Source organism: Coregonus lavaretus (genome assembly GCF_964263955.1).
Source record: "Coregonus lavaretus genome assembly, chromosome: 16".
NCBI lineage: Eukaryota > Metazoa > Chordata > Actinopteri > Salmoniformes > Salmonidae > Coregonus > Coregonus lavaretus.
Window position 1 is genome coordinate 10,706,160 of NC_140003.1, and position 111,284 is coordinate 10,817,443.

The 111,284-nt window shown below is 44.3% G+C and overlaps 3 protein-coding genes across 4 annotated transcripts; 2 read left to right on the forward strand and 1 right to left on the reverse strand.

Moving 5' to 3' along the window:
• The first annotated feature begins 2,220 nt into the window (after window positions 1-2,220).
• hibch (3-hydroxyisobutyryl-CoA hydrolase) lies at window positions 2,221-54,816 on the forward strand. 2 transcript variants are annotated; one of them, XM_084179282.1, is made up of 14 exons: window positions 2,221-2,349; window positions 9,308-9,350; window positions 9,754-9,885; window positions 10,799-10,883; window positions 11,025-11,105; window positions 11,327-11,379; window positions 24,476-24,554; window positions 38,613-38,758; window positions 39,208-39,294; window positions 43,869-43,927; window positions 49,924-50,005; window positions 51,204-51,326; window positions 53,130-53,163; window positions 53,360-54,816. In XM_084179282.1, exons 1-14 carry the CDS (start codon window positions 2,318-2,320, stop codon window positions 53,473-53,475), a joined length of 1,152 nt encoding a protein of 383 aa, XP_084035408.1. In that variant the 5' UTR covers window positions 2,221-2,317; the 3' UTR covers window positions 53,476-54,816. The 2 variants fall into 2 exon arrangements, with proteins under 2 accessions (XP_084035408.1, XP_084035409.1); XM_084179283.1 differs by having other exon boundaries at window positions 2,244-2,349; window positions 9,314-9,350.
• Window positions 54,817-57,585: 2,769 nt separating this feature from the next.
• LOC311143468 (small membrane A-kinase anchor protein-like) lies at window positions 57,586-58,036 on the reverse strand. Its single transcript, XM_084179284.1, has one exon. The coding sequence runs from the start codon at window positions 57,941-57,943 to the stop codon at window positions 57,671-57,673; it is 273 nt and encodes a 90-aa protein (XP_084035410.1). The 5' UTR covers window positions 57,944-58,036; the 3' UTR covers window positions 57,586-57,670.
• A 3,594-nt stretch (window positions 58,037-61,630) lies between these two features.
• LOC311143238 (growth/differentiation factor 8-like) lies at window positions 61,631-64,118 on the forward strand (the record flags this gene model as incomplete). The annotated part of the gene is made up of 3 exons (XM_084179052.1): window positions 61,631-62,003; window positions 62,582-62,949; window positions 63,738-64,118. The coding sequence occupies 3 exons, from the start codon at window positions 61,631-61,633 to the stop codon at window positions 64,116-64,118; spliced, it is 1,122 nt and encodes a 373-aa protein (XP_084035178.1).
• Window positions 64,119-111,284: the final 47,166 nt, after the last annotated feature.

Below are 111,284 nucleotides of genomic sequence, written 5' to 3' on the forward strand. Positions count from 1 at the left end.
AAAAAAAAAAGGCTGTGGAACCAGTTACTTAATAAGTAGTTGAACAGCTAGATATTTTTTTACAGTGATGGAAATATGTAAGATCATAGGGAAGAAAGACTCAGTTATACAGCACACTTCTTTCAGGGTATATATTTAAGAGAGCAATTAGTTTCCTGTTTTGTTTGTACTTATTTTATTGTTCCGGATTACAATGACTACGACAATCTGGGGCCAGATTTACCAAGTGTCTGCACCTGTTATATTCCAGATGAAATAAAAGATCAATGTTGTTTTCCGTTCCGTCTGGAAAATATAAAGTTCAATTTCTGCAATAATCCAAATTCTTAGTAAGTAATGCGGAAAGTGTTTTTCTTCGGCCCTTGCCAGTGCCTAAATTATCTGAAAACAATGGGATGAATAAATACTCAGTAACTGTGTGAAATATCCCTCAGTGTTCTGCTCTCAATGCCATATCCAGTAGAGATCTATAAGAATGCCAGTAGAACTCACATTGTGGTCCTCTGTAGCTCAGCTGGTAGAGCACGGCGCTTGTAACGCCAAGGTAGTGGGTTCGATCCCCGGGACCACCCATACACAAAAAAAATGTATGCACGCATGACTGTAAGTCGCTTTGGATAAAAACGTCTGCTAAATGGCTTATTATTTAAATACCATGAATGTCAACGCTTGTAATTATGTTTTTTACCTGAACAGTTTAGAAAGACATCAGTGCAGACAGTATTTACCTGGTTACTACATGATGAACAGGCAATTCAAATGTCCTCTGCCACACCCACTGTTGCTTTCCCTGGTATGGAACATTTGTCTTACTGTGCAAACTGAAGCCCCCATCTGTCCAGTGCAATACAATTACTATTGTTCCACATATTTGCAAATAGTATTTCCCACAACCAGTCAGACTAGTTAGATGTGACTTATTGAAGCCTTTCCCTGTGACACAAAACAGGTGGCGATGCAAATAGTCTAGGTAGCCATGATTAGCTGTCCAGGAGTCTTATGGCTTGGGGGTAGAAGCTGTTAAGAAGCCTTTTGGACCTAGACTTGGCGCTCCGGTACCGCTTGCCGTGCGGTAGCAGAGAGAACAGTCTATGACTTGGGTGGCTGGAGTCTTTGACAATTTTTAGGTCCTTCCTCTGACACCGCCTGGTATTGAGGTCCTGGATGGCAGGAAGCTTGGCCCCAGTGATATACTGGGCCGTACGCACTACCCCCTGTAGTGCGTTGCGGTCGGAGGCTGAGCAGTTGCCATACCAAGCAGTGATGCAACCAGTCAGGATGCTCTCGATGCTGCAGCTGTAGAACTTTTTGAGGATCTGAGGACCCATGCCAAATCTTATCAGTCTCGTGACGGAGAATAGGCTTTGTCGTGCCCTCTTCACGACTGTCTTGTTGTGTTTGGACCATGATAGTTTGTTGGTGATGTGGACACCAAGGAACTTGAAGCTCTCAACCTGTTCCACTACAGCCCCGTCGATGATAATGGGGGTGTGCTCAGTCCTATTTTGTTCCCCCCTGTAGTCCACAATCATCTCCTTTGTCTTGATCACGTTGAGGGAGAGGTTGTTATCTTGGCACCACACGGCCAGGTCTCTTTTTAGTAAAAACTGTGTTAAATTGAAAATAGTTACATTATGTTGAATTAAGGGTGTTCCTGTTCTGTTTTTCCATCCAGAATTCAAGCAGCTCCTGCAGCTGTGACTCCGACTAGAGCCTTGCAGTCAGAGGGACATGGCTCTGTGCAGTCAACTTTCCTCTTATCAGCCCCACGAGACATTCACTAGTAATGTCAGTGAATAGTGAATATTGTCTGATTAAAAGATTGCATGTGGTTTATTTTATGTAGAATAATTAAATTATTCCCAGAGGAGAACATCTCATTTCTTGTTGTATGCCAAAATTATTAAAATAACTTTCCAATTATGTTTTTTATATTTCAGTTATTGTGGGCCTGGGGGAATGCTCATTTGTTTATGGGTATTTGTTTATCCAAGCCGGTCTATAGTTTGAACCCTGCCTAGTTTCGTCATAAAGTCAAGCATGCCTAAACAGTGATTTGTAGTAACCTCAAATCTAATTTGGTGCATGTATATCTTTTCCCAGTAGATGGCAGTGTAGTCAAACTCAACTTTTAAACGCATCAAGAGTTTATTTGATGGTGCATACGCCCCCCCAATGACGCTTACGAAAGTAACCAATCAGGAATAGACTGCTGCCTGCGATACAGGAAATACAGGAAGAACTGTACGTAAACTTGAACCTGTGCTTGAAGCAAGCTGTGTGCCTTTCAAGCTACTCAGAGAAGAAAAACTACACAATGTCAATAACTATTTTGAATTCTACGCACAGGTAGGCCTACGGCTGCAAAAGTTGATTTAAATTAATGTTTAGTTGTGCATGTAGTTAGAGTTTAACGTTAGCTGGCTAGCTTTAGGTGTGGGGTTGCCAGAAGATACCGACACTACCGTTACGCTTGTTAACACTGAACTGCACTGGGGTCAGGACGCAAACATGGTTATATAAAGACAAGATGTAGCAATAATGTGTATAAACCTGGATGACTGACAGGGGGCTCTGTATTGAAGCCACTACGCAGCCATCTTAATACTCCTCCTCAATTGTAAAACATATTTTGGAAGCTATAGAAATGCATTTATTAATGTCTACATTCGTTTTTGACATGTTTATTCTATTAGATGCCTTAATGCATACTTTGAAATTATTATGTGAGCCTAAAAGTATATATTTTTTAAGGACTAATGTTACTGCATAGGAATATAAGCAATTTACTCAGAATGTCAACCATGCACTGCCCTGATGTGTGCTGCAACAAAAATACTTAAATGCATGTAATTTTGTCCCTGAAACATTAATTGAAATACTGTAGAATTCAATTCATTCTAATGGAGGACTGCTTCTATTAGAGAGTGCCAATATGGTCGACCGTGGCTTCAAAGCCTCTCAAAGGCCAATATATAGAATCAGCAATCCAGGGTTTATATACGTCTATGATTTTTAACATTCAAAGCAACTGGGAAATGTCCATGGCAGGCATTGTTGTCACCTTGGCTTGCTACATAACGTGTGAGTGATAGGAAGCATGAGCACCACCACCAACTAGCCTACACCACTGCACGCACACCCGTCGTTACTATGACAACTAACGTAGACATGCCAGCAAATGACTGTTGTCTGAACACACACACATCCTATTTGTTCACTTGTAACTTGCTGTTTGGACCAATAATGTCTATCTGCTGACTGCGGTTACTACATGCCACGCCTACTATGCTGCGCCCACTACGCCTCACTTACTACATGCTGCGCCCACTGCCATTGAGGCTGCTATCGCTGTCTCTGGCCCATACTCCAGCACAGTCGGTGGCGGAAATGCACCATCGTTGGAAGCCAACCAGGACTCGACATTAAGGCTGGTCCGGAGCAAGTAAAAAAAATTGTTGGACAACCAGAATCTACATTTCAGTTGTCCGAATGGACAAGTAAAATAATCACAATATCAAACAATTACTCTGATCAGGCAGCTGTGCTGCCGCAGCACACAGCAGGGCAGTGCATGGTTGACATTCTGAGTAAATTGCCTGTATTCCTATTTTCTATAACCTATTTCAATAAATATGTTACCTCCTGTAGCTCAGTTGGTAGAGCATGGCGCTTGCAACACCAGGGTTGTGGGTTCGATTCCCACGGGGGGCCAGTATGAATTTTTTAAAATAATGTATGCACTCACTAACTGTAAGTCGCTCTGGATAAGAGCGTCTGCTAAATGACAAAGCAAGAGAACAATGTAGACAGAGCTAAGAGTCTCACCAAAGCAGCGCAAAATATCCGGTCAGAAAATGTTTTTGTTTTTCTCTCTCTCTCGAATTTCGGAGGATCTGGGCCAATAGCCAAAGTCTATTTTTATAGCGGACACTCTGGTGTCTTATTGTTGTTCTAATTTCTCTCCATTTGATATGAATATGACTTGGTCTATTAAGCCACTCTTTCAGTTTAATGCATGCTAGATTTCTCCTGCCGCGCTATTAATTAATCTAACGAAGTTTTTTAATAACCCCAAAACATGGGAGGCCTAAGGTAATAATGAGAGAGATAGAAGAAACAATAGCAAGATATAAAAATCTAATGAGAAATCTGAGCAAACCTTATTGATCAAAGCATTAGAAGACAGAAATGATGCATGCATGCGAGGCCAGAAAATAAATCCTTCCTTGCCATTGCAAACCAAATGACCAAAAGCCTAATCCTACTAACTGAAATATCATAAAAGCATTAAGACAAATTAAAGTTATGAAGAGTACATTCCAAACTATTCTAATAAAGTGTTTAATGTCCTAAAGTTGAATCTTTTAAATGGGAATAATTAGTCGAAGTCTATGCTATTCTCATTCACAGATTTATTTTGAATTACAAATATTTTAGGCCACAAGAAGTGAAATTGAACAAACAATGCCAAGATGGAAAAATCTAATGAGGAGTCAAAAAAACTTTGGCTACAGCTGAGGAATGCTAATGAAAGAAATGTGTAGTTGGGCTAGGCCTATTTCCATATTATTTTAGCAATGTGCAATCTACCGACAATGCAGATACAGTTGAAGTCGGAAGTTTACATACACCTTAGCCAAATACATTTAAACTCAGTTTTTCACAATTCCTGACATTTAATCCTAGTAAAAGTTCCCTGTCTTAGGACAGTTAGGATCACCACTTTATTTTAAGAATGTGAAATGTCAGAATAATAGTAGAGCGAGTGATTTATTTAAGCTTTTATTTCTTTCATCACATTCCCAGTGGGTCAGAAGTTTACATACACTCAATTAGTATTTGGTAGCATTGCCTTTAAATTGTTTAACTTGGGTCAAACATTTCGGGTAGCCTTCCACAAGCTTCCCACAATAAGTTGGGTGTATTTTGGCCCATTCCTCCTGACAGAGCTGGTGTAACTGAGTCAGGTTTGTAAGCCTCCTTGCTCGCACACGCTTTTTCAGTTCTGCCCACACATTTTCTATAGGATTGAGGTCAGGGCTTTGTGATGGCCACTCCAATACCTTGACTTTGTTGTCCTTAAGCCATTTTGCCACAACTTTGGAATTATGCTTGGGGTCATTGTCTATTTGGAAGACCCATTTGCGACCAAGCTTTAACTTCCTGACTGATGTCTTGAGATGTTGCTTCAATATAACCACATAATTTTCCATCCTCATGATGCCATCTATTTTGTGAAGTGTACCAGTCCTTCCTGCAGCAAAGCACCCCCACAGCATGATGCTGCCACCCCCGTGCTTCACGGTTGGGATGGTGTTCTTCGGCTTGCAAGCCTCCCCGTTTTTCCTCCAAACATAATGATGGTCATTATGGCCAAACAGTTCTATTTTGTTTCATCAGACCAGAGGACATTTCTCAAAAAACTCAGATCTTTGTCCCCATTTGCAGTTGCAAACCGTAGTCTGGCTTTTTAATGGCGGTTTTGGAGCAGTGGCTTCTTCCTTGCTGAGCGGCCTTTCAGGATATGTCGATATAGGACTTGTTTTACTGTGGATATAGATAATTTTGTACCTGTTTCCTCCAGCATCTTCAAAAGGTCCTTTGCTGTTGTTCTGGGATTGATTTGCACTTTTCGCACCAAAGTACATTCATCTCTAGGAGACAGAATGCGTCTCCTTCCAGAGCGGTATGAGGGCTGCGTGTTCCCATGGTGTTTATACTTGCGTACTAGTGTTTGTATAGATGAACGTGGTACCTTCAGGCGTTTGGAAATTGCTCCCAAGGATGAACCAGACTTGTGGAGGTCTACACATTTTTTTTCTGAGGTCTTGGCTGATTTCTTTTGATTTTCACAGGATGTCATGCAAAGAGGCACTGAGTTTGAAGGTAGGCCTTGAAATACATCCACAGGTACACCTCTAATTGACTCAAATATGTCAATTAGCCTATCAGAAGCTTCTAAAGCCATGACATCATTTTCTAGAATTTTCCAAGCTGTTTAAAGGCATGGTCAACTTACTGTATGTAATCTTCTGACCCACTGGAATTGTGATACAGTGAATATTAAGTGAAATAATCTGTCTGTAAACAATTGTTGCAAAAATTACTTGTGTCATGCACAAAGTAGACGTCCTAACCGACTTGCCAAAACGATAGTTTGTTAACAAGACATTTGTGGAGTGGTTGAAAAACAAGTTTTAATGACTCCAACCTAAGTGTATGTAAACTTCCGACTTCAACTGTAGTAGCTAATAATAAGAAAGGAGGATGAGGAAAAAATTTGAATGAGTTTATAATTATCCTGTTCTGAGGACAGCAGAGTTGCTCTTTAGCCCATGATGATGCACAGCCAGCGAGGCTCTTTTGATTATGTCACTGGCTCCGTCTGCATGCTTTGGCACACACAGGTAGTCATATAGGCATAGCCGCGGGAAGTAGGGGTGCTGAGGGTGCTGCAGCACCCCATGAAAAATCAGAATAAAAATTATAATATTAATTTAAAAAACTGTTATATATATATACACATACTACCTGTCAAAAGTTTGGACACACCTACTCATTCAACGGTTTTTCTTTATTTGTACTATTTTTTACATTATAGAATAATAGTGAAGACATCAAAACTATGAAATAACACACATGGAATCATGTAGTAACCAAAAAAGTGTTACTTTGCCCTGATGACAGCTTTGCAGTGCATCTCCTCCTCATAGACTGCACCAGATTTGCCAGTTCTTGCTGTGAGATGTTACCCCACTCTTCCACCAAAGCACCTGCAAGTTCCAAGACATTTCTGGGGGGAATGGCCCTAGCCCTCACCCTCTGATCCAACAGGTCCCAGACGTGCTCAATGGGATTGAGATCCGGGCTCTTCGCTGGCCAAGGCAGAACACTGACATTCCTGTCTTGCAGGAAATCACGCACAGAACGAGCAGTATGGCTGGTGGCATTGTCATGCTGGATGGTCATGTCAGGATGAGCCTGCAGGAAGGGTACCACATGAGGGAGGAGGATGTCTTCCCTGTAACACACAGCGTTGAGATTGCCTGCAATGACAACAAGCTCAGTCCGATGATGCTGTGACACACCGCCCCAGACCAGACCATGACCATGACGGACCCTCCACCTCCAAATCAATCCCGCTCCAGAGTACAGGCCTCAGTGTAACGCTCATTCCTTCGGCGATAAACGCGAATCCAACCATCACCCCTGGTGAGACAAAACCGCGACTCGTCAGTGAAGAGCACTTTTGCCAGTCCTGTCTGGTCCTGCAACGGTGGGTTTGTGCCCATAGGCGACGTTGTTGCCTGTGATGTCTGGTGAGGACCTGCCTTACAACAGGCCTACAAGCCCTCAGTCCAGCCTCGCTCAGCTTATTGCGGACAGTCTGACCACTGATGGAGGGATTGTGCGTTCCTGGTGTAACTCGGGCAGTTGTTGTTGCCATCCTGTACCTGTCCCGCAGGTGTGATGTTCGGATGTACTGATCCTGTGCAGGTGTTGTTACACGTGGTCTGCCACTGCGAGGACGATCAGCTGTCCATCCTGTCTCCCTGTAGCGCTGTCTTCGGCGTCTCACAGTACGGACATAGCAATTTATTGCCCTGGCCACATCTGCAGTCCTCATGCCTCCTTGCAGCATGCCTAAGGCACATTCACGCAGATGAGCAGGGACCCTGGGCATCTTTCTTTTAGTGTTTCTCAGAGTCAGTAGAAAGGCCTCTTTTAGTGTCCTAAGTTTTCATAACTGTGACCTTAATTGCCTAACGTCTGTAAGCTGTTAGTGTCTTAGCGACCGTTCCATAGGTGCATGTTCATTAATTGTTTATGGTTCATTGAACAAGCATGAAAAAACAGTGTTCAAACCCTTTATAATGAAGATCTGTCAAGGTATTTGGATTTCTACTAATTATCTTTGAAAGACAGGGTCCTAAAAAATCACAAGTACTGCATTAGGGCTTTACTAGTCCTGTATTAGCAACCGATATTGCTCCTCCCAATTGACAATTTTTATTCATTATTTTGGATGGCAACTAGGGGGCGATAACATCGTCTGTGGCTGGGGTGTCAAACTCATTCCATAGAGGGCCTAGTGTCTGCTGGTTTTAGTTTTTTGCTTTCAATTAAGACGTAGGCAACCAGGTGAGGGGAGTTCCTTACTAATTAGTGACCTTCATTCATCAATCATGTACAAGGGAGGAGCGAAAACCCGCAAATACTCGGCCCTCCGTGGAACTAGTTTGACACATGGTCTATGGGTAAGCGCAGAATTTTTTTACGGATCCCTCCTATGTACTTCACTCATTTTCAGTCACCCTTTTGGCTTATGGTTTTACATTTTTTTTAAATTTGGGGGGAGAAGTAACATTTGGACAAGTAAGGACAAGTGGCTAAAAAAGTTAATGTCAAGCCCTGCCAACTGCCAAAAAAAACCCTGAAGGAGGAGGCTGGTAGCTAGCTAGGCTAGGGGACACCGGTACACAGTGTCCTTCGACCCCGCCTGCCGAGCTCTGCTTTTCTGCAATTCTGTTAACGTTACGGCGAGGGAAGTAGTTACCTAGTGTAGCCAACCCAACTCACGTGTGGCACTACTGGGTAGTGATTACCCTCGCGGTAACGTTCAAATAACTGCGGGAAAGCGCCGGTGTCCTAGCTAGCAAACGAAACTGATTTGAGCGTTAAGGCCTGCAGTGTGAACAAGGCTTTAGTATTCCAATTGCAAATTATGTGTTTCTCCAAAGAGACTGTACGTTCTAGCTAGTCCTTCCTATAATGCAGGTTAGAATAAACAGTTTTTTAAATAAATCAAGCCTTGTCATCTACCTCACCTCTTACATTGTGAGCCAATGTAACAGTAGGGAAGTCGAATGAATTGGCTGCTACACAGTCACTATGGGCGCTCTTTCTAGAGTGCCTGGTTTAAATTGTGCATAAGAGCATTTTTAAAATCTCTAAATGCTTAAACTAGTGATGGGGGTCGCAGGACTTAGAACTCAGCTGTAATTTTCTTTCTCAAATGGCACGAATATTTCGGGGCGTTCTCTCTATAAAAGTCACTGGCCACATACCAATACACGGATTTGACAGTCAAACTGTCACTTAAATAGCAGCCAACTGTTGTCACTGCTGAATGAGTCCAAAAAACGTGCTGCGATTTATTTATTTAGATGATATACCAGAAATCACCAAATCAGGTTTGCCCTGCCTAATAACAGATGTCAATATGTCCAAGTTTAGTGTTCATAGGGTTTACTCACATTTAATCTCTGTCACCATTTTCACATCTTTCTCATATTTTCTTTAGACTTAGGTCCCTCTGCAGATTGCAAAGAATTCGAGGACAAATGGTAAGGACTTAAAATTATTCTGTAAGACAGTTAGCTCCCTCTGTGGAGGGAGTATTACCACACACACACATACATGTGTATATATATATATATATGTATGTATGTATGTATGTATGTATGTATACATGTGTGTATATATATATGTGTGTGTGTGTGTGTGTGTATATGTATGTGTGTGTGGTAATACTCCCTCCACAGACATGAAGGGGAGAGAAATGGATAAACACGTTAAGCTATAGCTACATAGCTAGGTAACAGCACCACTTTATTGTATAGAATAGAAATCCTCTTCCTTTGGTTCAGGAGTTTTCAAGTCAAACCTGTCATGCTCGTCCTACTGCTATACCTAAATGTATTTGCTTGTGTTACATTGCCTTTTTTCTGTGTGTGTGTTTGGGGGCAGATGACGAGCCAGGCGGGAGCCGAGATACTGGTGGAGAAAGTGGGGAATGCTGGGGTGATCACCCTGAACCGCCCCAAAGCCCTGAACGCCCTCAACATGAACATGATACGACTCATATACCCCCAGCTCAAGGTGAGCAATAGTTAGTTAACACTGACTAGGCTACCTGTCACTGGGACAGGGGGCAAGGACAGGCAACCATATCAATCCTGCTGCAAACAACAGCAGTGATCTGTAGGAGTAGTTCATTAAATGTGGCAAATGTTTTGCTAAACCGCTTACGGTTAAGGCCTCTAGCCACAGAAGGTAAATGGGCGAGTTAGGGTTACATTACAAATCTCAAATGTTTCAAAACCTGTTTTAACCCTTAACACTTGTGGGAATTGGCCTATATGGATAGGGATCAATTGAAGAGTTTCTTAGAGAATAAATATGAAAAGCATATGCATAACCATGGTAGCAATTGAAAGGGAACAGTTTGGAGATAATGTGAAAATTATTAGACCAAAGGTGAGTACACAACAGTTAACCTGACACAAGAATGAATCCGAACATTACACTGTTGATTTTATGTGCATTTTACATTTACTGTACTTTTCGCCGCATTTGTTGATAACTAAATTAGAAAATACTCTGGATACATTCAGTAACATGATAAGAATATTCCTGTAAAATGTGGGATAGGTGCAACGGTATTTATTATAATCCTCAATGTTTCATCTTTCAAAATAAATTTTCCTCACTTAGGCAACAAAACATGTGCAAAGGTTGCCCAATTTCTGGGAGGGATGGGGGCTCAAGTTCAGATCGGCTGTCAGTCAAAACCCAGAGCTCTGACGTCATGTATAGGATGTTACTGTACAGCGACTCCGTTCCAATTTAGGCGCTTATTAGTGCCCAAATCTGCTATTTTTAACCCGTATACGGGTACGAGTGTAAAGGGCTAATGTCAATGGAAAGTGGAACGTGGAAATGCTTGTCAGAATTGACTTGATCCACATAATGTGCTCAAACTGTTTTGAATCTACTGCATGTTTCATTGTAGAAATGGGAGACGGACAAGGAGACTGATATTGTTATTATCAAAGGAGCCGGTGGGAAAGCCTTCTGTGCTGGTGGAGACATCAGAGGTAAATAACAGACTGTCGAGAGTACACACACATACTCAGACACTATCTTGATTTGTACTGAATAGATCCTCATCTTCGTTTTCAAAAGTGTCTTATCTCTGTGCTTTACTGAGTGCATTTTGTGATGTAATTTCCTCCTAGCTGTGACTGAAGCGGGGAAGGTAGGAGATCCCCTTGCTAAGAACTTCTTCCGTGAAGAATACATCCTGAACAATACTATTGGTACGTGTCCCAATCTCGCCTCTTCCATGATTCTGCTAGAGGGGAAACATTTTAGAACAAACAATATGCCTGTGTATTACAAAATGTTTGGTTTTCATTATGAATCTACAAGGACAGACCATTCTGTACATCCATGTTCTCTGATGAGACCAGCTATGTTTAGTATCTTGGGAGCGCTTGTTTCCCTCTATTTTGACTTACATTTTATTTGATCTTTTAAGGAACATATCAGAAACCATATGTGGCCCTTATTGATGGGATAACAATGGGAGGGGTGAGTATCTTTAAAAAAATAATCTGTTTTGGTTAAGTAATTTTTTGCCCAGACCACCAAGCATTCAGATAGATGACATTGCAAGTTATTGCTGTGGTGCACGTTTTCACCACAAGATGGCGACATGAGAGGGCATGATTAGCATTATTTCCTGGGATCAGAGGGGCAGAGATGTATTGTGGTCCTGGCGGTCATTCTGTCACTGCAGCTTGTCTCGGTAATCTCTCTTGGAGGGAAAAAAGGATGGAGCAAAATAAAAACATAGGGGTAGGAGGAGAGGGCCTCTCAACCCAAATATGGTTTGGCAAAACCCAACTTAATGGCAAATAGGTAGCCGGTTGGGTCCCAAACTATAACGGGTATTTGAATATGCTGTCATTTCATGAATATCATGTCCCTTTTTGTGTGCCAAAAAAAAAAAAAAGAGAGAATGCTAAGCCTTTGAGTCATCGCCAGTGACCCAGTTTCAGGTCTATTTGAAATGACAATGCACCACAAACAAGGACTGATTTTGCCTTTGTCGGAAAACACTTGTACTGTGCGTGCATTAGACTACCATCCACAGCAGTATTAAATTGCTTTAAATTGATAAATTATGGGCGTGAGGTGGAAGAAATACTGATGGATTTTTGTTGTTTTGATGTAGCGGCCCTCAATCTATCAAGGGAGTACTCGTGTATTTCACAAGTGCTTGTATTTCATTCACTTCAAATAAAACTTTACTCTCAGGTTTGATCATAGCTAAACTGTATACAACTAATTTACATGAAGCGCTCTAGAGCAGGGATCATCAACTAGATTCAGCCGTGGGACGATTGTATTTTTAGCGCATGATCAGGGGGCCAGAACATAATTACAAATCAGACTGCAAATTGACCGCAAGAAGCCCAAACAATATAATATTTGACTAAAACATAATCATTTCAAACCTTGCTTACATTTGTATACTATCACATACGTCTCTTTATTATGCGTGGGAATAATTTGGAACCCATTTCCAAAATTAAAATCACTTTGAGCTGATTTGCTGGTGTTTTTACAGTATTTTATGTCCCCCAAAAATAATAGATATTATTACTATACATTTTTTTGCTCAGAAAACTTGGGAGGCCAAATAAAATCACCCATGGGCCGCCAGTTGCTCTGGAGTATAATTTGTCCCTATAAGTTCACATCACCCTTGTGTGTTACTGCATGAGGGAGATGTGAGCCATATTGGTTGCAGAACATGGGGGAGTTCTCATAGACCGCCAACCAAAAAAGCTTCCATTTACATGTTGCTTATGAGTGCATTTCACACTATTTTGGGATTATAATTTGATTTTAAGGCTCGTATGAATGTCCTGCTAAATATAAGCTTTGTGTCATCATCGCAAATCAACTGCATTATACTTCAACTTCAACCAGCAAAATGGCTCTGGCTAGCTTTGTTACAGCCTATGTCAATGAGCGTCAACATTCTAGCTAACAACTGCTGCATCCATAATAGGTATTTTGCAATGATCACAACCAAATATAGTCTTAGCGACTGTTCAAGCAATAATATTAAGGGTAAGAGAACCCAAAAAAGTGTTTTTGTTTAGAAGTAATACCTATGTAAATCTAGGCTATGTTGAATGGGCGCAGATGGCGTTGGGGGGCTTTCGGCATCCAAAAATTGCAAGCATCGGTCAGTGTGTCTGTACTGAAAAGGGGCATATGGCCGGAGATTAATCTTTTCATTTGCAAGTGGTAATACACAGACCACCCTGCAGGTGGCAGTCATATGCTTTACATCCTGTAGTCCTGACCAGCTCCCTTTATTGGGAATTAAAACCTAGCTGGCCTCTCATTGGTCGGGATGAGAAGTGGCATAGACCAGAGCATGTTGCTGCCACTGTTGTTTAGTTTTTTTCATCATCCTGTTAGACTTGCTTGGAATGGGAATTGATACCGTGTTGTCCTGCAGTTTTCTAGAGGAGGAGAGACACTAGCTAGAATTACACACACAGTAGTCATCCTGAGCTGATGCCTAAGGCAGTCAATACAATCATGAAAGCATGATGGGAATGTGATGAAAAAAAGGTATTTCTGACATTAGAGTACAAGCCAACCCATCTTTTTTTATATGAGTAGATCGTTTTTGGATACAAATAAATGGAATGGAGCTAAGCACAGGCAAGCGGAAAACCTGGTTCAGTCTGCTTTCCACCAGACACTGGGAGATTAATTCACCTTTCAGCCGGACAATAACTTGAAACATACGGCCAAATATACACTGAAGTTGCTTACTAAGACGACATTGAATTTTCTTGAGTGGCCTAGTTACAGTTTTGACATAAATCTATAGCAAGACTTGAAAATGTATGTCTAGCAATGATCAACAACCAACTTGACAGAGCTTGAATAATTTAAAATAGAATAATGTGCAAATATTGTACAATCCAGGTGTGCAAAGCTCTTACAGACTTACCCAGAAAGACTCAGCTGCCAAAGGTGATTCTAACATGTATTGACTGGTGGGTTTGAATACTTATGTAAATGAGATATTTCTGTATTTCAGTTTCAAGAAATTTGCAAAAACTTCTATGGGGTATTGTGTATACATGGGTGAGAGAAAAAAATCTATTGAATCCATTTTGAATTCAGGCTGTAACATAACAAAATGTGGAATAAGTCAAGGGGTATGAATACTTTCTGAAAGCACTGTATGCCAACTTTGATCAATTATTTCTCAATTATGCTTTTACATACAAATGTCAAATACATGTCAACAATCCTTCCTCTAGGGACCATTCTATGGATTACATTTCATGAAATCCCCCAAAATCAAGGTTGTCTTTTGTCATGATTTTGTGAGGAATCACTCTGTATGTGTTATTATTGTTAGATTTCATGCCCTTAACCCTTGCTTTTACCACTTGTTTGATGTGCTTGCCTGCAATGTTCACCCAGCAATATCTACATAGGCTTTTTCTCAATTGGATTTGCTCAACTCCTGCATCCTCTCTTGCCTACTTTTCAAAGGTAATCGAGAAGGGGCGGCGAGGAGAGGGACGTGGGTGAAAAAATGCATTTGGAATTAGCATGGAATTAGGTTCTCCTTCTCCACTCGCCCGTCATCAGGCAAATGACGTTTACAGGGGCGTATCCCAAAATAAATGTGTAAAGTGATAAAAACAAATTAAGTTTGTTGTTCAAGACATTTTATAGATAAAATGATGCCTTTTTTTTTTTTTTTTTACGTGTGCATGCTTTTCTCCTCCGACAAAACAAAAGCTGATTCAAAGGGGGTGTGGCAGATTTCAAAACTCTTCCGCAAAGGACTCCGACAGGATACACATTACTATCCCTGATGAAAGGTGGCTATCAAGGAAAGGAGGACACTCTTACATTCGCATTTACTTCTCCTCGACCACTTAACTGTTTCCGGGTCACGGAGGAGAGAGGATGGAGGAGAGGGGCTGGAGGACAGACTTTTGTCCAAATGAGAATAGGCCATAGAGTCAAAAGAGTAGAGGAAGCAAAACATTTAAATGGGATTGAGCCTTTGATGTTGCAGCAACATGCATCGTCTTCTGTTGATGATGATAATGCACTGATGTAGTCTCAGGTTGATGATCCGCTACTGCATGTGACAATTGATCTTAGCTGACGCTCTGAATTGGATAGATAAAGCGTGATATTTTTGGCCTTGAACTGCTTGATTTACTACGTCTGCATGATTTTTCAGCAGTTCTCTGGACATTTGTTCATTCTAATTTTTATTAGGATGTGGAGGGACTGCTGGTGGCTGCCAGACATTGTAGTCTATCAAATCAGGCATCATAGACGGCATTCTTCCCAGACCACCAGACGCTTTTTCTGGGACGGATCGCATCCGGATGTTTGATGAATTACATTTACATTTACATTTTAGTCATTTAGCAGACGCTCTTATCCAGAGCGACTTACAGTTAGTAATCTGTTAGTGAGGTCAAAAACAGTTCCCACTACTGGGTCATAGTCATTAGGGCACGCAACTGAAAATGTAAATGAGCATTTCTTACTGGACAAGTCCATGTAGTCCCTCTGTGTTTCATAATGAACGCAACCCACTTGTAGTGATATGGCTGTGTCTGATTAGGGTGAGGCTGCAGAATGAGGACTTGATAAAAATCCATGCAAACAACTACCCCCCTCTATCGCTGCCTCAGATAGTGTCCTTTATCAGGACCTTCCTATCAGCGTTAGTAAAGTAGCATGTAGAGGGACTTACGTAAGTGTGACGTTTTCGTTGCTTTCTGTGTCAAAGGGGATCCTTTACTGTATTCAGTTACTTAGCACTGATGCCGTGTTAGCCCCAGGCTAGTTTTCCTTGTGATACGAACAGTGATGTATAGGCTTACTGGCATGTGTGCGAAGGTGGTGTGGTGACGAATACCAGATGATATAATACCATGGCATAATGAATGCCCAGCTCAGTCCAGAGGGTAATATCTTAGTGACGTTCTAGCTAGATCATCCTAATTCCTTATCCTGTATCTCCTGTCTATTATGGAAACAAAGGATGTACAGCTACGGGAAAGACTACATCAGGCTGACATTTTAGTCATTTATCAGACGCTCGTATCCAGAGCTACTTACAGTTAGTGCATTCATCTTAAGATGGCTAGGTGGGACAACCACATATCACAGTCATAGTAAGTACATTTTCCCTCAATAATGTAGCTATCAGCAAAGTCAGAGCTAGTAAGAAAAAAAAGATGACGATGTCATGATGACGCATCATGTAACGGTACTCAAATGTCTCCCTTGAATAGAATATTGTAGGTATAGATAGATATACCGTATAGAATACTGCATGTGAGTGGAATGCAATACAATGCATACACAAAGCTTCACTAGGGATTGAGTTGCTCTGCACAATCAAGCACAGATCTTTTGATAATCTTATTAACAACCCTCTGCCAAGCATGACTTTGTAGTCTGAAGGGTGAGAGGGGGGATTGAGTCATCCTGATAGGTCAGACGAGAACACGTTCACACCACACACACAAACTCTGAATCCAAAGCCAGTCACACTATGAAAGCCACTATGAAATCTATGCCTTACATTGAAACAGCAAGGCTGTGGTTGTGTGAGAAGTACTTACACCACAATAATGACTGGTAGAGTGCACTCAGCTCCCACTCGAGAGTGCGGTACATTTCCATATTTATTGGAAGGCTCTAATATTGTGGGAAGACCACAAGACTACTTGGAGTAATGGCTGCTCATTGATTGAGATTTGGCCCTGGTTAGTTGTGTGTGTAATCTTTATCAACCTCCCGGAGAAAAGCCTTCCTGTTCACTAATGTCTCTGTAATGCTATCTGTGTGTTTCATATAGGGAGAGTCGACTCTAACAGAGACCCTTACTTTCTCCTCAGGGTATTTCCTTTCATTTTCATTTAGACTCCTGTTGAAAAGAAAAGGAAATGCTTAACCTTGTTTGAGTCATAGTTAGATTAGCCTACCCCTCTCTCCTGCATTCATCAGATAATGGGATGTTATTGCACACAAAGAACAGAGGATTGTAATGAACTATTGTCAAATCCTGCAGCTTTTTGTTGACTTCAAAAGGAATGGTTAGCAATTGTCCTTGCCTCTGATGCCATTTTAGGCTACCTTAACTTAACTAGCTCAGTGAAAATGACTGTAAGAAAGTGGAATAAAGAGTCAGTGATTTTTGGGAAGTGTCCGCTTCTATCACTCACACGGATATTTCATAGTTTTTTCCTATAAAGATGTGGAAAAACACGCTTCCGCAGAGTATTAATAGCTATATAGAAGAGAATATCCCAGAGACTCCTGATGAAGCCATAGAATGTGAAGAATGAAATGTGCTAGGCCTGGGCTATACTGTATATTTTACTAGTTGTTTGGCAAGTCCTTTGTTCCCAGGAATCCGAGTACCCTGGACGTGTAAGACGGTGGTTGGTGGTACCGATAGATCATATTGTTCCTTTACTTTTATGGGTATGATTTAATCTTACGGAATGTTAAATGAAGCGCTTCCCTTTCATGCTTCTTCATTCCGACCAGCAGTTCCCATCGTTATAAAAAGGCGAGAGATATACAGCCTCAGATTCCATCCTGTTAAGGATTCTCCATTAACCTTGGTGTGGGGAATCTGCTTTTCCACTCCTGTCTCCAGAGTCTGCACAGCCATGTCAATGGGTGGTATTTTCCACTTTGGAGGAAAGGCTGGTTAGAGCTGGCTAGACAGACAACTCATATTCCATCCATTTGAGATGTTTAATGGCTTCTTTATATCTCTGGTGTCCTGATTCGATAGGAATGACTCAGAGAACCAAACAAGAGGAGAATGTCCTTCAACTGCCATTTACACACACAACACTTCACAAACAAGCCTTACCTTTCAGATTCTATCAAAATTTAATCAGAACTTCATGAAATATAGATTCATACACAATTTCATGCAAGTTAGAGAGGTCAAATATGTTGTAGAAGTCCCTAACTACAAGCTAATTTGGTCCTTGTATATAAATCATCCTTCAGTGCGACAGGAATCACTTGACAGCTTACGCATTCAGCAAAATGTGATTGATTTGAATTGCTGCTTGGATGCTTGGTGGAATGTATTGGGAGGAGGCAGAGGTATTGACACACTAACCATGATACTTATCACCACTGACCGCTCTACACACCTACGGCAAAAGACACTCACCATTTCCATCCTCCGGGGACCTTTGACCCTTCTTAGATATGACCTGTCCTGTCAGAGCAGTTCAATCAACTAGTTAAAGCTCTGTTTTCCTTACCAAGGTCTCCTCCGCTCATCTCTTAATTTCCTCAAAATGTCATTCTTCTATGCTTTTATTTCCTTAGAAAGGTCTCCTATACTGCATGTCCTAATTTCCTTTCAAAACGAGTGGGCAGCTGCCCCCTCGTGTCCCTGAAGCACCCCCAGGCAGAGTTGACTCGGCTCAAGGGTCATTGTCTGTTGTAGGTCCTGCGTGACAATTGGAGGCTCTCACTACGTCACATCAGTGCTACATATCTCCCGGTCAACACCAGAGAGTTGTCTGTTCAGTCTCTGTTGATAAGATGTTGTTTAATCTGCATGGCCATTTGTCACACAACCCCTAGATTGACCCAGGGTGGTTGGGGTCATCTATGTGTTTGTTTTGGCTCACTGTTTATTGTTGTTACTGTTAGCCAGCTGCCTGTCTGTCTGTAGCCACGGAGGCACTGCAGGCTAGACGCTACGTGCTCCTTCACAGACATCATCAATGCAGAGCAGGTGCTGCTGTGCTCTGCGCACATCTACCAAGGTTTAAATCACCTTTTATCGCCAAAGAGCAACTAAAGATTAGATAAGGCTATCCACGTCATGTTAAGATTAAGGGAGCTGTGCAGCTGTTCTTAACCAACGGCCATGTGTTGTGAACAATGTGCTGCTCTTTTACACTGATCTCTTACTGAGAGGAACCTTTTATAAAATGAGCTTGGGCTGACGGCAGTCTCTCTTACCATATATCCTTGATGGGATGTGGCAGCTGGAGATCAGGACAGGGTGTGATCGTGTTAGTGAGTGGAACGCCTTGTCTACAATGTCTAGCCTGATCATATCAGATTCTCTCCTGTACCAAGCCACCCTGACATTGGGTCTCCACTTTGGGTGTACTTGAGTTGGAATGTTGTCATACATTGTGTGTGTGTGTGTGTGTGTGTGTGTGTGTGTGTGTGTGTGTAAGAGAGAGACAGAGACTGTTTCCATGGCAACAATGCAGTCATCGCCTTGTCCTGGACACAGCGTTTGGTGTGCTACGATGGGATGCTCAGCCATTCCTCCTCGTTAACCTTCACCCTTCTCCCTAGTCAAAAGGGGGGGTCAATGTAAATAGCCCGGGTGGCCATTTTATTAATTGTTCAGCAGTCTTATGGCTTGGGGGTAGAAGCTGTTAAGGAGCCTTTTGGACATAGACTTGGCACTCCGGTACCGCTTGCCATGCGGTAGCAGAGAGAACAGTCTATGACCTTTCAGTCTCCTGAGGGGGAAAAGGTGTTGTCGTGCCCTCTTCACGACTGTCTTGGTGTGTTTGGACCATGATAGGTTGTTGGTGATGTGGACACCAAGGAACTTGAAACTCTCGACCCGCTCCAATACAGCCTCCTCGGTCAATGGGGGTGTGTTCGGCCCTCCTTTTCCTGTAGTCCATGATCAGCTCCTTTGTCTTGCTCACGTTGAGGGAGAGGTTATTGTCCTGGCACCACACTGCCAGGTCTCTGACCTCCTCCCTATAGGCTGTCTCATCGTTGTCGGTGATCAGGCCTACCACTGTTGTGTCGTCAGCAAACTTAATGATGGTGTTGGAGTCGTGCTTGGCCACGCAGTCGTGGGTGAACAGGGAGTGCAGGAGGGAACTAAGCACACCCCCCTGAGGGGCCCCTGTGTTGAGGATCAGCGTGGCAGATGTTGTTGCCTACCCTTACCACCTGGGGGCGGCCCGTCAGGAAGTCCAGGATCCAGTTGCAGAGGGAGGTGTTTAGTCCCAGGGTCCTTAGCTTAGTGATGAGCTTTGTGGGCACTATGGTGTTGAACGCTGAGCTGTAGTCAATGAACAGCATTCTCACATAGGTGTTCCCCTTTTGTCCAGGTGGGAAAGTGCAGTGTGGAGTGAGATTGAGATTGCGTCATCTGTGGATCTGTTGGGGCAGTATGCGAATTGGAGTGGGTCTAGGGTTTTGTTGGTGAAACCATACAGGAGAGGAAGTACAGAACCAACGACGCTAGACGGAGAGGAATATGTTTAAGCAAAAGGCAGTTTATTAAACAACAGAGATAGCTGGTACTGCTCAAGCTACATGCATGGACCCATTCAGTTGCCTCTTATCGAGACAGTTGAAAGGGATCAAAAACAGAGTTTTCAGCATTACTTTATACAATGCAACACAAAGGAAGGGGTCCTTCTTCTAGTCCCTTGATTGGTTCCCGAAGCGTAGGAGGCGGGTCTGCTCTGTCCAGAGTAGAAGCCCCATTTTGTGCACGGCAGAGTCCTCTGCCCTAGGCACCGACCAGTAGAAAGATGTGCAGTTTGTGTGTGTGCGTAACTCGTGAGGCATGAGGATGAGTGTGCGTATGCATGGAGATGTGTGTGTGAATGTGTGTATGTTCTCAAAGGAAAGTCTCGTGGGGAGCAACCAGATTGTGGCCTGTGGCGTGGGTGTTGTCCTTGAGAAGATATTGGCTCTGTCCATTGTTCTTGCATAGGAACAGCATTGATTGAAAACAAGCTCCTAACATTAAAATGGGTCATGCACAAGATTTTAGTCAGACCAAGCTATAACATTTTAATATTTACTACGACAGTTTCCAGGATGATGGTGTTGATGTGAGTGCTACGGGTCGGTAGTCATTTAGGCAGGTTACCTTCGCTTTCTTGGGCACAGGGACTATGGTGGTCTGCTTGAAACATGTAGGTATTACAGACTCGGTCAGGGAGAGGTTAAAAATGTCAGTAAAGACACTTGCCAGTTGGTCTGCGCATGCTCTGAGTACACGTCCTGGTAATCCGTCTGGCCCCGCGGCCTTGTGAATGTTGACCTGTTTAAAGTTCTTGCTCACATCGGCTACGGAGAGCGTGATCTCACAGTCGTCCGAAACAGCTGGTGCTCTCATGCATGCTTCAGTGTTGCTTGCCTCAGTGTTGCTTGCCTCGAAGCGAGCATGAAAGGCATTTAGCTCGTCTGGTAGGCTTGCGTCACTGGGCAGCTTGCGGCTGGGTTTCCCTTTGTACAGAGCCTTGCAAAAGTATTCATCCCCCTTGGCGTTTTTCCTATTTTGTTGCATTACAACCTGTCATTTAAATTGATTTTTATTTGGATTCCATGTAATGGACATACACAAAATAGTCGAAATTGGTGAAGTGAAATGCAAAAAATAACTTGTTTCATAAAATTCTAAAAAATAAATAACGGAAAAGTGGTGCGTGCATATGTATTCACTCCCTTTGCTATGAAGCCCCTAAATAAGATCTGTTGCAACCAGTTACCTTCAGAAGTCACATAATTAGTTAAATAAAATCCACCTTTGTGTAATCTAAGTGTCACATGATTTGTCACATGATCTCAGTATATATACACCTGTTCTGAAAGGCCCCAGAGTCTGCAACACCACTAAGCAAGGGGCACCATGAAGACCAAGGAGCTCTCCAAACAGGTCAGGGACAAAGTTGTGGAGAAGTACAGATCAGGGTTGGGTTATAAAAAAAAATCTGAAACTTTGAACATCCCACAGAGCACCATTTTAAATCCATTATAATTTTTTTAAAAGAATATGGCACCACAACAAACCTGCCAAGAGAGGGCCGCCCATCAAAACTCATGGACCAGGCAAGGAGGGCATTAATCAGAGAGGTGCAATGCTCCACAGCGGAGATTGGAGTATCTGTCCATAGGACCACTTTAAGCTGTACACTCCACAGAGCTGGGCTTTACGGAAGAGTGGCCAGAAAAAAGCCATTGCTATAAGGAAAAAATAAGCAAATAACCCGTTTGGTGTTCGCCAAAATGCATGTGGGAGACTCCCCAAACATATGGAAGAAGGTACTCTGGTCAGATTAGACTAAAATTGAGCTTTTTGGCCTTCAAGGAAAACGCTATGTCTGGCGCAAACCCAACACCTCTCATCACCCCGAGAACACCATCCCCACAGTGAAGCATGGTGGTGGAGGCATCATGCTGTGGGGATGTCTTTCATCGGCAGGGACTGGGTAACTGGTCAAAATTGAAGGAATGATGGATGCCGCTAAGTACAGGGAAATTCTTGAGGGAAACCTGTTTCAGTCTTCCAGAGAATTGAGACTGGGATGGAGGTTCACCTTCCTGCAGGACAATGACCCTAAGCATACTGCTAAAGCAACACTCAAGTGGTTTAAGGGGAAACATTTAAATGTTTTGGAATGGCCTAGTCAAAGCCCAGACCTCAATCCAATTGAGAATCTGTGGTATGACTTAAAGATTGCTGTACACCAGCGGAACCCATCCAACTTGAAGGAGCTGGAGCAGTTTTGCCTTGAAGAATGGGCAAAAATCCCAGTGGCTAGATGTGCCAAGCTTATAGAGACATACCCCAAGAGACTTGCAGCTGTAATTGCTGCAAAAGGTGGCTCTACAAAGTATTGACTTTGGGGGGGGTGAATAGTTATGCACACTCAAGTTTTCTGTGTTTTTTTTACTTATTTCTTGTTTGTTTCACAAAAAAATATATTTTGATCTTCAAAGTGGTAGGCATGTTGTGTAAATCAAATGATACAAACCCCCAAAAAATCAATTTTAATTCCAGGTTGTAAGGCAACAAAATAGGAAAAATGCCAAGTGGGGTGAATACTTTCGCAAGCCACTGTAGTTCGTAATAGTTTGCAAGCCCTGCCACATCCGACGAACGTCAGAGCCGGTGTAGTAGGATTCAATCTTAGTCCTGTATTGACGCTTTGCCCGTTTGGTGGTTCGTCTGAGGGCATAGCGGGATTTCTTATAAGTGTCCGGTTAGTGTCCCGCTCCTTGAAAGCGGCAGCTCTAGCCTTTAGCTCGGTGCGGATGTTGCCTGTAATCCATGGCTTCTGGTTGGGATATGTACATACGGTCGCTATGGGGATGACGTCGTCAATGCACGTATTGATGAAGCCGGTGACTGAGGTGGTATACTCCTCAATGCCATTGGATGAATCCCTGAACATATTCCAGTCTGTGCTAACATACCGGTCCTCTAGCGTAGCATCCGCGTCATCTGACCACTTCCGTATTGAGCGAGTCACTGGTACTTCCTGCTTTAGTTTTTGCTTGTAAGCAGGAATCAGGAGGATATAATTATGGTCAGATTTGCCAAATGGAGGGCGAGGGAGAGCTTTGTATGTGTCTCTGTGTCTAGAGTTTTTTTTCCTCTGGTGACATGCTGGTAGAAATGAGGTCAAACGGATTTAAGTTTGCCTGCATTAAAGTCCCCGGCAACTAGGAGCTCCGCTTCTGAATGAGCATTTTCTTGTTTGCTTATGGCCTTATACAGCTCGTTGAGTGTGATCTTAGTGCCAGCATCGGTTTGTGGTGGTAAATAGACGGCTACGAAAAATATAGATAAACTCTCTTGGTAGATAGTGTGGTCTACAGCTTATCATAAGGTACTCTACCTCAGGCGAGCGATACCTCGAGACTTCCTTAATATTAGACATTGCTCACCAGCTGTTATTGACAAATAGACACACACCCCCACCCCTCGCCTTACCAGACGTAGCTGTTCTGTCCTGCCGATGCACAGAAAACCCAGCCAACTGTATATTATCTGTGTCGTCGTTCAGCCACAACTCAGTGAAACATAAGATATTACAGTTTTTAATGTCCCGTTGCTAGAATAGTTGATTGAGTTATTGCACGTTGGCCAATAGAACGGATGGTGGAGGCGGGTTACCCACGCGCTGACGAATTCTCACCAGGTATCTCGATCTCCACCCCCTGTATTTCCGTCTTTTCTTCACGCTAATGACGGGGATTTGGGCCTGGTCTCGGAGAAGAAGTATATCCTTCGCGTCGAACTCATTAAATAAAAAATCTTTGTCTAGTTCGAGGTGAGTAATCGCTGTTCTGATGTCCAGAAGCTGTTTTCGGTCATAAGAGACGGTAGCAGCAACATTATGTACAAAATAAGTTACAAACAATGCGAAAAAACACACAAAATAGCACAGTTGGTTAGGAGCCCGTAAAACGGCAGCCATCCCCTCCGGCGCCATTATATTCATTAATGCCCTATGAGGCTCGTTAAACACACACACACACACACACACAGAAGGTCAAAGGGCATAGCCTGGCCTTTACCTCAGTCTACATTTCCAATCTGTTACGTACCTCTCCATCAATCACATCACTCATATCCAGTGATGGATCGTTGCATGACCCTCACTTAACCTTTCTTTCTCTTGCTCTTATCTCTTTCTCATCTTCTCTCTTTCTGTCTCATCTATTCACTTTCCCTCTTTATTGCCTCACTTTCTGTCTCTAGTCCTTATTAATGAATTTGCCCTCTCTCATTATCTTCCCCCTCTCTTTCTCACACTCTAACACTCTCTCCCCTTTTCAGGGTGTGGGTCTCTCGGTCCACGGGCGGTTTCGGGTGGCCACTGAGAAGACTCTGTTCGCCATGCCGGAGACTGCAATCGGTAAGTCGATGCACTGGCATCCGCAACTTCCTTCCCCTGAGGTCCATGTTTGGCTCATGTTATTGCGAGTGTGTTGCCTTGCTTGGCACGGTCACTCCAGTGCATTAATAATAAATGGGCCACGCAGACATAAGCATTGCAAGAAGAGCATCATCATCAGCCAGATATGAACAGGCCAACAGGCTGTTCTGTAGCTGTTTCTCTGCAGTTGTCTACTGCTTTACAAAGGCTTCGCATGGCATGATGTGGCAATTAAACCTTTCATATTTTATGGTAAAAAAAATAATTAAATGCTGATCTCATACTACCAAGCAGCATATTTCCTCAGTTATATGGTAAAACTTCTTTCAGTTGACAAAGTAATTAGTACAAATAAATCTTAACACCTAGCTAATTACGCAATAGCTTGTTACCTGTTTAACCCCAAGGTCAAAATCTCTTATTTGTTCAAACTACAGTAAGTATCTAAAATCTGAATATGAACCTAAGTGCACAAATTGATGCGGCTATATCAGTCTTGTTATTTTGAATGTTTATGGTTATGGGGACCTTGGGAACCATAGGAAAATACAGTTTTATGTGGAAACTGACAATATAAAGTTATGCCGCGTGAACAGAGGGTATGCAGATGATCACCTATCACCTGGTGGGCACTACTTGCGATGGAAGGATGGAATGCTTGCCACGCGGCCAACTGCAAATCAAACGGTCGTTAAAATGCTTGAGGCCAGTCTCACACAGAGCCTCAGTGTCGATCATTGGTCTCGGACAGTCACTCATACCCGCTTGCACTTTGTGCCATGTTGCCAGGTGTGGGGTCGCCCAGAAACCGTTCCACTAGGCATAATGGACACCTTACCGTCTACCTTATCTCGATTATCGAAGATGGGCCACTTTTCCTGAGACGATCGATTGAAATGAACAATAGAAAGCTTTCATGGCACCCCATGTGGTAATGTGTCCCAGATCATGTCGGGAGTTTCTTTTCTTCTCTGTTATGTTTTGATGATTGTCTTTACTAATTGCACCATACTGGCTGATGCCGTAGTGGCTCCCCTCTTATACTGTACAAAGATGAACAGCACAGTCATCAACGGAGGACATGCGTCTGAATCGATCCAGATGCTTTGCTGTGTTTTTGGCAGGTTTTGTACTAGCCTGTAATTATCAGTGTGGTTTGCAGTGAAAGGGGTCATCTTGTATATCGACCCAGAAGTAATAGGCCATAGAGATGCATAATGTCTGAAATGGGACTCTTCTTCTATTATTAATGAGCCTCCCCTCTTACGTTTGCTAGTCTTATCTCAGGGTTTCTCACAGCAATTAAGTTAGTTCTGGTGGTTGTCCACTCCAGGCAAGCAAGTTAGAGTTGGAATTGTTTCTTCTTTTTGGAACCCTCACAGTCTGTACACATGCTATAGGGCATTTGTCCCAAAATATAAATCATCTTCACAAACCTTTTGAGGGCCATATATGAAGCGAGCCATTGAACCTTTTTTGGTTCTATTTAGCACCATATATTCTAGCAGCGTATGTTCCCGACTCAAATTGAAATGTCTTCATGTTTTGGACTGTGACAGTTTGTACATTGTCAGTAATTATTCTGAAGGATGGTGTGTGCTAGGTCTTTATCAATCACCTCTAGGCACTAAGGTTGGGCGATATTACAATGGCATCGTCTGTCGACGATGGTGACAACATCGTGATGTGACAGACGATGGTTTAGCCTATTTGAACTTGACTGACGCCGCGCAGTAAAAAACGGACGTTCAGAGTAATTTGTGACATTCTGAGTAATTTGCCAATTCCTATTTACTATAGCCTATTTCAATAAATATGTCATATAGCCTACAGAACGCAAGAGGGGCATGTAGTCTAGACAGAGTGGAGAATTCCACCAAAGCAGCGCAAAATGTCCAGTCAGAAAATATTGTTTTTCTCTCTCTGTCAGTGCATGGGCATTAGGCTATAGCCTAAACCTTTTTTTTATATATAATAGACACCAATGCAGCCTATTTTTTTTTATCTCAATATCAAATCATTTCTGGGTAACAGTTAAGTACCTTAATGTGATTGTTTTCAATTAAAATGGTCTAAAAGAAACAAATAGCTTCTTAGCAAAAAGCAATTTCTCAAGCAAGAATTTTGCTAGGACTGTCTAGGAGTGGTCTGAGTGGGGAGTAGAAAATTAGCTGTTATAGATCCCTTTCCATGTTTACAAACATTGCCACACGAGGGTGATGCGTGCAAGTTGGTGGCAGAACAAGGGGGAGTTCTTATAGAACGCCAGCAAAAAAAGCCTCTATTTACATGTTGCTTATGAGTGCATTTCACAATTATTTTGGATTATAATTGGATTTTAAGGCTCTTATGAATATCCTGCTTAATATAATGTTTGTGTCATCTCAAATCAACTGCGTTTATACTTAAACACTTCAACTTCAACCAGTAAAATGAGCGTTAGCGTTCTAGCTAACAACTGCTGCATCCAAAATAGTTATTTTGCAAAGATCACAACCAAATATAATCTTAGCGACTGTTGAATGAAAACATCATTGTAAGTGTATGAGAACCCCAAAAAGTTATTTTGTTTAAAGTAATAAAAACTTCAATCTAGGCTATGATGAATGGGCGCAGATGGCAATGGCCTTCTTAATGCTGCCAAGAGTCGCACGCATCTGTGCGTGACGTCAGTGTGTCGTGTACTGGAAAAGGGTTTATTGCCAGAGAGGTTTACTTTCTTATTGATCCATTAACTCTTTTCAAACAGCTGTTACACTAAAAGTTTCATAATATTATTCCAACTAATCACGTTTTTGACTGCACTTAGCCTGTATTTCCTTCTCTCCATTCGATAGGCTATGAATATGACTGAAGGCTACGCTTTATTCATGGCTTTCTCCAGATCAAACAACTAATGTTTTTGAGTTCCATCTCAAAAAGTTATTTGAATAGCCTAGAAATGTAAGGTAGCCAGAGGACTAATAATGAGAAAGAACAGACAATATCAATAGCATATAGAAAAATCGAATGACAAGTTTAATCAACATGCGCGCTGAGAAAATCCCTCCATGCGAGGTTGAAACCAAATGGCCAATAACCTATCCTCCTACTAGGCCTATCATAAAAGTTTTAAGACAGGTTAAAGTTATGAACAGTAGCTTATTTCCCAAATATTCTAGGCTACGAAGGTGTTGTTGTGGCTTAAAAAAATTAAAAGAATGAAAGTCTATAGCCTAGGCATAGGCTATTCTCAATTGCAGCTTAATGAGAGATAGAACAAACAATATTATTACATTTACATTTTACATTTTAGTCATTTAGCAGACGCTCTTATCCAGAGCGACTTACAGGAGCAATTAGGGTTAAGTGCCTTGCTCAAGGGCACATCGACAGATTTTTCACCTAGTCGGCTCTGGGATTAGAACCAGCGACCTTTCGGTTACTGGCACAACGCTCTTACCCACTAAGCACAACGCTCTTACCCACTAAGCTACCTTTTCTATTATTTTATGAGGAAAATACAGCAATTATTATCCAGTTCTGAAGACGGTTAATCTCGGTTACCCAGAAGTAAAATTCTCACGAGAGTTTGTAATTTCCTGTTTTACTTCTGGGGGGAATGCCGATAACAATTACATTTTAGTCATTTAGCAGACGCTCTTATCCAGAGCAACTTACAGGTAGTGGATGCATACATGTATTCTATTTTTTTCATACTGGCCCCCCGTGTGAAACGAACCCACATCCCTGCCGGCCAAACCCTCCCCTACCTTGGACGACGCTGGACCAATTGTGCGCCGCCCATGGGTCTCCCGGTCGCGGCCGGCTGCGACAGAGCCTGGACTCGAACCAGGATCTATAGTGGCACAGCTAGCACTGCGATGCAGTGCCTTAGACCACTGCGCCACTCGGGAGTGATTACCTTTGTGCAAAGGAAGGAAGCAAGGTCTCCTCCCTCGCAAACGGAATCTCTCGGCCCAACCCCTCCCTTCCGCAAATTTCACCCATGTTTATCATGGCCAAAAAGCAACAACAACAAAAAGATCTAACATTTTGACTTTGTGGCTGTGGAATCTAGTGGAAACTGCTTATCATCCACACACGGGCTTCAAAATCACTGCACCATTTTAAGCACCGCCTTCACGCAATCCTGATTCCTCCAAATAATCAACGACGAAGACCCAAAACTAGGAACTACTGCTGCTCGTAACCTATTATAGCTCAGTGATTCGTAATCACATAATTCTACTTGAGCCTTGACAGATTCTCAACGTTTCATCTGTCCATGAGAATCAGTCCACGAGAGATTAGAAGGCCTATAATCTAGCTCACTATGGTAAGACAGTCCGTTACTCATCAGTCACTGCTCCACCAGAAAGGAATATTAGAAAAGATTTGCCATTGCCTGCACTTAGCCTCTGCCCAGGCTTTCAACAACGTTATATTTTGTCAATTCGTCCAGTTGCATTCGATTTCGTTCTATAGCCCAACTGTCGTTTTAGCGGAGGACAAAGGTTGACATCGCCCAACCCTACTACACACACACACACACACCCTCTTTATTTGCCTACAAATACACATCCTGGGACGCACATATACAGTTGAAGTCGGAAGTTTACATACACCTTAGCCAAATACAGTTAACTCAGTTTTTCACAATTCCTGACATTTAATCCTAGTACAAATTCCCTGTCTTAGGTCAGTTAGGATCACCACTTTATTTTAAGAATGTGAAAGGTCAGAATAATAGTAGAGAGAATTTTTCTCACCTTTATTTAACCAGGTAAGCCAGTTGAGAACAAGTTCTCATTTACGACTGCGACCTGGCTAAGATAAAGCAAAGCAGTGCGATAAAAACAACAACAACAACACAGAGTTACATATGGAATAAACAAAACGTACAGTCAATAACACAATAGAAAATCTATATACAGTGTGTGCAAATGTAGTAAGTTATGGAGGTAAGGCAATAAATAGGCCATAGTGCAAAATAATTACAATTTAGTATTAACACTGGAGTGATAGATGTGCAGAAGATGATGTGCAAATAGAGATACTGGGGTGCAAATGAGCAAAATAAATAACAATATGGGGATGAGATAGTTGGGTGGGCTAATTACAGATGGGCTGTGTATAGGTGCAGTGATCGGTAAGCTGCTCTGACAACTGATGCTTAAAGTTAGTGAGGGAGATAAGTGTCTCCAGCTTCAGAGATTTTTGCAGTTCGTTCCAGTCATTTGCAGCAGAGAACTGGAAGCAATGGCGGCCAAAGGAGTTGTTGGCTTTGGGGGTGACCAGTGAGATACAGTGAGGGAAAAAAGTATTGGATCCCCTGCTGATTTTGTACGTTTGCCCACTGACAAAGACATGATCAGTCTATAATTTTAATGGTAGGTTTATTTGAACAGTGAGAGACAGAATAACAACAAAAACCAGAAAAACGCATGTCAAAAATTTTATAAATTGATTTGCATTTTAATGAGGGAAATAAGTATTTGACCCCTCTGCAAAACATGACTTAGTACTTGGTGGCAAAACCCTTGTTGGCAATCACAGAGGTCGGACGTTTCTTGTAGTTGGCCACCAGGTTTGCACACATCTCAGGATGGATTTTGTTCCACTCCTCTTTGCATATCTTCTCCAAGTCATTAAGGTTTCGAGGCTGACGTTTGGCAACTCGAACCTTCAGCTCCCTCCACAGATTTTCTATGGGATTAAGGTCTGGAGACTGGCTAGGCCACTCCAGGACCTTAATGTGCTTCTTCTTGAGCCACTCCTTTGTTGCCTTGGCCGTGTGTTTTGGGTCATTGTCATGCTGGAATACCCATCCACGACCCATTTTCAATGCCCTGGCTGAGGGAAGGAGGTTCTCACCCAAGATTTGACAGTACATGGCCCCGTCCATCATCCCTTTGATGCGGTGAAGTTGTCCTGTCCCCTTAGCAGAAAAACACCCCCAAAGCATAATGTTTCCACCTCCATGTTTGGCGGTGGGGATGGTGTTCTTGGGGTCATAAGCAGCATTCCTCCTCCTCCAAACACGGCGAGTTGAGTTGATGCCAAAGAGCTCGATTTTGGTCTCATCTGACCACAACACTTTCACCCAGTTCTCCTCTGAATCATTCAGATGTTCATTGGCAAACTTCAGATGGGCCTGTATATGTGCTTTCTTGAGCAGGGGGACCTTGCGGGTGCTGCAGGATTTCAGTCCTTCACGGCATAGTGTGTTACCAATTGTTTTCTTGGTGACTATGGTCCCAGCTGCCTTGAGATCATTGACAAGATCCTCCCGTGTAGTTCTGGGCTGATTCCTCACCGTTCTCATGATCATTGCAACTCCACGAGGTGAGAACTTGCATGGAGCCCCAGGCCGAGGGAGATTGACAGTTATTTTGTGTTTCTTCCATTTGCGAATAATCGCACCAACTGTTGTCACCTTCTCACCAAGCTGCTTGGCGATGGTCTTGTAGCCCATTCCAGCCTTGTGTAGGTCTACAATCTTGTCCCTGACATCCTTGGAGAGCTCTTTGGTCTTGGCCATGGTGGAGAGTTTGGAATCTGATTGATTGCTTCTGTGGACAGGATTCTTTTATACAGGTAACAAGCTGAGATTAGGAGCACTCCCTTTAAGAGTGTGCTCCTAATCTCAGCTCGTTACCTATATAAAAGACACATGGGAGCCAGAAATCTTTCTGATTGAGAGGGGGTCAAATACTTATTTCCCTCATTAAAATGCAAATCAATTTATAAAGTTTTTGACATGCGTTTTCCTGGATTTTGTTGTTGTTATTCTGTCTCTCACTGTTCAAATAAACCTACCATTAAAACGATCGACTGATCATTTCTTTGTCAGTGGGCAAACGTACAAAATCAGCAGGGGATCAAATACTTTTTTCCCTCACTGTATACCTGCTGGAACGCATACTACGGGTGGGTGTTGCTATGGTGACCAATGATCTAAGATAAGGCGGGGATTTGCCTAGAAGTGATTTATAGATGACCTGGAGCCAGTGGGTTTGGCGACGAATATGTAGTGAGGGCCAGCCAACGAGAGCGTAAAGGTCACAATGGTGGGTATTATATGGGGCTATGGTGACAAAACAGATGGCACTGTGATAGACTACATCCAATTTGCTGAGTAGAGTGTTGGAAGCTATTTTGTAAATGACATCGCCGAAGTCATGGATCGGTAGGATAGTCAGTTTTACGAGGGCATGTTTAGCAGCATGAGTGAAGGAGGCTTTGTTGCGAAATAGGAAGCCGATTCTAGATGTAACTTTGGATTGGAGATGCTTAATGTGAGTCTGGAAGGAGAGTTTACAGTCTAACCAGACACCTAGGTATTTGTAGTATTCTTATTCTAAGTCAGACTCGCCGAGAGTAGTGATTCTAGTCGGGCGGGCGGGTGCAAGCAGCGTTCGATTGAAGAGCATGCATTTAGTTTTACTAGCGTTTAAGAGCAGTTGGAGGCCACGGAAGGAGTGTTGTATGGCATTGAAGCTCGTTTGGAGGTTTGTTAACACAGTGTCCAGTGAAGGGCCAGATGTATACAAAATGGTGTCGTCTGCGTAGAGGTGGATCTGAGAGTCACCAGCAGCAAAAGCGACATCATTGATATACACAGAGAATAGAGTCGGCTGAAGAATTGAACCCTGTGGCACCCCCACAGAGACTGCCAGAGGTCCAGACAACAGGCCCTCCGATTTGACACATTGAACTCTATCTGAGAAGTAGTTGGTGAACCAGGTGAGGCAGTCATTTGAGAAACCAAGGCTATTTAGTCTGCCAATAAGAATGCGGTGATTGACAGAGTCAAAAGCCTTTGCCAGGTCGATGAAGACGGCTGCACAGTACTGTCTTTTATCGATCGCGGTTATTATATCGCTTAGGACCTTGAGCGTGGCTGAGGTGCACCCATGACCAGCTCGGAAACCAGATTGCATAGCGGAGAAGGTACGGTGGGATTCGAAATGGTCTGTGATCTGTTTGTTAACTTGGTTTTCAAATACTTTCGAAAGGCAGGGCAGGATGGATCTAGGTCTGTACCAGTTTTGATCTAGAGTGTCACCCGCTTTGGAGAGGGGGATGACCGCGGCAGCTTTTCAATCTCTGGGGATCTCAGATGATACGAAAGAGAGGTTGAACAGGCTATTAATAGGGGTTGCGACAATATCGGCGGCTAATTTTAGAAAGAAAGGGTCCAAGATTGTCTAGCCCAGCTGATTTGTAGGGGTCCAGATTTTTCAGCTCTTTCAGAACATCAGCTGTCTGAATTTGTGTGAAGGAGAAGCGGGGGGGTCATGGGCAAGTTGCAGCGGAGGGTGCAGAGCTGGTGGCCGGGGTAGGGGTAGCCCTGTGGAAAGCATGGCCAGCTTTTATTTAATCACATTCCCAGTGGGTCAGAAGTTTACATACACTCAATTAGTATTTGGTAGCATTGCCTTTAAATTGTTTAACTTGGGTCAAACGTTTCGGGTAGCCTTCCACAAGCTTCCCACAATAAGTTTGGTGAATTTTGGCCCATTCCTCCTGACAGAGCTGGTGTAACTGAGTCAGGTTTGTAGGCCTCCTTGCTCGCACACACCTTTTCAGTTCTGCCCACACATTTTCTATAGGATTGAGGTCAGGGCTTTGTGTTGGCCACTCCAATACCTTGACTTTGTTGTCCTTAAGCCATTTTGCCACAACTTTGGAAGAATGCTTGGGGTCATTGTCTATTTGGAAGACGCATTTGCGACCAAGCTTTAACTTCCTGACTGATGTCTTGAGATGTTGCTTCAATATATCCACATAATTTTCCTTCCTCATGATGCCATCTATTTTGTGAAGTGCACCAGTCCCTCTTGCAGCAAAGCACCCCCACAGCATGATGCTGCTACCCCTGTTGCTTACGGTTCGGATGGTGTTCTTCTGCTTGCAAGTAACCCCCTTTTTCCTCCAAACATAACAATGGTCATTATGGCCAAACAGTTCTATTTTTGTTTCATCAGACCAGAGGACATTTCTCCAAAAAGTACAATAGTCTGGCTTTTTAATGGTGGTTTTGGAGCAGTGGCTTCTTCCTTGCTTAACAGCCTTTCAGGTTATATTGATATAGGACTTGTTTTACTGTGGATATAGATACTTTTGTACCTGTTTCCTCCAGCATCTTCACAAGGTCCTTTGCTGTTGTTCTGGGATTGATTTCCACTTTTCGCACCAAAGTACGTTCATCTCTAGGAGACAGAACGCGTCTCCTTCCTGAGCGGAATGACGGCTGCGTGGTCCCATGGTGTTTATACTTGCGTACTATTGTTTGTAAAGGTGGTACCTTCAGGCGTTTGGAAATTGCTCCCAAGGATGAACCAGACTTGTGGAGGTCTACATTTTTTTTCTGAGTTCTTGGCTTATTTCTTTTGATTTTCCCATGATGTCAAGCAAAGAGGCACTGAGTTTGAAGGTAGGCCTTGAAATACACCCACAGGTACACCTCCAATTGACTCAAATGATGTCAATTAGCCTATCAGAAGCTTCTAAAGCCATGACATCATTTTCTGGAATTTTCCAAGCTGTTTGAAGGCACAGTCAACATAGTGTATGTAAACTTCTGACCCACTGGAATTGTGATACAGTGAATTATAAGTGAAATAATCTGTCTGTAAACAATTGTTGGAAAAATTACTTGTGTCATGCACAAAGTGGATGTCCTAACCGACTTGCCAAAACTATAGTTTGTTAACAAGATATTTGTGGAGTGGTTGAAAAACGAGTTTTAATGACTCCAACCTAAGTGTATATAAACTTCCGACTTCAATTTTAGTCTCTCTCTTTCTCCCTCTCTGTCCCTGTCTCTCACACAAACACTAAGTTAACAGTCTCTCTCTCTCGCGCACACACACATACACACACAAAAGGACATGTCCGTGTGCTGGTTGAGCTGTCTCAATAATTACTTTCCTGACTGTGCTCCACCTGAGCTGTGTGGTGTCCTTCACTGCAGAGAGGCTGTCTCCAACTGGAGACGTGACCTTCTCTGGAAGTTCTTTGCTCTCTCTCTCTCTCTCTGTGTGTGTGCGCGTGCGTGCTTGTCAAGGTCGATCAATTCATCTATCTTTTTCTTAGAGATAGAGCAGTCATTGTCAGTTACGACTCTGAATTCTAAAGTAATGTAGTGTTTCCAAGGGTCTCATTGTTTTCCGGATAGGCTACCACTGAAGTAATGCCTCATGTTTTTCATAGAAGAAAAACACTACAGATATTGTTGTTTTTGAACACATGGCATGTGCCCCGAGACTGGCAAGACAGTAGAGGAAAAATAACATAATCAGGATAATCATTAAATTGCACGAACTGAGACCTGTGTGTGTGTGTCTGTGTGTGTGTGCGTGCTTGTGTGCGTGCGTGCCTGGACAGTACAGACCAGCTATTAGCAGAGACAGCTTCTCGGGCGGCGTTAGACTTTATCTAGAACTGAGGGACTAATCCTCTTTTGGGCTGCCTGGCTTTCTACCCTGCTGCTTGGTCACACTTCTCTGGCCCAGAGCCACAAGCTGCAATGCACTTCTCTTCACTTCAGCCTCTACCTCTACAGTGGCCAAATCTTAAAGCTACAGCTTAAATTCTCAGAACTCAATTCAGTTTTTTTTCGACACTTTCTCTTGCATTTGAATGCTAACGCCAATGGTACGCCAACACTGCTTCCATCCTCTTAGAAGTTTATTTGATGTCATAGTGAAAGGAACTTTAAGAACGTGGCCCAGTTGCATAAAACATCTTAAGTGTTTTCCTTAGGGATTTCCCTTAAGGAATAATTTCCCTTTTACCTAAGGGAATTGTTTAAGGGCATTGCATAGAACCCCTCAAACGTTTTCCTTAGGTAAAGGCACATAGTTTCTAAACCCAGAGACACAACATCGCGAGACTTCCAGGACGCTTGCGAAGCAGACCAAGCAGACCAGGCCTGGGTTTGTGGTTTAAGAAATCAATAAGATAAGCAAAAATGTTTTCCTTTAGCTGTTCATTTTCTCGAAATCTAAAGGCACAACCTAGATTAGAGACAATGTCTTAAGTAGATGAACGTGTTATTTCTCCAACCTCGTGAAAGTGACAAACTGACACCTTTTCATTTTTGACAAACAACTTTGATTTGAGTGCCTTTGATTTGACGGCCTGCACATGCGCAGTTCAGTGTGAGATGACTGTTAGACCCGATGACGTGTTTCTGCGCATGAGCTTAGCGAACCAATGTCGCCATGACATCACCTAGAAGGGTGATTGGGTTTTCTATTGGAGAAGCAGTTTCTGCCTATCTTCATACTGTAGTGTCTTTGCTTAAGGGGTTTTACAAAAGGTTGAAGGCATGTATGGCAGAAAGAGTCTCTGGTTACCATGGAGATGACCTGATTCACTGACTGAACATCTTGTCAAAGACTGGGAATACAGATATGCATCTGTTGGTCACAGATACTTTTAAAAAATGGGCCTCACAATGGGCCTCAGGATCTCGTCACTGTATTTTTGTGCATTCAAATTGCCATCGATAAAATGCAATTGTGTTCATTGTCCGTAGCTTACGCCTGCGCGTACCATAACCCCACCACCACCATGGGGCACTCTGTTCACAACGTTGCCATCAGCAAATCGCTCGCCCACACGACACCATACACATAGTCTGCGGTTGTGAGGCCGGATGGACGTACTGCCAAGTTCTCTAAAATAATGTTTGAGGCGGCTTGTGGTAGAGAAATTAACATTCAATTCTCCTGCAACCGCTCTGGTGGACATTCCTGCAGTCCGCATGCCAATTGCAAGCTCCCAGCACAAGGTGCACCTGTGTAATGATCATGCTGTTTAATCAGCTTCTTGATATGCTACACCTGTCAGGTGGATGGATTATCTTGGCAAAGGAGAAATGCTTACTAACAGGGATGTAAACAAATTTGTGCACAACATTTGAGAGAAATAAGCTTTTTGTACTTATGGAAAATTTCTGGGATCTTTTATTTCAGCTCATGAAACATGGCACCAACATTTTACATGTTGCATTTATAACTTTGCTCAGTTTACATCCAAGTAGTTTCTATTACTTTCTAGTAGTGTTGTCTTCAAGTCATTAAACTTGGATTCCGAGTCAAGTCCCAAGTCCAGTGCTTAATGTGTAAATCTGGAGGTGCCGGAACAAAAAGTGAGCGTGAGATGGGGGTGACCTGGGGAGCTCTGAGGTACCGGAACACATCACCTTTATAATAAAAGCATTGCATGCATATCATTGCATTTGCGTAGTGGCATAGAGCAGCAGAGTAGAGGCAATTACACAGGGGGAACATTTTAGTAGCCTAGGGTCTTGGCGAGTCCAAGTCACCAATGGTCGAGTCCAAGTCATGAAAATCGGAACCCACAAAGAAAGAATCTTTCAAACATGGTTTAAGTGTGATCGGGATTTGACAAAATGACGAAGCTGGTCTTGCAAGTGGACATATTCAGATCGTGAAGCATTTCGTCCTTAATTTCTTCCACAATCTGTGAGAGTTTCAATAGAAAAGTTCAGATCCAATGTCCACTAATGCTTCTTTGAATGCTTCATGCTGAGTGGGTGTAGTGCAAGTAGTCTCACTAGTCTTTCTGCACGTTGACCAGAAATTAAGAGAAGCACAAATGAATCACAGTGATTTTGCTTAAAATTACAATGGAACAGTCTTTCTCCATTTTGACCATTTTTAACATGGGTCTACACTCGCCCAGCTCAATTGAGCTCTCTTAACACTGTATGTGCTGTCCATCTGGGATTTCACTTGGACATCCCTCCCCCATCATCCACCGCCAGTACCTTAACCCCCTCCACTATAGGATTTAGAGATTGTGTTTGTCTTTAACCCTCCAACAGGATTTATAATCTGGCATTTATGATATTACATTTTCAGCCCAGAATCAGGTCAGAGATTCTAATCCCTGACCCTGCTCTCTCTCCCTCTCCCACTAGTGTCGTCATGCCATGGAGAAACCGAGCTCTCTTTACATCTGCTCCACTGTCCAATACGATTGCCACGTTGCATAATTTAAGGCAGGAATACTCAAGTCCTTAACAATTTGAGACATCCTTGAAATGTTTCCTAAATGAAGGATAAAAGTGATTTTTACCCTTCACCACAATTGAGCCTCGATTGGAGATTTCTGGAAAGCTGTCTAATAAAAGGGCCTGTTTGAGTCTCTTAGTAATCTTCTTACATTTTACATTTTACATTTTTGCAGACGCTCTTATCCAGAGTGACTTACAGTTAGTGAGTGCATACATTTTTTTTTTTATATATATATATTTTTTTTTTCATACTGGCATCGAACCCACAACCCTGGCGTTGCAAACGCCATGCTCTACCAACTGAGCTACATCCCTGCCGGCCATTCCCTCCCCTACCCTGGACAAATTGTGCGCCGCCCCATGGGTCTCCCGGTCGCGGCCGGCTACGACAGAGCCTGGATTCGAACCAGGATCTCTAGTGGCACAGCTAGCACTGCGATGCAGTGCCTTAGACCACTGCGCCACTCTGCGCCCATCTTCTGGTGGCCAACTAGCAGCAGCTTGATTTCAGGTGCCTGTCTATGTATTGTAGTTGCTCATCTGAGAGACACTCTAGTAGACACCATCTGTATCAAGGGAGGTTTGTCTGCTTGTGTTTTCATTACTGGGCGGTTGTCTTTCTGGGCCTCACAGCAACAACCCAGGACCTCGCTGAGAAGGAAATCAATGGCCCTTTGTCACTTGTTGGTGTAGGATCTGTGACTAGATTGGCAGGTTCCACACTGCCCTTTCAACTTTTTATATTTACCAGAAATTGGGATAGCTCTTCCAACGTTGTGTACTAATGACATTACATTTTTTATCGCAACAAATATTATGTTTTTGTTTTGTTTTTGTTTTTACATATTTGCACCTGCTATTTGTCCTGGGTTAATTAGCTAATCAATAATTGACTGAAATATGTGTTGCTCAACCACTCTCCCAACTAGATATGTTTCACTCCTTTTGTTGTTTTTTATCTGATTTACAGCACCATGACTTGATTTGTCTTGATTTGCCAGGACTGTTCCCTGATGTGGGCGGTGGTTATTTCCTGCCAAGGCTACAGGGCCAGCTGGGTCTCTTCCTGGCCCTGACGGGATTCCGCCTCAAAGGACGCGATGTCCAGAGAGCAGGAGTTGCCAGTCACTTTGTGGAGTCTCAAAAGGTACTGCTGGGCTAAGGGCTGGGGCTGGAAGGAGGGCGGGCGGGAGGTCAGGGCTCCAGTGGGGAGCCGGGTGCTGAGTCAGTGGGTCCATGGCCAACGTCTGCAGGTGCCAACAAACTCCTGGCACAAAATGGCTGCTCCTTTTTATAGCTGCCATGACAGTGTTGGTGTGAGGCTATTAACAGTAGGGACTAGAGTTCATGCAGGACTACAACCTTGAAAGGATGCAGTTATTTGGCAGGAGAGCAGCAGGGGTCAGATTTCCTGACTACAGAAACAACATTTTACCTGTGTGTAATACAAATAGCTGTAGCCCCCACTGGGAAAATGATCTTGTCCTGAGAGGGTTCCATTTTGGAGAGGTGAAAGTCTTGAATCATGAGTCAAAGTAAAGTATTGTGGTGTGGTCAAGATCAAGATAGGTAATTCTCCTCCCTCTTTCTCCCAAGATTGCAGCTCTTGAGAAGGAGCTGGTAGACCTGAAAACTCCCTCCATTGAAGAAGTCTCCAGAGTGTTGGACTCCTATCAGAAACGGGTAGGTTGCCTGGCTCCTAAGCAACTTTGTAGTATATTGTTTATCCTGCATTTATTGTAGCTGGGACTATAGTAAAGCAAATCTGAGGAAAACACTACCAAAGTTTCACCAACACATTGCCTGCGATACTCGCACATCAAAAACCCTCGACCATTTCTACTCTCCCTTCCGGGACGGCTACAATCAGATCACACCTCCATTCTGCTCCTCCCTTCCTAAAGGCAGAAACTCAAACAGGAAGTACCCGTGGTAAGGTCTGTTCAACGCTGGTCTGACCAAACGGAATCCATGCTTCAAGATTGTTTTGATCACCTGGACTGGGATATGTTCCGGGTTGCCTCTGAGAATAACATTGATGTATACACTGACACAGTGATTGAGTTTATCAGGAAGTGTATAGGAGATGTTGTTTTGCATTCGCGCAAAACAGAAAGTGCGAACGACCGCATTTAACCACGGCAAGGTGACTGGGAATACGGTTGAGTACAAACAGTCCAGTTATGCCGTGCATAAGGCAATCAAACAGGCAAAACGTCAGTACAGAGACAAAGTGAGGTCGCAATTCAACGGCTCAGACACGAGACGTATGTGGCAGGGACTCCAGATAATCATGGATTACAAAGGGAAAACCAGCCACGTCGCGGACACCAATGTCTTGCTACCGTACAAGCTAAACACCTTCTTCGCCCGCTTCGAGGAAAAAACACAGTGCCACCGACGCGGGCCATCACTGCTTCCAAGGACTGTGAGCTCTTGTTCTCCCTGGCAGACGTGAGTAAGACATTTTAAGCGTGTTAACCCTCACAAGGCTCCCAGCCCAGACGACATCCCTAGCCACGTCTACGGAGCATGCGCAGACCAGCTGGCTGGAGTGTTTATGGACATATTCAATCTCTCCCTATCCCAGTCTGCTGTCCCCACTTGCTTCAAGATGTACACCATTGTTCCTGAACCCAAGAAAGCGAAGGTAACTGAGCTAAATGACTATCGCCCCGTAGCACTCACTTCTGTCATCATGAAGTGCTTTGAGAGGCTAGTTAAGGATCATATCACCTCCACCTTACCCGACACCCTAGACCCACTGCAATTTGCATACCGCCCCAATAGATCCACGGATGACGCAATCACCATCACACTGCACACTGCCCTATCCCATCTGGACAAGAGGAATACCTATGTAAGAATGCTGTTCATAGACTACAGCTCAGCCTTCAACACCATAGTACCCTCCAAGCTCATCATTAAGCTTGGGGCCCTGGGTCTGAACCCCGCCCTGTGCAACTGGGTCCTGTACTTCCTGACGGGCCGTCGCCAGGAGGTGAAGGTAGGCAACAACACCTCCACTTCGCTGATTCTCAACACTGGGGCCCCACAAAGGTGCGTGCTCAGCCCCCTCCTGTACTCCCTGTTCACCCATGATGGGGGGCCACACATGTCGCCAACTCAATCATCAAGTTTGCAGACGACACAACAGTGGTAGGCCTGATTACTAACAACAACGAGACAGTCTACAGGGAGGAGGTGAGGGCCCTGGCGGAGTGGTGCCAGGAAAATTACCTCTCCCTCAACATCAACAAAACGAAGGAGCTGATCGTGGTCTTCAGGAGACAGCAGAGGGAGCACGCCCCCATCCACATCAACGGGGCCGCAGTGGACAAGATGAAAACTTCAAGTTCCTCTGCGTACACATCACTGACAATCTGAAATGGTCCACCCACACAGACAGTGTGGTGAGGAAGGGGCAACAGCGCCTCTTCAACCTCAGGAGGCTGAAAAAATGTGGCTTGGCTCCTAAGAACCTCACAAAGATTTACAGATGCACAATTGAGAGCATCCTGTTGGGTTGTATAACCGCCTGGTACGGCAACTGCACCGTCTGCAACCGTAGGGCTCTCCAGAGGGTGGTGCGGTCTGCCCAACACATCGCTGGGGGCACACTGCCTGCCCTCCAGGACATCTACAGCACCCGGTGTCACAGGAAGGCCTAAAAGATCATCAAGGACCTCAGCCACCCGAGCCACGGCCTGTTCACCCCGCTACCATCCAGTCGAGGTCTGTACAGGTGCATCAAAGCTGGGACAGAGAGACTGAAAAACAGCTTCAATCTCAAGGCTATCAGACTGTTAAATAGTCAGCGCTAGCCGGCCTCCGCCCAGTACCCTGCCCTGAACTTTAGTCACTGTCACTAGCCGGCTACCACCCGGTTACTAACCCTAACCCTAACCCTGCACCTTAGAGGCTGCTGCCTATGTACATAGACATGGAACACTGGTCACTTTAATAAGGTTTACATACTGTTTTACCCACTTCATATGTATATACTGTATTCTAGTCATGGCCTATCCTATTTAACTATTGCTGTACATATATAATTCTATCCTACGTATTCTTCAGATATACACTGCTCAAAAAAATAAAGGGAACACTAAAATAACACATCCTAGATCTGAATGAATGAAATAATCTTATTAAATACTTTTTACTTTACATAGTTGAATGTGCTGACAACAAAATCACACAAAAATTATCAATGGAAATCAAATTTATCAACCCATGGAGGTCTGGATTTGGAGTCACACTCAAAATTAAAGTGGAAAACCACACTACAGGCTGATCCAACTTTGATGTAATGTCCTTAAAACAAGTCAAAATGAGGCTCAGTAGTGTGTGTGGCCTCCACGTGCCTGTATGACCTCCCTACAACGCCTGGGCATGCTCCTGATGAGGTGGCGGATGGTCTCCTGAGGGATCTCCTCCCAGACCTGGACTAAAGCATCCGCCAACTCCTGGACAGTCTGTGGTGCAACATGGCGTTGGTGGATGGAGCGAGACATGATGTCCCAGATGTGCTCAATTGGATTCAGGTCTGGGGAACGGGCGGGCCAGTCCATAGCATCAATGCCTTCCTCTTGCAGGAACTGCTGACACACTCCAGCCACATGAGGTCTAGCATTGTCTTGCATTAGGAGGAACCCAGGGCCAACCGCACCAGCATATGGTCTCACAAGGGGCCTGAGGATCTCATCTCGGTACCTAATGGCAGTCAGGCTACCTCTGGCGAGCACATGGAGGGCTGTGCGGCCCCCCAAAGAAATGCCACCCCACACCATGACTGACCCACCGCCAAACCGGTCATGCTGGAGGATGTTGCAGGCAGCAGAGCGTTCTCCACGGCGTCTCCAGACTCTGTCACGTCTGTCACATGTGCTCAGTGTGAACCTGCTTTCATCTGTGAAGAGCACAGGGCGCCAGTGGCGAATTTGCCAATCTTGGTGTTCTCTGGCAAATGCCAAACGTCCTGCACGGTGTTGGGCTGTAAGCACAACCCCCACCTGTGGACGTCGGGCACTCATACCACACTCATGGAGTCTGTTTCTGAGCAGACACATGCACATTTGTGGCCTGCTGGAGGTCATTTTGCAGGGCTCTGGCAGTGCTCCTCCTGCTCCTCCTTGCACAAAGGCGGAGGTAGCGGTCCTGCTGCTGGGTTGTTGCCCTCCTACGGCCTCCTCCACGTCTCCTGATGTACTGGCCTGTCTCCTGGTAGCGCCTCCATGCTCTGGACACTACGCTGACAGACACAGCAAACCTTCTTGCCACAGCTCACATTGATGTGCCATCCTGGATGAGCTGCAATACCTGAGCCACTTGTGTGGGTTGTAGACTCCGTCTCATGCTACCACTAGAGTGAAAGCACCGCCAGCATTCAAAAGTGACCAAAACATCAGCCAGGAAGCATAGGAACTGAGAAATGGTCTGTGGTCACCACCTGCAGAACCACTCCTTTATTGGGGGTGTCTTGCTAATTGCCTATAATTTCCACCTGTTGTCTATTCCATTTGCACAACAGCATGTGACATTTATTGTCAATTAGTGTTGCTTCCTAAGTGGACAGTTTGATTTCACAGAAGTGTGATTGACTTGGAGTTACATTGTGTTGTTTAAGTGTTCCCTTTATTTTTTTGAGCAGTGTACTACATATTCTATCCATATACCGTCCATAATGTCTATACATCCCATCATATATACTGTATACATACTCACTCACTCACTCCGTGACTCCGACATTGCTCATCCTTTTACTTCTTTAGATTTGTGTGTATTGTTAGATTTTACTGCACTGTTGGAGCTAGGCACACAAGCATTTCGGGACCAATAAATTTGATTTGATTGCTTTTTTCCGTTTTGTGTAAATGTTCTGCTTCATACTAATTGGGTTGTTACAGTCATATCTATGAAGGATATACTGTGTGTGTGTGTGTTCACATGCAGTTGGTCTGTGCCTTGGTTTGGTGTGTTCAGGGATAGGGTTTTTATAGCCCCCTATGTGGGTTTATACAGGGGTAATATAAACTGGGACCTGCAGTAAACCAGTGGAGTTGAACACAACAATATGTGGGGTGTAGTGTTGTGCCAACTGGCCTGAGATTTCCTGAAATGGAAATAATTGGAAATGCCAACACTGTCTGCATTGCCAGTCCTTAACATTGTAATACACTCCCAAGAGGAAGAAAGTGAAAACAAGGGAAAGTGTACGTAAGTGTTTAACTAGTATCCATGAATTCTGTCCACAGAGCAGTCTGGATGCAGAGAAGCCATTTGTCCTTGAGCAGCACATAGACGTGATTGATAAGTAAGTCCTCTGAATACCATTCTCTCGCAGTCTCCGTTCTTTTTTACCTAGGTGGTCTAACTGATGGAGCCATGAGCCACACAATAACGTTAGGCAGTGTTACAGAGGTTTGGTTCAAAATGTATTTATAAACGAGTTGGGTGAGGGTCAGAGAAGTGTATACAGCTAGGAGAGCTTAGTAATTTTTTTTAAGCTGCTATCTATAATACAGTATATTGGAGACCAAAGTCCCTTTGTAAACCTTTGTGAGCAGACTCCAGGAACAGATTGTATTAAAAACCAGTGTGACATCTCTAGTCTCTTCACCCTTAAACTGATTAATGATTCCTGCCAACGCTGTCCTTGTTTTACCGCTGGCTTATGCACCTCTGCGTGTGTGCTCACCCCGAGATGAAACCCAGCTCTTCGAGAGCATGGCCCTGTTACAGAGCATAGCCATATTTATTGTAATAACACACTGGCAAGGCAGGTTGAATTCCCTCCCATACCAAACAGCTACAGAACATTTTCTTAGCACTGATGACTTTTCTCTGTGATTATAATATGTGTCCATGCGTGACAGAGGCACAGCCTTTCTGGCCTAGAGGACATTGGACCGTGGCGTAACCACAGCCCTTGTAGCAGTACATAAACCTGAGTCATAGTGGGCCAACTGTTATTAGCATTAAAGGCTTCTCTCTGTTAGTTGCCCTGTGGTAGCCTGAAGGCAGTGTTCTTCAAGTCTGGTTCTAGGTACCCACAGGGTGTGCAGGCTTTTATTTCAGCCCAGCTCTAAATAATGTCACACCTGATTCATCTAATCAAGGGCTCGATGATTACTGGTGTCAGATGTTTTAGTACTGGGCTGCAACAAAAGCCAGCACACCATGTGCGTTTCCAGGAACATAATTGAAGCACACTGCACAACAAAGGGTTCTGTAACATTTAGCATTGGTGCCAATGATTTAAATATACACTAGATGACTAACGGGGTGCTGTTTTGAAGCCACAGCGCCTCCATCTTGGCACTCCCCCACTGTTGTAAAAATATTTTTGGAAGCTAGAGAAATGCATTTATTAATGTCAAAAAATGGTTGCCAAATGTATTCTATTACAGACCCCTTAATGCGTACTTTTAAATTATATTATGTGAGCTAAACAACAAAATATAAAATGAAAAAATGTATATAACATTTTCTTAAAGCATAATGTTTTTTAAAGTACTAATGTTACTGGCTCCACCTCAACAAAAAATAATTAAATACATGTAATTTTGTCCTTGAAACATTTTAATAGAAATACTGTTGAATACCATTCATTCCTATGGAGGACTGCTTCTTCTGAGGAGTGCCAATATGGCCGACCAGTGGCTTCAAAGCCTCTCATTGGCGAATACATAGCATCACTAATCCAGGGTTTATATACATAATTTATTGGTGCACTGCTAACACAGTTGGGGCCTGCAGCACAGAGAGAGAGAGATCGCCCCTAGTCACTATTTATATGCCCTCTTATCATCAATGAGTACACTGGCCCTGTCTACCGTATGTGTTTGTTATAAAATGCTGTTGTGTAATGTGGGCTATTTTTTACATTTGTCCACGGCTGTTTGTTTCACTGACACACATACTCCTTCTAATGTCTCTAAGTGGATGATTGAGTTGATGTTTAAATGTAAACAATTAAGGACATGGTGGATGTCAATCCCACCTTCACACTAGGTATTATAACATTGGTCTCGTGCCAAAAACGTGTGTATTTTATTAAAATCGTTTTTTCAGTGAGTAGTTTCATTGCTTTAAACATTTTGCACATAATGAAATGAGTGACCCCAACACATTTCGGTGCCGACATACACTAGGTCAGTGTTTCCCAACTCCAGTCCTCGAGTACCCCCAACAGCACACATTTTAGTTGTAGCCCTGGACAAACTGATTCAACTTGTCAACTAATCATCAATCCCTCAACGAGTTGAATCAGCTGAGTTTGTCTAGGGCTACAACAAAATTCTATCACATCAATTTTTATGTGTCACATGCTTCGTAAACAACAGGTGTAGACTAACATTGAAATGTTTACGTACGGGTCCTTTTCCAACAATGCAAAGTTGAAGATAAAAAAAGTATGTGGACACCTGCTCGTCGAACGTCTCATTCCAAAATCATGGGGATTAATATGGAGTTGGTCCCATATAACAGCCTCCACTCTTCTGGGAAGGCTTTCCACTACATGTTGGAACATTGCTGCGGGGACTTGCTTCCATTCAGCCACGAGCATTAGTGAGGTCGGGCACTGATTTTAGGCGATTTAGGCCTGGCTCGCAGTCAGCGTTCCAATTTATCCCAAAGGTGTTAGATGGGGTTGAAGTCAGGGCTCTGTGCAGGCCAGTCAAGTTCTTCCTCACCGATCTCGACAAACTATTTCTGTATGGACCTCGCTTTGTGCATGGGGGCATTGTCATACTGAAACAGGAAGGGCCTACCCTAAACTGTTGCCACAAAGTTGGAAGCACAGAATTGTCTAGAATGTCATTGTATGCTGTAGCGTTAAGATTTCCCTTCACTGGAACTAAGGGGCCTAGCACAAACCATGAAAAACAGCCCCAGGCCATTATTCCTCCTCCACCAAACTGTACAGTTGGCACTATGCATTGAGGCAGGTAGCGTTCTCCTGGCACCCGCCAAACCCAGATTCGTCTGTCGGACTGCCAGATGGCGAAGCGTGATTCATCACTACAGAGAACCGTTTCCACTGCTCCAGAGTCCAATGCCGGCAAGCTTTACAGCACTCCAGCCGACGCTTGGCATTGCGCATGGTGATCTTAGGCTTGTCTGTGGAGATTGCATGGCTGTGTGCTCGACTTTATACACCTGTCAGCAAAGGGTGTGGCTGAAATCCACTAATTTGAAGGGGTGTCCACATAATTTTGTATATATAGTGTAGGTAGGGGTAAGGTGACTAGACAACAGGACAGATAATAGACAGTAACAGCAGCGTATGTGGTGAGTGTGAAAGTGTGTGTGTGTAGGCGTATATAGTGTGTGTGTGTGTGTGTGTGTGTGTTTGAGTACAGTCCAATGTGTGTGCATAGAGTCAGTGCAAGAGTTAGAGCAGAAAAGGGTCAATGCAGGTAATCCGGGTAGCCATTTGATTAGCTATTTAGCAGTCTTGTTTAGCAGTCTTATGGCATGTGGGTAGAAGCTGTTCAAGCCAGGGTCCTGTTGGTTCCAGACTTGGTGCATTGGTACTGCTTATTCTGGCACCACATGGCAAAGAAATCCTGGATGGCAGGGAGCTCAGCCCCAGTGATGTACTGGGCCGTACTCACCCCACCCTCTGTAGCACCTTGCGGTCGGGTGCCTTGCAGTTGCCTTACCAAGCGGTGATGCAGCCAGTCAAGATGCTCTCAATGGTGCAGCTGTAGAACGTTTTGAGGATCTGAGGGCCCATGCCAAATCTTTTCAGCCTCCTGAGGGGGAAGAGGCGCTGTCATTCCCTCTTCACAACTGTGTGTGTGTGTGTGGACCATGTTAATTCCTTAGTGATGCGGACACAGAGGAACTTGAAGCTTTCGACTCGCTCCAATACAGCCCCATCGATGTGGATGGGGGCGTGCTCATCCCTCCATTTCATGTAGTCCACGATCAGCTCCTTTGTCTTGCTGATGTTGAGGGAGAGGTTGTTGTCCTGGCACCACACTGCAAGGTCTCTGACCTCCTCCCTATAGGCTGCCTCATCGTCGTCAGTCCTACCACCGTCGTGTCTTCAGCAAACTGATGATGGTGTTGGAGTCGTGCGCGGCCACACAGTCGTGGGTGAACAGGGAGTACAGGAAGGAACTACGCACACACCCCCGAAGGGCCCCCGTGTTGATAGTCCGCGTGGTGGATGTGTTGATGTCTACCCTCACTGCCTGGGGGCGGCCCATCAGGAAGTCCAGGATCCAGTTGCAGAGGGAAGTGTTCAGTCCCAGGGCCTTGAGCTTGGTGATGAGCTTGGAGGGGACTATGGTGTTAAATGCTGAGCTGTAGTCAATGAACATCATTCTTACATAGGTATTCATTTTGTGCAGGTGGGTGAGGGCAGTGTGGAGTGCAATAGAAGTCATCTGTGGATCTGTTGGGGCGGTATGCGAATTTTAGTGGGTCCAGTGTGTCTGGGATGATGGTGTTGATGTAAGCCATGACCAGTCTTTCAACGCATTTCATGGCTATAGATGTGAGTTCTACGGGGCGATAGGCATTTAGGCAGGTTAACTTCGCGTTCTTTGGCATGGGGACTATGGTGGTCTGCTTGAAATAAGTTTGTATTACAGACCAGGGGGATAGGTTGAAAATGTCATTAAAGAGACTTGTCAGCGCATTGCTCTGAGTACACGCCTGGTATTCCGTCTGTCCTTGTGGCCTTGCGAATGTTAAACTGTTTAACGGTCTTACTCACATCAGCTACGGAGAGCGAGATCACACAGTAGTCTGGAACAGCTGGTGCTCTCATCCATGGTTCAGTGTTGCTTGCCTCGAAGCTAGCATAGAAGGCATTTAGCTCGTCTGGTAGGTTCGCTTCCGTTCACAACGTTAACATCAGCAAAACCGCTCGCCCACACGACGCCATACATGTGGTCTGTAGTTGTGAGGCCGGTTGGACATACTGCCAAATTCTTCTTTTTTTTTTTTTTTTTACATTGGAGGCAGCTTATGGTAGAGAAATGAACATTCAATTCTCTGGCAACAGCTCTGGTGGACATTCCTCCAGTCAACATGCCAATTGCACGCTCCCTCAAAACTTGAGACATCTGTGGCATTGTGTGACAAAAGTGCACATTTTAGAGTGGCCTTTTATTGTCACCAGCACAAGGTGCACCTGTGTAATGATCATGCTGTTTAATCAGCTTCTTGATATGCCACACCTGTCAGGTGGATAGATTATCTTGGCAAAGAAGAAATGCTCACTAACAAGGATGTAAACAAATATGTGCACAAAATCTGAGAAATTAGCTTTTTGTGCATATGGAACATTTCTGGGATCTTTTATTTCAGCTCATGAAACATGGGATCAACACTTTACATTTATTTTGTTTATTTTGTTCAGTGGAGTGTTGTCTGCAGCTTATCATGAGGTATTCTAACAGGCGAGCAAAAACTAGAGACTTCCTTAACATTAGAGATTGTTCACCAGCTGTTATTAAGAGACACACCCCTCCTCCCTTCACCTTACCTGAGTCTGCTGTCCGGTTTGATGATGCATAGAAAAACCAGCGAGATGTGTATATAATCCATGTCCTCATTCAGCCACGACTCTGAGAAACATAGGATATTAGTTTTCTTCAGGTCCCGTTGATAGGATAGTCTCAAACGAAGCTCATCCAGTTTGTTCGTTCTCCACTGACTGCACGTTCGCCAATAGAACAGAGGTCAATGGCAGTCTATTTGCTCGACGACGTAGTCTCGTCAGGATGCTGCCTCGACTGCCTCTCTTTCACCGCCGCTTCCTCTTTCGAGTCCCGGGGATTAGGGCCTGGTCCGGAATAAGCAGAACGTCCAGAGCTGCTGAGTCGTTGAAGTAGAAATGTTCATCCAAATCGAGGTTAGTGATCGCTGTTCCAATGTCGAGAAGCTGTTTTCGGTCATAGGAAATGATGGCGGAGACATTATGTACAAAAAAGTTCAGATCAGCGTAAAAGAACACACAAAATAGCAGAATTGGTCAGGAGCCAGTAAGACTGCTGCTATCCACTGCAGCGCCATCTTATGTGCTGTTGGGGGTACTCGAGGACTGGAGTCGGGAAACACTGCACTAGGTGATGAGTTCAGATGGTGAAGTTAGGGAAAGGGTAGTTGGGAGCTGTAGATAGAGGGGTAGGGCTGTGAATTCCATGTGCAGCCCCTCACAACACAGAGTGAGTAGGTGCTGCATTGTGTGTGCTTGTGTGTGTGTGTCTATCTGGGTGTGCATGTGTGTATTCAGCCATATGTACTTCAACTGACCATGTCTCATCCCTGTATACCTGCGGCCCTTAGGCTATTCCAGTCCAACAGTGTAGAGGGGATTGTACACAACCTAAAGACGGACGGCTCTCCATTCGCCCAGAAACAAGCTGAGGTAGGTCCAGCCTCAAGCTAGTTGAAGCAGTTAGCCTCACCTCGACCTCCATCCCCATCTCCCACACATACGCTACCTGAAGGTAAGGTGGGAGCTTTGGTTAGCAGAGAGAGGGGCTATAGAGAAACTGTAAATGTCACTGTGTAGCGATGCCTATAGAGCATGTTTCAAACTCATTCCACGGAGGGCTTAGTGTCTCCGGGTTTTCGCTCCTCCTTTGTACTTGATTGATGAATTAAGGTCAATAATTAGTAAGGAATTCCCCTCACCTGGTTGTCTAGCTCTTAATTGGAAGGAAAAAAACAAAAACCAGCAGACACTAGGCCCTCCGTGGAATGAGTTTGACACCCCTGCTATAGAGGTCTGTAGAGCTTTGGCTAGCAGAGAGAGAGGCTATAGAGGAACTAAATCTGTCGCTATGTAGAGATGTCTTTGGACTATGTTCTAAATTACTTCATACTCTCATCTCCTCCTTCTTAATGTGAATGAAACCCAGCTAGCCAGCCAGTCTGAAGTCATCTGAGAGTATGAGAACATAGCCCAGGCCGTTAGTCCAGCCTTCAGGGCTCTGCTAACAGTAGTAATTGCCACTCTGTAAGCCCTTAATATGGTTAAGCTTACCAGAGTGGCTCAATGAAAGGCTCTAAAAACACCCTTAATGAGGATGATCACCTAACAGAACAGTCCCATCGTCAGTGTGACATTGGGTCAGAAATGCCCACTCTCTCTCTCACGACTGTCCAAAGTCCCCTGTTGGGAAAACACTCGCCATGGCGCAACCTTATCCTGAATGATAAGTACCTCTTTAATAGTGCCAAAAGCCAAGCTGTCCTTTTTTGGATTGGAAGCTAATGCTGTGTAAACCCAGATGCCCTGTGAGAGATGTGCACAAGGATTGCGATGGGTTTCCATGTTGCACTGCAATGATGGACTAATACGAGTAAAAGAGTAAAGTATCTATGCAGGCTTTGGAGGGAAATCATGAAATGGGATACTTGCCCTTATTTCGTGACTGCCAATTATGGTACAAGAGTTACACTAATCAATGCGATGGCGGTAATTGTGGGTGACTACAATGATATAGGCTATTCACAATATCACATCAAAGAATTGCTAGTGTATTGAACATTAGGTTCTGCTGGCTAATAACCACCTGGGCTACAGCTAACCAGGTTTTTTGTATTTGTGAATTTCACAGACCCTCGCCAAGATGTCCCCCACATCGCTGAAGATAACCTTCAAGCAGCTTCAGGCGGGAGGCGCCATGAGTTTGCAGGAGGTTCTGGTGATGGAGTACAGACTCAGTCAGGCCTGCATGGTGGTACGTGCCAAAAGGCCCCAGGCCCTTAATACTAACTCCTCTTCCCCCATCACAGTTGATTTACTTTATCTTACCATTTAAACGTTTTTCCATCTGAAGGTAATGCAATTTACTCATTTACTGGGTTTTGAAAAGGATCGACCCTCAACAGCTACAGTGAGGGAAAAAAGTATTTGATCCCCTGCTGGTTTTGTACGTTTGCCCACTGACAAAGAAATGATCAGTCTATAATTTTAATGGTAGGTTTATTTGAACAGTGATAGCCAGAATAACAACAAAGAAATCCAGAAAAACGCATGTCAAAAATGTTATAAATTGATTTGCATTTTAATGAGGGAAATAAGTATTTGACCCCTCTGCAAAACATGACTTAGTACTTGGTGGCAAAACCCTTGTTGGCAATCACAGAGGTCAGACGTTTCTTGTAGTTGGCCACCAGGTTTGCACACATCTCAGGAGGGATTTTGTCCCACTCCTCTTTGCAGATCTTCTCCAAGTCATTAAGGTTTCGAGGCTGACGTTTGGCAACTCGAACCTTCAGCTCCCTCCACAGATTTTCTATGGGATTAAGTTCTGGAGACTGGCTAGGCCACTCCAGGACCTTAATGTGCTCTTCTTGAGCCACTCCTTTGTTGCCTTGGCCGTGTGTTTTGGGTCATTGTCATGCTGGAATACCCATCCACGACCCATTTTCAATGCCCTGGCTGAGGGAAGGAGGTTCTCACCCAAGATTTGACGGTACATGGCCCCGTCCATCGTCCCTTTGATGCGGTGAAGTTGTCCTGTCCCCTTAGCAGAAAAACACCCCCAAAGCATAATGTTTCCACCTCCATGTTTGATGGTGGGGATGGTGTTCTTGGGGTCATAGGCAGCATTCCTCCTCCTCCAAACACGGCGAGTTGAGTTGATGCCAAAGAGCTCCATTTTGGTATCATTTGTCCACAACACTTTCACCCAGTTCTCCTCTGAATCATTCAGATGTTCATTGGCAAACTTCAGACGGGCATGTATATGTGCTTTCTTGAGCAGGGGGACCTTGCGGGCGCTGCAGGATTTCAGTCCTTCACGGCGTAGTGTGTTACCAATTGTTTTCTTGATGATTATGGTCTCAGCTGCCTTGAGATCATTGACAAGATCCTCCCGTGTAGTTCTGGGCTGATTCCTGAGATCTTGCATGGAGCCCCAGGCCGAGGGAGATTGACAGTTATTTTGTGTTTCTTCCATTTGCGAATATTCGCACCAACTGTTGTCACCTTCTCACCAAGCTGCTTGGCGATGGTCTTGTAGCCCATTCCAGCCTTGTGTAGGTCTACAATCTTGTCCCTGACATCCTTGGAGAGCTCTTTGGTCTTGGCCATGGTGGAGAGTTTGGAATCTGATTGATTGATTGCTTCTGTGGACAGGTGTCTTTTATACAGGTAACAAGCTGAGATTAGGAGCACTCCCTTTAAGAGTGTGCTCCTAATCTCAGCTCGTTACCTGTATAAAAGACACCTGGGAGCCAGAAATCTTTCTGATTGAGAGGGGGTCAAATACTTATTTCCCTCATTAAAATGCAAATCAATTTATAACATTTTTGACATTTGTTTTTTCTGGATTTTTTTGTTGTTATTCTGTCTCTCACTGGTCAAATAAACCTACCATTAAAATTATAGACTGATCATTTCTTTGTCAGTGGGCAAACGTACAAAATCAGCAGGGGATCAAATACTTTTTTTCCCTCACTGTATGTACCCTTCTCCTGGTATTATTCGTTTAAATCATGTATGTGTGTCAGGAGTTTTGATTCTTGTTGTTTTGCAGAAGGGCAGTGACTTCTACGAGGGTGTGAGGGCAGGTAAGGTGTTCGACTCTTGCAAAACACATAAATAAATCCCTTTGATATTTTACACCTTCAACCCTTATTTCTGTACAACGATATTGAGTAGTAGTTGGCAAAAACCGCTCCACGTCCCTCTTGGATTTCTGTTTTATTAGGATGTTTCTGACAGTATGCAATTGCTCGTTTTTTTGTTTTTGTTTTGTGTGCCTAGTGCTGGTTGACAAGGACCACAGCCCCAAGTGGAGTCCATCCACACTGAAGGAGGTCTCAGAACAGAGTGTGGAGGACTGCTTCTCGACTCTGGGGGACCTTGACCTCAAGCTGTAAGGACACCTCCATAGATTAGAACAAGGGGTCAAGGGACACCACTTTGGTCCTCCACGACCTCCTTCTCATAGGAAGCGTCCTAGTTGCCTAAATGTGTTTCCTTCCCTTGTATCCTTCCCTTCATGGCCACTCATCAGAATCCATGTTCTCACTGAGAGCTTTATCGTTGAAATAAGCCACCATTTTCACCCATCAGTCATACAGTTGGAGAGGAGACAAAGAAAGGAAGCTACTCTAGAGTAGTCGGTCACAGCCATCAGACATGGTACGCTAGTCCCTCAGTGGCCTATCACAACAGCAGGACTTTGGCAAGACCACACCCCAGTGCTGTACCCATTTTGCAATGCATTTTTAAACAAATTGAATGGACTCTTCAAGTATGACTTCTCAAAAGCTAGCATCAGGCTAAAAGGCTAAAGTGGGATGGATACCAGACCAGTTATATAGACAGTGAGTCAGACAATATGTACAGTATCTCCGTTGTGCTGATGTACAGTATTATTTGCGAAGGCCAATATTTCTCGTTACAGTTGGTGGTGTCAAGAAACAAATGTTTGTATTGGTGAGTAGGTGGAGTAGCTGGGTAAGGAAGAGGTTCTGTCCTGTTTGAAGTGTCATATAACTTGGGAGAGTACCGTCAGGTGGTCATTATGGCCCTTGTTGAGTGTTATACTGTCCTGTTTATGAGTGTCTTTCTGTCAGTCTGTCTGTCCAATACATTTCGCAGGGATTCAATCAAATACACATTGCTGGAAGACTGGGAAAACACCATGTTAAAATATACAGCCTAATTTCTACCTAATTTGGATTTTAATGAAAGGGGGGATTTTGCAGTGCTTAATAGTTGTTTTGCAGTGTGTCTTCGACTGAATCTGGCCTTTTGTGTTTCTCTGTACCCAGCTCAAATCATTGATTATATGAAATCCCATTTGCGGCACTCAAACCCTCAGCACACCGTTAAGAGCACTTACAGGCTCCCAGAGTGAAATGAGGTCAGAGTAGCTAAAAGACCCGCCACGAAGTTTGCTAAGTAAACAATGAACCAGCATAAACACTCTCTCCTGGAGAACACAGGCTCAGTAATTATCTTGGCGTCAGAGATAAGCTTTTATGGTTTAGGATTTGCCCTTCAAAAGGCACCAGCCAGGTGTCATTCTTCTTAATGCCTTTTAGCCTTGTCATGTAGCTGGAGTGATCACTCAGCGTTGCATTTTTCATTGCATTACTCAATTCATTGTGCACTCTTCAGTGTCCAATTCAATGGCTACAATTTCCCAACTAATAGCTGTGAAAATCTGTTGTATAAGACATATGTTGATAAAGATGTGTATGAAAACCTGATCGTAAAAATTGTCATTTGATTTAATTGTTTGAAGTCATCATTGATAAAAGCATAATTACATTGTGCCTGCCTATGTAACGACACTGAACAAAAATATAAACGCAACATCTAAAGTGCTGGTCCCATGTTTCATGAGCTGAAATAAAAGATCACAAATGTTCCAAACGCACAAAAAGCTTATTTCTCTAAAATGTTGTGCACACATTTGTTTACATCCCTGTTAGTGAGCATTTTGTCCTTTGTCAAGATAATCTATCCAACTGACAGGTGTGGCATATCAAGAAGCTGATTAAACAGCATGATCATTACACAGGTGCACCTTGTGCTGGGGACAATAAAGGCGATGTGAAAAAAAGTCGGTGTCTGAATGTCTGTATCGGGAGTCTCGCTGGTGTAGTGGACAAGGCACTGGGATAGGGACCATTGATTTATTTACAGACCTGCAGGTTAAATGTATATTATATAAATATAGATGAGTCTTTAGATGCTGGGGAAAAAGAAGCATTAGGATCTCCCAACAGAAAACACATTTTGCCCATAATCAAACTATAGGCTTGACTGGAAGACTGATGTTACAAGATGTTACTGTAACTCAGGTGGAATTTCGCCGTTGTTCCCGATATTGACATCATATTTAGAAGGAAGGAATCCAGGTATACCTAGTTTGTACATACGTTGGTATACCTTGTATTTCTTTCAAGCTGTAAGTAAGCATTGTGAACTGCTACATTGACCATATTATGCAAAGCATTTGAATTCTGTGTTCGATGTAGCTTCAATGGCAGAGATAACGCCTCTACCATAGAAGGCTATCACAGTTTTATTATGATGATAGTGGCTTGATATATGGCATATAGTGCTAGCTGTCTCCTGCATAGTAAAACAGAACTTGTATCAACCAATTCATCTGAGTAAAAATCAAGCTTGATGGATTTTTTTTTATTCATGTTTTTTGCAGCTTTATCTGTAAATTGTTTAAAACATTAGCTGAAGCAGTGATAACAGTGATCTGTTTCTAAACCATGTGTCAAACTCGTTCCACAGAGGGCTGAGTGTCTGCAGGTTTTCGCTCCTCCCTTGTACTTGATTGATGAATTAAGGTCACTAATTAGTAAAGAACTTTCCTCACCTGGTTGTCTAGGTCTTAATTGAAATGAAAAAACTAAAACCAGCAGACATTAGGCCCTCCATGGAATGAGTTTGACACCCCTGTTCTAAACCCTCCACCTCCCAGTTCTTAGATTTAGGAATACAGTATGGGAAGAAATTGTCACCGCTAAGCTTTTCAATTTGTTTACATAATTGAATGGGTTCAAGAGATTAATCTTTCAACCCAGATTAGCGTAATTTCGTTATATATTTGTTGCTTTTAACTGTAATGGATTTTTGGGTGTAGCATTTAAAGCACACCACTACCATTTTCTTTACTGAGCATACCTAATGGCCTAGCAGCCAAATCTTACTTGAGATACACACATCAAACTTCCTTTTCCAGTGAAATAATGTCTACTTGTTCTTTGTGGTGTACACATTAGCACCCTGATTAATGTTCTGGGAAATGTACATGTTGCCCAGCCTAGACTAATCCGCATTTAAAGCTTCTTCAACATCAGTTGTGGTATGGTAGGAACTGACCTGCCATGACTGACTAAAACCCACTGATATGACCTTCTATCTTATAAACGCCATAAGAAAGCCCATCAAACGTGTTGTGCTTGTATTATCATTCATTAAGGACAGTTGTTCCCCTTTTCCAAACAACTCAACTCTCCGTTGTGCGTATGTGTGTCTATGGCCTGTTAAAATAGCATTATACTATTTTAAAAAGCCATTTGCTCTCAATAAAAATACCATGGCCTTTGAGAGTTGCATATTTGTGCTGTAAATTCTATGTGGCAGATGGCAGTAGTTCATCATTGTGTAGAATACAGTATGTTAGAACCAGGGTGCTTGGCCCTAGACATTTTGGCGAAAACAAAAGGTATTTGTGAACCTAGCTCTCGTTTTGTGCCATGTCCCGGTAAAAGTGTGTCAATCCATCCTAGTGTCCTGATTTCCTCAAGGCATGGGGACTTAGCCAGCCCTCAGGGATGTCCTATTGTCATTGGCATTCAAATTCACAGAATACTCCTGTATGAGTGGAGAAAAAACATCTTCCCACGGCCATGTTTGTAGAGCATCATTTCGTCAAAGTGACCGTTGTCAGGTCCTTGGTTGCTGCAGCTCATCATCGGACATGCTTAATGGGTAGGTGGGCAGAATGAATAATGAGCTCTCCTTTGTTGGTCAATCACAGGCTCCCCAGGATGCCATTATCCAAGAACCCTGAACTGGGAGCTTCTGTCTGGGCAGACAGATGGAGAGGGAGGCATGTACCTGCTGACTCCAGCAAAAATCTCAAGTGAAAAACACTGCCCACTTGAGGTGCCTATAAATAACTTCCTACATCGGACCTGCTATTTGGCCCTAGGATGGCATGCGTCAAGCGGAAATGGTAGATATTAAATGAAAGGCAGATACGGTACATTTTCAAAGCAGGATTCAATGATACTCTTCTGCTTTATCGGCTCCCAAGACAAAGATATCACACACACCCCAGCTCGGAACTCTCATCATCTAGCTAACAATGGAGGCAAGCACATGGTATTGATGAAAATGAGAGGAGTAACCAAGGTCTTTGTCTGTCCAAGTATGAATTAAACAGAAAAATTTATTTGGACCATAGAATGGCATCAACATCTTGCCATTTTCAGCTGGTAGATCTTCGTAATGTATTGTTTCAACCTGAATCAGAGTGATGTCTGTCGTCTGTCTGTCTGCTGGGCATCCAGTAGTAATCCTTTCCACAGAGGTTCAAGGCACATCACACTCAATGTAGGGGATGTCACTGTAGCGGCTGTCCACCTCCGACCACTGCTGCACGGCCCGGGCCACTATCTCCTCCGACAGCCGCTGGGCATACTCCAGCAGGATGGGGTCCACCCGAGCAGAGTCGTCCGCCGACCCCCTTTCATAGTGGACCAGCAGCGTGTTCACGCCCTGCCGCTTCCCAGGCTTGCCGTCCGCCTTCTCCACCGAGTTGGCGTACTGGATCAGATCGCTCTTCTTGGATTTGACGCATCCCATTATATAAATAATGAAGCATTGATCTCAGAGAGGAGGGGAGAGAGAAGCTGGTGAAGGAGGAATGTGTCGGAGGGGGGCTTGGGCTCTGGTCAAGAAGAGACGGCTAGGAAGCCGATTCTTGTCTGAACTGAGCTGCGTTGAAATAGTCCAGAAAGTCAGCCATGCTCCTGTCCTATATCTTCCCCTGTGCTGTAGGGAGAGAGAAGAGGGAAAGGATTTCAGTGATTTTTTTTCCCATCAGAGCCTGCCTAAAAATGGCAGAGGAAAGAATTGAGAGGCCTACTATTTTCACAGTGACTTAGCATCTTTACCCCTGTTACCACAAAGCAGCAGTAGCTATAGGTAACTGCCAAAATAAAGGAAAACACCAACATAAAGCCACCACGAGCCAGAACAGCTTTAATGCACCATGGCATAGATTCTACAAGTGTCTGGAACTCTATTGGAGGAATGCGACACCATTCTTCCACAAGAAATTCCATTATTTGGTATTTTATTGATGGTGGTGAAAAACGCTGTCTCTTAGGCCGCTCCAGAACCTCCCGTAATTGTTCAGTTGGGTTGAGATCTGGTGACTGAGACGGCCATGGCATATGGCTTACATAGATTTGATGCTCATCAAACCATTCAGTGACCACTCGTGCCCTGTGGATGGGGGCATTGTCATCCTATGGGGGCATAGCCACGGTAGCCAAAATAATGGCCTGTCCAGAATTTGTATACATGACCCTAAGCATTATGGGATGTGAATTGCTTAATTCACTCAGGAACCACACCTTTGTGGCAGCACTTGCTTTCAACACACTTTGTATCCCTAATTTACTCCTGTTTCCATTATTTTGCCAGTTACCTGTATCTACTAGCACACACTGAATACAAGGCCTAGACTAGGCAGCTGTAGTGACCTTTGGGGAAAAGGTGAGTCTATGACATCTGCTATTTGGGCTTACAGTAGTTATTTTGAACATCAGTTGTATGTATTGCCCATGAGCTTGTTGTTTGTTACCTCAGTCTTTTTCAGAACATGTATAAATAGACCATGTGACTCTAGGTTGAACGCACAAAGCACTGATGTTATTTGCTGTAGTCTCCATCTGTCCTGGTATGTGTGCTGCCTCAGTCCCGCCTGATCCAGATTCACAGGAGCGTGTGATTATTTATCTCAGACAGAGCAGCACACTATTATATCATCCTGTTCATCTCTCACATAAGAGGAGCTTTTTACTGAAGCTGCAAAATGATGGCATTGTATCTTATGCTTTTTGACAGAGGCTACCCGTTATCTAACTACAGTGCTGATCCATAATATGTCGACCAGATTTTTAATACATATACACATCATTTCACATTTTGAGTCAACTTGGGAAAAGATCGTGTCTGTTACCATATATCTCAAGCATGTCACTCTAGCCCAGATATCATGGGACGCGACCCTTGAAACTCCTTCCCCACTTTTAACTATAACCCACCTTTCTTGAATTAATAAAGGCATATATGGAAGAATTTCACTATTCAAATGTGAACATAAAAGGTCCAGGAGAAATACTAGCCGGGACGGAGGAAGGGCAAAACGGTTGTCGGCGTTGGAAATAGGCTTCTGAGAATTCCTACATCAGCACATTTCTGTTCAATATACCATACGTTTAGGGGTAGCCTCTAGTCCATTTCATACACAGTTACCAGAAAAATCGGTACATACCATAAAATATTACTGACGCGTGGGATTCGTAGCCTACCTTCAAGAAGGCTCTTGGAAAAGTATGACTGGGTGAGTTTCCCCTCATGAATATAAAATTCATCCAGTAGGAAAACACATCGTTTTCTCTTGAACGACACTTTCCCCAACGGTTGGTTTCAATAAAGAAGTCTCATACATCCATACGGTTTGTGAACCGAAATCACCAAACGTGCCGCCTCTCCTGTCTACTCCGTCTCCTTTTCAAACCGCCGCATATGCGTCTAAGGCTTGAACATGAAATTTGGAAGGCAGGTTTCTCTCTCAGCACGACATTTCCACAAAGTTACCAAACTGGGCATTCAGTGTTGTACCATACCACATTGTGCAGTAATCCCACTAAATGCAAAAATCGATTTAAACTCTCAAATCCTAGAATATTTGGACCTGGAGGACTATACCTTCTTCTTTCCATCATTCTAGTGGAGATTTTCCATAGATCATCGTTGAAAGTGTTGCCTGTTTGACTCAACGTTCTGACGGCAGCTGTAGTTTGTAGGACGTAATCATATATTTTGTTTTATACATATTCAACAGCAATTAGTAAACTGCAGAAGGGGTTGTGGAGATAAATTGTGCGCGTTCACACAGGCTACTGTTACTTATACTATATCACCCTCTTGTGGCGCATGGTGGATCCATGCTTGACTTCTCAGTGACTATTGAAATGTTTAAAGTAAGGAATATAGTCAGTTGTTTCTATAATGCTATCTATCGATAGATTATAATCCTGTCTCCTGATTTTGATGGAAGTGTAACCCCGTTTAGCTTCCGTGTATCTAAGTTTTAAGGCTACTAATGCGTCTGCCGAGAGGTCTGGACCATTATGGCACAAGAGGAACATTAGCGCGCTTTCCCTATATCCACTGCAGTCGCACTGTGTCAGATTTTGAGTTATGAGTTATCGGATATGTTCAAAACCAATTGGTGTCATTTGAAATATATATGACGAATTCGTTAAATTCGTTTATGTTTTAGTTGATGATTTGATTGACTCTTGTTGTGAGCCATACACATCTTCTAAATGTCGGTTGCACTGATCTAAATTAGAACCCATATGTTACTGTTTATCTGTGAAGAAAAATAATATCTCATAACTTGTGCGTAATTTTGCAACTGTTGTTGAGAAGCCGCACGATGGCACTAAATGTCTGGACTAAAAAGCTTTCGTAAATCGTAAGCACAGACACCTCAAGACAACAATATCCAGTAGCCTATAGTTTACTACAGTATCGTAGGCCTACAGTAGAGCCCATTTCGCCATAAATGTTCAGTGCAATAGCATCTATCCTATAGCCTATTGATAAAGTAAGTTTGCCTTTGGAAACACGTTTAGGAAGAAGTAGGTCTACTCCGTGTAGCCTATGTCAGTACAGGCTAAAGAGTGGTTCCTGTCATATTTGTAAATTAATATATCTTAGATTTTCTAGAGAAACAGATTTAGAGAAGTAGGCAAACTGGTCGTATAACTAAGTGATCGTAATGAAGGGAAGTCATAACACCGATTAATTTGATCCCTGTCGTGTTGATGGGATGAGCGGAATAAACCAAGTTTCTCCGTGGCGTTCCGATGGTGACAGGCTGCGGATTTAAATGTATGCAATTCATCAATATAACCGCATCCGTCATTTTTATTTGACCATTTGCAGAACTGTCTTGTCTTTGATTGATAGTGTAGTTGTCTCAAAACTATTCCGAACCTTGCCATACCTCTTTTAAGGTTTGACAGAAAAATACAGTTCATGTCTGTCTGTTAAATTCATTGTTGCCAGCCCAACCAATCATCGATTTTGACGACACAAAAGAGAGGCCAAAGTTGCAGTATAAAAAGGGCTGCCGAATTAAAGTATGACACCTATGAGTGTAGAGCCTGATTTAAAACACAGGCAACTCTGTTGTCCGCCTTCACGCAAATACATATTCACGTTGGGACAAACTCCGCACCTTAGATAATGCATCTGATGCAGGTTCTAATTTATCTGAGTTTTATGGTTGCTTTCGGTCCAATGGGGCTTGGTGATCAAACGGCGCACCACCAACCCCCGGCCACGGATGACGGTGAGCAGTGCTCAACATGCGAGGTCCGACAGCAGATCAAAAACATGAGATTACACGCCATCAAGTCACAAATTCTTAGCAAACTGCGACTCAAGCACGCGCCCAATATCAGCCGAGATGTTGTCAAGCAGCTCTTGCCTAAGGCACCACCTTTGCAGAAACTTCTTGACCAGTATGATGTACTTGGAGATGACAATAAGGATGGAGTTATGGAAGAAGATGATGAACATGCCATCACAGAAACAATCATGACAATGGCCACTGAACGTAAGTTTTATATGATATTATTCAATGCAACACTTTATGTCTCTATATAATAACATTGAAAAGGCACCAGCGCTCAGCTGTTTTTTACGCATGGGGCACATAGCGCACCTGCATGTCTGATCCCGTATTAGGCGACTTGCACCACAATGTTGGAAATAGGTTGACATTTCATAGGAATTATTAATTGTTTTCTTTAGTCTGTCATTTCATGTTGACTTGAAACAAATATAGAACTTTACGTACGAACCGAGTTCCATCTTACAAGGTGCCATTGGCTCTGGTGTTGAGTGTGGAGGTTCTTAAACTATATAGGCTATATTGGAGAATACCCTGGAGATGACACATTGTTAAGTGTTTTATAGTTTATCAATGTGTCATGACATTGTAACTTTAAATATATATTTTGAAAGTGGTTTACCAAGGGGTTTCAGTAACGAAAACACAATAGTTAATTGTGTTACATACAACTGAAGAAAAAACAAAACAAGTCATTTATTTTGGTTTAGAAATGTAGTTTATTGACAAAATAGATATTACATTTCCATATTGTAATTAAAGTTCTAATTTCTCTCCTCCAGCCGAATCCATCGTCCAAGTCGATGGGAAACCCAAGTGTTGCTTTTTCTCCTTCAGTTCGAAGATTCAGGCGAACCGCATAGTTCGGGCACAGCTATGGGTGCACCTTCAGCCAGCTGACGAAGTCACCACGGTGTTCCTGCAAATCTCCCGCCTGATCCCTGTCACGGACGGGGGCAGGAACGTACAAATCCGGTCTCTAAAGATCGACGTGAATGCAGGAGTCAGCTCTTGGCAAAGTATCGACGTGAAACAAGTGTTGTCGGTGTGGCTGCGGCAACCGGACACGAATTGGGGGATCGAGATTAATGCGTTGGACTCGAAGGGAAATGATCTGGCGGTTACCTCAGCTGAAGTGGGAGAAGGACTGGTGAGTTTAGATTTATCTCCCATCGAAGCAATTTCCATATAGTTTTGTAGTTTATCCTCGTCGGTTCTATGGGAAGTAATCCATAACCCATTTATGAATGCATAATAATGCAATATTCACATTTAACACCCATGGCAAGAGAGTGCAAATTCATTTTTGTGTTAACTTTTGTAGCCAGACACATTTAGAACCAGGGCTTCAAATACCAGTTGTTTATAGATACCTGCTGATCAGAGGGGTTTTGGCACCCTGTGGATTTGCTCTCATGTGCTCATATGTAAAAATATATTTTAGAACCTTTAATATAAACACACATACCTAATTTAAGGTGTTAACCTGTGACAGAATATTTGCCCTGGCCACCAATAATCTCATGTCCTATAACCTGATTACATAAAAATTCACATTGTTCAGGTGGCCAGAAATTCCAGAAGTCTTCTGTGTGACTGTGCTAATCAGAGTAATTGCCTACAGCCTCTGTTATCACACACACACACACACACACACACACACACACACACACACACACACACACACACACACACACACACACTACAGCTGGCACTCATTTCTGGTGCAATTAGAATTCTTTTTACCAACCAACCATTAAATTAGTGTTTAAAAACGCAATCATTTCAGTGGCACAAAGTATCACAACACCCAAGTTTGAAACCTTGATTTAAAGGATCAGCAATATTAGATTGGACTATCAAACGGCAATATGTTTCCCAATGTGTCATTCAATGCATGTTTCATGTTTTCAACCATTCTGTATTGTGCCCTTACAGCAACCCTTCATGGAGGTGAAGATTTCGGAGGGCCCGAAGCGCTCCAGGAGAGACTCAGGCCTGGACTGTGACGAGAACTCCCCTGAGTCCCGCTGCTGCCGCTACCCCCTCACAGTAGACTTTGAAGACTTTGGCTGGGACTGGATTATTGCCCCCAAGCGCTACAAGGCCAACTACTGCTCTGGTGAGTGCGAGTACATGCACCTGCAGAAGTACCCCCACACCCACCTGGTGAACAAGGCTAACCCCCGGGGCACCGCAGGGCCCTGCTGCACCCCCACCAAGATGTCCCCCATCAACATGCTCTACTTCAACCGCAAAGAGCAGATCATCTACGGCAAGATCCCCTCCATGGTGGTGGACCGCTGCGGCTGCTCGTGAGCGAGAGTTCTGCCGGGGAAGGGGAGGGGCTCAGCCAGGGTCTCCACCCTGGACTTTGGGACAGATCCATCCACCACTACCAGTGCTTTCTGCAGAACACGGTGCAATAGAGCCACAATAGCGGCTAAAGAAACGCCCGTCCATTCGCTGAGCAGGCTTCAACCACGGACATGTCTCGTTCGTTTTTTATTTTTCATTTTCATTTTCTTCTCTCCTCCAATCACATGTTCGCGCCACAATGGCCTAAAGTCACAAGGATGTAGGAACACAATGCCATGTTGGACTTGACATGGACGTGGACACACACCAGACCTAGGTTCAAATAGTATTTGTTATTTTTCTTCAAATACTTCAACGTTTAATGGAGAAGGGTGGGGTTTGCACTTTGGGGAATAATCCATTGGTTCCATTAAACCAGGCAAGCTCAATCAAGCGCAGCTTAAGTATTGGAAAGAAAACAAATCATATTTAAACCCAGGTCTGACACACATATGTACCCCCCCCCCCCCCCCCCCCCCAAGCCTTTACAGCGTACGCTTAACTATCGGTGTGTTAATCATGTAAGCAATGTTTGAGAGTGAAACCGGGAATCCTCAAGGACTTTTGAAAGGGCTTGGAAAACTATAGCTGAGGACTCAGTCTGAACTGGCCTTCATGCACAATGCCATAAACACCATATACACACACAGCAACAGTGCATTCTTATTAAACTTTTAATCATAGCTTTACCACCATTCAACTGCCTGAACCGCCCTACTCACTTGAATTATTCTTATTGTAAATCAACATTACTGGACAGGAGGACTTGAACCGGAAGCACAATGAATGCAGTCTACACATTGAGATGTGTTTAAGACAGAGAAATATATTTTGAATGTTAAAACCACGTTTAAACTCTGTCTTACAAATAACACAGTTTGCACTATGGCAAACCAATAGAAAGAATTGGTTGCTACAAAAGTTGTAAAAACTGATTTTGATATGTTTGCTAATTTGTATTGTATATGCCATTGTTTCCATTAGCAATTGCCTTTCTAAACCACTGTTAGTAAATGTATAAGACCACAAACTAGCAAGAAAACTGTACAATAGGGACTGTATACCTGTTAAACAAATAAAGGTGCTTGCCTATATGTTAAGTTCAGTTATTTCATACAATAGCTTGGTAATGGTATGTCAATGCACTAAGAATACTAGGGATGTTAATGAATTCTAAATGAGGAACAATGTGCTCTTTCAGCAATGTGTTCTGACTAACACAAGTGACATGTGGAATCATATAGAGGTCATTTATAACATTCCTGTTCATCTGCATTTGGTCACAAGCCTCAGTCATGTAAATGTAATCATAAGATAAAGGTTCTCGTGATAACCACATGAAGACTAATTTATCCATACGGATCCAATTCACATACAATAAATATGGTACATTATAGACAGCAACATAGTTCATTATTTTCTGCCCCGAACAGGGCTCAAACTTACAACGTTCTGCACAACACCACTTATAGCCAACTGTCTTAGCCAACAGTGCAAGAGACAGGTCTGTAATTCCATGGGTGACAATTGGCTTTAGATCTCAAGGAAGGTGACATCACCGATACACTCTGGCCAAAATGCTACGGGCGAGTTTCTTGTCCACTACACAGGCAATTTAGTCAAAGAGCGCAAGCACCAAAACCATCCCATCCATGGTCACAACGAGTGTGCCCAGGCTAAGGAACAGCATGGCTCTTACCATACCCTTTCAAAATGATTGGAACAACATGGTGCCCTTCAGCTGACCAATCACACAGACCCAGCCACACCTGGTGTTACCATTTAGTTTAATCAAAACTACATACACTAATCCGAGTATTCTGGATAACGTACAGTGGGATCCAAAATATTCACACCCTTGAAAAAGATGAGCAAAAATGACCATATCAAATAAATAATTAAAATACTGAGCTATATTGTATGCTCCCCCAAAATGTTTTATACTAGTACAATTGCTCAGAGAAGAGATTTTGTTTAACAAATAATTATTATTTTTTCTCAAAAAGATAGGGCTCAAAATGATTGACACCCCTGTTTTCAATACCTTTTAAGGATAATGGCACTGAGCCTTTTTCTAAAGTGTTTTATGAGTTGGAGAACACATTGGGAGGAATCCTAGACCATTCCTCCATACAGAATCCTTCCAGATCCTTGATATCCTTTCTCTGTGCTTATGGACTGCTCGCTTCAATTCAAACCACAGGTTTTCAATAGGTTTCAAGTCCAGAGACTGAGATGGCCATTGAAAAATGTTTATTTTGTGGCCAATTAACCATTTCTTTGTGTATTTTGATTAGTGCTTGGGGTTATTGTCTTGCTGGAAGATCCACTTGAGGCCAAGTGTCAGCTCTATTTTCATGTCATCCAACAAATTTAACACCTGGAGTTTGCTAAACAGCATTGCCACTTAGATTGAAATCAGTGCTTTGGTCAGATTACATGAAAATATAGCTCTTTGGCCACGTGGTGGGTTTGGTGTCGAAATCAGAATGCATGAGCAGAAAAGAACCCCATACCTACTGTAAAATATGGTGGTGGATCTTTGATGTTATGGGGCTATTTTGCTTCCACTGGTCCTGGGGCCCTTGTTAAGGTAATGGCATCATGAACTTTACCCAGTACCAGGATATTTTAGCCAAAAACCTGGTTGCCTCTGCCAGGAGGCTGAAACATGGCCGCAGGTGGATCTTCCAGCACAATAACCCCAAGCACACGTCAAAATCCACAAATAAATGGTTAATTGGCCACAAAATCAACATTTTGCAATGGCCATCTCAGTCTCCAGACTTGAAACCCATTGAAAACATGTGGTTTGAATTGAAGAGGGCAGTACATAAGCGCAGACGAAGGATATCAAGAATATGGAAGTATTCTGTATGGAGGAATGGTCTAAGATCCGTCCCAATGTGTTCTCCAACTCAGTGCCATTATCCTCACAAGGTGAGATATTGCATGGTATTGAAAACAGGAGTGTCAATAATTTTGACCCCCAACGTTTTGAGAAAAAAAATAAAAAATGTTAAACAAAATCTCTTTCTCTGAGCAACTGTGTTAGTATAAAATAATATAATTTCCCCAAAATGTTTTGCATAAAATATAGCTCAATATTTTAATTATTTACTTTATACAGTAATTTCTGCTAATTTTATCAAGTGTGTCAATAATTTCTGACCCCACTTGTGTTTATCCACCCTTATTTTTTCAACAGATGTCTTCTACTGATGGATAAGCAACAGGAGGTGTGTGAGATTGTGTGTTCTTGAGTTTGTGGTCAGAAGGAATTGCGGTCTAATGAGAGGATGTGAACTCTTGCATTCTGTCAGCATTACTTATTGGATTGATGGCTTCAAGGAGGCTTCACTTCCGCCCAGCAGAGGGCGAACTGAGCAATGGCCCGGAGTGACTTCCTTTCCTGCTGTGAGCTGGAGGCCTGCCATGACAGTCAGGTGGGACTCTAACAGAAGGGTGCAGTGGATTCACAGAACAGCTTTCCTTGAGAGTCAATCTGTTTTTCAAAAGCTATCCCTTGCCCACTGCCACCCATACTTATGCATACGGACACGTAACAGGTGCATTTTCAGGAAGGAAATATCTAAGGAAGCAAGCTCTACACATTACATGAGCCCTATGCTGTAATAGTGTGCACATAGGCTACATAGCAATGGAAGGAAGTTCTAGGAAAGACCACAAATAGTAGTAGGAAGGTAGAATATTTAAGAAATCATGCCACATCCAAGTCATTCTCAGAGGCAGATGTGAACGATTCAATTAAAACATGTCATAAAATACCATTCACATTACATATGGCGATTTTCCACAATGTTTATGATTGTTGAAAAATGACACATCGAGTTCAATGTAATACCTGATGTAACACTTTACAATATAGACTAACAGATTCATTAACACTAATGAATGCAGTAGTTAGCACAAATACATTATTCATTTATTCATTAATTATGTTACAAAGCATTGAGTATTCTTTATGCCAACATCACATATTTTCCACGAGGTTTACAATGGGTGATTGTTGAATCTAGTTCAATGTTGATCTAATACCTAATCAGTAACACTTTACAATATAGCCTCATTTTGCGGGCCCTATACTAAAGTGGCAACTTTTCTCCCTTTACTACTGGCTTATTATTGTTTATTCCCTAAGAGTCTATTGACGCACCCATGCGTAAAACTAAGTAACGTAATAAATAAAGAAAATGATAACCTGAGTTGATAATCATGCCTTTACTCTCCGTTCTACTGGCGAACGTGCAATCACTGGAGAATAAACTAAATGAGCTCCGTTCGAGACTGTCCTATCAACGGGACATTAAAAACTGTAATATCCTATGCTTCACCAAGTCGTGGCTGAACAAGGACATGGATAATATTCAGTTAGCTGGGTTTTCCACTCATCGGCAAAACAGAACCGCAGCCTCCGGTAAGATCGGGGGGGGGGGGGGGGGGGGGTCTCAAGGTTTTGCTCGCCTGAATACCACATCAGTCACTGGCTTCATTAATAAGTGCATCGAAGATGTCGTCCCACAGTGACCGTACGTACATATCCCAACCAGAAGCCATGGATTACAGGCAACATCCGCACTGAGCTAAAGGCTAGAGCTGCCGCTTTGAAGGAGCGGGACATTAATCCGGACGCTACGCCCTCCATCAAACAGGCAAAGCGTCAATACAGGACTAAGATCGAATCCTATTACACCGGCTCTGACGCTTGTCGGATGTGGCAGGGCTTGCAAACTATCACGGATTACAAAGGGAAACCCAGCCTTGAGCTGCCCAGTGACGCGAGCCTACCAGACAAGCTAAATGCCTTCTATACTCGCTTCAAGGCAGCAGTGGAAAAAGTATCCAATTGTCATACTTGGGTAAAAATAAAGACTCTTAATAGAAAATGACTCAAGTACAAGTGAAAGTCACCCAGTAAAATACTTTTTGATTTTAAATATACTTAAGCATTGAAAGTAAAAGTAAAAGTATAAATCATATAAAATTCCTTATATTAAGCAAACCAGAAGGCACGATTTTCTTGTTTTTTAAATTTACGGATAGCCAGGGTGTCACGCCCTGGCTCTGGGGACTCTTATATGTTGAGCCAGGGTGTGGAGTTTCTATGTGTTATTTTCTATGTTGTGTTCTAGTTCGTGTTTTCTATGTTGGCCAGGGTGGTTCCCAATCATAGGCAGCTGATTCTCGTTGTCTCTGATTGGGAACCATACTTAGGCAGCCTTTTGGCACTAGTTTATTGTGGGATCTTGTTCCGGAAGGTTTGTGTATTTAACCTAGGACTTCACGTATCGTTTGTTTTGTTTAGATCGTGTATTTAGTACAAAAAAGTATGTACGCCTATCACGCTGCGCCTTGGTCCGCTTCATCATGTGTCAACGATCGTGACAGAAGATCCCACCTCGACTGGATCAAGCAGCGTGACGAGGAGAGAGGATGGACGTGGGAGGAGAAGAGTGAGAGTCTGGCGAGAGCCATGGAGGCCATGTTCACGGGGGAGAGACAAGCCCAAAAAATGTTTAGGGGGGGGCTCACACCGTGGACGGCGAGGCAGCGGGAGGCCGCGATAGAGCGGTTCGGCAGGTTTGCAGAGGAGGCCGCCAGGTTACGGGGGCCACTGGTCACGAGGGAGAAGGAGAGTGTAGAGGCACGGCGAGAGGTACTGGGGTGTGTTACCAGTCCGGTCCGGCCCGTTCCTGATCCCCGCACCAGGCCAGTGGTGTGTGTTCCCAGTACGGTCCGGCCTGTTCCTGTCCCTCGCACCAAGCCTGTGGTGCGCATCGCCAGCCCAGTCCGGCCTGTTCCTGCTCCCCGCACCAAGCCTGTGGTGCGCGTCGCCAGCCCGGTCCGGCCTGTTCCTGCTCCCCGCACCAAGCCAGTGGTGCGCGTCGCCAGCCCGGTCCGGCCTGTTCCTGCTCCCCGCACCAAGCCAGTGGTGCGCGTCGCCAGCCCGGCCCGGCCCGTTCCTGCTCCCCGCACCAAGCCAGTGGTGCGCGTCGTCAGCCCGGTCCGGCCCATTCCTGCTCCCCGCACCAAGCCAGTGGTGCGCGTCGTCAGCCCGGTCCGGCCCGTTCCCGCTCCCCGCACCAAGCCAGTGGTGCGCGTCGTCAGTCCGGCACGGTCCGTGCCTGTTCCACCTGTGCCTGGTCCGGCACCGGTCAGCTGCTCCACGCCGGAGCCAGAGCAATCCGCTCCACCGGTGTTCAGTCCAGCTCCGGCCAGCAGGGCCAGACCACGAGGGCGAGAGAGAGAGTGGTGGTCACGCCCGGAGCCGGATCCGCCTCCGAGGCGGAATGCCCGCCCGGCCCCTCCCCTGTTGGGTTTAGTTGGCACGGTCGCAGTCCGCGCCTTTGGGGGGGGGGGGGTACTGTCACGCCCTGGCTCTGGGGACTCTTATATGTTGAGCCAGGGTGTGGAGTTTCTATGTGTTATTTTCTATGTTGTGTTCTAGTTCGTGTTTTCTATGTTGGCCAGGGTGGTTCCCAATCAGAGGCAGCTGATTCTCGTTGTCTCTGATTGGGAACCATACTTAGGAAGCCTTTTGGCACTAGTTTATTGTGGGATCTTGTTCCGGAAGGTTTGTGTATTTAACCTAGGACTTCACGTATCGTTTATTGTTTTGGTTCGTTGTGTGTACAACTAATAAAAGTATGTACGCCTATCACGCTGCGCCTTGGTCCGCTTCATCATGTGTCAACGATCGTGACACAGGGGCACACTCCAACACTCTTGATAAGTGCGTGAATTGGACCATTTTCCTGCCCTGCTAAGCATTCAAAATGTAACAAGTACTTTTGGGTGTCAGGGAAAATGTATGTAGTAAAAAGTAAAAATTATCTCAAATATAAATAGCAAACTAAAGTACATATACCCCAAAAAACAACTTAAGTATTTTTTACTTAAGTACTTTCCGCCACAGCTTCGAGGCAAGCAACACTGAACCATGCATGAGAGCCCCAGCTGTTCCGGATGACTGTGTGATCACACTCTCCATAGCCGATGTGAGTAAGACCTTAAAACAGGTTAACATTCAGACGGATTACCAGGACGCGTACTCAGAGCATGCACTGACGAGCTGGCAAGTGTCTTCGCTGATATTTTCAACATCTCCCTGACCCAGTCTGTAATACCTACATGTTTCAAGCAGACCACCATAGTCCCTGTGCCCAAGAACGCCAAGGTAACCTGCCTAAATGACTACCGCCCTGTAGCACTGTAGCCATGAAATGCTTTGAAAGGCTGGTCATGGCTTACATAAAACCGTCATCCCAGAATCCCTGGACTCACTCCAATTCGCATACCACCCCAACAGATCCACAGATGTTGCACTCCACACTGCCCTTTCCCAACTGGACAAAAGGAACACCTATGTGAGAATGCTGTTCATTCACTAAGCTAAGGACCCTGGGACTGAACACCACCCTCTGCAACTGGATCCTGGACTTCCTGACGGGACACCCCTGGGTGGTGAGGGTAGGCAACAACATATCTGCCACACTGACCCTCAACAAGGCTGAAAAGATCTGGCATGGGACCTCAGATCCTCAAAAAGTTCTACAGCTGCACCATCGAGAACATCCTGACTGGTTGCATCACCACTTGGTATGGCAACTGCTCGGCATCTGACCGCAAGGCGCTACAGAGGGTAGTGCCTACAGCCCAGTACATCATTGGGGCCAAGCTTCCTGCCATCCAGGACCTCTATACCAGGCGGTGTCAGAGGAAGGCCCTAAAAATGGTCAAAGACTCCAGCCACCCAAGTCATAGACTGTTCTCTCTGCTACCGCATGGCAAGCGGTAAGCGGTACCGGAGCGCCAAGTCTGGGACCAAAAGGCTCCTTAACATCTTCTACCCCCAAGCCATAAGACTGCTGAACAGTTAATCAAATGGTTACCTGGACTATTTGCATTGACCCCCTTATTATTATTTTATTTATTTTTTGGACTGACACTAGACTCTAAAAACACACTCACACATACTACACTGACACTCCAACACACACACACACACACACACACACACACACACACACACACACACACACACACACACACACACACACACACACACACACACACACACACACACACACACACACCCTTCACACTCTTCACATACGCTGCTGCTACAGTACTCTCCGTTTATTATCTATGGATAGTCACTTTACCCCTACCTACATGTACATATTACCACAATTACCTCGACTAAACAGTTCCCCTGCACATTGACTCTGTACCGGTACCTCTTGTATACAGTGAGGGAAAAAAGTATTTGATCCCCTGCTGATTTTGTACGTTTGCCCACTGACAAAGACATGATTACACTATAATTTTAATGGTAGGTTTATTTGAACAGTGAGAGACAGAATAACAACAACAAAATCCAGAAAAACGCATGTCAAAAATGTTATAAATTGATTTGCATTTTAATGAGTCTCCCGAGTGGTTCGAATCCAGGCTCTGTCGTAGCCGACCCATGGGGCAGCGCACAATTGGCCCAGCGTCGTCTAAGGTAGGGGAGGGAATGGCTGGCAGGGGATGTAGCTCAGTTCGTAGAGCATGGCGTTTGCAACGCCAGGGTTGTGGGTTCGATTCCCACGGGGGGTATGAAAAAATAAATAAAAAATGTATGCACTAACTGTAAGTCGCTCTGGATAAGAGCGTCTGCTAAATGACTAAAATGTAATGAGGGAAATAAGTGTTTGGCAATCACAGAGGTCAGACGTCTCTTGTAGTTGGCCACCAGGTTTGCACACATCTCAGGAGGGATTTTGTCCCACTCCTCTTTGCAGATCTTCTCCAAGTCATTAAGGTTTCGAGGCTGACGTTTGGCAACTCGAACCTTCAGCTCCCTCCACATATTTTCTATGGGATTAAGGTCTGGAGACTGGCTAGGCCACTCCAGGACCTTAATGTGCTTCTTCTTGAGCCACTCCTTTGTTGCCTTGGCCGTGTGTTTTGGGTCATTGTCATGCTGGAATACCCATCCACGACTAATTTTCAATGCCCTGGCTGAGGGAAGGAGGTTCTATATCGTGGAGCTCTGCCCCATAGGGGAGCTCTGCTCCTATTGGTTTACCCACTGCCCTAAGGCAGCATCAGCCTGAGACAAAATTATGCACACACCTGCAGCCAATAGGAGTACAGGTGTCCCTATAAGAGGGGATGGCTCCCCTCAATCAGCCTCCCTTTATCTTCAGAGACTGGACTAGACTGAAGAAGCCAAGAAGAGACGAAGAGAAGAAGAGAAGACTCAGGACGAAGAAAACGCAGTCGATTTTCCAGTCATCGACGTCGTCCTAAAATGAGCACACCAGGAGATTTTCCACCCCCAAAAGCTATTTTCAGAGCTCAATGCAGATGCTCCTCCATGGCGGCCGGCGACTCCCACGACTTATGTTTCGTGTGTCTAGGGTCCCAGCATGCCAAAGAGGGCGTCTGCAGTCCCCCTAACTGCGCCTCCTGCGCCCTCCTTTCTACAAAGGAGAGGAAGCAGCGCTGGGCGTTTTTTAGGGAGGATATCCCCCTAGAGGATGTGTTGTCAATACTAGCCTCTGCTTCAGAGGCGTCGTCTGACGGCGCAGACTCAGGGGATGATAGGGACTATGAGGAAGAGGCTGACATTCCTATGGAACAGTCAGACCCCGTCCCTCATACATTCAAGCCCCCCTTTCCTTTGGTTAGCGAGAGGGCTTGTAGTTCCTATGGCGATGACGACACGGGCTCTGAGAAATCAGAAGCCCTGTCCTTCGCCGCAGCGTCTCTGAGGACGGACTTTCCGGGTCTCATTGAGAGAGCTGCCAGACGGCTGGAGATACCGCTGCCCCCTGTTCCTTCCGCACCGGAGATTGATTTAATGGAGGGGCGGCCCATATTCCAGGCCAAGAAGAGCGGCAGAGCCACTGGCTCCTGCCATGCCTTCTTTGGCTAAATACGTCGAGGGCTCATGGGAGGCACCTTTAGCGGCACGTTCGCCGGTTAAATCGTACCTCCCATTCACTAGAGTGGAGGGAAGGTTCCAGGGCCAAGTCAAGGGAATCCCCAGGTTAGAGAGCGCCATGGCGGCGTATCTCGTACTGGGTTTGAGTCCCTGGCCCTCTTCCAGAAAAGCCACGTTGCCATCTCAGAAGGACCGTCTCACAGCACAACTGTTAGAGAAGTCCTTCAATTTGGGAGCCCAAGCTGTAGCAGCAGCTAACAACATTGCCCTCTTGGCAGCCGCTCTGTCCCGTTTAACCACGGGTAAGACAGAGCTGGAGCCAGAGGAGGTGGAGGAGGCGTCCAGGATTTCTGGCGCCATCCTACACCTAACACAGGCATCGGCCGTCTGCTCGGGGAGGTCCATGGCCACCTCGGTGGTCGCGGAGCGACACATCTGGTTGTCCCTGACAACCATGAAAGAAGCAGACAGGACGTCCCTTTTGAACGCCCCCCTCTCTGACGACGGGCTCTTTGGAGTCGCCGTCAAAGAGGCGACTGAGAGGTTTTCGAAGCTGGACGAAGAAAATAAGCAGTTGGCCAGACACCTGCCATTGGCAAGGAGGTTAGGCCCTGCACCGTCACCATCCACTTCCGCCCCCCAGAGTAGACAAGGGTCTACGGTGGGGCGGCGTATCCGGCGCCAATCGGCGGCCGCAGGAAGCAGGGGAGCGGGCCCAGCCCCCCCAGCAGCCACGGTGGCCCCGTTGCAGCCGGCGAGGGAGGTGGTGAGGACGCCGACTTGGGCTCCTAAGGGAGGCCACAAGAGGAGGCGCACATGACGGGACGCGGGGGAGCGAATGGAGGACACGTCGTCTTCGAACGTGACCACTGTTCCCCCCCACCCTTCGGTTGAAGGGATGAGTGATGATGGTATTGCTTTTGTTGATGTGTTTAATAAAGAGTTGGCTCCACCTGACTTTGTCAAAAAATAGCCCCTTTTCCATAATACGTCCGAGAGCGTTCAAATCTCACCCTCTCTACCCTACCACTCTAAGCGCCGTTCAGCCCACCAAGGCTGCGTTGCTGGACAGGCATTCAGAGTAGGTACACATAACACTTCAGGTATAAGAAGTGCTTCACATAGCAGACAGCAGTCTCGGTCAAACTCTGACATGATGACGCAGTCGCTATTTGGGGATGGCGCACTATCGCAGACTAAGGTCTCGGTTAGTGCGATTCAGACCCATGCTGCGTTCACGGAGGGCCCGATTACCACGGTCACGAAGGTGCCCAGTGTATCGGCGCCCCCGCTTCTTTCTGAACGCGCCAATGCTCACCACACTGAGTGTAGTTCAGCCCACCAGAGGTGCAGAGCTGAACGCACACAGGAGGTGAAAGGAGGAAAGAGACCAAGACGCCGTCTGTGGCCTCGGTCAGTGCAATTCAGACCCGCGCTGCGTTCACGGAGGGCAGGAATACGACGGTTACGGGTTTAACTGACGTCTCTGCCCCTCCTTCTGGTTCAGAACGCACTAATGTTTCCTCTCCCTTTCATGGGAGGCCCGCCTTGGGCTGTTCCACCACCTCAGTGTTGGGGAACAGCGGCGGCAAGGGCCATAGAGGAATACAGGTCCTTCCTACTGAATGTACCACAGCTTCGCGCTCGGCCGCTTTCTCTGTATTGCTGGCAGTGGCAGCGAAGCTGCACCCTCTCACGCTGGCTACAACAGACGTTGCAGAAGGGTTATGCTCTCCAATTCCATCGGACTCCACCCCCATTCAGGGGAGTAGTGGAGACAGTGATGAAAACGCCCGAAAAAGTGGCCGCTCTGGTTTCAGAGATCACGGAACTTTTGGCGAAGGAGGCGGTCACAGTGGTTCCCCAGGGACGGGGGGAATGAGGCCGATATTGGATTTACGCATTCTCTACGAGAGCGTAACCAAACGGCCCTTTCGAATGCTAACGACAAAACGTCTGCTGGAATGTGTCCAGAAAGGAGACTTTTGTACGATCATAGACCTAAAGGACGCGTACTTTCATGTGCCGGTACAGACGCGTCACAGGAAGTTTCTGCGATTCGCCTTTCAAGGGGTGGCGTACGAATACACGAGGATGCCATTTGGGTACGCCCTGGCACCTCGCACGTTTTCCAAGTGTGTGGAGGCGGCATTGGAACCGTTGCGTCGTCAGGGGATCACTCACACAACACAGACAGTGATTCATCTCACACGTCTGGGGTTCGCTGTGAATTGGAAAAAGAGCACGCCCTGGCCCAGTCATCAGATTGTCTACCTGGGGATACAGCTAGACACTGTAATGATGAGGGCTCGAATTTCGGACCCCCGAAGGGTAGCCTTGTTGCTAGCCCTGAGGAAGTGTCGTCCGAATCACACGGTGACGGCGCTGTCGATCATGTCACTCTTGGGTCTCATGTCGTCAGCCCACTCTGTGGTTCCGCTGGGACTCCTGCACATGCGCAGGATGCAGCGATGGTTCGCCCAACTAAGACTAGACCCATTGCGTCAACGTCATCGGTTGGTGGTGGTTCCCCTCTCGCTCAGTGCAGATCTGAACTATTGGAGAAACCCGCGCGTTCTCACGCACGGAGTCCCGATAGGCAAAGTGTCCTCTTACATCCCAGTGTTCACAGATGCGTCTCTGACGGGATGGGGAGGTCAGACCCAAGCGATAGGAGGTGTGTGGCCTCTTTCGAGTCGCCACATCAACCTCTTGGAGTTGGAAACGGTTCGACTGGTTTTGACCCACTTCGCGTCTACCCTTCGGGGTCGCGATGTGTTGGTCTGATCAGACAACCGGACCACAGTAGCCCACATAAATCGCCAGGGAGGAGTCAGGTCTCCTGCTCTCCATCGGGCGGCAGAGGAATTGTGGCTGTGGGCTCACGAGCACCTTCGCTCATTGAGAGCAGCACACATTCCGGGCTACTTGAACGTAGGAGCAGACCTCATGTCAAGAGGGGGTCCTCGAGACGACGAGTGGTGTCTGCATCCGGACATTGTTCTCCAAATTTGGGAACAGTTCGGGAGAGCCGAGGTGGATCTATTCGCGTCACGTGTGAACGCGCAATGTCCCCTATGGTTCTCTCTGAGGGAACAGGAAGAACCGCCACTAGGAAGAGACGCCTTTGCGCACCACCCGTGGCCGACAGTTCTTCTGTATGCATTCCCTCCGCTGTCCTGCATTCTCCCACTGTTAGCCAGGGTGAGGTCAGGAGGGCTGTCAGTGATACTGGTAGCCCCCGATCGCCCAGGGGCTCCTTGGTTTGCGGAGATGAGTCAGATGTTGATTGCGCCACCTTGGCCAATTCCACATCGACGGGACGCGTTGTCTCAGGCGGGGGGCACAATAGGGCAGTTGCCCATAATCGGCCAACCACTGAAGGCCTGGCTGCTGAGAGGGACAGGCTAGAGCGCCGTGGGTTATCTGATGCGGTGATCAGGACCATACAGGGTTCACGTGCCAGTTCCACTTCTAAGATGTATGCCAGTAGATGGTACGTGTTTTCACAATGGTGTGTCACACAAGGTGTAGACCCCATGAGCTGTCAGGTTGAGAGTATTCTCTCTTTCCTACAGCTTATGTTTGACGAGCAGAGATCGCCTGCCACCATTAAGGTGTTTGCAGCGGCGATTTCAGCTTGTCACGAGGGGTTTGGCAGAGACAATGTCTTTAGCCACCCTCTAGTGAAACGTTTCCTATTAGGAACGCGGCGGCTTAGGCCAACACTTAGAGCCACGCTTCCTCAGTGGGATTTGGCTTTGGTACTCGAAGCGCTATGTAAGTCGCCGTTCGAGCCATTGAATCAAATACCCCTCAAGATGCTGTCTTTGAAGACAGCACTGTTGCTCGCTTTGACTACGGCTAAGCGTGTTAGTGATTTGTGTGCTCTTTCGACGAGACCCGACTGCCTGGCCATTAATGGCGATCTGAGCAGAGCGGTGTTACATCCTAACCCGGCATTTGTGCCGAAGGTTATTAGGAGTTCATATAGATCACAGACCGTGGAGCTATGGGCTTTTTCTCCTCCTCCTCATAGAGAGAGGAGTGAGGAAATGCTCCATCGCCTGTGCCCAGTACGCGCCGTGGCGTGTTACGTTGAGCGCACAGCAGCGATCAGGTCATCGCCTCAGCTGTTTGTGTGTCATGGTGCTGCTGCACTAGGTAGACCACTTTCAAAACAGCGTCTGTCTCATTGGCTCTGTGAGGGCATTGAGACAGCTTATGAGGCAGCGGGGCGACAATTGCCTCAGGGTATCAGAGCTCACTCCACTCGTGGAGTAGCAGCTTCTACTGCCCTTTTCAGAGGAACAGGGGTAGAGGATATATGTAGAGCGGTGTCATGGTCAACACCGTCTCCATTTATCCGTTTCTATCTCTTGGATATGTCTTCTAACTCTTTGGCTCAGTCTGTACTCAGCGTGGCTGAAGGGAGACTTTGAGCTAGGAGGAGAGGAATGCAGGACTGTGGAGACAGGGTCTCTTTCAGGTCCGCTTCTGATAGAAGGACATATTTTTGGCATGACTCCTGACTGACAGGTTCAGTACAGTAGAGGGCATGTATTGATCTGCCCACCAGTGATTCACTGGAGTGAGGCGGGATGATGAGGGATAATAGTAGTAACCTGGGTTACGATACTATTAGACCGGTCATGACAATTTGACGGAATGTGACGTCATCTATCTGCTTGTTCAGATTAGTATGAATCATGTTCTGGGATCTGCCCACTAATCTCTGGGGTTCCATTGATTGAGTGAGGCGGTCTACCGTGTACACAATGTAGAGTGACACTTTGTGTCATTCCATTAGTGGTCTGTAGTATTGTAACAGGATATTGAGGTACCATCTATCTGCTAGTACAGATTAGTATGGCCTGTATTCTGGTGATCTGCCCACTAGTCATTGGTGTTGCCATTGGACTAGGTGGGGCGGGTTTTTAACCGATGACGCAGTATATTGTGACACTTGTAGGGTGACAGTGGTTACAGTACTGCGGGAATTGGTTGCAGCCATTGCTAGACCTGACCTTTTCATTTTGATGGGAAGTGTTGGGCTCGGCAGGGAGTACATTTTGGAGCGCTACGCTCCGCCTTAAACCAATAGGAGCAGAGCTCCCCTATGGGGCGGAGCTCCACGATATAGAACGATTAGTTACCGGAGTGTAACTCCAGTTCTATGAGTGGAGCGGAGCCCCATAGGACTTAAGGCCCTGCCGACCCTCTCTAGTCTCGCTGAAGATAAATATCTCGGGAGGCTGATTGAGGGGAGGCATCCCCTCTTATAGGGACACCTGTACTCCTATTGGCTGCAGGTGTGTGCATAATTTTGTCTCAGGCTGATGCTGCCTTAGGGCAGTGGGTAAACCAATAGGAGCAGAGCTCCCCTATGGGGCTCCACTCCACTCATAGAACTGGAGTTACACTCCGGTAACTAATCGTTCTCACCCAAGATTTGACAGTACATGGCCCTGTCCATCGTCCCTTTGATGCGGTGAAGTTGTCCTGTCCCCTTAGCAGAAAAACACCCCCAAAGCATAATGTTTCCACCTCCATGTTTGACGGTGGGGATGGTGTTCTTGGGGTCATAGGCAGCATTCCTCCTCCTCCAAACACGGCGAGTTGAGTTGATGCCAATGAACTCGATTTTGGTCTCATCTGACCACAACAATTTCACCTAGTTCTCCTCTGAATCATTCAGATGTTCATTGGCAAACTTCAGACGGCCCTGTATATGTGCTTTCTTGAGCAGGGGGACCTTGCGGGCGCTGCAGGATTTCAGTCCTTCATGGCGTAGTGTGTTACCAATTGTTTTCTTGGTGACTATGGTCCCAGCTGCCTTGAGATCATTGACAAGATCCTCCTGTGTAGTTCTGGGCTGATTCCTCACCGTTCTCATGATCATTGCAACTCCACGAGGTGAGATCTTGCATGGAGCCCCAGGCCGAGGGAGATTGACAGTTATTTTGTGTTTCTTCCATTTGCGAATAATCGCACCAACTGTTGTCACCTTCTCACCAAGCTGCTTGGCGATGGTCTTGTAGCCCATTCCAGCCTTGTGTAGGTCTACAATCTTGTCCCTGACATCCTTGGAGAGCTCTTTGGTCTTGGCCATGGTGGAGAGTTTGGAATCTGATTGATTGATTGCTTCTGTGGACAGGTGTCTTTTATACAGGTAACAAGCTGAGATTAGGAGCACTCCCTTTAAGAGTGTGCTCCTAATCTCAGCTCGTTACCTGTATAAAAGACACTTGGGAGCCAGAAATCTTTCTGATTGAGAGGGGGTCTAATACTTATTTCCCTCATTAAAATGCAAATCAATTTATAACATTTTTGACATGCGTTTTTCTGGATTTTGTTGTTGTTATTCTGTCTCTCACTGTTCAAATAAACCTACCATTAAAATTATAGACTGATCATTTCTTTGTCAGTGGGCAAACGTACAAAATCAGCAGGGGATCAAATACTTTTTCCCCCACTGTATAGCCTCGTTATTGTTATTTTATTGTGTTATTGAGTTTACTTCGCACATTTTTCTTACTTACTTTTTAAAAACTCTGCATTGTTGGTTAAGGGCTCGTAAGTAAGCATTTCACAGTAAGGTCTACCTACACTTGTTGCATTTGATTAGAGTTTTGTGCCAACAAAAATAACAGGTTAAATATGTGTAATATATGTATATATAATTGATATATACAATACCAGTCAAACCTTTGGACACACCTACTTATTCAAGGGTTTTTCTTTATTTTTACTATTTTCTACATTGTAGAATAATAGTGAAGACATCAAAACTACACTAATCATGTAGTAACCAAAAAAGTGTTAAACAAATCAAAATATATTTTCTTCAAATTCTTCAAATAGCCACCCTTTGCCTTGATGACAGATCTTGGCATTTTCTCAACCAGCTTCACCTGGTGACAGCTTTTCCAACAGTCTTGAAGGAGTTCCCACATATGCTGAGCGCTTGTTGGCGGCTTTTCCTTCACTCTGCCAACTGACTGAGATCGGGGGATTGTGAAGGCCAGGTCATCTGATGCAGCACTCCATCACTCTCCTTCTTGGTAAAATAGCCCTTACACAGCCTGGAGGTGTCGCGAGAATGGTCTGGTCGGTGAGGTTGTGTCTTCTCTAGCGGGAGACGCAAACTGGCTGAATCGATTCAGTGGCTAGCTTTGCACTTAACTGGCTAACAGTAGCTACTAAGGGTAAGTTATAACCTACATTTATTTTTGTTTTGTTTTTACATACTGGTAACAAGAGTCGTTCAAGGAAATTCGGAACATGGGTGACTAGTTAACGTTAGCTTGGCTCTCTCTGTGTGTTTCGTGCCGTCGGAGGAGGGGTGGTTCGTTGGCAGAGTGCAATGGCTAGCTAGTATGCTAACTATTCTAGCTAACTAACTGGCTGAATAAGTTGATGACGTACTCACTTAAACTGTCAAAACTAACCCAAAACTTTACACAATGTTAGACACAGACACAAATGATCTGTTTGGCGTGTTAACACACTGGTTTGTGGTAACCGAGTATTGGTGCTAAACCGTGTTATTGGAGGCTGGCATGCTAGTTGGCTATGGCGTCATAGGATTCGGTGCCCTGGACGGTTTTCACGGAAGAATACTGTACCAAGTTAGCTAGCTGAATAAACTAAGTTAGATTCCTAGAAAATTCCGATCTCCTTTGCATTATTGTAGCCTTTTTCTGTAGCCTGTCAACTATGTGTCTGTCTATCCCTGTTCTCTCCTCTCTGCACAGGCCATACAAACGCTTCACACCGCGTGGCTGCTGTCACTCTAATCTGGTGGTCCCTGCGCGCACGACCCACGTGGAGCTCCAGGTCTCCGGCAGCCTCTGGAACTGCCGTTCTGCGGCCAACAAGGCAGAGTTCATCTCAGCCTATGCTACCCTCCAGTCCCTCGACTTCTTGGCGCTGACGGAAACATGGATTACCACTGAAAACACTGCTACTCCTACTGCTATTTCCTCGTCTGACCATGTGTTCTCGCATACCCCGAGAGCATCTGGTCAGTGTGGCGGTGGCACAGGAATCCTCATCTCTCCCAAGTGGACATTCTCTCTTTTTCCCCTGACCCATCTGTCTATCTCCTCATTTGAATTCCATGCTGTCACTAGCCCATTCAAGCTTAACATCCTTGTCATTTATCGCCCTCCAGGTTCCCTTGGAGAGTTCATCAATGAGCTTGACGCCTTGATAAGTTCCTTTCCTGAGGATGGCTCACCCCTCACAGTTCTGGGTGACTTTAACCTCCCTACGTCTGCCTTTGACTCATTTCTCTCTGCCTCCTTCTTTCCCCTCCTTTCCTCTTTTGACCTCACCCTCTCACCGTCCCCCCCTACTCACAAGGCAGGCAATACGCTTGACCTCATCTTTACTAGATGCTGTTCCTCTACTAATCTCACTGCAACTCCCCTCCAAGTCTCCGACCACTACTTTGTATCCTTTTCTCTCTCGCTCTACTCTGATGGTAATGTTCCGTCGCAACCTTCGCTCTCTCTCTCCCGCTACTCTTTCCTCTTCCATCATATCATCTCTTCTCTCTGCTAAATCCTTCTCCCTCCGATCTCCTGATTCTGCCTCCTCAACCCTCCTCTCCTCCCTTTCTGCATCTTTTGACTCTCTATGTCCCCTATCCTCCCGGCCGGCTCGGTCCTCCCCTCCTGCTCCGTGGCTTGACGACTCATTGCGAGCTCACAGAAGAGGGCTCCGGGCAGCCGAGCGGAAATGGATGAAAACTAGACTCCCTGCGGACACATGGCTCTGTCATATCCTCACATGGAGTGCAAAGAACCTTGGCGTGACCCTGGACAATACCCTGTCGTTCTCCGCTAACATCAAAGCGGTGACCCGATCCTGCAGGTTCATGCTCTACAACATTCGCAGAGTACGACCCTACCTTTTACAGAAAGCGGCACAGGTCCTAATCCAGGCACTTGTCATCTCCCGTTTGGATTACTGCAACTCGCTGTTGGCTGGGCTCCCTGCCTGTGCCATTAAACCCCTTCAACTTATCCAGAACACTGCAGCCCGTCTGGTGTTCAACCTTCCCAAGTTCTCTCATGTCACCCCGCTCCTCCGCACACTCCACTGGCTTCCAGTTGAGGCTTGCATCTACTACAAGACCATGGTGCTTGCCTACGGAGCTGTGAGGGGAACGGCACCTCCTTACCTTCAGGCTCTGATCAGACCCTACACCCAAACGAGGGCACTACGTTCATCCACCTCTGGCCTGCTAGCTCCCCTACCTCTATGTCCCCTATCCTCCCGGCCGGCTCGGTCCTCCCCTCCTGCTCCGTGGCTTGACGACTCACTGTAAACTCACAGAAGAGGAATCCGGGCAGCCGAGCGGAAATGGAGGAAAACTAGACTCCCTGCGGACCTGTCATCTTTTCACTCCCTCCTCTGTACATTCTCTTCCTCTGTTTCCGCTGCTAAAGCCACTTTCTACCACTCTAAATGTCAAGCCTCTGCCTCTAACCCTAGGAAGCTCTTTGCCACCTTCTCCTCCGTGCTGAATCCCCCTCCTCCTCCCCCTCCCTCATCCCTCTCTGTGGATGACTTCGTCAACCATTTTGAAAAGAAGGTTGACAACATCCGATCCTCATTTATTAAGTCAAATGACACCGCTGGTCCTGCTCACACTGCCCTACCCTATGCTTTGACTTCTTTCTCCCCTCTCTCTCCAGATGAAATCTTGCGACTTGTGACGGCCGGCCGCCCAACAACCTGCCCGCTTAACCCTATCCCCTCCTCTCTTCTCCAGACCATTTCCGTAGACCTTCTCCCTTACCTCACCTCGCTCATCAACTCATTCTTGACCGCTGGCCATGTCCCTTCCGTCTTCAAGAGAGCGAGAGTTGCACCCATCCTCAAAAAACCTACACTCGATCCCTCCGATGTCAACAACTACAGACCAGTATCCCTTCTTTCTTTTCTCTCCAAAACTCTTGAGCGTGCCGTCTCTAGCCAACTCTCCTGCTATCTCTCTCAGAATGACCTTCTTGATCCAAACCAGTCAGGTTTCAAGACTGGTCATTCAACTGAGACTGCTCTTCTCTGTGTCACGGAGGCTCTCCGCACTGCTAAAGCTAACTCTCTCTCCTCTGCTCTTATCCTTCTAGACCTATCCGCTGCCTTTGATACTGTGAACCATCAGATCCTCCTCTCCACCCTCTCTGAGTTGGGCATCTCCGGCACTGCTCACTCTTGGATTGCGTCCTACCTGACAGGTCGCTCCTACCAGGTGGCGTGGCGAGAATCTGTCTCCGCACCACGTGCTCTCACCACTGGTGTACCCCAGGGCTCAGTTCTAGGCCCTCTGCTATTCTCTCTATACACCAAGTCACTTGGCTCTGTCATATCCTCACATGGTCTCTCCTATCACTGCTACGCAGACGACACACAATTCATTTTCTCCTTTCCCCCTTCTGATAACCAGGTGGCGAATCGCATCTCTGCATGTCTGGCAGACATAACAGTGTGGATGTCGGATCACCACCTCAAGCTGAACCTCGGCAAGACGGAGCTGCTCTTCCTCCTGGGGAAGGACTGCCCGTTCCATGATCTCGCCATCACGGTTGACAACTCCATCGTGTCCTCCTCCCAGAGTGCAAAGAACGTTGGCGTGACCCTGGACAATACCCTGTCATTCTCCGCTAACATCAAAGCGGTGACCCGATCCTGCAGGTTCATGCTCTACAAGATTCACAGAGTACGACCCTACCTTACACAGAAAGCGGCACAGGTCCTAATCCAGGCACTTGTCGTCTCCCGTCTGGATTACTGCAACTCGCTGTTGGCTGGGCTCCCTGCCTGTGCCATTAAACCCCTTCAACTTATCCAGAACGCTGCAGCCCGTCTGGTGTTCAACCTTCCCAAGTTCGCTCATGTCACCCCGCTCCTCCGCACACTCCACTGGCTTCCAGTTGAGGCTCGCATCTACTACAAGACCATGGTGCTTTCCTACAGAGCTGTGAGGGGAACGGCACCTCCTTACCTTCAGGCTCTGATCAGACCCTACACCCAAACGAGGGCACTACGTTCATCCACTTCTGACCTGCTAGCTCCCCTACCTCTATGGAAGCACAGTTCCCGCTCAGCCCAGTCAAAGCTATTCACTGCTCTGGCACCCCAATGGTGGAACAAGCTCCCCCACGACGCCAGGACAGCGGAGTCACTGACCACCTTCCAGAGACACTTGAAACCCTACCTCTTTAAGGAATACCTGGAATAGTATAAAGTAATCCTTCTTCCCCCACCCCCCATAAAAAAAGGTGGTTGTCCCGCTGGCTATCATAAGTTGAATGCACCAATTTGTAAGTCGCTCTGGATAAGAGCGTCTGGTAAATGATGTAAATGTAAATGAGGTGCGTTGGGTCATTGTCCTGTTGAAAAACAAATGATAGTCCCACTAAGCCCAAACCAGATGGGATGGCGCATCCCTGCAGAATGCTGTGGTAGCCATGCTGGTTAAATGTGCCTTGAATTCTAAATAAATCACAGACAGTGTCACCAGCAAATCACCCCCACACCATAAAACCTCCTCCTCCATGCTTTACGGTGGGAACTACACATGCGTAGATCATCCGTTCACCCACACCGCGTCTCACAAAGACACGGCGGTTGGAACCAGAAATCTCCAATTTGGACTCCAGACCAAATTATACATTTCCACCGGTCTAATGTCCATTGCTCGTGTTTCTTGGCCCAAGCAGGTCTCTCCTTCTTATTGGTGTCCTTTATTAGTGCTTTCTTTGCAGCAATTCGACCATGAAGGCCTGATTCACACAGTCTCCTCTGAACAGTTGATGTTGAGATGTGTCTGTGACTTGAACTCTGTGAAGCATTTATTTGGGCTGCAATCTGAGGCTGGTAACTCTAATGAACTTATTCTCTGCAGCAGAGGTAACTCTGGGTCTTCCATTCCTGTGGCGGTCCTCATGAGAGCCAGTTTCATCATAGCGCGGTTTTTGCGACTGCACTTGAAGAAACTTTCAAAGTTCTTGAATTTTCCATATTGACTGACCTTAATGTCTTAAAGTAATGATGGACTGTCATTTCTCTTTGCTTATTTGAGCTGTTCTTGCCATAATATGGACTTGGTCTTTTACCAAATAGGGCTATCTTCTGTATAACACAACTGATTGTCTCAAACGCATTAAGAAGGAAATACTTTTCACAAATTAACTTTTAAGAAGGCATGCCTGTTTAATTGGAAATGTATTCCAGGTGACTACCTCATGAAGCTGGTTGAGAGAATGCCAAGAGTGTGCAAAGCTGTCATGAAGGCAAAGGGTGGCTATTTGAAGAATCTCAAATATAAAATATATTTGTTTAACACTTCTTTGCTTACTACATGATTCCATATCTGTTATTTCATAGTTTTGATGTCTTCACTATTACTATACAATGTAAAAAATAGTAAAAATAAAGAAAAACCCTTGAATGAGTAGGTGTGTCCAAACTTTTGACTGGTAGTGTATATATATATATATTTCCTGAGCTTTCTTATATATCCTAGACACTTCAAAACCTTATTCCTTATGATAACATTTTTACTGTCTTTCTTGCCATTTATGAATGTGTTATTCAATGCGTTTCTTTTGGCTATAGTATTAAAGGCAAAACAATTGTTATATCTAAAGGGGTCCTAAAATTGTAAATCAAAAAGATAAAGAATCCATGGTATGACCATCTTAAAACAATTCCATATGTTAGCTTACATATGTTGTGAATTGGACAATGTTTCTATCCTGCTAAGCATTCGAAATGTAACATACTTTCGGGTTTCATGAAAAATATATGGAGTAAAAAGTACATTATTTTCTTTAGGAATGTAGGGAAGTAAAACTATAAGTTGTCAAAAATATAAATAGTAAAGTAAAGTACAGATACCCCAAGAAATGACTTAAGTAGTACTTTAAAGTATTTTTACTTAAGTACATTACACCACTGCTCTGTCATGGTAGCAATAATACTGCACGTGTTGGATTGTTTTCCTGGTCTGCTGCTTAATCAGGTGTGTCAAACTCATTTTGCCCTGGGGGCTGCATTCGCTCTTCAACGAGGTCCAGAGGGCCGTACTGATTATCATATATATTTTTTGGTGTCAGAATGTTTTTATATATTTTTTCTCCATCTTTTTGGGACTTTTTTATGCTCCCTGATTGTCTAGCTTTTATTTTGGTGATTATTAGCGGCCCCCGTGGGCTGTGTGTTTGAACAGCAGCCGTGAAAAGCTTTGACTGATCATTCCTACATCTGTCACTGCTAGTTTTTCCAGAGAAGTGATGCTGTCAACAACATTCCGTGCTTGACAGGTGAGGAAGTGACAGTGAGAAAAGTGGAAGGAGGGGAGGAGGGGGGAACCCCAGAGGTGGCTAGGGAGACAGTTCTGGTTGATAGGCTCAGGATTCCCCTTCGTCTGGTCCACCTCCTCCCAGTCCCAGATGGGGCAGAGGGCCACGAACAATCCAACATCTGGAGCCCTCGGCAGACGTGCAAGACATACGGAATATGCTAAAATAAACATCTGGGGAACACTCTGGCAGGTCCCTCTGTGAAACGGAAGGACTTCCTTGTTAGGTACATGGGTTGATAGGGAGGATGAAGCTGTCGCACTTGACGAAAACCCTTCTGTGCTGCGAGTCTTCGCATGTGTTCTCTAACTGATTGGGGGAATGTCTAATGGCTGATCTGTCATCAATGGCTAATCACTACTATTTCAGGTGTGAAGGAGACTTTTGGGCAGCCATACTAGAGGAGGGACAAGCATTTTGTTTTGGCTCTTTGGTAACTGGTATGGACTTGATCCTCTGTGTGCTCCTGCCCTTTCTATTTACCTAGTGACTATGTATGGGAAATCTTGACTTCCCATTGTCTAATTCCTAAGTGGCACATGAGATGGTCTAAAACAGGGGTGACGGTCCAGTTCTCAGCGGCCAAAGTGTCAACTTTGCACTTCATTGATCAGACACTGATTCAAAGGATTAAAATCAACAGATCTGTGGCCCTCCAGGAGCTAAGACCTGTGCTAATGTGACTCGGGGAGCTAATGCAAGTCCTCAGGTCTCAGGAAGGTTACTCATCACACAAGTGAACCACCGAACCACCTACACTTCATTTCTTGCAGAGACCCATCCAGGTCACAGCAGCAATGTGACAGAGTGGGGTTTGAACCCGGGTCTCCTGCAAACCAGCAAGTATTCAGGTCTCAAGAAGGTTACTTATTACGCAAGTGTGAGTAATGAACTTAATCAACGTAGATAGGTTAGACATTGGCATAACATTGCAGCAAGAGATGGGCCAATCAATCACAGAGAAGCCTGGGAAAGCTTCTCAATCCTGGAAAGCCTCTCAATCCTAGTAATCACTAAAATAACCAGGAGAGGACGAGAATCAGGGGCCAGCTGAAAGGTTGTCTGTTAAAGTCTCTCTTGGGTCCAAAGAAAGCAATGAAATGCAATAAAAGGAGCCAGTCTGGAACAAGGGGAGCCAGATGTGAAGCTGCTGGAGGCTACCTGTCATCAGGCCGCAATGATTTATCCTTCCCGTCCATACTGCTGCTTGCTTTTTCACTTAGCGGAGGAATCAGTGCTCCCATACCAAAACATACTGACCTCTGTGAAACCATGACATGATTAATGGCATTGTAAAGCTACTGGAAGTTGGCAGATTGTATATTTTTGGTAACCATTCAAGATAAATTAAAATGGCTAATTTTTTGTCATTTGTCTGATATCATAGTTGGAGTTCCATCCTCTGCGACAATCGTGTTTACGAAACGTCTAAATATCTATCTTGGTTTACGAGGAGGACAGTGACTGACATAAATGCAGCTTAAAGACAGCCAAAGTCCAAGGCAATTAAGCATGTGTTCTCAGGGGGCCGTGGACTGACAATGATGAAGGATAGATGTTCCTCTAAGGAGACAAGGAAAAGTCTCCCACAGTCATTCCTATGCAGTTCAGACAGCCGGATGAAGAGGAATATCACCTACAGTGCCTTCAGAAAGTATTCACACCCCTTGACCTTTTCAACATTTTGTTTTACAGCTTGAATTTAAAATGGATTAAATTGAGATTTTGTGTCATTGGCCTACACACAGTACCTCATAATTACATTTACATTTTAGTCATTTAGCAGACGCACTTATCCAGAGCGACTTACAGTTAGTGAGTGCATACATACATATTTGTTTATTTTTCATACTGACCCCCTGTGGGAATCAAACCCACAACCCTGGCGTTGCAAACGCCATGCTCTACCAACTGAGCTACATCCCTGCCGGCCATTCCCTCTGGACGACGCTGGGCCAATTGTGGAGTTATGTTTTTCGAAATGTTACTAATTAATTAAAAATAAAAATGTCTTGAGTCAATAAGTATTCAACCCCTTTGTTATGGCAAGCCTATATAAGTTCAGGAGTAAAAATGTGCTTAACAAGTTCCATAATAACTTGCATGGACTCACTCTGTGTGCAATATTAGTGAGTAACAGGATTTTTTAATGACTACCTCATCTCTGTACCACACACATACAATTATCTGTAAGGTCCTTCAGTCGTGCAGTGAATTTCAAACACAGATTCAATCACAAAGACAAGGGAGGTTTTCCAATGCCTCGCAAATAAGTGCACCCACTGGTAGATGGGTAAAAATACAAATAAAACAGACATTGAATATACCTTTGAGCATGGTGAAGTTATTAATTACACTTTGGATGTTGTATCGATACACGCAGTCACTACAAAGATATAGGCATCCTTCCTAACTCAGTTGCCGGAGAGGAAGGAAACTGCTCAGGGATTTCACCATGAGGCCAATGGTGACTTTAAAACAGTTGGCTGTGATAGGAGAAAACGGAGGATTGATCAACAACATTGTAGTTCCTCCACAATACTAACCTAATTGACAGAGTGAAAAGAAAGAAGCCTGTACATAATACAAATATTCCAAAACATGCATCCTGTTTGCAACAAGGCACTAAAGTAATACTGCAAAAAAGGTGGCAAAGCCATTTCTTTTTGTCCTGAATACAAAGTGTTATGTTTGGGGCAAATCCAATACAACACATTACGGAGTACCACTCTCCATATTTTCAAGCATAGTGGTGGCTGCATCATGTTATGGGTATGCTTGTTTTTCAGGATAAAAAAAACCCGGAATGGAGCTAAGCACAGGCAAAATCCTAGAGGAAAACCTGGTTCAGTCTGCTTTCCACCAGACACTGGGAAAGGAATTCCCCTTTAGCAGGACAATAACCTAAAACACAAGGCCAAATCTACACTGAAGTTGCTTACCAAGAAAGTAAATGTTCCTGGGTGGCTGAGTTACAGCTTTGACGTAAATATACTTGAAAATCTATGGCAAGACCTGAAAATTGTGTTAATGATCAACAACCAACTTGTGTGTAGGCCAGTGACACAAAATATCAATTTTATCAATTCAGGCTGTAACACAACAAAATGTGGAAAAAGGCAAGGGGTGTGAATACTTTCTGAAGGCACTGTATATATGGGTCATTCTACAGAAGTGTTGCAAATTGGGGGCATTCCAAACAAGGGGTAGGCCTAAGTGTAATCATGCTCAAAACACATAAAATACACATGTGCAAAAAGAATGAGGAATACTTTTCCTGGTTGTGATGTTACTTTATATCTTATAATTTGTCACTTCATGACAGTTGTGCATGGCCAAAGAGCAAAACAAAGAGCTTTTACATTTGTTGGATGACATGAAAATATAACTATTTTGCCACGCACACCAGCGTTGGGTCGAAATAAGGATGCAAAAGCAGAAATTAACCCCATACCTTCTGTAAAATATGGTGGCCTGCCATCTTCAATTCAAAACAACAGGTTTTCAATGGGTTTCATGTCTGGAGACTGAGACGGCCGTTGCAAAATGTTGATTTTGTGGTCAATTAACCATTTCTTTGTGGATTTTGACGTGTGGTTGGGTTTTTTGTCTTGCTGGAAGATCCACTGCCGGCCAAGTTTGAGCCTCCTGGCAGAGGCAACCAGGATTTTGGCTGAGTATAGTTCATAATGCCGTTGACCTTAACAAACACTGACGTTCTGTACATTACCTTGGAAATAATGGACGATGGAGCGGGACAAGGCGAAGACGATAAGAAACTAGTATTCAACAATGCTGTGGCATAAAGTGTAAATCATAGTCCACAGATGCTGAGACGTGACACTCTGGCATCCCTTTGTGACTTTTTTGGGCACAATAATGTTTTTTTTGGGGGGGGGGGGGGGGGCTGCCACTCAATGTATTTTTTTAAGTACAAAGTATTGATCATCATGATCATATTACAGAGTTTAAAAAAGTTATAACTAATGTAGTATGTCCTCCCCCAACCCCACAAATCCAACATATGTCCGTCCATCCAACCATCTCTCTCCAGAGAGGTTAGATCGGGTTAAAGTCTGGGCTCTGGCCTGGGCCACTCAAGGACATTCAGAGACTTGTCCCAAAGCCACTCCTGCGTTGTCTTGGCTGTGTGCTTAGGTTCGTAGTCCTGTTGGAAGGTGAACCTTCGCCCTAGTCTGAGGTCCTAAGAGATCTGGAGCAGGTTTTCATCATGGATCTCGCTGTACTTTGCTCCGTTCATCTTTCCCTCAATCCTGACTAGTCTCCCTGGCCCTGCCGCTGAAAAACATCCCCACACCATGATGCCACCACCATGCTTCACCGTAGGGATGGTGCCAGGTTTCCTCCAGGCCAAAGAGTTCAATCTTGGTTTCATCAGACCAGAGAATCTTGTTTCTCATGGTCTGAGAGTCCTTTACATGCTTTTTGGCTAACTTTGGCTGTCGTGCCTTTTAGTGAGGAGTGGCTTCCGTCTGGCAACTCTACCATAAAGGCCTGATTGGTGGAATGCTGCACAGATGGTTGTCCTTCTGGAAGGTTCTCCCATCTCCACAGAGGAACTCTGGAGCTCTGTCAGAGTGACCATTGGGTTCTTGGTCACCTCCCTGAACAAGGCCCTTCTCTCCCGATTGTTCAGTTTGGCCGGGCAGCCAGCTCTAGGAAGAGTCTTGGTGGTTCCAAACTTCTTCCATTTAAGAATGATGGAGGCCACTGTGTTCTTGGGGACCTTCAATGCTGCATACATTTATTGGTACCATTCCCCAGATCTGTGCCTCGACACAATCCTGTCTCGGAGCTCTACGGACAATTCCTTCGTCCTCATGGCTTGGTTTTTGCTCTGACATGCACTGTCAACTGTGGGACCTTATATAGACAGGTGTGTGCCTTTCCAAATCATGTCCAATCAATTGAATTTACTTCAGGTGAACTCCAATCAATTTGTAGAAACATCTCAAGTATGACCAATGGAAACAGGATGCACCTGAGCTCAAGTTCAAGTCCCAAAGCAAAGGGTCTGAATACTTATGTAAATAAGGTATTTCAGTTTTTATATTTTAATAATTTTGCAAAAAAATCTAAAAACCTGTTTTTGCTTTGTCATTGTGGGGTATTGTGTGTAGATTGATGAGGAAAATATTTTATTTAATCAATTTTAGAATAAGGCTGTAACGTAACAAAATGTGGAAAAAGTCAAGGGGTCTGAATACTTTCCAAATACACTGTATATGTGTACTGTGTAATATTTATTGTGATGTTAATATATTGTATTCAATTGACTGGATGTATTCAATTGACCGGATGTACATGCCTCGAGAGGTTATTTAAGTAGGTGTGTTTCACAGTGGTGTATGACCTGACGAAGATCCAACTCGGATCTAAACATTGCGTCTGATTAAATCACCATGGGAGCATACCAGAGTTGCGGACATTCCTTTTTTCTTAGAAGGAACTTCATAGCCATTGAATTACACTGAGTGTACAAAACATTATGAACTTGTTAAATTCAATCATGTAGATTCAATCATGTAGATGAAAGGGAGGAGACAAGTTAAATAAGGATTTTTAAGCTTTGAGACATGGATTGTGTATGTGTGCCATGCAGAGGGTGAATAGGCAAAACTAAACATTTAAGTGCCTTTGAACGGGGTATGGTAGTAGGTGCCAGGCGCACCGGTTTGTGTCAAGAACTGCAATGCTGCTGGGTTTTTCACACAAAGTTTCCCGTGTGTATCAAGAATGGTCCACCACCCAAAGGACATCCAGCTAACTTGACACAACTGTGTGGGAAGCATTGGAGTCAACATGGGCCAGAATCCCTGTGGAACGCTTTCGACACCTTGTAGAGTCCATGCCCTGACGAATTGAGGCTGTTCTGAGGGCAAAAGCGGGGTTTGCAACTCAATATTAGGAAGGTGTTCTCTTAATGTTTTGTACACTCAGTGTACACCGTGCATTATAGGGAAATAATGCACACTCTAGAATGCCCTTCAAGTCAATCAGAAACAAGTATTTAACAACACCATGGTATAGAGTGGTGAGGAGGAGGAGTCTACCGTGTCCAGAAGTGACTTCACCATTCATTTTCTGGATTCAGGTTCACTCAAACATCGTTTTAAGGTTTGTTTTACTATTGACAGTTACAGCTGATTTCAGGATTGTATATCGATTCGCTCTCCTTAAATACTGGTCATCTAATGTATTTGTTTCAGTCTCTGAATTGTTTAATCAAACTTTTCACTGCCAACTCCTGATATCGGCACAAAAACTACAATCTGTGTCCTGAATTAGCCTAGTGCGCATATGCGCTGGCATATCCTGTCCTGAATTTGTTTTCCTTGGCTAAACTAGCTGGACAGCTGAACTATGCTAGTTTTCTTCCTCAATGCCAAACTTCATACAGTGAGGGAAAAAAGTATTCGATCCCCTGCAGATTTTGTACGTTTGCCCACTGACAAAGAAATGATCAGTCTATCATTTTAATGGTAGGTTTATTTGAACAGTGAGAGACAGAATAACAACATATAAATCCAGAAAAATGTATGTCAAAAATGTTATAAATCGATTTGCATTTTAATGAGGGAAATAAGTATTTGACCCCTCTGCAAAACATGACTTAGTACTTGGTGGCAAAACCCTTTTTGGCAATCACAGAGGTCAGACGTTTCTTGTAGTTGGCCACCAGGTTTGCACACATCTCAGGAGGGATTTTGTCCCACTCCTCTTTGCAGATCTTCTCCAAGTCATTAAGGTTTCAAGGCTGACGTTTGGCAACTCGAACCTTCAGCTCCCTCCACAGATTTTCTATGGGATTAAGGTCTGGAGACTGGCTAGGCCACTCCAGGACCTTAATGTGCTTCTTATTGAGCCACTCCTTTGTTGCCTTGGTCGTGTGTTTTGGGTCATTGTCATGCTGGAATTCAGCATTCCTCCTCCTCCAAACACGGCGAGTTGAGTTGATGCCAAAGAGCTCCATTTTGGTCTCATCTGACCACAACACTTTCACCCAGTTCTCCTCTGAATCATTCAGATGTTCATTGGCAAACTTCAGACGGGCATGTACAGTGGGGAGAACAAGTATTTGATACACTGCCGATTTTGCAGGTTTTCCTACTTACAAAGCATGTAGAGGTCTGTCATTTTTATCATAGGTACACTTCAACTGTGAGAGACGTAATCTAAAACAAAAATCCAGAAAATCACATTATATGATTTTTAAGTAATTAATTTGCATTTTATTGCATGACATAGTATTTGATCACCTACCAACCAGTAAGAATTCCGGCTCTCACAGACCTGTTAGTTTTTCTTTAAGAAGCCCTCCTGTTCTCCACTCATTACCTGTATTAACTGCACCTGTTTGAACTCGTTACCTGTATAAAACACACCTGTCCACACACTCAATCAAACAGACTCCAACCTCTCCACAATGGCCAAGACCAGAGAGCTGTGTAAGGACATCAGGGATAAAATTTTGGTCTAAACTCCACTCGCCGTGTTTGGAGGAAGAAGAAGGATGAGTACAACCCCAAGAGCATCATCCCAACCGTGAAGCATGGAGGTGGAAACATCATTATTTGGGGATGCTTTTCTGCAGAGGGGACAGGACGACTGCACCGTATTGAGGGGAAGATGGATGGGGCCATGTATCGCGAGATCTTGGCCAACAACCTCCTTCCCTCAGTAAGAGCATTGAAGATGGGTCGTGGCTGGGTCTTCCAGCATGACAACGATCCGAAACACACAGCCAGGGCAACTAAGGAGTGGCTCCGTAAGAAGCATCTCAAGGTCCTGGAGTGGCCTAGCCAGTCTCCAGACCTGAACCCAATAGAAAATCTTTGGAGGGAGTTGAAAGTCCGTATTGCCAAGCGACAGCCCCTAAACCTGAAGGATCTGGAGAAGGTCTGTATGGAGGAGTGGGCCAAAATCCCTGCTGCAGTGTCTGCAAACCTGGTCAAGACCTACAGGAAACGTATGATCTCTGTAATTGCAAACAAAGGTTTCTGTACCAAATATTAAGTTCTGCTTTTCTAATGTATCAAATACTTATGTCATGCAATAAAATGCAAATTAATTACTTAAAAATCATACAATGTGATTTTCTGGATTTTGGTTTTAGATTCTGTCTCTCACAGTTGAAGTGTACCTATGATAAAAATTACAGACCTCTACATGCTTTGTAAGTAGGAAAACCTGCAAAATCGGCAGTGTATCAAATACTTGTTCTCCCCACTGTGTATGTGCTTTCTTGAGCAGGGGGTGTGACGACCCTCCCACTCTGTCTGCCGTATTCTCTCTTTGCTCTTGTTTCCTTATTAGGATGCCGGTGGGCGGAGTTGGGAGGGTCGTCAGCTACATGGGAAACACCTGGGCCGGGTGTGTCCCAGTATAAATGGACCTCTTCCACATTCATGAGGGAGACTCTCTCCAGGCAGATACTTTGACTTTGGTTGTGGTATTTTTTTGTGGCCTTTTTGGTTGTTTGCTTTGGCACCTCTCAACACTTTTCCATATTACATTTATGCAAGCAAACACTCACTTACACTACTGATTACTGATTACACACCCCATCGTTATTTGAGTTAGTTTACTTTAGTTAATAAATATATACTTTAAGTATTCCTTGTCTCCACGTGTCTCCCTTTTGTTACGAACTTGAGCCGGTTCGTGACAGGGGACATTGCGGGAGCTGCAGGATTTCAGTCCTTCACGGCGTAGTGTATTACCAATTGTTTTCTTGGTGACTATTGTCCCAGCTGCCTTGAGATCATTGACAAGATCCTCCCGTGTAGTTCTGGGCTGATTCCTCACCGTTCTCATGATCATTGCAACTCCTCGAGGTGAGATCTTGCATGGAGCCCCAGGCCGAGGGAGATTGACAGTTCTTTTGTGTTTCTTCCATTTGCGAATAATCGCACCAACTGTTGTCACCTTCTCACCAAGCTGCTTGGCGATGGTCTTGTAGCCCATTCCAGCCTTGTGTAGGTCTACAATCTTGTCCCTGACATCCTTGGAGAGCTCTTTGGTCTTGGCCATGGTGGAGAGCTTGGAATCTGATTGATTGATTGCTTCTGTGGACAGGTGTCTTTTATACAGGTAACAAACAGATTAGGAGCACTCCCTTTAAGAGTGTGCTCCTAATCTCAGCTTGTTACCTTTATAAAAGACACCTGGGAGCCAGAAATCTTTCTGATTGAGAGGGGGTCAAATACTTATTTCCCTCATTAAAATGCAAATCAATTTATAACATTTTTGACATGCATTTTTCTGGATTTTGTTGTTGTTATTCTGTCTCTCACTGTTCAAATAAACCTACCATTAAAATTATAGACTGATCATTTCTTTGACAGTGGGCAAACGTACAAAATCAGCAGGGGATCAAATAGTTTTTTCCCTCACTGTAAATACTGCAGCCTCAACTTCAAAATGCCTTTGCCAGTTATACAATCATGTAATTAAGAAATTTGCTGGAAAAATAATGTATTGTTTTGTTGAATAGTCATGACTGGTTCGAGCTATCTGTCGTGTCGTAAAACGAAGCTGGCGAAGGATATCATTGCTATTTAACACAGAGCCAAGTTCAGTTTTGAGATCCACCGGCGTCATTGACGTTTCTGACTGGTATGGGTGGTCCTCTGTAGCTCAGCTGGTAGAGCACGGCGCTTGTAACGCCAAGGTAGTGGGTTCGATCCCCGGGACCACCCATACACAAAAAAAATGTATGCACGCATGACTGTAAGTCGCTTTGGATAAAAGCGTCTGCTAAATGGCATATTAATTAATTAATTTTTTAATTTAATTTAATTAATTAATTAATTTGTTTATTATTAAATAACCGTTTGGCTCGAAGGGATATGTAGTGACAGCCAGATATGTACACAGTCTTGTACCCTTAATCTTTTATAACCTGACTATCGTATTTTTTCATTAAATCTGACTATTAGTATAATGAGTAATCCAGGAATGTCAGAAGTTAATTGACACGAGAAAATAGTAACTACCGAGCGCCAATGGCTACAATGAATGGCTAAATTACTTCCGGACACAAAGGGTCCACGGAGCTCCTCCTCACCAATCTATAAGTTAGTGAAAATGCCAGAGAAGACGATGTTTGGAGGATATTGGCACGGGTGTTCTTAGGCATTTACATTTTTATTTATTTTATTTAACTAGGCAAGTCAGTAAAGAACAAATTCTTATTTACAATGACGGCCTACCAAAAGGCCTCCTGTGGGGACGGTGGCTGGGATTTTAAAAAATATATATAGGACAAAACACACATCACCACAACCACAACACTACATAAAGAGAGACATAACACAACAACACAGCATGGTAGCAACACCACATGACAACAACATGGTAGCAACACAACATGGCAGAAACACAACATGGTAGCGGCACAAAACATGGTACAAACATTATCGGGCACAGACATACAGCACAAAGGCAAGAAGGTAGAGACAACAATACATCACGTGAAGCAGCCACAACTGTCAGTAAGAGTGTTCATGATTGAGTCTTTGAATGAAGAGATGGAGATAAAACTGTCCAGTTTGAGTGTTTTTTGCAGCTTGTTCCAGTCGCTAGCTGCAGTGAACTGAAAAGAGGAGCGACCCAGGGATGTGTGTGCATTGGGGACCTTTAACAGAATGTGACTGGCAGAACGGGTGTTGTATGTGGAGGATGAGGGCTGCAGTAGGTATCTCAGATAGGGGGGAGTGAGGCATAAGAGGGTTTTATAAATAAGCATCAACCAGTGGGTCTTGCGACGGGTATACAGAGATGACCAGTTTACAGAAGAGTATAGAGTGCAGTGACGTGTCCTATAAGGAGCATTGGTGGCAAATCTGATGGCCGAATGGTAAAGAACATCTAGCCGCTCGAGAGCACCCTTACCTGCCGATCTATAAATTACGTCTCCGTAATCTAGCATGGGTAGGATGGTCATCCGAATCAGGGTTAGTTTGGCAGCTGGGGTGAAAGAGGAACGATTACGATAGTGTAAACCAAGTTTAGATTTAACCTTAGCCTGCAGCTTTGATATGTGCTGAGAGAAGGAAAGTGTACCGTCTAGCCATACTCCCAAGTATGAGGTGACTACCTCAAGCTCTCAACCCTCAGAGGTAGTAATCACACCGGTGGAGAAAGGGGCATTCTTCTTACCAAACCACATGACCTTTGTTTTGGAGGTGTTCAGAACAAGGTTAAGGGCAGAGAAAGCTTGTTGGACACTAAGAAAGCTTTGTTGTAGAGCGTTTAACACAAAATCCGGGGAGGGGCAGCTGAGTATAAGACTGTATCATCTGCATTTAAATGGATGAGAGAGCTTCCTACTGCCTGAGCTATGTTGTTGATGTAAATTGAGAAGAGAGTGGGGACTAGGATTGAGCCTTGGGGTACTCCCTTGGTGACAGGCAGTGGCTGAGACAGCAGATGTTCTGACTTTATACACTGCACTCTTTGAGAGAGGTAGTTAGCAAACCAGGCCAAATCAATCAATTTTATTTTATATAGCCCTTCTTACATCAGCTAATATCTCGAAGTGCTGTACAGAAACCCAGCCTAAAACCCCAAACAGCTAGTAATGCAGGTGTAGAAGCACGGTGGCTAGGAAAAACTCCCTAGAAAGGCGAAAACCTAGGAAGAAACCTAGAGAGGAACCAGGCTATGAGGGGTGGCCAGTCCTCTTCTGGCTGTGCCGGGTGAAGATTATAACAGAACCATGCCAAGATGTTCAAAAATGTTCATAAGTGACAAGCATGGTCAAATAATAATCAGGAATAAATCTCAGTTGGCTTTTCATAGCCGATCATTAAGAGTTGAAAACAGCAGGTCTGGGACAGGTAGGGGTTCCATAACCGCAGGCAGAACAGTTGAAACTGGAATAGCAGCAAGGCCAGGCGGACTGGGGACAGCAAGGAGTCACCACGGCCGGTAGTCCCGACGTATGGTCCTAGGGCTCAGGTCTCTCAGTTGGCTTTTCATAGCCGATCATTAAGAGTTGAAAACAGCAGGTCTGGGACAGGTAGGGGTTTCGTAACCGCAGGCAGAACAGTTGAAACTGGAATAGCAGCAAGGCCAGGCGGACTGGGGACAGCAAGGTGTCATCATGCCCGGTAGTCCTGACGTATGGTCCTAGGGCTCAGGTTCTCAGAGAGAAAGAGAGAACGAGAGAATTAGAGAGAGCATACTTAAATTCACACAGGACACTGGATAAGACAGGAGAAGTACTCCAGGTATAACCAACTAACCCCAGCCCCCCGACACATAAACTACTGCAGCATAAACTACTGCAGCCAAAGACCCCTCAGTGACACCAATACTCCTTAGCCGGCCCACAAGAATGGAATGGTCTACCGTATCAAAAGCTTTGGCCAAGTCAATAAAAATAGCAGCACAATATATCCTCCAAATACCGCTTTGAGGGCATTATCACTATTATACAATGGATTACCAACATATTCAAATAACCATTGACATATTTTAATTAAAAATGTTATTTTGCTGAATTTATTTATACTATTTGATCCTTCCACGAGATTTAGTCCAGACACAAATCTAAGGTTGCTACCCAAATCGGCTGGTCGTTCATTCTATCGGTTAGGTTGCCAGAAACGCGACCCAGCAGTGAAGGCTTTTTGTTCTATATATATACACAGTACCAGTCACAAGTTTGGACACACATTTACATTGACATTTTAGTCATTTAGCAGACGCTCTTATCCAGAGCGACTTACAGTTAGTGCATACATAACTATTTTTTTTGTTCTTTTTTTTGTATTTTGTATTTTATTTTTTCATTTTTTTATTTTATACCCCCCGTGGGAAACGAACCCACAACCCTGGCGTTGCAAACGCCATGCTCTACGAACTGAGCTACATCCCCTGCCGGCCATTCCCTCCCCTACCCTAGACAACGCTGGGCCAATTGTGCGCCGCCCCATGGGTCTCCCGGTCGCGGCCGGCTGCGACAGAGCCTGGATTCGAACCAGGATCTCTAGTGGCACAGCTAGCACTGCGATGCACCTACTCATTCCAGGGTTTTTCTTTATTTGTACTATTTTATACATTGTAGAATAATAGTGAAGACATCAAAACTATGAAATAACACATATGGAATCATGTAGTAACCAAAAAGTTAAACAAATCAAAATACATTTTATATTTGAGATTCTTCAAAGTAGCCACCCTTTGCCTTGATGACAGCTTTGCACACTCTTGGCATTCTCTCAACCAGCTTCATGAGGTAGTCACCTGGAATGCATTTCAATTAACAGGTGTGCCTTGTTAAAAGTTAATTTGTGGAATTTCTTTCCTTCTTAATGCGCTTGAGCCAATCAGTTGTGTTGTGACAAGGTAGGGGGTATACAGAAGATAGCCTTATTTAGTAAAAGACCAAGTCCATATTATGGCAAGAACAGCTCAAATAAGCAAAGAGAAACGACAGTCCATCATTACTTCAAGACATGAAGGTCAGTCAATCCGGAACATTTCAAGAACTTTGAAAGTTTCTTCAAGTGCAGTCGCAAAAACCATCAAGCGCTATGATGAAACTGGCTCTCATGAGGACCGCCACAGGAAAGGAAGACCCAGAGCCCAAATAAATGCTTCACAGAGTTCAAGTAACAGACACATCTCAACATCAACTGTTCAGAGGAGACTGCGTGAATAAGGCCTTCATGGGCGAATTTCTGCAAAGAAGACACTACTAAAGGACACCAATAATAAGAAGAGACTTGCTTGGCCCAAGGAAAATGAGCAATGGACATTAGACCGGTGGAAATCTGTCCTTTGGTTTGATGAGTCCAAATTTGAGATTTTTGGTTCCAACCGCCGTGACTTGTGAGACACAGAGTAGGTGAACGGATGATCTCCGCATGTGTGGTTACCACCGTGAAGCATGCAGGAGGTGTGATGGTGAGGGGGTGCTTTGCTGGTGACACTGTCAGTGATTTATTTAGAATTCAAGGCACACTTAACCAGCATGGCTACTACAGCATTCTGCAGCGATACGCCATCCCATCTGGTTTGGGCTTAGTAGGACTATCATTTGTTTTTCAACAGCACAATGACCCAACACACCTCCAGGCTGTGTAAGGGCTATTTGACCAAGAAGGAGAGTGATGGAGTGCTGCATCAGATGACCTGGCCTCCACAATCATCCAACCTCAACCCAATTGAGATGGTTTGGGATGAGTTGGACCGCAGAGTGAAGGAAAAGCAGCCAACAAGTGCTCAGCATATGTGGGAACTCCTTCAAGACTGTTGGAAAAGCATTCCAAGTGAAGCTGGTTGAGAGAATGCCAAGAGTGTGCAAAGCTGTCATCAAGGCAAAGGGTGTCTACTTTGAAGAATCTCAAATATAAAATATATTTTGATTTGTTTAACACTTTTTGGGCTACTATATGATTCCATATGTGTTATTTCATAGTTTTGATGTCTTCACTATTATTCTACAATGTAGAAAATAGTAAAAATAAAGAAAAACCCATGAACGAGTAGGTGTGTCCAAACTTTTGACTGGTACTGTATATATAACATTTATTTAGGATTCAAGTGAAGCAGTTTTCTACCTCAGATGTATAAATGATGTACACACAATTGATATCTGCAATGCAGAAGTCAGGGCCATAAGACTGACAGACTCCTTCTTACAGGGAGACCATCACCATTGTTTTTATCGCACTGCTTTGCTTTATCTTGGCCAGGTCGCAGTTGTAAATGAGAACTTGTTCTCAACTGGCTTACCTGGTTAAATAAAGGTGAAATAAATAAATAAAAATAAATCACATTACATGGAAAAGGTTTGCTCCTTCCCTCCGGTGGCCAAGAGGCTGTTTGAATTGAACCTCTCTACAGCTGAGCAGTCAGGTTTTGCAGTATTTACATTCAATATTATCTCATTTATTGTGCTTGGGAAAAGATGACCTTTGTCCGAACACATACATTTTTTTTATGCTAATGAAGTGAATGAAGAAAATGTGAGGGCCAAAGTAAATGTTTATGTAGGGGAAGCTGCCAAGTTCCACAGGCCCCACATACGGGTGAGGTAAAATTCAGCGGGTTGGATAAAAGTAAGAGTTGCTGAGGAGTGCATATGGAGGAGTTAACTTTGGCTCAGTCTCCACTTTATTACATCTGCCGGGGGGCACTGCTGACCCTACTTTCTAGGAGGATACAAACCCCTCTGATTGTACTTGGAACAACGGAGCGCTTTCCACAAAATCTATGTTAAATGAATGAGGCCCTGATAAGTCAGCTTTGTTCAGTAATGCATACAACCTCTTCATTTATTTGCCTGTATTGTATCCCCATTGCGGCCCATTGGAGAACATTTGGACAAGCTAAAGGGTTTAGTCTGAGCCAATCGATCTCCTTTGGGGAGATTTGCCTTGCATCTTATCATACTAGCAAGCATTAGATGAATAACAACGCAGGGCATTGCATAAATGTACAGATAGACAAGGCAGTAACATAGAGCGGGTGCCTACATGGTAATCTGCTCGAGTTGTTTAATACTGGTGGAGACAAATAACCTCTGGGTTGTGGTGGCTCTGAATCTATCTGGGCCTGGAAATTGTACACTATTTCCAAGTTGTCATTTTTTTAACAAGCAAAAGCAAAATGTATCCCATAGCCAAACTAAATCCATCAAATATGGGCCCTTTTTCCACAGGTGGTCTCTGTTATTGTCAATGTATTTCTTACAATGTGATCTTTTTTTAGTTTTTAGTTTTGTTTAGGGGGTAGATCAGCTTTAATATTTCAGATAGATTGTAACTTCCATCAATGTAATTGTCTGCATCACATCCAATCCCCCATATGTTTTTTTTCTCGCAAATATATATATACATACATACATACATACATACACACACATATATATACATACATACATATAAACATACATCCATACACACAAACATATCTTTTTAAAAATTATATTTCCCTTCATTACTTTCCAACCCCACCACCCCTTCCCCAATTGGAGTAAACTAGTGAACAACAACACTTAGGCCTCTACTTCCACCCCATACATACTATATACATTTTATGGACACAGTCAAATTCTACAATAATTATATTTTGTTTGTTTTTACTCCTGAACTTCCTCCGATCATTTTCATGATGTCCATCTGGTTTGCTTCTATATGCCATATGTTTCTAACTGTGCACTTTCACAAAAGCTCTCAACCTATATACTTATTATGGAAACAGTATGCTTTACATTAGTTATCTTGTTGTTATTAGTTGTTGTTATTAGTCCCATCCTTCAGCTCCATTCAACACCTCCCATCTATATCTTAACACCATCCATATTGGATTTCTATTTGCCATATATTTTTCAACTGTCCTGTGATGTTTTACAAAAGTTCTGAACCTTTCTATTCTCATTGTTTCTACAGATCGTAAATTGAATGTAAACATATTTGCTAAAAGTATTATTATATTATTGATCGATTGACTATGACTTTTCAGATCACCCAGTAGTGCTATCTGCAGGGTTAGCTCCAGGTAAATATTGCAATCCTTTAGCCATTCCTGGACCTGTGTCCAAAAACAAGCTACAAATGGACAGTACCAAAACAAATGATCTAATAATTCTGTCTCTTCGCAGCAAAATCTGCAGAGCTGGGAAGATTGTATCCCCCATATAAATAACATTCTATTGGTAGCAAGAATTTTATATAATAATTTAAATCATTTTGCATATCAATTCATAAACACTATGCCATGGAATCGGTACGTCAAAAATCTCTTCCCAACTATTTTGCAATCTATATGGGACGGCTGTCAATCCTTTGGTCCTTAAATGAAACTGGTATACTTTCTTATTTATCACAATTTTCTTTAACCAATTATATTCTTTAATGCAAAGCCGACAGACAAGTTCCTTACTTTTTCCCCCTTCCACTTACAGTGGGGAAAAAAAGTATTTAGTCAGCCACCAATTGTGCAAGTTCTCCCACTTAAAAAGATGAGAGAGGCCTGTAATTTTCATCATAGGTACACGTCAACTATGACAGACAAATTAAGAAAAAAAAATCCAGAAAATCACATTGTAGGATTTTTAATGAATTTATTTGCAAATTATGGTGGAAAATAAGTATTTGGTCACCTACAAATAAGCAAGATTTCTGGCTCTCACAGACCTGTAACTTCTTCTTTAAGAGGCTCCTCTGTCCTCCACTCGTTACCTGTATTAATGGCACCTGTTTGAACTTGTTATCAGTATAAAAGATACCTGTCCACAACCTCAAAGAGTCACACTCCAAACTCCACTATGGCCAAGACCAAAGAGCTGTCAAAGGACACCAGAAACAAAATTGTAGACCTGCACCAGGCTGGGAAGACTGAATCTGCAATAGGTAAGCAGCTTGGTTTGAAGAAATCAACTGTGGGAGCAATTATTAGGAAATGGAAGACATATAAGACCACTGATAATCTCCCTCGATCTGGGGCTCCACGCAAGATCTCACCCCGTGGGGTCAAAATGATCACAAGAACGGTGAGCAAAAATCCCAGAACCACACGGGGGGACCTAGTGAATGACCTGCAGAGAGCTGGGACCAAAGTAACAAAGCCTACCATCAGTAACACACTACGCCGCCAGGGACTCAAATCCTGCAGTGCCAGACGTGTCCCCCTGCTTAAGCCAATACATGTCCAGGCCCGTCTGAAGTTTGCTAGAGTGCATTTGGATGATCCAGAAGAGGATTGGGAGAATGTCATATGGTCAGATGAAACCAAAATAGAACTTTTTGGTAAAAACTCAACTCGTTGTGTTTGGAGGACAAAGAATGCTGAGTTGCATCCAAAGACCACCATACCTACTGAGAAGCATGGGGGTGGAAACATCATGCTTTGGGGCTGTTTTTCTGCAAAGGGACCAGGACGACTGATCCGTGTAAAGGAAAGAATGAATGGGGCCATGTATCGTGAGATTTTGAGTGAAAACCTCCTTCCATCAGCAAGGTGAAACGTGGCTGGGTCTTTCAGCATGACAATGATCCCAAACACACCGCCCGGGCAACGAAGAAGTGGCTTCGTAAGAAGCATTTCAAGGTCCTGGAGTGGCCTAGCCAGTCTCCAGATCTCAACCCCATAGAAAATCTTTGGAGGGAGTTGAAAGTCCGTGTTGCCCAGCGACAGCCCCAAAACATCACTGCTCTAGAGGAGATCTGCATGGAGGAATGGGCCAAAATAACAGCAACAGTGTGTGAAAACCTTGTGAAGACTTACAGAAAACGTTTGACCTGTGTCATTGCCAACAAAGGGTATATAACAAAGTATTGAGAAACTTTTGTTATTGACCAAATACTTATTTTCCACCATAATTTGCAAATAAATTCATTAAAAATCCTACAATGTGATTTTCAGGATTTTTTTTTCTCATTTTGTCTGTCATAGTTGACGTGTACCTATGATGAAAATTACAGGCCTCTCTCATCTTTTTAAGTGGGAGAACTTGCACAATTGGTGGCTGACTAAATACTTTTTTCCCCCACTGTAACTTTTCCATTTTTGCGGTAATGCTGCAATTATTTGGTTGTAATTTTGGGTAGAGCAGACATTTCCATATGTTTTTGTTAGCTGCATGTGCGACATAACTCCACCAGTCCTACCGATAATATCATTTACGAAAATTAAACTTTTTTTTTTTTTTTGGGTCAAAAAAATAAGGTTTTTTATCAATTAGTATATTTGAGTTTAACCACAATATTTGTTGCATTATTTGTTCTGTCGTTTCTGGAGGATTAAATTGAAATTGCAACCAACTTTCTATGGCTTGTTTTAGAAATAGTGATATTTGGGAGATTATTTCCTTTTCAAATAACTGAAAGTGAGTGGTTGTAATCTGAATAAAGGGAAAAAGGCCATTCTTGAACATTGGGTGAGAAAATCTTATTAATTTGCTAGAGAACCAGTTCGGATTTAAGTACAACTTTTGTATGACTGAAGCTTTTAGTGATAGGTCTAATGCTTTAATATTTCATCATTTCTGTCCTCCGAATTCATATTCATTATATAAATAGGCCCGTTTAATTTTGTCTGGCTTGCCTTTCCAAATAAAATTGAATATTTTTTTCTCATATAATTTAAAAAACTGTTCGCTAGGCATGGGCAAGACCATAAGCAAATAGGTAAACTGGGATAATACTAAAGAGTTAATCAGGGTGATTTTTCCACAATGTGATCTTTAACAATCACTGTGCTTACCTACATTAAATGTTAGGAAGTCATTTCAGTCCAATGAACATAATTGGATTCTTCCACCAATGCTGCTCTTTGAAATACTCTTGGGTCTCTGAGTAGCAGAGAGCAACATCTGACACACAGTCTGACTCTTGACACATCCAAACAGCTCCAGAAGCCTGCCACCCCTGAGCCTCATTGTGGCACTGTTGGAATGAGTCTTATTTGGCAAGCTTCTCCACTCGGACGTGCAGTGGCCCACTGGGTGCCAGCTGCTCCCACAACCCCCTTCCCTCAATTAGTGACAGCTGCTGGGGTCTTTATTAATGACAGATAGTTGTGTATAGTCCCTGGATGCACAAGATGGCTCAGAGATTTGCACACTGTGATTGTGACCGCAAAGTTAAGTTTAGCCCTGACACTTCTGGCGTTGCTACCTGTTGTGGACACAGAATAGCTAAGCACTTTACCATTACAATTCAACATATAGTTCAAATTAGTTAAAGTTGTAACTAGGCTATTTATATTAACAGTATGACCTGCTTGTCAAATATATTTTATAAGAAAGAACCAACACAAATTAGCACTGGCTAAAATGACAGTACAGTATTAACGCCTTTTGCATCCAGAAACTACGCACAACTAGAGGTAACTGCCAAAATAAAAATTAGGAATACAAAGTATATTGAAAGCAAGTGCTACCACACAGGTGTAGTTCCTCGGTTCATTAAGCAATTAACATTCTATTATGCTTAGGGTCATGTATAAAAATGCCCAGTTGCTCATTATTTTGGCTACCATGGCTAGAAGAAGAGATCTCAGTGACTTTGAAAGAGGGGTCTCAAAGGAGCATAGGGGGTTTAAAGGGTGAGTTTGTGTGTATGTGTGTGTGTGTGTGTGTGTGTGTGTGTCTCAGTCACCAGATCTCAACCCAATTGAACACTTATGGGAGATTCTGGAGCGGTGGCTGAGACAGCGTTTTCCACCACCATCAACAAAACACCAAATGATGGAATTTATTTTGGAAGAATGGTGTCGCATCCCTCCAATAGAGTTCCACACCATTGTATAATCTATGCCAAGGCGTGTTGAAGCTGTTCTGGCGGCTCGTGGTGGCCCAACACCCTATTAAGACACTTTATGTTGGTCTTTCCTTTATTTTGCAGATACCCATCTGTCATTGATCGGGGGGGGGGGAGACCCCCCATTCATATCTATTTATTTTTCATATTTTATTTTTAGGGAAGGGAAGGCTCGTAAGCAAGCATTTCACGGTAAAGTCTACACCTGTTGCATTTGGCGCATGTGATGAATAAAATTTGATTTTGATTTGATGCTCAATACAAACACGTGGGGAGTGCCACCCAATAGCTCATCCTATGATAATATTATTGTTGCCACAGGGAAAGGTCAAACCGCAGCACACGTGTTAGTTTTCATGGCCTCCGCTGTGACTCCACAGATGGCTTCAGCATTGCTGCAGGGCAAAGATACTCTTAAGAGCCTATGGGGTGCAGGAGGAGGGCTGGCAGCCTTCCCAAGGTGCCATCATCTTGGCACTGGACCCTGCCTTACCCTTGTTTGAAACTTCGATTAGAGCCGTGGGTATGTGTTTTCCTGAGGCGCTCGTGTCCAGAACTGCCGCAGCAGCAGAATCTGCCCCATATGTGCTGCCTTTGGCACATGGGGGGCATATCAGGCTGATTAGTGGGGATTAACTGATGATCATCTTTTGAACATGTGACCAGTCAGTTAAAAAGGTCAGTCATGATTTATTTTACCAGCTGTCATTCAAACCACCTGACATGTTGCGTGTTGTTTTCCTAAGCCTATAGTTTCTTACTAATAGTCACAGACAGCCAATAACGTATTATACTGAACAAAAATATAAACGCAACATGCAACAATTTCAAAGATTGAAATAAATAAATTGGGCCTAAACGTATGGATTTCACATGATTGGGAATACAGATATGCATCTGTTGGTCACAGATACCTTTAAAAAAAGTGGGCGTGGATCAGAAAATCTGTCAGTATCTGGTGTGACCACCATTTGCCTCATGCAGCGTGACACATCTCCTTTGCATAGAGTTGATCAGGCTGTTGATTGTGGCCTGTGGAATGTTGTCCCACAAAACCTGAGACATCTCTGGTATTGTGTTGTGTGACAACACTGCACATTTTAGAGTGGCCTTTTATTGTCCCCAGCACAAGGTGCACCTGTGTAATGATCATGCTGTTTAATCAGCTTCTTGATGTGCCACACCTGTCAGGTGGATGGATTATCTTGGCAAAGGAGAAATGCTCACTAACAGGGATGTAAACAAATTTGAGAAATAAGCTTTTTGTGCATATGGAACATTTTGGGGATCTTTGATTTCAGCTCATGAAACATGGGACCAACACTTTACATGTTGCGTTTATATTTTTGTTCAGTGTACATACAGCATTCTAGCTCCTCATTATACTCAGTGGACTGTCCAGATGGAACATTATCACAAGTTATATAATCTCACATCACTGTGCCAATGTGCGAGGCCTCAACTTCTCAGGTTGTATTCGGAAACTGGGGCAACTGTACACCTATTTTGCAGCACGGTAACCTAACTCCTTTAACAAAGTCATCCAATCCAAAATAAATGATGTGCTATATTTACCCACCTTCCCACTCTATGTTTGGATCGGCATTGAGAAATCCATACATAGCAGCACAGAAAGAGGTTAGAGGCACCATCTGTTTCTGTTTAGGAATAGGAAACTGGATGTAGGGAATGAGAAGGAGTTTTGATTTCCAAGTAGAAATGTATAAAGTGCACTTTTGGCACTGATAAGTTTCAAGTTTTAACGTCACGTGCACAAATACAGTGAAATGCCTTTCTTGCAAGTTCCAAACCCAACAATGCAGTAATCAATATCAATGTAGCACTAAAAATAATAAAATAGGTAGAACAAAAACACACGAGAAATAGAAATAAGAACACGAGAAAGTAAGAAGCTATACACAGGGTCAGTTCCAATACCATATTTACATTGTGCAGGGATACTGGAGTGGTAAAGGTAGATATGTATAGGGGTAAGGTGACTAGGCATCAGGATATATGATAAACAGAGTAGCAGCAGCATAAATTATGATAGTATGTGAGTGTGCGTGTTTGTGTAGTCAGCATACTGTAAATGTGTGTGCACGTTATGTGTGTTGGTGTGTCAGTGTTTATGAGTGTGTAGAGTCCTGCGAGTGTGCATAGAGACAATGCAAAAATAAAAATAAAATATAAGGGTCAACTCAGATAGTCCGTGTAGCCATTCTGTTAGCTATTTAGCAATGTTATGGCTTGGGGATAGAAGCTATTCAGGAGCCTGTTGGTGACACACTTGATGCACTGATACCGCTTGCCATGCGGAACAGAGAGAACAATCTATGGCTTGGGTGGCTGGAGTTTTCACACCGCCTGATATAGAGGTCCTGGATGGCAGGGAGCTCGGCCCCAGTGATGTACTGGGCTGTCCGCACCATCTGTAGCGCCACGCGATCGAGGGCAGTGCTGTTGCCATACCAAGCAGTGATGCAGCCAGTCAAGATGCTCAATGGTGCCAAACCTTTTCAACTTCCTGAGGGGGAAGAGGCGCTGTCGCGCCTTCTTCACAACTGTGCGCGTGTGAGTGCACCATTGAAAGTCCTTAGTGATTTGGACACCGATGAACTTGAAGCTCTCGACCTGTTCCACTGCAGCCCTGTCGATGTGGATGGGGCGTGCTCGTCCCTCCGTTTCCTGTAGTCCACGATCAGCTCCTTGGACTTACTGACGTTGAGGGAGAGGTTGTTGTCCCAGCACCACACTGCCAGGTCATTGACCTCATTCCTGTAGGTGGTCTCATCGTCACCGGTGATCAGGCCTACCACCGTTTTGTCGTCAGCAAACTTCATGATGGTGTTGGAGTTGTGCGTGGCCACACCGTCGTGGGTGAACAGGTAGTACAGGAGGGGACTAAGCACACACCCCTTTGGGGCCCCGGTGTTGAGGGTCAATGTGGCGGAGGTGATGATGTTGCCTACCCTCACCACCTGGGGTCGGAGCGTCAGGAAGTCCAGGATCCAGTTGCAGAGGGAGGTGTTCAGTCCCAGGGTCCTAAGCTTGGTGACGAATTTGGAGGGGACAATGGTGTTGAACACTGAGCTGTAATCAATGAACTACGGAGTCTCAGAACATATTCCAATCAGCGCTAGCCAAGCAGTCCTGTAGCATAATCTCTGATTCTGATTACCATTTCTCAACGGAGGGAGTCACAGGTACCTCCTGTAAACGTGAAGCAGGAGTACAGAGTCATGATCTGATTTTGGTGAATGGCGGACGAGGGAGGGCCTTGTATGCTTGTGGGAAGATTAACAGTGGTCTAGGACTTTATCGTCCCTAGTGGCGAAGGAGATGTGTTGTTGGAAGTTGGGCATCATGTGTTTTAATGACGCAGAATTAAAATCACCAGCGACAAGAAAGGCAGCCAGCCTCCGGATGTAAGTTTTCCTGCTTGTTTATAGCCTTGTACAGTTCGCTACGTGCCAGCTTGTTATATTTC

What these genes read in the sequence shown, in the direction of transcription:
- hibch (XM_084179282.1), top strand. Translation starts at nt 2,318, where the DNA reads ATGTCAATAACTATTTTGAATTCTACGCACAG. An exon ending in ACTTTGTGGAGTCTCAAAAG is followed by an intron (nt 38,759 to 39,207) that starts GTACTGCTGGGC and finishes CTTTCTCCCAAG; the next exon opens with ATTGCAGCTCTTGAGAAGGA. An exon ending in CACATAGACGTGATTGATAA is followed by an intron (nt 43,928 to 49,923) that starts GTAAGTCCTCTG and finishes TGCGGCCCTTAG; the next exon opens with GCTATTCCAGTCCAACAGTG.
- LOC311143468 (XM_084179284.1), bottom strand. Translation starts at nt 57,943, where the DNA reads ATGGGATGCGTCAAATCCAAGAAGAGCGATCTGATCCAGTACGCCAAC.